The sequence below is a fragment of the Anser anser genome (assembly GCF_964211835.1).
Source record: "Anser anser genome assembly, chromosome: 7".
NCBI lineage: Eukaryota > Metazoa > Chordata > Aves > Anseriformes > Anatidae > Anser > Anser anser.
Genome location: NC_139727.1, coordinates 13756442 through 13878337, shown reverse-complemented (window position 1 = coordinate 13878337; position 121896 = coordinate 13756442). Strand labels below are relative to the sequence as shown.

At 38.7% G+C, this 121896-nt stretch overlaps 1 protein-coding gene across 2 annotated transcripts; it reads right to left on the bottom strand.

The window, feature by feature from the left end:
• Nucleotides 1-1169: 1169 nt before the first annotated feature.
• On the bottom strand, nucleotides 1170-102400 carry CABCOCO1 (ciliary associated calcium binding coiled-coil 1). 2 transcript variants are annotated; one of them, XM_083845306.1, is made up of 20 exons: nucleotides 102268-102400; nucleotides 97698-97785; nucleotides 88067-88179; nucleotides 84976-85145; nucleotides 81558-81702; nucleotides 75760-75832; nucleotides 54368-54493; nucleotides 45105-45227; nucleotides 44112-44252; nucleotides 35632-35694; nucleotides 29858-31613; nucleotides 29582-29681; nucleotides 26894-26984; nucleotides 24032-24082; nucleotides 19889-19988; nucleotides 12310-12516; nucleotides 11171-11272; nucleotides 10300-10431; nucleotides 1785-2293; nucleotides 1170-1625 (listed from the first exon to the last, which is right to left on the bottom strand). In XM_083845306.1, the coding sequence occupies exons 1-11, from the start codon at nucleotides 102345-102347 to the stop codon at nucleotides 31521-31523; spliced, it is 1215 nt and encodes a 404-aa protein (XP_083701432.1). In that variant the 5' UTR covers nucleotides 102348-102400; the 3' UTR covers nucleotides 1170-1625; nucleotides 1785-2293; nucleotides 10300-10431; nucleotides 11171-11272; nucleotides 12310-12516; nucleotides 19889-19988; nucleotides 24032-24082; nucleotides 26894-26984; nucleotides 29582-29681; nucleotides 29858-31520. The 2 variants fall into 2 exon arrangements, with proteins under 2 accessions (XP_083701432.1, XP_083701433.1); XM_083845307.1 differs by lacking the exons at nucleotides 97698-97785; nucleotides 102268-102400 and adding an exon at nucleotides 94962-95880 and having other exon boundaries at nucleotides 1174-1625; nucleotides 29582-31613.
• Nucleotides 102401-121896: the final 19496 nt, after the last annotated feature.

Sequence of the window (121896 nt, the reverse complement as noted above, 5' to 3'; positions counted from 1 at the left end):
AGCAAGAGGCAGCTCCCAAGGGCACTCGCGGGGTGTTCCTGTTCTCCTGCGGGAGAACCTGAAGGTGCCCCTGAAGGTGCCCCTGCCTCCCTATAGCTGCGCTTGGGTCACCTGCCTGCCCTGCCTTGTAGGTGACCAAAGCATCTGTGAAGCACCGGCCGCCATCCTCACACCAACACCTTCTCCTCATGGCTCATAGCGGCAGGAGTTGGTGCCACCTCAGAAGCTGGTGAAAGACCCATTGGGCTCCTTCCTGCACGCTCGCAGCTGAGCCGCAGCCCAGGCAGTGACTCCTTTTGGGAACGGCCCAACAGCCGAGGCCTCTCCTGCTCTCACCAAGGATGCACAGAGCCATCGGGGAGGACGAGGTGCGCACATACGTTGCCAGCCATCCGCCCGTTGTCCTTTTAGGCACCTTCCCTTTCATCCCCCAGCGTCCCCGTGGCAGGGGAGGATCCCAGCGCGGGCGGGAGGAATCATTCACCCTCCATTGCCATGCTCCAGCGCCCAGCCGATGCCATCTCTTCAACCAGTGCTGCTGGCTGTGAGGACCATCAGCATCCTGCTGAACTTTATGATGGTTTTGACATTTTGAACGTGGCATCAACAGTCTGTTGCAGTGCACTCGAATACATATTTGCAGCAACAACAGTACACATATTGATCATTGCTCTGACATCAATTGCATAGAGGTCTCCCCTCCCCCTCAAACGCAAAAATAAATAAAATAAAATATAAAATACCCAGCTTGTTTATAGCAGAAATTGAAATTCCACATATAATCAAAAAGTTGGATTTTGTCCTGCAGGCACTGGATAAGTTTCTTCGTATGAATATTTTGTAACTTTCGCTGGCCAAAAGAAATGTGCAAAATGTTGTAATGTTTCTGTGCTCTCCTTTGGACATTCCAGGCTTTTGCTTAAGCTTCTCATAAAAGGCTATTTTCAGCAGAGGGAGGAGAAAAAAAGCTTACAGTATGCCGAGTCAATAAAGTAATGCAAAACCATAAAACATAGCAATGATAACAACAGAAGATCTGTAGATTACAAAGGAAATAAGATCAGGATCAGACAGAGCAGTAGCTGGAAATGAATATACAAAAGCCAAAATAAGACTGCTCCTAATAAACAAAGTTGAACCAAAAAGCACTTAAAGCGTTAATTTATTAAATAACTTTATTTTCGTGCCGTACAATTAAAAATATTTGTGGTTAGGAATGTTGGGAGACAGGAAGCAATTTAAACTGTAGTCTTCTAAACCCATTTTTATACTTGGAATGAAACCCAACCATGATCCAATCTTAAACCTCATGTTTGCATGCGCGGGGGCTGGGGAGGCCAGCATTGTTTTGTTTTATTTCATTTATTTATTTTCTGCTTGGAGCTTTTCTCTTCCAGGCTTTTAAGTCACTGAGGAGTTTTATGGAGCGTGCTCGGGGTGGCAGACGGATCCACAGCAGAGCTGCGAGGGCGACGCCGGCCCCTGCCTGAAGCCAGTGAGCCGGGCGGGACCCGAGGCCCTTTGAAGTCGATGGGAGGCCTGGCGCTCACTCCCCTTGGGTTGGGGATCGGTCCCTTACTTAGGGAGTTCTTTAGATCAGACATTCGCATCACCCGCTGGAAGCACTGAAAACACAAGCAGACAAAGCGTTTATCTCCCCTCCGAAAAATCCACAAGCCCCAGTCAACAGCCCCCGACCCAACTGAGAATAAAACCCCACGTGAGATCAGCTTTGAAATCACAACCTTTAAAGCATATATGCATTTGGAGTTATTTTTATTTACCTTGTGCTTTTCCACGATACTGGCATCGCGCTGTAAGCTGCCCTCTGGGACTGCCACGTGCTCCCCTGAGGCAGACCCCAAACTGCCCTGGCACTCCCTGGACTCCAGGGGCAGGCTGGCTGACAGAAATCACCCCAAAGATCGAGAGGCTTGGCAGTGACGGGCTGGCCGCCGTGGGACTCCTCAGGTCACAGTGCAGAAACCGGGAGGATGCCCGGATGCTCATAGAGCATTTGGAGCCCCGTAGCAAGGGGCACGTGTCACTCTGAAGCTCTGGGATGGGAGTAGCCGGTGGTTTGGCAGCCCCCGAAATGTTTGCTTAGCTCTCCCGGTAACAGTAAGCTGAGGTGGCTGCTACCTATTGCCTGAGGAGCTGGTTTCTTGGAGTGGCACGGGGTGATGGGTCAGCGAGAGCAGAGCCCACACAGGCTCTGCCTGATCGGTTACTAACCAAGATACACTTTTCAGATGTTGTTAATTGAGTCTGATGAATTTTGCTCCGGTGGGACCTATTATAGGCAAAAATACAAGTGACATCAGAGCCATAACTCATAAAAATCAAGTCCCTGAATTACATCTGAGAGCAATATGAAAATGCAAGTGGGATTGCAAATGGTATCAAATAACTTTCTGTCATACCTTATTAATACCACAGAGCTAATAGAAACAGCTATATTATCATCCTAATGTCATTATATATATAAAATACACATGCGCACATACACACAAACAGTGTGTGTAATTATAACAACATTATTTTGTTCACACAGCCTGAAATACGTGATTAGGCGGCAGCTCTGAAATGGCAATATTCAATCAGGTATGACTTGTATATTGGCTCAGAGCACAGTCTCCTACTTATGTAAAATTATGCCTTGCTATGTGCGGCGTTAGCATGGACGGCTGTGACAGAAAGTCGGAGCTGAGGCCACAAAGATCATTTCATCTTGAGTCGGAAGACCTGAATTGTCATTTTGCAGCTGAAATACCCTCAATGCCCAGCAAACTATCCCAGGCTATCATTTCTTGCCTGTATTACCTCAGAAAACATGCTAATTTATCTGCCAAAAATAGCTGCCTTTTCACAAAATCCTGAATAAAATCTCTCCGGTGGAACTGATCCTAAATGCAACCAAACTATTTCTTTTTTAATCATAAAGCTCAGAAAGGAACATCGTTTGTTAGGGCTTCAGATGTGCTTCAGTTTCTAAATGTTGCACAGGAAATGCGCACACCAGCCATTTCACATCCATCTCCTGTCAAATAATTTACCTCAACTGTTTTTAGTGAAAATATCCATATGTATATATATTCCTGCGCAACGGGGATAGCTGGAGTTGTAAATATCATCTCAAGAATGCCAGGCCATATTTACCCAAGTCAGTGGTCAAAGCAAGTTGCTATTCTCAGTGTGCCAGATTTAAATTGATTTAAGTAAACAAGCTGACCTCTTTCCACTTAGCAGGTCTTAGCTGGCACAGATCTTTTCCTGAACTTTTTTTTTTTTTATTTAAATGAATTTGGTGGGCCGCAGAGGAGGGCAGGCAGCTACCTCTGAGGAAGCAGACAGTGCTGGTCGGGGAGCCAGGCAAGGAGGGCAATGTTTCCCAGGCAAGAGATGCACCAGTCAAACTCAGAACTTTCCTTTCTTCCTGCCTTGCCCTCATCTGAAAGCAGGGGACTCCACATCTTCATTAACCTTGAATATATTGCCCCATGCCTAAATCCTCAGGGCAACACTTGCTCTTCTGTTTCGGGATTCAAGTTTCCCATTTTTTCCAGTTGCGTTGTGCAAGGACTTCTGACTTCATGGTTACTGGGATCTTTTTTTGACAGCACTCCCATGAGATGCAGCAACACAGGGAAGGGGCTCCTGCAGCAGCTGAAGAAAGCAGGTTGGTTTGTCTGGGCACCGGGACCTCCTCCCTTGTCCCTCTTCATGCAGACATTTTCCTGTAAGCTCTAGCAGTCACTTGTACACAGTTATTCCCGTGACTCCATCCTTCATCCGAGTTACAAATGCGACAAAACTTATGATTCATTCATCTAGCACAGTTTAGCAACTTCTAACCTTCGGCTAAGCTGTCTTCAAGCCATAGCTACCTAAGTGCATTCTTAAGGCAGCTCAGCAAACAATTTGCTGCCCACATAAAACCACTAATGCTACAGCTACCCTGCTTAAGAAGGCCATATAGAGCCTAATTGCTGAGCATGACTCAAGAGGTCTCCCTGAAACTAATTTTGAGAAGAAATTACCTGCCGGGGTGAGAGGATGGAGCCACGTTCAGATCCCAGTACAGAACACTTCTGTTGCCCATTGTGAAATTTCTTCCCAGGACATCTTTGCAAAGTGCTGAGCAGTCCCCAGCTGCCCGACACCTTGTGTGCAGGCGAAAGGTTTTTGGAAGCTCACAAGCAGCAGCCAAGGCTGCCTGCATGACCAAGGAGGGGGAAAATAAAAATGCTGCGAGTGGGAACCCGGGCTGAGCCCTCAGCATCCTTTCAGGGTGTCATTCGCAGGCAGGATCCAGGCAGAAAAGCTTCCCCCATGGCAGTGCCAGACTCAGACCCTGGTGGAGGCACAGTGAGCTGGTGGCAGCAGTGACTGTGGAAGAGTTACTGCTCCCCAGCTGGGACCTGCCTGTTGGCTGCAGCCACACAGTGCTCAGCACCAGGCAGAGCTCTTCGCTGGGGGCAGGAAAGGTCCTGGCTGACTTTTGGTCAGGTTCAGGCAACGCCTGCCTTAGCCACCCAAGGAAAGGCTTGTGCCTTCGTCTGTGGGTGGGTAGGGACACCTCTCTCTGTTAACACCTGTGCAATGCTCAGACCCCTCCCTGTCGATGCCACCACCCTGGAGCTGAGCCCTCGGCGCCTCTCCTGTATTTGCCCTCATGCAGAGGGGAGCCTGCAGCTGGGTGAGGACATGACATCTGCTGGGGGACCTCCAGCAACTCGGCTTCTCCCAGATTTTACCTGGAAAAAGCCATTGGCATCAGATGTGAAGCAGCAGTAGAACAGACACAGAACAAAATAACTCGTAGTGCCTCGACTCCAGGGACTGAAGGCCTCTTTTTGCTTTGCTGGACAACCAGCTCAATGAGCAAGTGCTTTTCTGTCCCAGGTGGCGGTGGTCCCTGGTGTGGGGGTTTCTGTACTTCCCCACGAACTGGCGTTACAGTTGGGCTGACATAACTAGGGATTTTAATCACAAGACTTGTTGGATAAGCACTGGAGAGGATGCAGAAATTATTCCTCCTTTTCCTGATGCATGTAAACACGTCAAACTAAAATACTAGAAGGGAAAAGGAATTGATCTGTAAGTCCAGGCTTGCCAAATGTACCGGGTTATCCAACCGTTGTTTCCAAGGAGCAGAGATATCTGTCATACCAGAGAGTCTTTCTTTACCTCATCTCCAGCACCTCCTATTCTTGCTCAAGTTAGCTCTGGACACGTTTCTGAAGTACAAGAATCTCTGAGATCTAACCACAATGGATCCAAGCCCCTGGGGATGATAGATTTTTTTTTTTTAAATCCTCTTGAGAAACAGATGCTTTGGCTCATCTTCATTATACCTAGTCTGATTTATTTTAATTGCTCTGGGTAACCAGAATACTATGATTGCATAATCTCAGGCATATGCCTTTAAAAGGAAGCCTTGGCTGCAATACTGAGAAGGCAATGTTAAATACAGAAAAAGTATTATGCAAAGTCTAATTTATTTTGGAAATCAGTGGAAAGAGTTCTGCTGAAAATTCAAGGGAAAACATATGCCACATTTGAATAATGAGTTGGAGAGGTGCTTTACCTAGCTTTTCAATAAAAAAGGGCTCTGAAAATTGCATTCCTTCGAAAACATCTCACATCCAAGCCCTGAATGTAAGTGAAATCAGAGGGCAGTTATGTCCATGGTGGCAGCTACTGCCCCAGGGCTGGGCAAGAGCCTGACACTGAGCACTATGGAGATCAGTCGGACCCTGCACAAGAGTAACTAGAAAAGTAGTAACTGAAAAGAAAAGCAAGCAAGGGAGCGTTTTAAGCAGCGTCAATGAGAAACGCAGGCAAGAAAAGAGAAGGCCTGCTGAGATTCACCCTCGCTGTACCTAGAAATATAGGACCATCGGTACAACAGGACAGGCTTAGCAGCACTGCAGAGAAATATCGGAATGCCATCCACTTCTCTTCTGATCTGATGCAATTCACAAGATGCCAAATATTGTCGGCTTGCAAATAAAACTCTGCAGAGACTTTCTTCCAATGAAGAAAAAAAAATAAGGTACTTAAGAGTTGGAACTAGAAAAAGAATAATTTATTTTGAAGTCCTGTCAATATAGATTGCCATTAATACACTGGTTGTCTGGAGAGAGATCCATACCTTACAAAGAGCTTTCTCTTTCTGTGTATTTTTTTAGATTATCTATTTGGACAAATGAATAACTGCCATAAATACTGTCCCTAAAGCCAGTGAGTGTTCTCTGAGAGAATTTGTCCAAAAACTGGGAGAAAAAAAAAACAAAAAACAAACAAACATAAAAACCCTGCTCTTGGCATATTGATATGCTTTCCTGTCTCAGAGGGAAAGGAAATGCCATGGATTTGGTAGGTTACCTACACTGTATTCACTATTTAAAAACATGGAACTGAGATTTTGTTTTGCAGGAAATATACTAGATTCATCCTCAACAGCCTTGGTGAGCACAGAGAAGCGTATCTATGTAAACTGTGTCTCTGGACGTGCAAGAGATATCGTGGAGGACGTTTAACCAAACACGGGCTTTGCACAAAGCTGAGATAAGTAAGCCCAATAAATTTCACTGGTGAAAGAGGAGACCCATAATCATATCTTTTCTGATCTTTAAGAGACACCACGAATACTTTTCCCTTAATTTCACTTTGTATTGTTTGTGTGGGAACAAACTTTTATTCGAAAGGACAAACCCCAGAACTGCAGTCAGTACTACCATGCCGAGAGGACAGGTGCTTTGAAACCAGGTCATGTAAGCTATCCATACTAACATCGCTAATTTTTCCAGAACAATCAACTTTACTAATCAATCCCCATGAAGCAAAACAAGCACATTCTTAGAAGACCAGTGGCTGCTCAGCACAGCTGGATCAGTGGGCACCTTGAAGACACTGGTGGCTGCTTTCCTTGCAATTTGCAGCACAGAGCTATGAATGACGGAGCCTTGATTTGTGCCTGGGCTTCTGAGTCTCTGCCGTAGGACACCTAAGAAACCATAATCAGCAGCAATAGTAGAAGTGCTGCGAACAGGCAGTAACAACACAATATAAAGGCTACACCTTTAAACGCCCACAAATTTACTTCAGGTTTGGAGACTATAATGAGATTCTAGTTTGGGAGAATGAGCCCTCAGAGACTATTAGGAATATTAATGTTATCGCAGAAGTTTATTAGTGCCTGCATGTCTAGAAGTGAGTAAGGAAACCCTTTGGGCTTTGTTGCATTATCAGCAATTATCATGCAAAAAATTTCTTTTCCTGTTCCTCCCTCTGATAGGGTTTTGAAAAAAAAGGCTCCAAGAATAATCTTTGTGAAGTGTTTCAGTTTTTCAGTGGAGCGGATGCTTCTGCCGTTGCCGTCTGCGTACCTTCGTTTCTCAGTTGAAGGCTTTCCCTCTCCTTACTTCTCACAAATGTTCCTACTTCCAGATCAACTATTCCGCATGTCTCCTGCTCATGAAAGTTGTAGGTGCATCTGCCATTGCACAGAATTAAAACAACTCTTCAGATTTGGGATCGCACGTCTGTTTTGTTCACTTTTTCAAACCAAGCTACGGTCCTTTACTTTGCTCTCCTCTTTCTATTTGTGCTCTCATTTCTGCTCGTGGAGAGATATTGCCATCCCTTGATTTACAGTGGAAGCAATGTGGTTCTGTTGTTTATTCAGATGCCAAGAAGTTGTCGGTGATCAGCTTTGCAAGGAAAAAGCCATCAAGATGTAAGCACAGGTTCCGGAAACGTGTCCCTGACACCAGAAATCCTTCCTGTCCCTTCTCTTCTTTTTAATGGGTTAAGGGCTATAAAATCTTGTGCCTATTATCTATGCTGTGATCTAGTGCCTTGATCAGTCTTTCTGAAAGGTTTGCATTCTTTTAAGCTCCTCATATGTTAAGGGAAAAAAAAGTCAGCAGTCACACCAACCGATGGGATTGGAAACTCAAAGCAAAACTCAGCACTGCTGCACGCTGAGGTTGCAGTGCTGCAGAAATCAATGGGCTTGTGGCAGGAGGCTTGGGAGGAGGAATGTGCCTGGGAGGACATCCATTTCTCCTGAAAGCACTGTTAGTGCTCCTCCGCCCAGGAGGCACATTTAAAGATGAACCAGACTTTTTCTGACTTCAGAAGAAACCTGCCCATGCTTGGCTTCAATGGAGCAGCGGCATGGGTGCAAAATTTCAACCTTGTCTACTTTTTGAAAGAAAATCTTGAACGCACCCCTTGCTCCAGGAGCTTTACAGCCCGGGATAAGGGCTCCATAGCAGTCAGCTGCATACAGAACAGGAATACCATACCTTTCTGAAAGCAGAAGCAACAAGCACCCACTAGTTTTTCACAAGCAGCAGAAGCAAGCTCCTGCACTGGGCAGCTCACTCAAAGCCAGCCAGAGCACTCTATGTCAGTGGTACCATCAGAGTGGTACCCCATTAGCATCTCCTCTGACATAGGCAGTTACCAACAAACCTTTCCGAACTAAAGACAAGGCCTTGATTCGGTCTTGGTTAAACTCTTGCTGCTTGGTGTGCTTTGAAAAGTGGGGCATATTGCTGATGGAGGAGCTCTTGGCTGTTACATTTAATTAAGGATTCTGCTGAAAGTTCTGCTTAAAATAACAAAGCTTGCTGTTTAGAAAAGCGTAGGTGATTCCCCCAGAGGCCTGGCCAGCATTCTTCCTCCTATTGTATAACATTATTGATTAATCAAAACTAATGCTCACAGCTGTTGCCTGATGGATAATGTCTTTGGTGTTTGCCTGCATATAATTATTTACTACTTTATTGATGTTATTTATTTCTTCATTAAGTATAGTTGGCTGTTTAATTATGTGAAACACAACTGCAAGTGTCGCTGCTAAAAGCCATGGGAAGGACTGCCCAGAGCTGAAATCTTTCAACCATAAACTCTACAAATAAATCTAAAGATAAAAATATTTTAGCCAACATTTTGAATGAAGACCATCAAACCCCAAATGCACTACATGTAATCCGGAGACCAGCGCTGGAGTGCCATGTTCAGATAGATTTGCAATGCTGATTTGATTGTGCATGGCACAATGGCCTTTATAGACTTGCATGTTTTATTAGATCTCCAAAACACATGAGAGGTCCCTATCTATTATTCTTGGTAGCTGAACGTTTGAAATAAATCACAAGTAAACTCTGATTTCCAAGAGCTTACACTCCAGGAGTGCCTGACAAAGCCCCTTCCAGAAAAATAAATCCTGTGCTGAGTTCTGAGGACCTCCCAGGCCAGATGCTGACCCTGTCTAGCATCCCTGGTGAAAACCGCAGTCTTTCTCGAAGAGCTCCCTTCACAGTCTCCCTTTTGCTCCCCTCACTCTCCATGGGGGACACAGACCCCTGTGCCCTCCCTGCCCCAGCATGCCACTGCCCTTTCCCCTCCTCAGAAGCACCAGGCACAGTTGTTGCAGCAGGTCTCTGCCCAGACTCACTAAATTAAGAGCCAACGTCTAATCTGTGGATCCACATGGGATGAGAAGGGATGCACTGAAGTTTACTTAGCTCATGACATAAAGCTAACCTTAACAGAATTTCTTCCAAGCCATTGGGATCTGAGGGCAAAATCAACATCTCAAATTCTATCTGGTAACCACAAGGCACTAAGGACTAATCAGATTTAAGGCACGAGGCGGCTTTCAGCAATCTCTAGGTACCTACCATTTCAAAAAAACATTGAGGTACGTGATTACAAATATGCTATTAGAGAACTCAGAAGGATCTTCTCAGTCTGTAAACAAACTAGAGGACCTACAAACCCTGTTGTTAGCTCACAAATCATTAACACACCTATAAAATATCCAAAGTAGCCTCTGTATCTCCTTAGTCATAAAATAAAAATTCCTCTCTGACACCCTTTCCAAACAGCCCTCAGCAGGCCTTTTCCCCAGGGCAAGAGAACAAACAGCTCTGGCAGTCCTTGCTTGGCCATCAGTTTGTTATTTGGGAGCTACTAGCGTGAATATTTCCACACAGCTCTCTGTAGATCTTTTCCTTACTTCTGAGGTTGTGCATTAAAATTAGCGAGGTCTTAGCTACCACTTTATGAAAAGTGCATAGGATGGCCAGTTGCCAAATCTCTAAACTCCCTATAGCCTCCACCCTAGCGCAGAGGCCTCCACTTTCTCTTCAGGAGCCCAGAGGAGGACCATTACCACCAGATGTGGTGATCCAACGCGCCTCAAACTCAGAGCATGATCAAAAGTTTGCTGTTGAGGCCAGATTCTGTCCATGCTTTCAATACACAGTGTACACTCACATCTCTTTTAAGACACATCTGGGAAAGACCCCATGCTGTCAGGTGGTATCTCCAAGGGGGAAGGAACACACCCAAAGGACCATGTTCGGCTGCGTTGGGAGTACGATCCTACACAACTGCATGGGACAGCCACTGAAATCAAGGTAAAACAACAGAAAAATCAGGCAGTGCCTGGCAACCAGTCAACATCTCTGTGCCTAAATGCTCTGCCCTCGTACCCTGGGTCTCTAGAAAACAACCAACTGTCCAGTGGATTCATTCCACCCATGCTCTGCTCCCTTTTTGCTGGATTTATAGCATCTCGAGGTGCCACAATGGTAGTTCTAAAAGATAGCAGAGGGCTAAATGACAGAAGAGAAAATGCAACAGAAAGACACTGAGAACAGAAAACCAAAGAAAAATAGTAAACAGGCATGTGTGTATGTGTGTTTGTGTAAAAAGAAAAAGAAACACAATGGGCCAAGGGAATTTGGTCTCCATTTCCCTCTTTGTTTCCTACCCAACCTCCACGTTTTCATGCATTTCCTCTGTCTAGAGGCAGTTCTTCCTCCTTCTGTGTTTTGAAATGTCACAATCTTTCCTGTATCCCTTATGCCCACATTGTGCAGGGTACCATGGGCACCTTTCCAGCAGCGATGTGCAGAGCGATGGGGAGCAGAGCTAGGATTTTCAAAGGAAACTAAGGAAATCTTTATGGAGAACTTGGTGAGAATTTGGCACTTGGCACTCTTCTCCTCCTTTGAAAGTCCCACCCTACAGGAACAATCTAAACAAATGTATGCCCCAACGCTGATAAATCCATTTGGAAAGATATCAAACAAAAGCTTGCTAGGTTTGGAGACCTTTGAAGAAAGGGAAATATCCTGCCAACCTGATGCTGAGATCTGTCTTGTTCCACCATGTGGTCCGAATCATCAGAGTTCTCCATGGCTCCCCTTCCTCCTCAGGACATGCAGGGCAGTACTCTGCCTGGCTGAATAAAGGAATTTGGGGGCCAGGAGGACAGCATTATTTGAGGAAAATTCAAGTGAAAAATTACTTGACAATGGAAGTTGTTACTGTGCCTAAAAATATCTCAGTGACTCAGATTACTGAAAACGGCAAAGCTATAGAGCAAAACCATAGCCTCTTCTCAGCAGTCAGCTGGCTTCATTCACTAGCCTGGCATCTCTTTCGCCTTATGTTTTTAATATCATAAGAGTGGGGTGGTTTTTTTTTGTTTTGTTTTTTTAAGTCTACAATAAGTTAATGTTTAATGGATTGCCATGTACTGTTCTTGGTGTTTACATGCTCTCCAACTAACCAAATTTGTAGAGCAAATTAAAAGTCTGTAAGACCAGGAAAAGCGAATTACAGATATTTGTTGCTCAGAAACTATCGCCTTGTTCAGTCCCGCATGCCACCAAAATAAACGGTTTCAATTACGTTTTCACCTTCCCCAGCAATATTAACATCTCTCGCAGTTGCTTGCCAGGGCTATTGCTCCTTAGTCTGCAACTGTTACGGCTTTGTGCACATATGCTTCCTGCGAATGTGCAACCTTGCAAAGTACCAGGGTCCCAGTGTTTGCAGTGTAACCTATTAAACCAGGCTGGCTCAGGACCAGGAGCATTAGAGAAGCACGGGAGAAGGAAAGGTGGAGACTACAGTGCTGTTGATGCTTTTTTTTATACAAATGAGATATGTGGGTGTGGCCTGATTCTTTCACCGACCAAAATATAAATAGCCAGGTAGATTTTTCCACTCCCAAATGTGGAAATCGCCATTGAGTGGGGTCCCACCACTACGCCAAAGGTAATTAGCTTGGCTTCTCCAGAGGTTGTTACACATGGGGGACTTGGCCTGTTGACCTAAAGGCCCAGGGACCTCTCCCCTGTTCCTCCCAAGGGACTGTCCTGCAAACTGCTGTGAAGGAAGCCAACAAATTCCTCAAAAACGCACGATGCTGATGGGAAACTGGGGGATCCCGGGAACACCACTTTCCCCACGCACATACTTTAAATCTATTACCTGCTTCACATGATGTCTTGGGTTTGCTTTTCATGTGGCTGAGATGTCTGTAGTGAGGAGACCTGAGGTGACCTACTTCTGGGCTGGAAGAATCGCTGCGGTGCAGAGCCCACTGCACCCTTATGGGAAGGGATGTGTGAATCTCCCTGTTCGATGGCATGGGGCAGCTCCCACCCCAGCAGATATAGTAAGCCAGGATCGTGGGACCTAAGGAAACAAAATAAAATTTTTAGGTTTGAAATCAACAGAGAAATGTTGATTTTCTCATGTTATTGATAGTAAAATTCCCATTGGCGCTGATGGGGCCAGGATCAGGCCCAGGCTGTATCCCTGTGTTTTCCCAGGCTCATGAGAATTTTAAATTCTGGATTTCAAATGATAGTTTATTTCTGGATGACCTGTTTGGCTTGAACTGTTACGTGTTTTTGACTGTTGGACTTATTTTTAATCTACTGTATTAGTACACAAACTTAATCAAGAACAAAATGTTACCAATGCAGAGTTTTGTTCCTACCCCCTCCTATCAGTGGAGCAGTTTAAAGTTCCCCAAATCTATAGAGATCTGCCTGCGACATCTGACTCCTTTCAGAACATTACTACATTCCTTGTACTGTAAATATACAAAGGGGAGGGAAGAGGCAAACATGAATGCACATCGACTACAACTCTCTTGCTTACAAGAAATGCCACAGTGCAGATTTTAACAATTAACATTCCTACCATGTAGGCAGCTACGGATAAAGCTCATACTTTTTTTTTTTTTTTCTCAAAGAAACTTCTCACACACACACATTTGGGACATTTTTTGTCATTTGATGTCAATGGCAGGCTGTGACATTCCTCTGTGTTATTTTTTTCCTCCCTGCTATTTGAAGAACGAGATTTTATCTTTCTTTCCCATCCCCCCCTTCCTTTACCCCATGCCTATTTTACTAAAACCTGCCTTTCGGGTCAGCATGCTGGTAAGAGATTAATTTTACACTGCAAGAAACACCAAGCAGACTATTTCAGCTTTGACATATGAGAAGCCTGTTATAATATTGCAGTTTCTCTAAATTAAATATTAGGAAAAATTAAACCCAATTGTGGTTCGTATTCCTATGGAAAATATTTCTGTTCAAAACAGTCCCTCCATGCTAAATGACTGAAGTAACTGAAAACACAATAAATATGCAGCAAGTTAAAAACCTAGATTATTCAGGTTTTAAGGCTTATAACTAAAAGTGGTTTAATGTTTCATGCCTAATAATAGATTACTCCTATCACATTTCTAACCTTTATTTCTACCAGCTTTGAAGTCCAGCCATATAAAGACTGTTTGTAGAACCACACGAAAGTTAAAGCAAATATTACTCAGAGTGATTCATATGAACAAGAATTTGCAATGAAGGCAGAGGGTTTTTTGTGTCTGTATCAAAGGAAATGAAATGTTTGCAATATTTTCCAGTTGATAAATGCATTAAAACATTTTAGTTGTGTAGTACGAACATTGCTGACATAAACAGACTTTGACCTGAAACAGATTGTATTAAGCTCTGTGGGGGAGGCAGCATTACAAAAAATAATAAAAAAAATTAAAAAATAAAACATAACTTCCTAGATTTCAAAATCTGCCACAAGGTCACTGCAATCCTTAATTAGCTGAATACATTAAGAGAAGGCTAGAACACAGATTCTGTAAAGAGAGCAAGTGTATGTTTAATCCTCTGTTCTTTGCTTACAGATTACCCTTTCAGAATGAGTAACCTTATTTTCTTTTTAAATATCTATTTACCTTTTTGAGCTTTGCATAGCAAAGCAGATTTTTTTCACTGTTGCAAAAGAAATTAATTTGTTGCTAGTTGCTATGCATTGGCAGGATTTCTGCATAAAGAATGTAAGCCATCTATCTTTGTATTCAAGATATAGTTAATCTGGCAGTTAAAATACTTTGGAAACATTTTGATGACTTATCTGGAAAAGTAGCTTTGCATTTTCAAAGAAAACTCAGAACTGTATTGCAAGGGGAAGATAAAAGATATATGAAGTGTTTGTTCCAAGCGATACTATTCATTTAAAGATCAGAACGTAACCCCACCCAAGCAATTATTGTGGAAAAACAAGAGAAAAATCCTTATACAGCTCTCTGACACAGTCTTTATTTGGGAAACAAAATAACTATATTACAGTTATAGCCTAATGGATTGCAAGCTGTTTTATTAGAGTCAGCTGAATCCTGTTTAGCATAAAAAAGAACTCTGTTTGCTATCAAGAACACATTTACATTAATATGACTTTGACAAAGTAAAATAAAATCGCATTAAGATGATGTAAGTAGATAAGACAATGAAATCTCTGTGAGATAGTTTTGGCACACCAATTAGAGTCAAGTCCCTACAGGAAAGAAACATATTTTTACACCAAGTATCTATGTGTTTTTAAGTCATAGAGTGGCCAAAATTAATTCCATACCTAAAATATTTCCAGCAAGGGGAAAAAAAAAAATATTATGATTATTTTTCCCTTGAAAAGGTAAAATTTCTGATAAACTACTTTTTTATTTGCAATAATACAAACAAGTTTTGTTCTCTGTACTAGCCTGTAATCATCCTGATTATTGCAAGGGACTTTCCAATATAGAGCAGCTGAAAACAAGGTTTTAGATTACATGGTAATTTAGGAATGCATGAAAAGCCAAGCAGTCACCATAATAGAGCACTGCATAAACTTCATGGCTTTTACAGCAAAACATAACATATGTTTTGTGATTCATTCAAATGATTTTTCAGTTTTTTTGGGCAGGCTTCTATCAGAACACGTCGAGACCCACTGCCTGTCCTTCATTTCGGGAACCTCATTCCCCCAAAAACGACAACAACCACAACAGAACTTTGATGCCTCTCTTTTTAGTTGGGTCATTAAAAGAAAGGCAGTGATGGATGGCGATAATGCTGCGGATTTTATGACTAATCAGCCCTTGGCAGCCGCGATATTTCTTTGGTAGTGAAACTTTAATATTCCTTCGGCCGCGCGTAGGCCTTGCCTCCTCACGGCCCTCCGTTACGCAAGCTGCGCAGCGCGGCTATTCCCGAAAGCCGGCGCTCCCGCGCAGCGCCGCCGCGGCCACCAGGGGGCCCCGCTGCGCCGGGAGGCTCGGGGAGGGCCCGCTCCCAAAAAAAGGGGAAAAAAAGCCACTTAGGTTGTTTTTTCCACTGCTTCCAATCAGCCCGGCGCGAGGCTCGGTGCATGTGCTCGCCGATATTCTCGTGCCGGGCTCATGTTTTATGTTGTCACCCGCTACGCCTCGGTCAGGCGAGGCAGGGTTGCCCAGAGTTTGAGATCATCCAAATTCAGTCACTTATGGCTGCTACAAATGCAACTCCCAGCAGCTCTTCTAAATCAATGGCACCTCTGGTGCGCCCTGAGCCTTTCGGTTTCCTTGGGCAAGGGATGTCCTGCCGCGGTGCCAGCGGTAGGGGAGGCACGGGGCTACCAGTGAAACGAACGCCAGCTTTTGTCTGATGGTAAAAACACAGGCACAGCAAAAAAGGCACTTCATTTAGGCATTTATTGCCCCACAACTAACACGTGTTTCTTCGTGCAGTCAGGCTTGGCCCCGTGCTTTGGACAAGTGAAGATTATGCTGTCCAATCTATATGAATGGATGCTACGATTAAACCCAAATACAAGCTTGTTTTTTATTTGGGGTTTTACAAATACAGCCAAATATTTTGTTTGGGTGTAGATATTTATTTATTTATTTATTGTGCCTCTGGCAAGGTTATCAATGCAAATACTAGAATGCCAGCCACAAAAGCCCAATCCCAGGGCATAGATGGGATTTTGGCAAGAACTGAAGAAGAAAAAAAAATCTCCATAGCAAGTCCATGCAAATTTCCTTGGTTTGGGGTTTACTTTGCAAGTGTAAACATTCATCGGGTTTGTCAAAAGGCTCGCAGACTTGAGAACCTTTTGATCAAACCTTGGCTGTGTTTTGAGGAAACCTGTACTGGAATATGGTTTTCAAGATGCAGCTCAGTGGCTTTGCTTTTGAAATACAAACAAGCCCCAAAATTCTAATCGAGGCTCCATACCCTCACACAAGCTTCTATGGTGCGCAGCTTTCACTGATACGTAGGGCTTATCACCTTGGGCTATGTCCTGGCTGCAAGGGCATGTGTTTCATACAGTCTTTTTCCTGAAACAATGTGACGCAAGCTGTCAGAGTTAAATTCAGGACAAGGCATTTCTTTAATTCTGATTTTTCAGTTATTTGCTTTATACGAGGACAGCCTGGCTGCTTCTGTGCTAAGCGAGACTCACATTGCCAGACAGTATGTTTTAAGTTATTTTTAAAAACGCTGGCTTTTGAAGGCTCTTAAATCCTTTGATGTAAATGAAAATAAAATCATAGTTTGAAATCTAACAGAGACTTTTAATCTTGATCTTAAAAGCATGAATCATGCTACAGCATGGAGTAGGGCTATTTTCTGTCCTTTGCATTCACCTTCTCCACACATGTTGATATTTATGGGTGGCAATTAGAGATCTCAGGTAGTCCCAGGTGCCTTGTGCCAAGCTCTGCACACAGCTACTGCCTGACAGTCTATGGATGAGTTTTCTAGAGTCTTACTCATTTAAATATGACATTTCAAGCAAGCCTGATTAAAACAAAGCAAAGCAGAAGCAAGATGTCGCAACTTCCATGTTGATTTTAGATTGATTACTGTCTCGGAAGAGAAGAACTAGTGGTAGGGTAGGGATGTTGCAATGAAATTGCAGAAAAACTTCTCCCATAGCCACCTTTGAAAATCCAGCCATCATTTTCTGCCAGAGCTGAGGCAGAGCCCAAGGCCAGACCCAGCCCAGAGAGGAAGCCTGACTGTGCAACTGCTCCTCTGGATCTCACAAGTGCAGCCGCTGCAGGGGTGCTGTTTTTCAAATAGTGGGTGAAGAGCAATCACCTGAAATGCTCACTTTTTAATCGAACTTTCTTATGTCTTCCCTTAATGCTAAAAGGAGAGGAGGACAGGATATCCAATTCAACAGTGCCATAGCACACTGATAGAGTCCTTCCTGGGGGAGGCCTGTCGCACACCTTCTCACCACGAACTGGGTCACTGCCAATACCTCAACATCATTTCTCCTTTCTAAGTGATGTCGCTCAAAGACAGCCACGCTGACTACAGCCCCTAACAGCAGGCACTGTGCAGGGGACCCGTATGGGCACAAACAGGTTGGTATTTACTACTGGAAGATTTAGCACATGGTGAGTTTGGCCCAAGATGATGTCCCTGTTTCCCTCACGCTCCTCAGAAAAGCCAGAGTCCTTCCCCGCCTGGCAGTGCCAGCAGAAGTGTCCTTTTCCTCTGCCTCCATCAAGCAGGGGTTAGTGGCTGCCAGGATGTTCATCTGGGATGGGCATTTGGCAGGGGCAGCATATACCAGACCCCACTGCCTCTCCCAGTGGTCCCCAAACAAAGGTGACAGCAAAGTCATCTGGGGATGCTCTCCTCAGGCCAAAGTGCTTCCCAAGGTCCTCCAACAAGCTGACTGCCTGGGAACTGCAAGCATGCAGCGTGGCTGATGGCAACCAGACATATTGGGGGCCTTCATCCCAGTGGTCAACCCAAGAGCTGCCAGGAAGCTGTTCACAGCCTGCAAGTACGCGTCTGTGAGCACAGGCATGCATTGGGGGAAGGAGATACCTGGCCCTTGAGGCAGTGCCATGGACATTTCATTCTCCAAAATCCTGCCATGGTTTTTGTCCCAGAAGAATAGGCTGCGATCAGCAAGAAATGAATTCTAGTATTTGCTTACAAGTTGCACAGTCTGCTCCTGGCAAATCTGAAGATGACTCATAATGCTTTCCACAGTTACATCTGCCAACAGACCACGACAGAATAAACAATCAAGAGAAATCAATCAAATTCATCCTACTTGTATGAACCAGGCATGAAACGCCATGTCTGAATCCTTAAAACTCTTTATGACCTTCACTTGAGTTTTAAGGTGAAGAATTTCAACATTTGTCCCTAAATAAAAAGTGCCAAACTAATAAAACAGCATGGTGGAGTTCCCATTTACTGCACACAACAGTCAAGATATTCAGACTTATTGCTCCCACTACAATTGTAATTCAGTTTCCTTGCTCATACATAATGGTTTTATCTACTCTGAATGGGGTTATCTTTAGTTCCTTAACAAGCCCATATAATTCAGCTGTCACAGTTTCCATAAGAATACTAACTTGGAATTTCCTGCCTTTAATTTGGACTAACTCCTGTCTACAGCACGGCATTAATGATGTTCCCAGTGTGTGCGGTGACTGTGAAATCAAGCATTAAGTACATGTTACATATAGATTTATAATGTTCAAGTAGGGTTTGTAGAGGTAGCATCCCAAAGTAACGTAAGGATCTCATCTTGACAAATCTAACAGTCCCAGCTCGCCTGCCTCATCTCTGTTTCTACTGCAGACTTTGCAGCTGGGCTCTCCTGCCCGAGCAGGTAGAGACAACCCATATGAACCTGCCCCATGTCTTTTCCCTGCCATGGGGACTTTTCCATTTGTCTGACCATGAGAGGATGGTGGTCCTCAGGACAGAAATATCTCCTTGTACACACAGCAGCATCATACCTGCCACAGAAGCACATTTGGGGAGCATACTCAGTCGCTCCCATTGCACTGAGCTGTGCCCAGTCCCCAAGGAGGTTTCTATTGCTATCTCTATTTTGTAAAGAAATAAAGCAGGACATTTAGTGGTTGAGACCTGAGGCTTCCCAATTAGCCATCCAGTAATGTATTGACAGATGGCCGTTTCTATTTTTGCTTCCCTTACTCCAGGCCCATTCATTCAGTGTGCTCCTTTTAATTACACAGAACCATGTGCCCAAAAGCTTGCCCGCCTTTTTTTTTTTTTCTCCCCTCTGAGTGTATTGGTTGGTCTAACAGGAGATGTTACCTTCCCCTAAAACACTGCTCATACTTGGCAGTTCCCCTGCACTTCAGAAGACCAGCAGGTCTTCAGAGAACAGTGACTATTATCTCTCCCTTGCCTCTCAGTCCCCTGCCACATACCCACAAGCCAAGCTGGCAAGGAGGAGCATCAGCACGCAGCAGAAGGCAACAAATGTTCAGGATGAGGTGATCTGCATCAGCACAAACTCAAGCAAGGCAGCATCATATTAAGACATATTAAATCTCCCTTTCTTGCCTTTCCTCCCTCAAAAGCACGGGTGCTCAATTCAATATACGTGTAAGCCAAAATATACAGGTAGGCAACCCAGGAGTGACGTGTTGTTTCAGCCTGCTTCCCCTGACTCCATACCCTCTTCTCCTCCCGAAGATTTTCTACAATGTTGGTAATTTTCAAACTAAGCAGGTCCTAACATGCAGGATAAAGAGAACTGGAGGTAAAAAGCTAGACCCACAGAAGGCTGGAGTGGGTGACCTCCAGCATAGCTCTGGGGGGAATGAGCTGCCCCCTTGCTGGCTGCAAGCTGCCCTCCCTGGAAAAGCCAAGGGCTGGAGCCAGACCAAGGGGCTCTGGACTACCTGAGGAGAGCCAGCACCACACACAGTTTGGAAAACACTCACCATTTCTGGAAGGATCTCAACCTGAAGACCACTGCTGTAATGCTGCTTACAGGGAATGGCTCTCACCCACTGATTTCCTGTTCACCTGTGATCAATGACCCTATGGAAAAATGGCATCAATAATGAATAAGCATCAAATGATATGCTCTGTCTCTCCAGCTCTGGCTATAACAAAGACCATCAGGTGGTACAAATTACTTCACTATATTCATGTTGATTTTTACCAGCTGGGAATTTGGCTCACGTTTTGTCTGGTTCAGGAGGGAAATAAAACACAGTATCATGGCTGAATTGACAACACAGGTAGACTGCAATTTCCACAGACTCTAGCTGGTGGGAGGGTATGGCGATTTGCACTCACCAGCTGGCACAAGCATAGTTTACCAAGCATGGAAAAAAATATCCAGCCACAGAGAGGCTGCAACTGGCTTGGTTAGGCATCGCGTGAGGCTCTGGCACAAGATCTCTGCATGAACCAAAGCTTTCTAGAGAGTCTGTGAGAAGATGCAAAAGCCTGTCCAAGGCTGAGCAGGCAGTGCCAGTGACACAGCAGATGCATATGTTTCTAAGAATACTGACTGGCAGCCTGGCACTCTGGTGAGTGCTGGAAGCTGCACTGCACACGCACACACAGCCACTATCATTAGAATTTTGCTGCTTTGGCACCTCTTCCTGATTTACTTAATTTCTATTTATACCATTCTGTTTCTGTTTTGAGCCTTTATCAGATGCTGACATGTTTTCTGCAGAGCCAAACTTTGGAAGGAGGCTTTGGAAAGAAAACATTCAAGGGGAGCTTAAAAATGGCAGAACACTTAGAAGGGCCATTCCCAACCTAGCAGTGGCCACTCTAGCTATGAAAAGACAGCTTGGCCAGTTTTCTCCAGAACTAGAGCAGTGCTCTCCTGCCTGGGCAAGGCAGATCCGAGTGTCTGTGGAGCAGATGGAGAGTCTGTGAAGGCCATCTGAGAAAAACACAGCCTTGCTGACAGCAGGCCTAGGCTTTCCACACGTGGGTCTGAGCCTCCGTTTTCCAATGAGGTCTGCAGATCAAGAAGGCTGGTAACCACAGCATAATGTTCTAGCTCTACCTCGGGTAACAAGCAATTGTGTCCAATCGATGAGTACTTTTGAAATAAACTGCCTACTTAGCATGATCTTACTGCAAGCATGGGCAGAGTGTGGGGGGTAACACTTTCTTTCCTTTGCCTCCATCTGTGTGACCCAGTGATACATTTGTTATGGCTTGGCTGGAGGACATATGGAGCTCCTGAGGAACAGCTTCTAGGAAGAAGCTGTATATGTTTTGCTTGAACTGCACTGATTTAAAGTTTCAGCTGTTAAACCTCCAAGAGCTCAAACACAAGTAGCAGATCAGAAGAACACAGCTGTTGATGTTGACATGTTGCTGGCCTTACGGAATGAGTATAAACAGCTGGAAATGCATTTGATGAACTGGGGAATAGGGACAGAGCAAAGAATTTCAGGCTCACTGGAACACTACAAAACAAACGTGTCCTCAACTGAGGACATCAAATTCTTCCTTTGCAAATCATTTGTAGATCTTCCATTGCTTCATACTACAATGGGCTTCAGTTCTCTGGCTTCAGAAAGACACGCATGCCAAGGCTGCAAGCTTCCAAGCTGGCTGAGCCTGTACAGACTCGTTGTTAAAACTTCACAATATGGCAAAAGTATTTAAGGTGGATGAGTATCATCCAGAAGCAGAAGATTAGAGAAGAAAAACTCTGGTTCTCTGTTTTTGGATGACTGAGAAGATGCAGAATACAGAATAGGTTCAGCAAGAAATCTTCTTGGAGAAGCCTTTTTTTTTTTTTTTTTCCCTTTATTAATTACCCCATTAGCAAATCCTCTGTGCAGAGTGGTCCCAGACCTCAGAGCACACTGCTCCCTACCAGTCCCTGTCTCAAAGGACAGGTTTGGCACTGAGAGCTATAGGACTTCACAACAAGCCATTCCTCAGGGGGACCAGCTACTGAAGCACCGAAAGCCCTGTCTTAGAAATGACTTAAAACTGGGGAGCTTATCTCTGTATTTCAGTGGCTCCTGGTGTTGTACTCTGATATAAGCTTTAATTGTTGCTATTCTGAAGAAAACTTTTTCATTTAATACAAATGCCTACTTCATGATGACATCATCTAAGACAGAAGAAAAAAAAAAAGAAAATAACCCACCAACACAGCCTGGAGTAGTCAGGCATGTGACGATGTATAAATAGCACTGACAGAACAATATTATAAACTCTATCGGTGCAGCTGAGATAAAAATAGCAAGTTGCTGATTCATCTAAGATATCAGCTACAGGGATGGCAGGAGGTTCAGCTACAATAAACCTTCCCAGCTAAAAGCATGCTACTTCACCATGAATCAGCTCCTCAGATCTTTCATTCTTTTCCAAAAAGCACCTGTCTTGTGCTTCTTCAGTCCTCCACTACTGAACACATGAAATATAGGGACTGAGGTTTTTTTGTTTCCCTTATGCTGAAATGTGCTACAGTCAGAAAATTCTCTAACGCTTTATAAACATGTAAGAAAGACAGAATCATTTCTAAAACTGCTTGCCACATGCTTGGCAACAGCAAGGTTTGATGGTATTGCTCACAGCTTTTTCTACGTTGCCTACCTTTAGAAAAACAAACGGGACCATTATTTCAATAAATCTGGAAATGCTGAACCATACTTGTAAAACATCTGAATCTATAATGACTAGGTCATTTTATGGTTTTCAGTAAAATACATGCAAAGTCAAGTACACAGCCACAGATGGTGTTCTTTTCAAACCTTTCAAATGAAAGAAAATGAAACCTCACACACCAAGCCTAGAAATACATGAATTAAAGAAACAAAACAAAAAAAGAACACAAGATGGGTGATTTGCTCCTTGGAACACAGCAGCAGCGATTACTTGTGCTGCATCTCACATGGCCCAGCACTTGTGTTCTTGTTTGAGCTAATTTTTAAGTACCTGGATTGTAACAACAGCCGTATTGATGCTATGCCTACTCTTCACAGAAAGACCCCAAAGTAAAGTACATAGACTATAGGACCAAAAACTAGTGTGAGTTCTGCAAATTCAGGTGCATATTTTCTTGGGAAGCAGAGTCTTGCACTACAGCCTCTCTGCTTCCACTGCACATGTTACAGTGACAACAAGCTGCCCAGTGGAGGATGCTAGCTGGCCACAGATAAACATGCAGCTCCAGAAATCCCTTTCTTGTGGCAAATTCTCATGCAAGCTCAAGTGAATTCTCCCACGCTGCAGCCAGCATATTTTTAGACACAACTAAAAGAGGTCTTAGATGTTTAACTTTCATTTTTTAACACTACAGCCACATTACAGCAAAAATGAAGCACACAAAATAAATGGTAACTTGTAAATTGGAAGATGAGGTTCCTCTCCCTTCAAAAAGGGCAAGCTACCCTGTAATGTGAACAAGACCGCTCAGTGCATTGACTTGGACTAATGGGTGGAGACAGGAAATTTACAGCCTGCTTTTTCACCCCCCGCATGACTGATTGTCCCCCCCAAACCTGCTTCTGCATCACCTTGTGATCACTGCATAATGATGACAAAACCTCCAGAAGCAAGGTCATCCTCCACTTGTGGTAAAAACTTTCCTGCTAGGTATCTGTGGACACCAGGTGACAGAAATAAGCTCTCCTCAAATCAAAGCAATTGCTTTGCAATTGATTACCCACAATTCCACTTCCTAGTAACCTATTAAGTTTCTGTGTGACAGCAACTGATGTCCACATCCTGTTCCTCAAGAGCATGACCTTACACTGCAATCATCATCCACGTGAGTATCAACAACATGGACATGAACACCACCAGCCCCACTGAGCAGCTTGCTTGGTACAAGTAGAGCGCTGTATCCACTGCCTGCACCTTCGTTTACATCAAAGCAAAGTTGCTTGTTTAGGACTATTAAAATAAGCAAGGCTTATGCAATTATGGAACTTTATATTAATTTTTAAGACTTGCAGATGTTGCAGTCTGTACATATGGGAATAATGCCAAATGCTACAATGACAAAAACAAAAATTACATTAGCTGGCGTTTAAAGGTAAAGAGGCAGAATGAAACATCTCACCCCACCACTGCTAAGGCATTGTACATACCTGGTTTTGTCCACATCATTCAGTTAGCAGCTTTGTGTTTCTGATAGTGACCTAATGAAATAATATTTTTATGAGCACAAAACTGAGAAAACGTGTGCGCGCGTGATAACAAAAAGTCTTTATTTGCTTTTAAACTATTTTTAAATCAATAAAATCATTCTTGCTATGCTCAGAGTAGACCTTTGCTGAACATGAATTTCAGAGAGCAAAGCCAACAGTAATTCTACATATCTGCCACATCCCCCTCTGGGACAAGCAGAGCTGGAAAGAAGCACAGTTTGGGATGTCACTGCACTGCTGTGTAGCATCTCAAAGAATGTGAGACTCAAGTGTTACTTTGGCTGAAGTTGCTGGTTGATCAACATATTGAGGTGCTTTGCAGAGAGCATTTAAGTGATGCACAGTTATCTGCATAAGCAACATATGTTTCATATTATCAACATCCCCTTTGTATTTCAATTGCACGTCGATACTGGTAGATCCTACTGATTCTAAAATCAGCTTCAGCTTTGAAGCTTAGGACAATAACAAAATAATCTGCTATTTGTTTATGTTAGTAATAAGATCTACCAGCAAGTATGATTTGATCATGGCCATAGCAGCAAGACAAGCCAAAGGAAACCTTCTCAATAAATAGGAAATGAAGGAAGTGGATGGGTTGTCTTGCGGATCTTCTAAATCTAGTCCAAGTGACAATGACGCCCTCGTCACTCTCTTTCCTGGGCATTCCTCCCTGCTTCTCCTCCTGCCCTGCCTCCATTCCTTCTGCCACACGATCAGCTATATGGATTATCCTGTGCCTTTGGGCTGGGACAATGGACGTCCTTGTATTGCAATTCAAAGCCACCTGGAAGACTACAGCTGCATATACATAAGCACTGGATAGTTTATTGATTTTTTTTTAAATATATATATATATATGTATATACACACATATATAAAACATAGCAATACCACAACTATAGGCATGCTACATGTGAACAGATCAAATGTATCTTTTGTATGTAATCAGTCCTGATGCATTAGCCTTGCATTTCTGAGGTAAAATAAAGTTGGTTTACAGAGCACTCCTAAGAAAACAATTTCAATTTTTGGTATCTTCCCCGATATCTATACCATGAGTAAACATATGAATGTAACGTTGGCTCACCACAGCCTGGCTCAGTGGATTTTACAGTAGAGCATTCTGATAAATCCATAGACTTACATGTGAGTAAGACATCTAATATAGCAGCACAATTTATTCCAATTTCCAGTTTAATGGAGCTTTTCTGATTATTTTCACAGCATCATGCAAGGCTTTTTTTTCCTACTGCACAAAAGGGAAAAGCTCCTAATATATTCCTGAAATGCCTCATGAAGTTAATGCAACTTATTCTCTACCATCACGAGAATGATACTGGAATGAATGAAAGTCAGTACTTTTTCTCGAAGTCTCTTAATATTCAGTCCTCACACAGCATAAGGGAGTAAACTCTCAATTACACAAAGGCACATACACAGAAATCCGTCAAAGTCAATAGAGTTATTCTGGACACCTGAGTAATTTGTCCCTGGGTATGATTCATTCTCCAAAATCCACTCTGAATGTCCATAATGACCATCTGCTATTCACTTACATTTTTAGCTCTGTTACAATACTAATTTTTTCCATGTTTCACAAATAACCAGAGTCAGTTTCTTTCAGAAGATGCTGTTTCTCCAGCTTGGCTTCCCTATGAATAACCTCCATCATCACTATGCTACTTTTACTAAATGTTTCATTTTTAACAATAAACATCTATCCCAGATGCCTTATTTTCAGCTTCATTAAATGTTTTACTAGTTCATCTTGAGTCACGTCAATATTTACCTTGGACAGGGTTCCATATCCTTCAGTTTCTAATACCAGAATTCTCTAGACAAGCTTATTGTTCCTGGCTTGACTTCTCCAAGTCACAGCTTAAAACTTTTTTTTGATGTACTAAGTAAGATGCAAATTCACCCAGCTATGCGTTCTGCTGCCTGCTGCCAGCTCTGGCTATTCCAAACATCTCTAAACTGATTTACTTCAATTTCTGTGTACACGCAGGCCCCAAACCTGTACTCAGTTACTCTGAGGTAATTTCAAAGTCATTTAATCACAGCAATTAGCAGAAAAGAAAGCAGAAATTAGATATCAGCCTTTCAGGCATAGTACCACAACAGGCCATTTCTACTGACCTTCTGCATCCTAGAAAAACGGTGTCAGGAGGCGTTGCCAGCCCCTGCCTCCTTTACTGGCACCTTTCTATTTTTCCAAACTTAAAACTCAGAGTCTTTTCTGAGAAATGGGACTGCTTTTCTTCAGTCCAGCTCTTTCCTGCTCCTGACAAACAGCATCAACTTGTGCTGAGCTGTGCACAGCATGAAGATCATTGTGCTGTTTCTTGTGCTCACGTACGTACTGAGCAGGGCAGAAGAAACCTTGTAAAACAGTGAATGGCAGCGGGATGCCACGTTCACCAGATAGGAGGGCAGCATAATGCGGACATAAGTTCTCCAGCAACATCAATAACATAAAGCAATGGCAATAGCAAAAAGAAAGGAGGGATTGGTTTTGAGGGTCGTATTGGAGCAATGCAAAGCCTAGAATGTGTAAAGGCAAGTGGAAAAGGTTATGCCCCTTTGGAGGCTGTGTAAGAGCAACCTCTGGCTTTGGCAAGAGGTTGGCAAGAACTGCTGTATTGCAACAACAAGATACGTAAAGGAAAGTAGCCACAGCTATGGGGAAGAGCAGTGCAGGTGTCAGAGAGATGGGGTTTTAGGGAGGGTATTAGAAAGACAGTTTGTCTGTGTAGGTCCCCAGTGCTAGTGATACCTGAAACAGTTCAGTCAGCTTACCCCCAGGTGGTCCTGAGCTGTAGTCCACAGAGCCTTCTGGATCTGCACTGCTCCTTACTGCTGTATGCATACTTGCTTGAGAAAAGTTGTTCTAAATGAGAACAAGACAAAGGGGAACAGAAGTTTGAGAAGCGGAATTTTCTCAATAATTTTCTTGATCTTTATGCTGAGTTTACTTCAGGTCCCTTTTCAAAGCAGTAGCACAAAAAAGGCAGTGTGAGGTTTGATATATTTATATTTTATATTCATGGACTGCATTGAAATAAAACATTTTGAATTTTATATTGGATATGAAAAAGCAAAGGTGTCAAGCTGGGAAAGTGCTTTGAAAATAACAAAGGACTTTATGTGCGATTGTTTGAGGTCATTTTATCTGTTGTTCCTGACAGTATTTAAATACCTCCTTTCAATTTGAAATGCCTTTGCTTGTCACTCACAGAAATCAGTGGTGGAGACTAGCAGGGCAGCTGGGCACACACCACAGGGGGATACATGAGGACAGAAGCGCTCAGATTTTTGGAGATCTCCAAAGCTAATATTATACCTCTGCCAGCAACCCACATTTGTCAAGAGTTGTCAGTGTGGCCTGGAGAAGCCGTGAGCCACATTCTTGTGAGAGGGGAGAGAATTTCAAGTCATGTCAACTTCCCTGAGCAAGATACTCCTAAGAGCAGATCAAGGAGATGGCTTTACATCTCAATCCAGGTGTGTAACAGTTTTAAGCAGAAATTCAGGATATTGAGCTGAGTTTACAGTGCAATCACTTCAGTGATTGCTACACATTCAGATACATGGGGCTAATTCTGAAGTACCTGGCTTAGGTGCTTTAACAATAGCAGCACATGTAAATAATGTCTGTATTTAGCCCACATGCTATTGCTAACATCCCAAAGTTACATCTGCACAGTGTAATGAAGCTAATATTTCTGTGTACCCTAGATAATCCTGTGTCTTGTAGGCTCTTCCCCTGTGATTTGACCCTAAAGGGCTCTACTGCCAAGAAGACAACTGAGAATCTATACGTTTTTGAAAGATCTTGCTCACCTTTAAAACAGAAATTGACAATTTCTGCTTTTGGTCTAAGCCAGAATCAGAGAGAGAAACAAAACTGGAATATTCAAAATTCCCTTCTCTTCTTTATGTCCCGCTCTACGTATGTACCAACCGAACAAAAGCAGTTCAGTACAGGAAGGGAGATGAGACAGGATGAGGGACCACTGCTCTCCACAAACACATGGAGCCAGAAGATAAAAGGGAAGAGCTGAATACTAGATTAAATGCAAGTTTCATGTAAATGATCACTTACAGAGACCTAATAAATGATTCTCTGCAATGCATTGTCAGAGATTTTTCTCTGCCTTTTTTTTTTTCTGTTTTGTTTTGAATTTGAATTTAGAAGCTTTTCCCCCTTGGAGGATAATGTTCAGGTTTTAAAATTTGTATTAATCTGTCACGACATTTATCTGTCATTCTATGAAAGTTTTGTTTGTTTTGTTTTAATTGTCTTTTCTTTAATATGTTGACTTATCAGAATGGAGTATTTAGAATAAGCCCTTTGAACACCAGTCCTGCATAGGATGGGACGGCATGTAGGAAGGATGTTTTATAAATAATACAATTTCTTTTGACGTGAACAACAAATCAGTTTTGGAGCTTCTGTATTAACTCTAGCTGGGACTGACAAGGGTCTTCACTGCAAATCTCTCTGCTCCCAAGGACAGTCTTTATTTCCAGAACAAAGAAGGACTCAACTGGAGACAGAGGCTTTTCTAACAGACACCCACATGCCCCTTTCAGGCAAGAGCAATAGTCCGAAAGCTCTCAGTTTTGGGGGTTTTGTTTTTTGTTTCCCCATCAGGTCAATGATGCTACTCTAAAGAAACTACGAATTGCTCCCTCCAGAACAAAGGTCTCTGACAGCCTCTGCTGGGTCCCCTCAGACATCTTTGTCCTACTCTGCTCTCCATGCCACCATCCAGCTAGATGTCACCACAGGATGCTATCTGCACATTGCCTGCTTCACCTCCTTGTCAATACAGTTGTGAAAATCCCTTTGAGAGATTTGGGCTGTGTGCTGACTGAGGCATAGCCATCAGCTCAGTGCTGCCATCCCTGCTTGGACTAAGGACAAGAAGGGGACAATATAAGAAGGCATCACAAAATAAAAATAAAAATAAAAATAAAAATAAAAATAAAAATAAAAATAAAAGAGGGCAGAGGATGCCCATCAAATCTCCACATTTTTTGTTGTGGGTGTCCTAGATAGCTTCCTGGAATAACTGCTTGCCCAGGGTCTGATGCAAGTTTGAACATTTGAGCCCTTGTGGCTACAGAAGACACCTTTCTCTCACTCTCTGCTGTATCAATGCTTAGTCTGAACTTACTCTACCTTGTGATCTAATCAAAAATGATGTCAAGTTACTGTGCCATGATCAATCAGTGTTTTCAGTTTCTCTTATTCACACTTTACCTGTATATCTTCAGCTATTCTGTCCCTCTATTTTTTTCCTCCGATCAAAATACCTGGACACATTCCGATACCTTTTTCCTGCTGCTAAATACAAACCTCTTACTTGCTAACTTCCACTTGCATTTGACCTTGAACGGCACAATGGCTTTCCATGTAATCTTTCACATACAGCCCATGATTTCAGTGTTGATTACAAGACAGAGATATGGTAGTCTCACCTGTTTGAGCTCTGTTTTCCCCTCAGGTCTGGGAGTTTCCATTTCACTTGTCTTCATTCTCACCAGCCATCTTGCATTTGTCCACATGATTGCTGTCCTCCTGAAACAGAGAGGGGACATTTGTTCAGCCTGCAGGTCATACCTAGATTGTCTTTAATGACAGCAATCTCGTTTCTTCTTTCAGAATAAGGGAAAAGCTCTCCGTGAAAAGACAGATGATATGAGTATGCTTCTGCATTACTCACTGAAAAAAGGTCCAAAGCTTGATTATTATACCTGTCTCTCCAGTGGAAATAGAGTGACTCCTGGAAAAACAGTGAAGCCCCAGTGGTATAGCAGAGACAAACCAAGATAGAGGTTTTGGAATACACTGCTCTGTTTTGTTGTTGTTGGGTATTGTTTTGTTTTGTTTTTAAATACATCTCATGTCCTGCTTTATGAGAATTTTTGAAGGTTTACACAGCAGCTAGCACACCTGAGAAAGCAGAGCAGAAGTTTAGATTATGAACTTTGCTCATGGTTCATTCAATATTTTTAATAAAGTTTGTAAAGGTTTCCTTCCATCAAAGAATGCCCCTTTTGATTAATCAATTGAATTTAATATTTTCTCTATGGAGAACACAAAGCAGTATACCCCTTTGCCAGTTATTTACAAGCAGCTTCACAGCACACAATAGAACAATTATTTTCTAAGCAAAAGAGCTGTGATCAGAAACTTTAATAAACCACTTAATAGTGTAGCATCCTTTTCTTCCTTTAAAAAGGCACAATAAGGACATATCAAGCCATTTTTTGTATCATCTGCATAATTTCAAAATAACATATTCAGGGAAACAGACTTGTCTTAAATAGCCTTCTTTGCATTTACATCTGTAACAGCTGCAGTAGCAGCACTGACGGGCTTGATTTTATTCAGTGTTTCAGGATCAACATAAAATCTAGTCTGAAAATTAAAGGGAGTAAATGTACCCCTGACAGTCAAGAAAATGATCTTGGTCCAAGAATATTTCTGGCCAGAACTCACTTTCAAAAGCAGCTTTGTCATTTGTGCCTGGCCTAGTCCCAATAAGTGCTATTATGATTTGTTACATTTTCTATAGAACCAGGAGACCATTTATTAGCCCCATGGTATTATATCGAGCTTCAATTATGTAATAGTCATTATTCTGCTGAATATCCAAAGCTTTGTAAGAAAGTTTTAGCTCTGGAAAGAAATCTACAAGGTTCTCAAATGATTTTGAGGAAGATCAAACTCCCCCTTTTTTCCTAGTTGAAAGAGGAAAGGTCCCTTCTTGATATAAATCATGAATAATTTGAATAGTCTTTTTTCTAAAGAAAAACTCCTTTTTCTTTGAAAGCCCTTGATAGCTTAGGATTCAAGCAGAAAAGAATAAAAGAAGAAATAATAGTTTCTTCCTAGAAGAGAACTTGATAGGTATGCCTCCAAATTAGTAAGATTTTAATTTAATTATAACAGAGGAATGTGTGTGCATGTGTGATTTGCCTGCTTATAAGTAAGGAATGAGGGTGTCTCCCATATGTAGCTTGGACGAGGAGGGGGGCAGGTCCTCAATCAGTGCAAGCCTTGCTAGGGCCCCCTGAACAGAGTTTTTGCAGCTGACGTAAGTCAAGGATGCGCCCTCCAGTCCTCTTTGCTCATTTAGCTGCCCATTCAGGTCCTGCAATGCAAATCAAATCAAATCAAATTCCAGTGGCCTTCCACTTCCAATCAGTCTGAGCCATCCACATCTCCCAGACTGTTGACAAATTAACTTCCATAAAATAGTATGTGCTACTAGTTACCTGTTATCACCATCTTTCTGTGACCCCTCAGTGTTTAAATATCAAACAACCCAAAACACAGATCTTAAAAAGCACGGACATCAAAATAAAATTTGATCATTTCCAAGCAATTGTCCTTTTCACAAACCACTTCATGTTATGAAGGCCTTAGCTTCCAGTTCTCAGAGGAAGTCTTGATCACATGTGAATTTTTCCCTGCTCTCTGCTGGCAGGCCAGACGCTGCACTTCCTGTAACAACCAAACACCAGGTAAAAGTCAGTCCAGCTGTTGCTTCTGGTTTGTTTTTGTGTGTGTGTGTGTGTGCATGTGTGTTTGTTTGTTGTTTTTGTTTTTTAAACTACTAAACTACTAACTAATACACCACATACAACACACATACAACTTATACACGCTACAGCAGCTCTGCCTCAGAGTAGCAAAACCAATTATTCCTTGGTATCCTCAGGAAATGGAAGAGAAATGTTCTCAAGGCTGACAGATTTCTGAAATGATATTTCTTTAACGTATGCTCAGTTTAGCTGCTATTTTAGTAAAATGACTCTAGCTTTATACCAGCTGAAGGGAAAGCAGAAAGTAAATCAACAAGCTTTCTTTCAGCTAGACTTCAGTATCTCAAAAATTCACAGCTAACGGAAATTTGCTACCAAGGTTGCATCCCTATTATGCAAACAACCATTTCAAACACTGCTGTACAACTTGATGTGATTACAGCCAGTGCATAGCAATGGCTCACATGTAGGTTTTCCCATTTGAGAGGGAGCAAGAATAAAACAGGTAGTAAGTAATACAGTTTGGCCACGACCATATATCCATATCATCCCCTGGTTATTTTTGCAATATGAGTTATAAATGGATCAGATGCATTTGCATTTCATTCACTAATTCCAATCAAAGCAACATATGTGTCCTTATTTTTCATAAGGGAAAAGAAGTTGGATATCCATTTTATCTTTAAGAAAGAAAAAAAAAAAGGCATCAAGCCAAAATCTAATCTTGTCTGCCACTATGTGCCACTATGTAAACGATGAGTAAGGCTGCTCAGGTCAACAGAGCAACAGCAGAGTCACATGAGTCACAGCACACTTCTCTTTGGAAAGATTTCTCCATGGCTAAATATACTTTTACAGCTGCTTTAAGACAAGCTCTGTGTCAAGGTCTAATAAATGCTGGCAGTGATGCTGAGCTCTGAGCAATCATAAAGCCAAGAGGATGAACAAGAATTAACAAGTGGACTTAAAAACCTATTGAAGAAAATGGAGTTTTTTTCTGCATAAGAACTAAAGTATCAGAACATTGGTAATGAAAATCATAACCTATTTTTTCCGCTACCTACACTTACTCACCTTTCAAATGGATCTGAAGAAAAAAATAGAAAGTGAAACAATTTTCTCCAGGATCCAAGTGCAGAAAATACTCTGAAATCAACAGACTAAGCTTATGTAAGTTACCACTCAGCTATGCGACAACACAGAGTTTGTTCCACTATCATTTTAAGCAGACTTTCCCCAATAAACATCTTGTTCCTCCCAGGGGAAAGCATTAAATGAACGTACCACCTCTGTTATCAGTGAACAGGAACAGCCAAACCAACAGAAACTAACCCAACACACCACCCATGATCCAGCAACATGGTAATTCCAAAGAATACCCTTTATATCTCCATCTGATATACACAGTGCTGAATCTGGAAAAATGAGATCTCAATAAGCCATAAAAGAGATGCCCTTTAGTCTTTTCTTCCCTTTTTTTTTTTTTTTTTCCAGTGGGGTCATAATTTAGCACTATTACAATGATAGTTTTAGGTAATCAAAATCGCTTATCAAATGTGGGTTTGTGTTCCCTATCAAAAATGTACTGAATTAGAAAAGATTTAATAATTCCTTGTGAATTTCTCTTCTACCTAGTCTTTTCACTGGAAGCCTGATTAAACAAGTATTATTTCTTCTTAAGTGGTTTTACAGTTCGTTTATCTTAGATTTATGACTATCAACTTACTTTAGAAGGTATTAGATAGCTTTAACGTTTGACACATATTCTCTAAATCATTTACAGTGCTCTCCATTTGTACTAGATGATCAGTAATCTTCTCAATATTAGGTTTTATTGACAGTGCACCATATAGAGTTCTTATTATATGATAATGATTTAAGATAGGTGTAGGACTGGGAACTAATAAATCCAAAAGCTCATATTTGATTGTTGACACAAAGCTGGGGAATAATGTGCATCCATCTAAATCACAATGTTTCTCAATAATGTAGAACACATACATGTTCAACCTGTTAGGAGCACAGCACAAAGGATCGCAAACAGATCTAAATTCCTGCTTTGAGACTGACAGATTCACTCTCCAAGTTCTGTATTTACTCAGAAAACCACCAGTGGGTACGAGACTCCTCCATTGTGTGGAAGTATCTGTGCCCATCCCACACCGCGGGGGGAGCAGGCAGTGGTGCAGTGGAGATGAGCAGGGGCTCAGCCCGGTTCTCCTGGTTCCTGAGCCTACCTCCACCCCGCCAATGCCAGGCTGCTGCTGGTCCCAGCCTGACAGCCTCAAGCAGCCCAAGCACGCCTCTGTTACACTTGAGTCACACCAAGGTAAATATGCCTGTTGAGATCAAGAAGTGTTTCATCTGAGCAGGGAGTAAGCCTGGAGATTAAAGTTGTAAAAGATGATCCCTCTGATTTATGTTTGGGAGACAATATACAAAGGTGTCATATATAACAAAGACATACCATCATGCAGCCCCGCACGAGAATTATTTCACAGAAATATTGGCATTGATAGTTATTGAATTCAATTGAATAATTTATTCAACTACTTCTACAGCATATCAGACCCCACATCCTTACTACTCACAAAAAAATGAAGTAGGGAAAAAAAAAAGCAGGAGCCTTTGGTGGCAAATGAGCATCTCTCCACTGAATTCTACAGAATTAAAGTCTCATCTGCAACCCTGTAATCCAAAGGTAAGTCTTTTAAATGTAGTCAAGAGATCTGTATCAGTCCTGCTTTTACAGTACATCATTGGAAATGACTTCTGGGGCATCTGAGCTGCATGAACTGGCAATTTGTTAAGCTGAAATGTGACATCTCAAAAAAAAAAAAAAAGCTGAAATGATCTCAGAGCAAAAGTAACACAAAATCTGAACCTTGCTTTTATCCAAAAATCACCTGGTATAAAAACTTCCATAAAAAAATTGTATTAGTGGCAAATTTGTCACATGGCAATTGCAGATGACTGTAAATGTGAATAGTAAGGAAGTACAGTAAAGAGCTTGCTTTGTCTCACCTTGCTCATTCAGAAATACAAACAAACCAAAAGTCCTTACTCAGACTAAGGCTTGGCAGGCTCACCCAGCTGCCTACAAACGATTTAGGAGGAGAGAACATTGAGAACTCGGCTCCAATCAAAATCAAAGACCTAGTTCAATGCTATGTACTAAGCATCATTGCTACATTGTCTTACTTTGGCAAAAGCAAGCACTGATTTACAGGTGGAAGGGATAAAAAAAAAAAAGTACTCCTCAAATCAATACTCCCCAGTACAGTATGCACACTTCTGGCTTTGACGTGCGGGAGTGCTTCAGACCCACTACTTAACATGTTAGCAGGCAATTTACTAATGTACTGCGAAATAGCAGAAATATCACAAGTTCTATTTTTCTTATTAATGGAGCTAACTGCATTCTGCAATGCAGTATCTACATTTTTGCCTGCTTGTCTCATTCACTCAGTTCCTAAATCAGCAAAATTTAGCAATCTTCAACATCTCTCAGTGATGAGTGAAATTTCTTTTACTACTGTGAAGAAGGGAGGAGGTCAATAAGGCTTGGGAAAATTTGTTAGTATGATCTGTAATATGAATTTGGCAGAAAAGAAATTGAGAACATTTCTTTGGAAAACAATCAAAGGGCAAAGTTTTCCTCTTGGAGCTGCATGGTAATTCACGACTTATATGCTCCAAAGAAGCTTGCTACTCTGATGATTACAATAGCAAAATATCCAGTGTCTGCCTGACAGACCAAACATAGTCATTTTTCCCCTCTTTGTCAGTATTTTTCTGTTCAGGTGGGGGGCCATGTGTATGTCTGTTGACAGACGGATAAAAACTGAATGATACATCTCTGCTCAGGAAGATTATAATTAAGTTAGGTATGGCGCAAGAAAAAGTGACAAGTAACAGGACCAGTGGCAGAAATTTAGGTTCAGCCTAGCAGAGTGCAACATAACGCTTTCTTTTACCTGGATCTTGGCTCCTTGTGTACGTGAAAAGTCAGCAAATTCGTGGCTCACTGCTTGTACTACCTGAAAACAAAGAAGCTACTGATAAAATGAAGGAACTTGACAGGCTCTGGGACAAGTAACCTCAAACCTCTTACATCCATTTAGGCTTGCGTTAATCAATACAAAATTAAAGCGTGGAACTTGCTACTATGGAATAGTATGGTAGGTAGAGTTCAAAAAAGGCCTAAGCATATTTATGGAGAAAATATCACGTAATTTCAAACCACTGTTTGGTCTGGGAGCGTACTTGGGCTCCACAAGTTTCTAAACCACTGAACAATAGAAGGCTATGCCAACGATCCCTCAGTCTGAAGGGTATCCTGTTCCTACACTTTTCCCTAAACATGTCTTAAAAACAATGCCAAAGGAAGAATGCTGGGAGATTTGGATCCTGCTCTGTCCAGACGTGACATTTCTTACACTTATAATGAATGCAATCATAAAAACAGACTGTTTAGACAAGAAATTGTGTTGGCTGGAGTTTAAAAGAGACAAGATTCAGATTTTAAGAAAAAGTTGTATGAGACATCTTCAGGAAGGGTTAAAAAAGAGCTCGGTTAAAAATTTGAAATATTCACAGAGACTAACCTCAGCGGAGGGAGGCAAAATCCTGAGGCCTTCTTTGCAGTCACTGGAGGAACTGGCTCATCCAGAAGATTCTTCAAAGCACTTGCAGAATCTCCCAACCTGAATCACCATCCCCATCAGCATCCCAGATCAATACAATTCCAACAGCTTTTCCTCCAGGAATGGAGAACTACTGTCCTCATTTTAGACAAATAACTTTTATGGACCATTCTTCCTCATAGCCTTTGAACAACCTCCTTCTGTCAGGCCATAGGTCTCCCCTCTTACTCCCCCTATTCCACCGTACCAGGGCACTTACAGCAACTGACCTTTCCCTATTTTGTTCTTTTAATCAGCTGCTTAAATGTGTGAAACAAATACAACTACTGGCATGCCTAGCCAACAGTGAGAGTGTAGAGTTCTGTGTGAACACAAACTTCATATTTAATGCAGTCTTTGCTTTGTCAGTGAAAGCTTTAAAGCAGTGGGCCACTAATTCTACTATGTAAAAAGCCAGGCTGTTTCTGTCCGGGAAATATTTTACATTCTCTTCTTTCTGCAGTATTACTAATTCCAAAGTTCTCTTTAATGCTCTGCATCTGAATGGGACTCTCAATTACATGAGTCACTGCAACTATCCTTTAATTTTTTTCTTTCTTTTTTTTTTTTTGGCACGAACGTGTAATCTAAATCCACAACTGCTGGAGTTTGAAGCTTGCTCTGCACACTTGAAGTGCCACAAGAAAATGGGTTGAAGCGTTACATGCATGAGTTTTGAGTTGCTCATGGCAAGCAACGCAGCCTGAGTGTTTTGTCACTGCTGTCACCTCCTCGTCAACCGTGGCAGAGAAATGGAGGTGATCTCACCTTGGGCACAACTCCTCCCTACACCAGTGTACAGGAGAACCACACACATTGCGGCAGGGGCAGGTATAACACCATCCTAAAATGAATAGGAGGGAGAGGAAAGAGGGTGAATTGCCCAGTTACCTTAGAGTATCTTTTGCTTCAGGATGACACATCGCTCTGACTAGTGCTAGTAAGAGTGTAAACATCCCTTCCACACCACAGGAAAGCTACATGCATTAGTTATGAATTCTTTACCAGCCTTGATATGCACGTAACCCATGTCGAAGTTCATCTGTCATATCCACACTCTGCCATATACAGGGGCTAGCTGAGGATGAGAGGGTACAGCCCATATTAGTATTCTTTCTTTTGAGCAGCTGTCTTCTACTTACTTCTGGGTTACAACCTGGGATCAAGCCTATGCTAGGGAGGCTCTGTACAGGAGAAGTAGCATCAGAACACCTTTCTCTGCAGTGGCTTGTGTAAATCTCACCAGAATGAGACAGATCTCACAGGAATCCCTTAACAGGAGAGTCCAAGCACCGTACAGGATGAAAAGGCAGAAATAAGGACTGGAAAAGTTTAAAATATACTACTGGAAAAACAAACAAAACAAAAAACACCACAACCAACAAGTGTGCGTAAAACAAAGATGTTTCTTGTTACACAGTTAGTATGAACTGAAAACCAAAGCCCATCAATGAAAACAATACACTACTCACAGAATAAATCCTTACAAATACCTACACCTGGATACACGCGTACTGGTGGTTAACTGAATCATGTGCTTAAAAATCTGATTTAAATGGACAAATGCTGACTTTGCACACATTTTGTGGTCATGTTGGCAGGGTAGATTATTGAAGAAAATGTCTTTTTCTCACTTGTGGAAAGCTGAATACAAAGCCTACGCACAGTGCTTTTCTGGGAAAGCAAATTTTCTAGGAATGTCAGTTATAATTTTAGGAAGGAAACAATGTGGTAATTTTCAAATTCAAATTAAGTATTGGTGCAGAAGGAGAGAAGCAAGGCTTGAGAAGAAAGGTCATGGCAAAACACTATGGAACAGGTAAAAAAAAAAACTTTTCTCTTTTTGCCCCTTTTCCATCTTTTCTAGCCAGCTTCTTATTAGGAAAGCTGTTTTCCATCTTTTATAAACTTTCATCCTCTGTCAATGTAATGCAGGAAAGTGCTGCTTTCCATCTTTTCTAAACTTCCATCCTCTGTCAGTGTAATGCAGGAAAGCACTGCTTGAAAAGCTTTTCTTTTGCTAGACGATAATTACTAGTTGTTCACTATCTCATTATAAAATCCTAGAGGAGACCAGGATTTTACCATGCAGATGCTAAAAAGCATCAATATTATACCTTACACAGGAAAAACTATAGTGTTTCTTCTATCCGTTTTCCCCTGGAAAATCCTTGCTTGTTTGGGAGACAAGGCAGAATGTACCATCTTTCTTCTTTTCTACAACATCTGCCTGATTTAAATTGAAAGCTTTGTAGGGTGGAACCCGTTAAGAGCTACGTTAAGTATGTATATTTTAAAGAACTATGTCACATCAGTAGTGAAACAAAAAATCTAAGATTATTATGCCAAAGCCTCAAAAGCCTCAACTGTAGGTCCCAGAAATGACAGTATAATTATTTTTAGAGACAACTATAGCAGTAACTCAACATGACACGGGAGACTTTAAAAACAGCAAGCCTGATTTAAACCAACGGAAAAGCCAGGAATACAGGCTGGAGACTGTTCTTAATGCACCATATTGCATCTGAACATTTTGTTCCTACCCATCCATCCAAAGCATGACGTTTTGCATTTCATATTAACATTCTGAAGACATGAAAGGATTCTTCAATTTGATGTTCATATGCTGTGTCAGAGCATGTACTCCTACTGCTTGGAGAGATGTCATGTCCACCTTTTGTTCATCTTCCCACCTTCACCTTAGTCTCCTTAACTATCCCCCCTCCCATTTCAAAAAAATAAAAAAATCCCTGGGGCTGTTTTTATTGGTAGCATTATTTCAGCAGGAAGATAGCTACAAATATTATTAGTCAGCAGGAAGAGAGCTGTAAGTATGGTTTGTGGGATTTGAACTCCACGTTGGATTTCTGCAGTACCTCAGCTGTTATGCATATGTACTAAGAGCGACTGCTAACAAATCATTGCAGTAATACTTGATGTTCATATACAACTTCTCATCTTCAAAGCACTTCAAAATTTCCCAGAAGTTCTACAAAATACGGGAGAGGGAGGAAGAGATATGGGCAAACGCCTTTGTTTAGCATTGGTCCTAACATAAATCATCATTATTCCTTTTCTGCTTTGTCATACAGCAAGAATGTTGTAGTCGTCAGATTTGACTGAAGTGCTAAATTGACAATAACGTTTTCAGCAAAAATTTTAAGAAATACTCCTCCCCTTCCATACAGACAGTTCTCTTCAGAAGTTACGTTCACACCTTTGAGTTCAAAACCAGGGAAACTTGTGACATTAGCATAATGCTCTGGGAAATTAATTTATGTATCAAAATTAAGGTCCTTTTGATTTTAGAAAGTTTTCATGACAAAAAAAATCATATTTCAAAGCAATAAAACATTGCAGAACATAACCATGAATCTTAGAAATTTTAAAGGATTTTTTTTAGGATAAACCAATAATTCCTCATGAGTTACCTCACCGTTCAAATTGGAATAGTTAGCTTTTATAGCTGAAAGGAAGCTCCTATTAACTTGTTGGCCCATGTTGGATAGAAAAATGAAGAAAACTTTTAGTGAATTGCTATAGAGCTTACTTCTGATCATGTAACGGGAAGAATTTTTCTCAACACGTGAGACCAACTAAAATATTCTGCCCACTTAACATCGCAACAACTGCTTTACAGAAGTCCAGTGCCCACACATCTGACATGTACTTTAAAGAGTACTTCCAGGCTATTGGCACTCAAATGCAGCTACTGAATATTGTCTTTTAATTCTGGGAGCTCTTTCTGATGAACAACGTGCAGGCAATGCCCCCTTCTGGCTGTGCTCTCAGCTCTGAGCACAACCAGGGAGCACACCCATGCAAGGCAGGCAGTGACAAACAAGACCTTTTAGGCAAACTATTTCAGGTTATTGTCATTTTTGCCTGGATGAGTCAGGCTTGCGAAAGTTTTTCATTATCACCATAAAAATGTGGGTGAAGTGAAACAAAGCCTAACATTTTACTTAATGAGAAACAAATACAAAATTGTAACAAATAAAATATTCTGTTTCTTAAATATTTCCTTAAACATGCAATCCAGCCCTTACGCTTGAAAGCATGACTTGTTTTTAACATGCTTTCTAGGGCACAGAGTTCTGTAACACAGCAATTAGTACAGTTTACTATTTTGAAACATAGACGTTAAACCAGTTCTGATGTCAATTATTATATAGTTAGATTCCTCTTGTGTTTACAACATTTCTATAATGTCTGACAAAATATGGAATGATGTTAGCATAGAGAGGAATAGAAAATACATTTTCAGATGAAACGTTACACGTATTCCAGAAGAAAATCCAAGGAAATCAAAAGGAATTCTTTCTGGGAAGACTGTAAAAGTACATACTCTTCTTTTATGCAATTTTAGTATGGTGGAAATAAAGAAGTGTAATATATGAAACTAGTTTAAAAGCTTAGAAAAAAAATAAAATGAAATAACATACATGTTATTAATGAATAACTATAGAAAAAAGTGTATAATTACATGTTAATTAAATTCTCTCCTTATTGTATCTGCAATGCCTCAAAATTATATTTTCTTTCTGTGTATTCTCCTTCCAGCAAAATATCCTGAAAAAGCAGAAACTTTTAAGCCTTTCACAACTGGAAGAAAGAAATAATAAAACTAGAGAGTTTTGTGTTTTGTTTTTTTTTAAACTGAGATTTATATTCAGAAATAAACTGAACTTCAACATGCTTGTATTACATATCCTTCTGTTTACAGTCTTCCACTTAAGTCTAAACTAAACAACAACCCTGGCAGAACACAGTGAATTTGAGGAACTTGGATGAACTATTTCTAGGTAAAAGTTAAGTGAACCATTTTCCTTTATACAAAAATAATTATACTCTGGCAGAGAGCCAGTCTTCTGTGTGTATCACTCCCCACCCCCCCCAGTTTCTGTAAAATTCAACATCACCTTTCTTATCTGGTTATTTAGGACTTTCTAATTTTTCTGTTCTCAAAGTATAAGCTTATTCTTGCATTTGCAGCTTTTCATTTATCTCTGCCTGTAAAGAAAGTCAGAAGAAAAAAGTGGTTATGCTGGAGCTATCTTAGGCTGCACATTGTCTTTGTGGTTTTGACACAGTGTGGTGCAGTCAGACAGACATTATCCTACACACCTTCCTGTTTTGCAGACATAACGGTGTTTCAGCCTGTACTTACGCGATAACACTTTATCGTATTACTGTGCGCAATCCCGATGTATGGTATGTCTGCCATGAATGGGAAGTGATCTGGGACAGCCATTTCTCATATAACCTTGTCTTGGGAGATAGGCTAATTTGCCTGTATTCTCAGACAGCCTTTACCAATAAACACCAAATCAGAAAAATTGCTTTGGGATTTGGTTGTTTCCACTGTTTTCCTTTGCTGCAGATGTTTGTTCTCTAGTGTAATACGTTTTATTGAAATGGCTGGAATTAGAAAGCATTACTGAAAATGAACAATAAAAAAACATATTTCTGTGATGTTGCTTGTCTTTCTTAATTACAAACACAATTATGAATGTGTATCATATTCTGGAAATCCAGACTGTTGTAGATACTGAACACTTAATTTGCAATGCAATATTTGTGGGGGAAAGTACAAAGGTTCTGACATATTTTAGTGAAATCTCCATCAGTGATAAAGTGTAGCAGTTCTTAATTTGATAGCATTTAGAAATGTGGGATCACTGGGACAAAGACCACAAATATTGGGGTTTTATGGGGAGTTTATGTGTATTTTTCAGTGTCGGCATACACCACTGCCAAGATACATGCGGAACAGAAGGAGTGCAATGACACAGTCCTTCCAAGAATTGTGATGTTTTGTTGAAACAATTGGAAAGGGCTCACAGGTCCTTCACAGACTCCACCAAAACTTACCCAAAACTTAAGATACATTCTGAATAGACTTCATGTAATTTTGATAAAGTGAATGGATGTGGCCCATAAAAACTTGCAGTAACTCGCCATGTTAGGAACATTTTGTTTTGCCAGTCCTGGAAATCCCTACTGCTGCTATCCTGCAAACTCCCTGTCATTGGATAGCCTCAACATCTGTTGTATGGAGAACTTTTTTTTCCAAAGTTCTCCATACAACTGATCAGCATCAAAAAGCTGGGATTTCTATCTCAACTTTGTGTCTTTGGATATTGTTTTCATCATATTAAATCCACCCTCAAGTATCAACAAATATGTTCGTATCCCTTTACTCCTATAAACTATAAGTATACTTAGATGCTTTCCTGTGGAACACTGACCCTCCAGGCTAATCCTCTCCTAGCCACCCCAGATGCCTTTTTCTCCTCCAGTATTTTTAAATCTCTCTGCCTCCAATTCTACATTCACTGGAAATCAGTTGCCACCATGCTTACTCTGGCTGCTGTTACAATCACTGACCGTCAGCACTGTGATTTCAGACTAAAAGTTATTTTCTAGACCCAACGAGAGCAAAAGCTGTCCACTGTAGACAAAATGCAGATTGCAAAATCACAGTTCTTTCATAACAACACAATGCCATGAATTTGATTGTGTAGCAGCTAAAAAATCTAATGGTGAGACTACCCCAACTGAAAAATCAGGTGAAAAAGATGAACTGTTGAACAACTTTCAAAAACAAAAAGGATTTTTTTTCTAGGTATACAACCAGAGTTCTGAAAGAGGAAAAAATGCATTTCTTTCATCTCAGCAGGTTTTGTAAAGAAGAAAAGCTCTTAGCACTGACGTTAATGAAATCAAGGTCAAGTGAAAATCATGCATTTCCTTTGTTCTGTAGGTATGGAAAGGAGTAAGAGAACATAGGCTAGGTTCTCTTCCATTGCCAAAGGCATGCTGAAAGGGAATATGAAATCAAGTAGGTAGATCTAATGATGGTATCATTATTTCAATTGATATTTCCCATTCATACATAATCCATGTTAAGCAATTGATCAATATCACACTATTTTCAGATAATACTATATATTAAACTTCTGCTTAGTCAACCGTATCCAATGTGCTGGATCAAAAACTGTAATGACACAAAGTTTAAAGTGCTTAATGCCACCTGATTGCTGAAAGAAGACCACATAGTATTTCCATTGTTGAACTGAGTCCTAGCTGATTTACTATCAATAATTTCATATGCTTGAGGGAGCAGTTTACAAAATAACAATGGTCTACTCTGCTGGCTTTCCACATGTTTCAATTTACAGACTACCCTATGGAGAAGCAGATCACACTACTACAAATTTAAGCCCACTGACAATAGCTTACTACCTTTCATGAACCCTGAAGAAATAACTCACAGACTCTTCAGAGTCTGCAGACCACACACTGGAACCTGATCTGTTCCATTAGGGCAGCTCTTCTACACTTATGCACCTACCAACCAAGGTCTAGAATTGGTATGAGTGTGTTATTCCTCATACGGATTGGAGGATGTGTAACAAAGATGTGTCTAACAATTTATATTAAGCACATATTGCTCATACTTCATCCTAGCAGCTGGTCCTGAACCCCCGAAGAGGAATTTTACCACTGACATCACTAAGAGCAGGATTTGGCCCATGTTTCTTAACACATAGTAATGCTGAAGATATATGTTGTTATATTACTGAATATTTTTTATCTTGTCACACGTAGGCTGACTAAACTATGAGCTATTTATAGAGGCTAATTCACATTCTTACAGCATATGGACGTGCTTTTTGCCAGCTTTAGCATGAACACAGTTTATATTCATTAAAGCTGAGCTAGCTAATTAACCATAGAATTAGCGAATAGCTTTCTAGCAATAGTACCTCAAGGTTGCCAATAATTTCATTTGGGATTCCACCCACTGCAGACTTCTGATCTTCAACAGTGAAAGCAGCCACAGCACCTGCCTCAAGGGACTCTGCCTCTGGACAGGATTCCTCCAGGTGACCTTCTTGATCAGGTCCCTAGCAGCAACCAACCATAATAAGAAATATGTGAGTTAGAGCATCCTCTTGTTCTCTGCAGGACCCAACAGTGTCAGCCCAAAGACACCCAACAATCACAGAATCACAGAATCACCTAGGTTGGAAGAGACCTCCAAGATCACCTAGTCCAGCCTCTGACCTAACACTACCAAGTCCCCCACTAAACCATATCACTAAGCTCTACATCTAAACGTCTGTTAAAGACCTCCAGGGATGGTGACTCAACCACTTCCCTGGGCAGCCCATTCCAATGCCTAACAACCCTTTCAGTAAAGAAGTTCTTCCTAACATCCAACCTAAACCTCCCCTGGCGCAACTTCAGCCCATTCCCCCTCGTCCTGTCACCAGGCACGTGGGAGAACAGACCAACCCCCACCTCGCTACAGCCTCCTTTAAGGTATCTGTAGAGTGCGATAAGGTCGCCCCTGAGCCTCCTCTTCTCCAGGCTGAACAACCCCAGCTCCCTCAGCCGCTCCTCGTAAGACTTGTTCTCCAGACCCCTCACCACAATACACAAAGCCAGCATCTGAGAACTTTTGCTGACAGACTATCAGCATCACACCTTCACTGCCCAGGCCAGGCAGATGCTGAGGTTATGAAATTGCATGCGGCAAGAGCCCAGACATGCTGACTCAAATAAACATCCTCCTCTGCTGACTGGTTAATGCAATGAAAGCAACTTCATTCAAGCATTCATGTTAGAAGTGAATGCATTCTGGAGAAAATAAACGTCATTAGTGACTGGGCACCAATAGGACTAAATGAGTTAAGAGACTCATAGAAAAATAGGTAGGGGAAAAAAAGAAAAAAAAAGAGAACAAAACTCCATACCTTAGATTCCATCTCTGCAGCTATTGGCAATACTATCAATGATGCACAGCTCTCTGAAGGCATACCTTCTTCCAGTGAAGGAGGGAAGGGGCTAACTGCAGGTGGGGCAAGTTCAATCACATACTGGCAGTATATATGTAAGAAAAAAAAAAGTAATTCAGGTTTAATTATTGCTCATAGGTTTAATGCATCTTTTTTAAACAGAATTGAAATCCTTAGCTAACAGCAAAAACAATACTTTTTTTTTTGGTTACTATCCAGGTGCTCAGAACTGGAAAGCATACTGAAAATGATTATAGATCAGCTTTAATTTCTAGTTGCATCTCAAGGGATCCCATTTATAACACTTGGAAAGAACAGATGATTTTCATAATTTTATAACACTACAGCTTCTTACTCATACGGATAATTAAGTTTAGAAAACACAGTGCTTAGGTAACATGCTGTCTTCGCAATGCAAATTTGTCACTTCTAAACAGGGATCTTGCTGCATTTTGGGATCAAATGACCCTGTTGACTTCTGGGGCATTCAATCACAGGAGTGAGCAGGAGTAAGACTGTTGTTACACTGCATAAAATAAGGCCCTAAGAAAAAGATTTAAAGATGTGACTTTACCTTAAGAATTAATCAATTTTTGTTGTTAGACCAACTTGCTCCCATTTCTTTTTCCTGTGATCATGGGAACTTCACTGGTATCCTGCTGGCATGTGAGCTGCTGCTCCAGGAATGTTTAGACCAGGAAATGGTGGTTTTGCCCCAGCACTAGCTGGAGATTCAGCACTTCATCCTCACTCAGGCTCTGTTGCAAGTGATGCAGAAGGCTGCCCTGAGTTCTCAAAAGGGCCAAGGTTTTTTGTTTTGTTTTGTGTTTTTTTGAGGGGGGGTGTTTTTTTTTGTTTGTTTGTTTGTTTTTTAAATCGGTGACATACCAAATAAGGTGACAAAAGTCATTTTTGAACTAGCAAGGAACAGGGTATAATAATGGTATGTTTTGGACCTCTACAAAAGGAAGTGCCCACTGAGAATACCAGGCAGATGTTCCTGTTCTGAGTCAGCTATTAAAAAGCAGGGATTTGCTTGGATGGTGCAAGTCAACTGCATTAATTCACAACAGGGTAATTGCAGCTCCCATAAATTAAATTTCCTCACACCTTGGAAAGCGCAGCTAGGTTGATATTTGGCTTACTTACACTTACCTGCTACAATTAAACATGGTGAAAAACATGAAAGCTTCTGTAAATTTGCAGAAGTGATGACAAAAAAAAAACCAAAAAAACAAAAAACAAACAGATAGGCCAATTCATTTTACTTTACTGCATTAAAAATGTCTTTTGTAGTCCTACGAGTATTTCAGAAGTTGTGTTTGGACTCTGTCATTATCTTCAAGATACCCTGTCATATGTGAGCTACCCAAAAAAGGTAGATAGTATTACCTCAAGTTTATAAGAACCCAAAAGGCTGACAGAAAGATTTCCAGAATTTAAGTGAGGAAAAAAGCAGGTTTTATAGAGACCAAGAAGCATTTCCAGTAACACTTGCGACTCAAAATTTTGCAGCCCTCTGCTAGTGTCTAAATATTGACAAATGAAATAGTCAGACGGTTTATTTTTCATCAGAATGTTGATCTAAATGCTATTGTTTCTAAACTACACCAGAAGATTTGTTTTCAAATTCTAATGCTTTTTAAAATCAGAGTCCTTTTGATTTAGCAAATATTTCAATTTACTCTGATTTCTCACCCTGTATTTTCTCATTGAAAAATATTTGCTAAGTTGGATGAGAATTCACGAATAGTTTCTGCTTCTTTAAAATAGCTGCTTTTAGTTATTTAGGTAAGTATTCATTTGAAATAGTTTGTTTAGATCAAATCCTTATTCCATTTATTCACTTTGGTTTCAATTTAAAAAAAAATAATAAAAAATAATGTAAAAAAACTAGATGGGGTTTTAAAATCAGTTCCCAACTAATCAAATAAATTTTTGTAGCTTGGATAAGATTTTCAGAGATTCTGTTTTAGAATAATATTTTTACTTCACTGCGTCCCTTTAAAGAGAGCTATTCTTTACTCATCTGTTCCATGTCTAATAATAACCCTTGGATCATTAAGAAATAACTAAATTACAGCAGAACTAGTCTCTTTAATGAGCTGTAACAGTCTCAACATTCAGCCAAAAGTTTTTTAAAAGTCTCTGAAACTGCAATGTAGAATATAAAATATTTTGTTTAGTAATAAGTTTGTAAGTTTGTGAGCAGTACTACATTTTAAAGCCAAAATATAGTGACCTAAAAATGCCATTCTGCATTGCTCCTTCCTATACATCGTCTCCTTAACAAGTCCAGGGGAAAATTAGAACGAATGAATTGTGGTGAGAGCCTGAAGCCAACAAACGTATTTAAATGAATCCTTCTGATGCAATACTTTCCTTTAAAAAAAAACCACAATTAAGTCTTTGTATTTCCTTTGAACAAAACCCCATGTTTAATAGCACCGATGGCTCCGTAGTAAAATCTATTTAAAAACAGAGGAGACACAGTAAGTTTTATACAGTTACAGTTAGTTTTAAAAAATGTTGCTAGTTTCTGAAATCTGAGTAAATTTATGGCAAATTACTTCCACTGACCTACATTTAAAAAAAAACAATCATACTTTAAAAAAAAAATCCTGAGGATTTATCATTATCTGGGCATTATTCACTATGACAAAGATGTATTACTCAAAGTGTCCTTTTGAATCAATGTAACTACCAAAACATGAGAAACAGTTTGGCAAGACGATAATGTCTTAAAATTAATTAGCAATATTTTCATGCACATTGAGATCCAATGGGTCCACGAGAACTCATAAATAAAGGCAGTGACATAAATACAGAGAACATATCAGTGTCAGCTGCAGATAAAGTTCTGAGAGAGACCAGAGGGAGCAGAAGATAAATGCAATTTTCTTACTAATTCCGAGGTGCAGTGGGGTGCCAAAAGGCCCCTTGAACCCGGACAAGTTAGCGCAGGCTAGAGGCTGCTCCAGCGTTCAGCTGAGGATCATGTGGGATGCATCATTTGGCATCACCTTTACTTTCCCACCCCAGCTGCATCAAGTCCCAGCAGTCACAGCTGAGGGCTGCAGCCAGTGTTGAAACATCACTCTGAATTTCCAGCCACATGCCACCATTTTTTCCCAGAATTCTTTCTAGTATAAGTTTGCATAAAACCAGGTAAAGTATAAAAAGCGTCATGCTGTTCTGTACGTAAACCCACATGCTCTTCTTTTTGTTGAGAGCTAGCAAATTACGTTTTTACCAATGTAGGCAGAGCAAAGACAATAGAATAGTATACAGGAAAATTTCTAAAACAGAATAACGGCAGGAAAGAAGATTGGTAAAGTGTTCTAATAAATGAGTTCCACAGATGTGGTAGTTATTATAAAATTAGCTTTGCATAACTTACCAATATAACATTACATTTTCCCCCAGATGTTATCTGTTACTTGAATTAATTTTGCTTAAGTTTCTATTATTGCAGATTTTATCCACACCGTATTTTATTATTTAAGTTTCTGTGGCATAAAACAAGCCCTGGCTGATAGCATTACATTTAATAATATATGTAAGAGGTTTCAGTATTATACAAATGGCTGCTGGGTATATCTTAATAGTCATAGCGCAGAACGTCTGCTCTCAAAATATTATGTAGATTAAAACCAGCTATTTACTTACACTCTAATTCAAGCCATTGGAAAGGTTTGCAGTATTTATGTACATGGTATGAAGGGAACCAATCTACTCAGGGAATAAATGTCAGAGTTTGAAAATTAGCAAAGCTGAGGTCAAGGTCAGTTTGGATTTGCTTACATACTTGCTGAAAATTAGAATTTACAGTGTATGCTTATTTATTTCTTAAATGAGAAAAGAGAAGGTGGTGGTGGTGTATTTGCTTCTTTGATGTAAGGCTTTTGTATCACAGAAACGTTTTTAAACCACCTTTTCAGCTTAATATTATCTGAAATTCTGTACTCCTGTCCACAGAGTCTTAACACAAATTCTCTGTAGCTAATCTTACCAAACATAGGAAAATCATAGAATATCCCGAGTTGGAAGGGACCCATAAGGATCATCAAGTCCAACTCCTGGCACCGCACAGGTCTACCCAAAAGTTTAGGCCATGTGCCTAAGTGCACAGTCCAATCGCTTCTTAAATTCAGACAGGCTTGGTGCAGTGACTACTTCCCAGGGGAGCCTGTTCCAGTGTGCAACCACCCTCTCGGTGAAGAATCTCTTCCTGATGTCCAGCCTAAACTTCCCCTGCCTCAGCTTCACACCGTTCCCGCGGGTCCAAAATAATTATTTATAAGGATTAGAAAAAATATCCCAAGTTCAGCATGGACCATTTCTAAAGCCTAGTAACATCTTTCAAAGCTTTTCAACGTCCTTCAGTGGGATATGGATTTGGTTTTATATAATGACAGATGCATTTTAAAAAAAGTGTTGTGTGTTATTCTCCATATTTATATCATCTGTGTAGTTTCTAACTGTATGCTATGGGGCCTCGTGCTACTGGAGTCCTGCACAGACTTCTGTCTTACATATGATCATATGTGAAATTTGTATTGACCCAAAAACTTTAATATAGGATTGACATTATTTTGTCATTCACGCTAAGCACGTCCAGCTGCACACCTACCGATCTTCTGAATTTCAGTTGCTGGAACAAAAGGCATTTACAAGCTGTGGTGTGTTAGGTGCCTATATTTCATGGGGTTGAGTTGGAATGAAAAACTAATGCGTGGAGATGCGCTGCCTCACCCTGATTCAAACCAGCTTTTGTTTGTTTTTTTTTTTCCCCTCCTTAGCCTACCAGCATATGCAAACACAACAAATCCACTTTACCTGCCTTCTAAAGCATCCCACCAGTGTTCTCACAGGTGAGGTTTCTGGGAGGCTGCTGATAGCTTTTCAAATGCATTTCCTATCCTATTTCACAGCAATGCCATGCACAAGATCCAGAGGACTGAAGGATGTTATGAGGCACTCAGAAACTTAATCCAGATACATGATCTGTACAATGTGACTAAGATGGCAGAGCTTGCTTCTGAATGCCTTCACTACACACATTTGTATTAATATTTTAAGTAGAAATAAGATCAATGAGGGATTAAACTTGGCCTCTTCAGTATGTTCCTCAGTTGCCAATGATGTCCATGGAAAGTCTGTGTGCATGTTCCTGGGCAACAGTCTTCAAACCACTATTCCTTAAATGAGACAAGAGTTCAGTAAGTCAAAGGTATGCTTTACGTTCTTTTTCCTGCATTTCAGAATTCAAGTTAATACATTTTAAAGACAGTTTTCCATATTTCTGAGCTGAGATGTGAATCAACTTTGCTGACAATACATCAGCAATTAATCTAGTCCAAAATAGCTATCTGAAGCAATTTGGTGCCTACATTGACAAAACAGGATCTACTTCTCCCGCCCAGGAAGCTGTAAATCAGTCAGTGACATCTGGCCTCAAGGACATCGGAGTCATCTGAAATGTGGTAATTTATATTAATGAACATCAGTATTAATTTTTAAATAAAAAGAATTTGCTGCTGCCATTATGTTTACATACGGAATATTATTTATAGCTTGTGTTCCTCCTTTCCTACATTTTGCCCATAAATTATTGTAAGGAAATACACTGTCAGAGTTATAAATATTTTTCCTCAGAGTTAAAGCTTTTACATATCCTCTTACTGTTTTCAGTAACTGTATGAGGGAAGCAACCAGGATTTTCTTGCTTCTCTAACAACTGCTGCCAATTTTAATGCTTGATTGAGCAGAAAAGGGTGCTTCTACAAAAACAACCAAAGCTCTCCTCTCTGGAGACACGTTACTCCAGAACGCCCTTAATACCTAGATTCTGTAAGAATATCCTAACATCCCAGAAAAAAATAAAATAAAATTCTGATTTTACTGGGCTGCAGTCATGTATTATCTACTTCTGCTTTTACCAATCTTCCAATTATTATTGACAATTCACAGATTATTTAGAAAGATTTTTTATTTTAGAAAATAAGAGACATTAAAAAAAAAAAGGAAAAAGAAACAGAAAACAACACCAAAACACCCAGTTGGCTTTCACGCTGAGGGCACATCTCTAAATGATTCAGCTTGGAATGGTCACTCTAAATTCACATTGTGTTTAGCATTGCCAAGTCTCCTAGAGTCATGGGATTACAAGAGAATCTCAGCTTTCATTTAAAAATAAATTTAGTGTCTAGCTCTTATGGTTGCAGAGGAAAGATGGAAAACATAAATCTTGAAAGCTCAAAAACTAGACTGCAAGCAAAAGGAACCAAAGAACAATTATTTTTAAGCAAGTCTCATGATTTTTTTGAGGTCTTGCTCAATATTTTAAATGCTTGAGGTTAACAATACCTTTTTCAAAGCAATGCATACAGATTTTGAGAAGGTGTGAAGGATTTTTTTTAGTCCCTGAAAGTGCAATGTTAGTATGTCAGAACTCTTCAAAGTACTAGCCCCCTCCCTTCCACTTCAAGGGCACTCAACAAGCAAACTGCAGCCAGCTCCCATTGTGGCTCTGCAGTTTTATTCAACAGAGATCTAAAGCCTTAAAAATAATAATAATAATAATAATAATAATAATAATAATAATAATCAAGAGCCTTTCCCACAGAAAACACCTAGCTGAATCTACAAATACTGGAAAAAATTAAGTTGGGTTTGTTTGTTTGCTTTGATTTTTTTTTCTAGCCATGTGATCACATGAGAAAACCATAGAAGTACATTCTGTTGAACCTAATGCACAATAGGCAATCTAATATTTTGGTGGCATTCACTTTATCAGGCTTTACATTTTCTTGTTGTGCATCTCTTCTTCCAAATCATTTGATCAGGAAAGATCTGACAAGAATGCTGAAAATGTTATGATAAAAATATAAACGTATTTGGCCAGGTGTATTTTGGTATATCTTTCTGGAAGGAGGTCTTATACATTTTATCAAGACTTGCTGCAGTTTCAGAAAACAGATTTGCAACAGAGCATATGTCTTTGGCAACAAAATGGGTTAGAAGAATTAAAATGCTTAGAGGGATGGTATTCATCACACCTGCTTTAGGGGCTTTATCAACCCCCATAGTCAGCACTAAGAAGACTGCATCTCCTGGGGGAAAGTCAGAGCCACTAAGATAAATTAAGAACATAATAACTGCTTAATATACCTGCCCTGAACCACAGCAAGCACAGCCTGTTACCTCTCCTATCAGCAGTACAGGGAATCCAGGAAAGCTGGGTTCCTCACTCAGGCATCCCTGTTTGCCTGGAGCTGGGCAATAAGAAATATTCCCTTTCCTGTTAAAAGGACACCTGTAGGAACTCAGTGGGGACCAACAGCACCACCCACTCCTCCTGCAGCCCTGAGCACGTATGGCAAATTCAGGCATCTGTTGGCCTTATCCTGGGCTGCTTTTTCCTGATGTTACTCCCTCCATACAGCAACATCTCACCAACTATAACTGTTCCACAGTGCTTTAGGTCAGCCCCAAGAATGCCAAAACATGCTAATGGAGACATGCCTGTCTCCAGCATGTATGTCTCTCTCTGGCACATCTCACGCTGTAACACGCTTGTTAGAGCTGGCACGTGTCTCGGGAGCTGTACTACCCCACTGGATTTACCTCGGTTCAGTAAGCACAGTTGTCAGGCTTTATCTAAATACGAGTACAATGTATATGAAAGAAAGACACAATGAAGATCACCATAAAACTAGGGGAAAAAAAATTAAAAGATACCTCTGAAACAAAGAGGGTTCGAGAAGCAATTGGGAGCTCCTGCTGAGAAAGCCTGACAGCAGAATATTTTCTGTTGATAGCCATTTGTAGTCAATGCCTCAAGTTAGACAGAGGTCCCACCTCCTTCCTTTATCCATTGCCCCTCTTGTACAGACTTACTTTGCCATCCATTTCCTCTGAAAATGGCATTTTCTCCACACAAGACTGGACCTGGACAGGCCCCTCACACAACTGCCCCACGCCCTGCCCACCACCAAACAAAGAAGCCCACTCTCCACAAACTCCTCGCAGACCTCAGGTGCATCGGCTGGGAATAGGCTTGTCTATATTGGTTCACCCTAAGCTCATGGCACAGAAAAAGCTGCTCTAACATTTAAAAGGTTGCATTAAAAAAATTTACCTAAACAATATTGATTCTGAGCTAACAGGGGGAAAATATTGCTCATATAATTTAAAAACTACAATATAGATTTTTTTATTTTTTTAAAAAAAGCTATATTAGAAAACTTTTCAGGACATACGGACACATAAAATGTGGAGCTCGTATTCTTTTTTATTAGACCTAAAACATAAAGTCTTTGCCTGAGTGTGTAAGTTTCTGTTAAAACAACAATTTGTCCTGTGGACTGTAAATTCAATTACTGTTTTTATTGGAATCACATTTTGCTTTGGAAACAATCATGCTGGAAAAAGAACCAGTAACTTAGGCATCTTAAAAACATCTCAAAACAGGCATGGCTGTGAGAACAATTCAGTAATGGTAATTCTTCCACTGTGAACTGCAATGTTTTTAAAATCCATTTCCATATTTTTAATTAACACCTAGTTCAAAAAAAAAAACTTACTGTAGGTCATTTTAATCACAAATGGGAAAACAAATTTACTTTATCAGAAAATTGACTCAACACTATTTTAAGGACTTATTTTTCATGTTTTTATCATCCAAATTAAGTTATTAACATACATTTTCCAATTTAGGCATGCAGAAGTAAGCCAATTTTTCTCTCAAATTTCAGAGTTGCAGTTTTCAGTCACCTCTACATGAAACTAGTCTGTTTTAACACCAAAATATTTGATCAGTACAAACACAAAAACACATCAAAGATATCTGTTAAAACTGTGTTTCTACCTAACTTGAATCTGAAGTATTCTAGCCACAGTCTTTTAGTCAAAACAAACCATTACTTCCTTATATAATACTTAATTGTCATACCCCATTGTAAACAGGCGCTCCTTATTCCTCTACATGTTCATAAAGCTGTTTATATTGGATCTCAGCTTATACACTGGGGTTAGTTTTATCTTTATCTTACAATACTGTCATTCATCTTAAATCAAAATGCAGCTGTGGTTAGGGGCGGGGTTAGTCTGCTCCACACAAGAGTTAAACAAAGCTTTGTTGCAGCATAGCTCGGCTTGGTGGGTGATTTGAAAACTAGTAAGTTTCCCCCTTGGTTAACTGCCAAAGCCAACCACACCTTGGATGACGTGAGGTTGTTTTTGAGAAGGTAACATCTCCTTACAGGCTTTCTCCTCCCACCTTGACTTGGAAGGCTTCTGAGAATAAGAGTCATTTCCATTTCTGTTGGGGCATGAAATGGTTTCTGGGGAAAAAGCATATAAATCTCATTCTGCTTTGACTTGTTAGGATACTCATAGCAAATCATATACTCAAATGCGGACATTTCAAAATTTGTTTAAACAAAGGATGAAAAGAAACAAGCAATGTTGCTCAATCATTTCTCCTGAAGAAAAAAAAAAATGATACTATTCACTTACCCCTTATACACTCTAACTTAACTTCATCTTTTAGAAAATTTCCACGATCAAAATTAACAAAACCAACATAAATGTGAGATTTGTTCAAGAAGGATTTCCACAATTGTAGAGAATTTTAACACAAGCCAGGATTGTGAGCAAGTACTCAGAACTTTGAATTAACACTCCACTGAAGCTAAATTCTTGAGTCACCTATACAGAATGTGGCATTTAAATGTTTTCCAACACTGTTTGTTGACCTATGTGGATTTCTAAGAAATATTAGTCAAATAATTTGTTATTGGCATACTCACATGCTACCTAACATTCATATCATTCCAACTACCAAATCTCAACATTTCTGTATCAGTTATATGCCAAACACTCTGAAAAGTTTAAGGCTCACCCAAGCATTATTGAGCATTAAGGGAGAAGATACAACTATTAACACTACTGACTAGAAATACTGCCTACAGTTCCGTAAGGGAAATTACACCAAAGGAAATAGTTACACCAATTATACTTTGCTAGTAATATGGTTAATTATGCCATGTTTAACATAGTAAAGAAGCTTGGATTTTTTTTTTTTCCCCTGTAAATATTACTATGGTATTGAAAAAACAATGCACAAGTTTTCAAGAGGCCCCACAAGTGAATATGACGGGTACTACTTTGAATTGTACACTGGATGCTTTCTTCTCCTCCCTTATGTTTTGTCCTTCTAATAAAGTCTGTTCTACATGAATAGGTGAAGAAACTGCGATTACAAATCTAAGCACAGTTTGCCTGATGAGATAAAGACAGTATCTGTGATGGTCAGTTTGCGATGGGGAAAAAGAAATGAAGCAATGATGTCAATGGGATTTATTTATTCCTTCTAGTGGTCATGTCAAAGATGGCACTCTAAAGACAGACCCTGTTCACCTCTTTATCTCCATTAGCCTGCTTCCCTCTGATAATCTCTTGCTCAATCTAGATAAAGCACCACATATCCTGTGTCCTCCTGTCATATCAGTCTTTATTTTGATTCTAATATTTGGCAGAATGTGAAGCAACTCTCACTACTGCCACTGGGTTTGTGGTCTTATGTTGGCTGGGAATATTTAACTATGCCCCAAAACACAGTTTTTCTTCAGTTGACACAATCCACATATGTAACTATAACTGCTATTTGTTGTTTAAGTTCAGAAGAGCTAGGGAAAAAAAAAACACAAACGGCTTTTAAAGGTGAATTCAATACCAAGACTCAACAAAAAGAGAGAAAACTCTACTTGCTAAATATAGTAGACAAAATTTCTCTGAGTCCTCTGATTCTGCACACACTATCTCCATATTTATAGCACTGACTGGTTTAAGTGTTCTTTGCAGGTGTTCATTGTATCATTTATACACCCTAATAAATCATACTGGATGCACAGCTCCATGTGGAAGAAACAGAGTTGGTAGGAGATATCTTTTAAAAACTTGGCCCTAAAACCACAGACAGGTCCCTTCTACTTGACAACAACTAGCTCCACAGATGTATTTGTTTCAATAGTAAATTAGTCTCAAAGCAACACCCTCCATCAGACAAAGACCCTATGGTGCTGTTAGAACACAAGCAATAGCCAATTTGAACCATTTAACCAGATTTTTTACAGGCCTAAAATTATTAAAATTGTGGATTTAAAATAATTAGATTTCAACCAGTGTTTTACTAGTTCTCTCCCCACCTTCTCTGATTTTAATTTTCTCACTTGTCAGCATCTCCTGGCAGTGAGAACAAGAAAGACCTCAAACCTTTGCTGATTGCTTTCCACACAATCTGATTTCTATAAATTAGAAGTTGCTGATGGGGAAGCAGACAGCAGTACCCTTTGATCAAGATACACATCTTGATCTCTTTTATCATTTTTTTAGAAAAACAATAATATTACAACAAAAAAAATCATCATACAAGCTTTTCGATCAAAGTGTGTCACTGTCTGCTTCCCAGTCAACATACTGCCAGTGAATTGGCAAGGTGCCCAGGAAGAGCAGGCAGCAGCTGGTGGATTTGATTACCATCTGTATATCCACTAATGTATAACATATTATGTCTCCATCTAGCGGGCAACTGCACTTGACAGAAAATTTGAAAATGGGTTGGAACCTACTTCCATGGAGGACAGAAGGAGCCCTGCTACGCTTCCCACCAGCAGAACTGGGCTCTAAGGCTGTATAGTGTTGGAAATTATCTAAAACAAGAAACTCTCTGTTGGTTCCATCACTGGGCTGGTACTTGCCCTTGAAATCATATTTTCTCCAGAAACATTCATAGAATATCAACCTCTGTGTTCTCCCAACAAACCACCAGATCCTTCTTACACTCCACAGCACCCTAGAGGTCTTACTGGGCAAATTTTGAAAAAGAGAGAACAGGAAAAGGAAGGTAAAAGCAAGGATGTCATTAACGTCCAGAGCCTGGGAAATAAATAACAAGGAATAAGATAAAAATGTAAAGTAAGACAGTGTCTTACTTTAAGAAGAATTAAACTACAGAATGTTAAAGCATTACCCTAGCTACTTGATAGCCTACTGCATGCCCAACACTACATGAACTTTCTCATATAGTTTCAGATAACATCCTTGACTTGCAAACCAGACTGGATAGCAACAGGGGTAACAAAAGATAGGCAAATCTGTTTTTCAGAAAAAATGCCACAGAAATCAACCTTGCACCACAGATTTCAGAATCCATGTGACCATTCAAATAAAGGTGAAACTGAGGCACAAGACAGTGCTGTGACAGCTCCCATGTGATGAACAGAGGACTAGAACAAGTAGTTATTAAAAGACTAATTCTACCATTTTCATTATACCACCCGCCTTTTCATTGATTACCATCCTTTTTGACAACAATCCAGGTAGCAATGTACTGACTGGGCATATTTATGCACAGCCATCTAGCACAAAAATTGCATCCTAATGAAGAACTATCAGTAGAGCAAAATGAAATAAAAAACAACAAGATCATACTATTGATTTTTTCCATCCACATATGGGCTAGACCTAAATTCCCTTAGCTGGAGAAATCTTTTGAGATAACTCTCCAACACAGCATGATTACATTTCATTTAATGACTTTCTCTGGGTGCATGATAGGTCCTAAAATAGCTCTTCTTTTTCTGAATATCTTTTAATAAAGTTTTTTTTTTTTAAGATGCATTTTGATTTGACACACCTAAACTGGTTACAGTAAAGCATTTTCTACTTTTATCACATTCTCTATTGCATTAAAAGCAAGTTTATTATTCTATAAATAATTCATTCAAAGGAACTCCAGTTTAACAGTGCCTAATAGACACAATCACTTAAGGTATCATGCTGGCAAATTTCAGCTTTAAATCAGAAGCCTACCTGTCTTCATACAAAAAAAAAAATCTTATCAGAAAAAAAAGCACCATTTTGTGAGAAACTCAGGCATGAACGCTTAAAAATGAAGTCAATACACGCCAACAACTTTTGTGCTAATTTATTACATTGCTTGTTTGTGCAGGAAGGGGATGAGATTTGTTTCAATCTATTCTAATTCCCTTTATTTCAACAGAAACTACAAGAATTAGAAATGAATGTTGTTGCCTCAACAATTTGCTGTGATAGAAGCTTTATTTTTCAGGTCAGCACTCTCAATTTTTGATTGCTAAATGGGAGTGCAACAATGGCTAAAAAAAGGAGGCTCTGAAATGCTAGGAAATAGAAACTGCTGACTACCTGGTGAAAGAATAATGATTTATAATATATGAATAGGGGCAATAATTGGATAGCAGGCTGTACTCAAAAAAGCCTTAATTCACAGATCTGACATCAGAAAGTCATAATCCATCGATCTAGCATCAGAATGATGGATTATGACTTTTTAAGAACATGTAGGCATATCAGCTTCATGAGCATTCCGGGAATTGTAGTCCAAATTGTTTTACTGAGGTCATTTGAACAATTTCAGTTCTTTCCAATAAAGCTGATACACTAATATTTTGAAATTTTGAAGTTTTGTTGGATCCATTTTTTTTCTTTCAAACACTAAAAATCCTCCAGCCAAATATTGTAGCTTACCATTAACTTGCAACAGAAGTGTATTTTCCAAATTACTTCAAGCCCTGTGTCATTTAATTATAGAAATGAAAACAATTTCAAAAACCTAATTGTTTTCTACATCAAAAGTGTTTTAGATTCAAATTTGGAGGAGAAAAACTCAAGGTGCAAAGTAAGGAATTAATTACGATGACTTATTTCAGAAAGAGCAGACATATACTATGTATATTTCCCCCTGGACTACTGCAAAAATGTATTATTTTTGACCTCTGATTCCTTCCTTTTTTTGACCCTGAGTATCTCTTAAACTGTTATTGCCAAAGAAAGTTATGATATGAATTTAGGAGGAGTCTTTCATGAAAAGAAAGAATATTTTTGAAATGTGTGAATATCAAGAGCTTGCGATGTATTTTTTATAAATAAGCTTTTACCATATTAACTCAAAAAGGCTTGTAAGCCTGTTCAATGAAATACTTTGAACTCCACTTTTTTTCACAGAAACAAACATGTGCTAAGGTTACTGCAACAAAAATTCAGGCAAGTTCCAGAACTCCTTTCATTGAGTTTCATCTACTTATTTATAACATAATTTCATTCATAAAATTCTATTACCAAATCTTGTGGCACTTCCCAATTAGAATTCAGTGAAACCACCTACAAATTAACTACTGCTACATTAGACTAATTCAGGGGCTCAGACAGGTAAGAGTACTTCAAAAAATGCTTTCTACTCCAGTAGAAACAAGTGTTGAGAATAAAAAGAAAAGCCCGTGTTAAAAATAAAACATGACTATTTTCAATGTATACATATATTAAAACCATTTAAAAAACTGACTAAAACCTCTTCTAAAGGTATAAAAGCTTTAAGTAACAAAAGCTTTAAGTAAAAAGCTTTTAAGTAACAAGCTTTAAGAAACAAGGCTAAAGGGCAAAAGAAACAAACCAACCCAAAACAGGGTTGCTTATCTCTGTATGTTATTCACAAACCCCTTTGCATCTCCCCCTTGTTGAGAAGTAGAGCTTTTTTTCCTCTTTCTCCTTTCTCATTGGTAAAATGATTTTAAGAGAGCTTATTAATAAAATAACTACTCATGTAATGCTGTAAAATGCATATATTTTGCCTTTTCTCTATGTTCATAACTAAAGCCACTATTGAAAGGACAAGGAGTCACAGGGCTCTTTTATAATGGTTGAAATAATTTATTTCACTAAAATCCACATACGTTGAATAAAGCCATCCTGGGTCCAAGCTCAGCCCAGACTCCAAACTAAACAAACAAAAAAACAACAACAGAACCAAAGGAAGAGAAAAGGCAGCTGTGGAACAGTACCCTTTAAAATCTCAATTATTGACAGAACAAAAGTGAAAAATAATTCACTTTTTTGCAATGCAGAAGTAACTTCATTTTGACAAGTAAATATGAAATGGCTAATAAAAATCACTGCCATGTTACACGCATTCCTTCTTTTACTCAAGCCTAATCTCCTTAGAGGTTTCATATAAAGGGATCATATTACTGAAAAGCAACCACTTCTTTAAAAGAAGCCTTAAAGAACAATAACTCCATACAACTGATCAAACGAGAGGGTACCTCATTTGATTAAATTTACTGAGGAACTAACACTGGCAGGCTGTAATTACTCACTTGGAAGGTAGTCAGGAGGACACCATGCCTCACGGTTTTCTGTTTTGTGATTTTTATGCTTGAGGTAATGATATGTGATCAGGATATCAATTTTACATCTTCTTTCAAAGAGCCTGTTGTGCAGTGCCCTAGCAGCATCAAACCAGGTTCATTGGTTACTCCATCATCAAACCATTTTTGACCTGAATTTTCCTTGGATCCTTCCCAATCCAGTATTAACCTAGCTCAACTCAATTAAGCTTATGAAATCAAATAAGACCAAGTATGGTGGCTATAACCTTTCTGACTTTTCCAGACCAAAGAATAAATACAGTCCACAAGAGCTTCCATAGGGGAAGATGGCAGCCTGGTGAATTGGGCTTCTCCCAATTCCTTCTCTCTTTCTGGACCTCTGCATTAGTCCTACACCTCTCTTCATGTTATTAAAACAGTTGTAACCTTTCTTTGTCTTAACTGACAAACTCATTTCATGTATATTATGAAGCAGCAGTCAGATGCTAACTTTGTCTTTAATGATGTGTGCTTGAACCAATGACCTTGAAGTGAAAGGCTCTGTAGATCTTTAGCATTCCTTTAATACTCCAGGCCCCTTATTTGTCTAGTTTATAAGCAAAACCTGTGTGCAAAAGGAACGCTTACTCACAATTACAATTATGATTGTTCTGCTGTGGCAATACATTGCCCTGAAAAAAAAAAAAAGAATTATAAAGTGCATGGGTTAGTAAAATTTAAATCAAGCAAATGTTTAATATTAAGCCATTTCATCTATTTCCAAAGTTCGGCAAATTTATTACAACGCACTGAAATTGCACTTCAAGCCCTAAGGCTTGCAGTGTTGGAGCCTGCCTGATTAATGTAATTAAAGGAACAGCATAACTCAAAATTTATTAAAAATTAAATATATGTGGCCTTATTGTTTACTTCCAACTGATAGCATGATTTCTAGCTAACAATCTGCACTGCTTAATACTTGACAAGTTGTTAAAGCACATCCCCTTTCTCCTGCTGTGCATATGATTAAAAGAACAGAGGTTAAATGCAGCAATAGAAAAAAATCCAGGAATTCTATTCTGGTCACACTGACACTTCGTTCCCCCTTCTCAGTTTTACAATAAGCAAGCGCTGCTAAAGAGGTGGAAAGCTCATGACAGGATGGCATCAAGCTGGAGAAGGGTAGGAAAATGCTTCCTTGGACAAAATCTTCTTCCCTTCGATGGTCATTAAGCACCTTACATAGCAGTTTTCTATCTTAGCAAAGACCCAGCTTGCAGGAGGAGCCAAGCTGTATGAATCAGATTACAAGACATACATAGCTGGTAAGGCCAGACCCAGAATAATGGTCAATGGGTTCAAAGCTGGCAAGTTTATGCAGCATAAAAATACCCTCTTACACACTGCTTGTGACACGCCTGAAAGCACATGGCCAACAAATGCTGGCTAGTTTACCAAGGGATCCCAGAGGTCCAGAAGGCAGGTTTTATGAAATGGAAATCTGATTTTCTTTACTCTGAAACCACAGTCAAAAGCTTACTGTTTTCTGCAAAAGTTGCCTGCATGTCTCTGTTCTCTCCTACAATGATTCTGCATTTTTCTTCAGCCAGTGTACTGATCAGCAGCCCCTCCCAATACAGGAGGTAGAAGGCAAATGAAAAAATTAAAAGAAGTTGGCAAATGTACCTATATATACAGATTTCATGTTAGCACAGTTATGCTTCAGAAATTATGGCAACAGCAATAGAATTCTGTTGCTATGATGAAGGATAATCAAAGGAAGAGGGGGGAAAAAAGCCAGTGCTAAAATATTTTCAAAGGCGTGAAAGTCTTTACTGTTGTGTAATTTAAATTTACTTGCCATTACTTGAAATTTCCTTTTGCCTGTGTGATTAGAATGTAAATGCTCCTGAAGTATATTAACAAATATAATTCCTGTTTTATTGCAGAAATACTGCAGCAACCTTCTCTTACTGTTGAAAACTAAGTAGATTTCTTAATTTATTACCGAAACTACAGAACAAAATTAGTTAAAATGTTTTGAATATGAACTCTTATTCAGGAGTCATCCATAAGGGTGAACTAATATAGCACTTTTTATTTTACTTATACATACAAACATCACAAAGCTACAGCGGTATTTTACACAACTGTAAATATGGAATGTTTGGATTTTTGCAAGAATATTTTAGCATTTAATCTCCTACAGTTTGAGGCCCAATTTTGGTACCAATACATACCATAGTAATGTAGTGTCTATTTTGGATACAGTCCTACTAGGTTCTCTGGAATCACTTGGCATGCCGTGGATTGAGGATACATGAATTGGATTGTAAAACCTAATTGCATACTCAGAATTTACACTTGACAGCAGTAAAAGAAGCATAGGTGTGAAAAACCTTTTCATGGGTATCCCATGATGAATTTGCCCAAAAGTCTCCATCTCCACAATTTCTTTAATCTTCAAATTCAAAATGTCATTGTTGAGTAGAAGTTACTGTTCCCTGAACATAGAGTTCAATAGAATATGATCATCCCACTGAAGTCTCTATGCAGCCAAAGTAAATTGGGTCTTAACAGGGAGCTAACTGACAGAGTTAATCTGACCCCCAGGTAAAAATGAAGGTGCAGTACCCTCACTGCACCGCTGCTGTTTATTGTAGCACTGGGCAAATTCTGTGTACTCTTACTGAGAAACTATTTATTCTCCCTGCTATACTGATCTTCCTGGACTTGAGACACAGAATTCTTTAAGTGGCACAAATCTATAAAAATGGCCTTTTTATACAACCAAATTTCACAGCACAGAGTTTAGTTTGTTAACATTCATGCTACCTTTATTTACTCTTCACTCATTCTTCCCCAAATACATTTGATAGAAAGAGAAAAGGGAAAACAAAAATAAAAACCAAATTCTATACTTCTGTATAAATTGGAGTTATTGACACCAGATTAAGCAATTACTTCTGCATCTAAATTCAGTAGTCCATTAACAGATAAGTGCTAAGGAAGAATGCAAGTTGTCTTTGTAATTGGTATTTATCCACCACGTACTGTAACAGAACCAATTCATGTTATAGACTGCAAAGTGGTAACCGTATTAAACTGGCAATCCAGCACTGAAAAACTTTAGAGTCTAATTCCCATTACCATAGCAACCCACAGTCCCCTATTTAACACACCATGTCTTGTTGGCTGTTTAATGTACAGTCTTTAAACTTTCCTGTTTCCTAAATAAGCTCCCTTACCACAGACTTTTACATTTTATTCTAATGCATATGCTTTCCTGCTTATTAGTTTGTGTAATGTTCCCTCTACTATGAGAGGGAAAAAAATAATCCATAAGACAAGTTTTCATTTTATCTTGCACTTGTCACATATTAAGATTCTCCTAGTCTGTCAGACTTCTAAGCTTGTCTAACATCTGTCATTTGTACCCAAAATTATTAAAGTCTATCCATGCTGTATGGTTTTTCAGTTGCTCTGATTTTGATTATACACAATAATTTGTAATTTAAATTCACAGAAAATGTGCCTATGTGGCAATGTGTTTTCCTTGTCAGATATAAAGGCTTGGCCTTTACGACTGATACCAAAGCCCTGTTTTTCCGCTCATTACAAAGTTCCAGTAATGCTTGGGCTGACCAATTACTTATAGTAATTTGATTATATACCCTTTTTATTTTATTATTTACCCATTTAACTGAGGATTGATCAGAACAAAGAGAGACAATTGAATACGCTGCAATAAAAGCAGTATGAATAACAACAGTAGGAACTGAAGTCAAACCAGCAGCAGTTAGGAAGCATGGAGATAAGACTGAAATCTTGTCTTTAACTTCTCCTATTGTGCTTGTGCTTTGCTGTGCCAGGGTTCCAAACAGAAGGATATTATTTTTACATTCAGTAATTCATTTCCAAGTGCAACAGGGATGGACAAAACATAAAATCTTTATCATGGCAAAATTAGTAGCATTTGCCCCCCTACTTCCATCCTGACAATTTCTTGATTTCTCAAACATTTGATTATTAAACAGAAATGAATGGTTCAGTACTGAGTTACATACCAACACACCTGCACCTACCAATAGACTCACTGGGTCATTCTCAAGATGGACAGAAATGTACCAATGTTTTTGGAAATCCCACTGGGGCACACCACAGTGCACCACTTGTAGGACTTAAAAAGAAGAAAAGTCAGCAAACCAGCCTCTAGCTATCAGTTGCTTTTAACCTGTCGTCCTAGAGGGACAACAGTAACGCTAAAAATTCTCCAGCAACAAACTTAAGTTAAGTTTTTAACTTAACTTTTAAGAGGGTAAAACCTTCAAATACTTCATTTGAAATATGATAATTACAGGTAATTTAACATTTCTCCAAACATAAATCTTTAACTTCATCTTAAATCCTGGAGAGCACAAAAAGTTGGTGAAGTATCTTCTTTAGAACAAAAGAAAATCATTAAGTGTCCTAAATGTGTAACAGACAGGGATGAAAATGATAAACGGATGTCATGAATACAAAATGAATCCTAAGAAAAACTCTGACAGAATGTCAGGCAGATATTCAAGCTATAATAAATTCTAAAGAACACCCCTATCATTCCTCAATTTTATTAAACAAGAGTAATATAGAGTCTACAGACGTTGTGACTGGTTGCAATGTATCTCTGTTCACAACACACAACATTCAGTGAATCTATGGATATAGACGTAAATTTCAGCCTGCTAGTGTCTGAAACTTGCCCACAGCCTTGATCACTCCAAAATTAAGACTTCTCAAGCACAGGGTGTTTTTGCAACTCTGAGACCATATTTGGTCAGCCTTACAATAAACGAAACATGCATCTCTATCATTTAGGATCTATGCCATTGCCTTAGACTGTATTCACAAGCCCCATTTGATACACACAGTCAAAAGGAACTACTGAGAAACAGCACAAAAGATATTGTTCCTTGTGTATTGTTACATGAATAGAACAGAGACAATAAAACTTTTACCAAGTACGGGAATTCTAGCATCAGGAGAGTAGAGTATTTACGTGTGTTACGATGCAATACCTGCAAATTTTTACTGCTTTCACAGCAGATAACATTATTTTCTGCAATATGTTTTTTTAATATTGTTGGACCTTCCTGTAGAAGGATCAAAAAGATGACAAGGACCACTTCTTATAAAAAAGCAGAGAGTAAAAATGTTAATGTATTTCAGCTGAAAAAGTCCATCCATGTTTGTTTGGGTTTTATCCTGGACAGAGCATCATTTGCAGCGTAACTCTGCAGAACCTACGCAGGCTCTGGTATAAGCTTTACAATCTGAGACAAAGACAAATTTTGAGGGTGAAATCAGTTTGAAAAATAAAAAAGGAGATAAAATTCATAGAGATACTACCTTAGCATCTTAAGATCAGCCAGAGATGCTGCCCACTCTTACTCTTTACAAAGCGAACATCAGGTATAAACAATTAAATGTTCCTCCTCAGCTGTTTTAAGTCGGTCAAGAGGAGACTCAGGATTACTTGGCTACCACATTTTTCAAGAGCACACTGTGAAGCCAAACCATAAAATACTTCAGCTCATAGTCTTAATCATAAAACACATTAAAGACTTCAGCTGCTGTCTCTTTTCAAGCCTGCCCTGAGAAGAGAGTGTGGTCTACCTGTCCGATGTTGTTTTACTGACTGCAATAGCTGGAAGAACATAATGATGTCTTAGCTTCTATAAGCAATGCTGTGGATTGGAGGGGGACTCACAAAACATGAGGTTAACCTAATTCTGATGAAAGTTACAGTTCAGAACCCGTTTCCCAAAACAGAGGAACAAGAGAGACTGAAAATCTATGGGTGGGAGCTTGCCCATGCTGCAGAAAACGAATGAAAGGCCAAAATTTCCCACTCAGCTCTGTCACTTACAACCTGTCAATGACTCCTGATTCTGTTTGAAATGACAAAAGAAACAGTGCAGGAACTTGGTCATGTCCCCTTTCTCTTCGATCTGAACAGCTGCACATGGGCTACCTCTGCTCAGACTGCAAGGCCTACACGATCCATTCAGATGCTCAGTAGGCACAAGGAAAGAAGGACACAAGGAGGGGACTAAGCCCAGGTATATGGCTCTCCCTCAAGTACCGTTTGGCAACTTCCTCTCATATTTCTGGTGTCTCATAATAAGATTGCAGTGTATTTGGCCTCCCATTAAAGAATCAAGCATTATCCTTCGGATGGAGTCCATCCCTTTGCCAAATGTCTTCCCCATTTGAACCCTAATGAAAACATTCTGAATGATTAGAGTGAACCTAAGTGTTGCCAGAAGTCTTCCAAAAGCCTACTAAGTTACAAGCAACAAATAAAACGTTGAAGAAAACTGTTGTTTTGTTAATATTCTATTTACACAGCTGGGATCTTGGGAATTCTATCCATCCGTATGTTTAGTAAGCAAGGCAGATTAATGCGAAGAATTGCCATTTCCTAAGTGAAAAACAAAGAAACAAAACCCAGTACAATTAAAAGAAGGCTCCCCCTAATCTGTCTTTCTCAGCTCCATTCCCCATACACCCACACGACTCCCCCGTAACCACGAAGTAACTGGAGAGGATTCTTCACAGACAGATATAATTTATAACAAAGACAGGAAAAGACAACCCTAACTCAGAGCTTGCTGCCCTTCCTATAAAGTTCACCTCCTTACCAAGAAAAAGCAGAGGATAATTTGTTTGGTTTTTGTACTCAACTCCCTTTTTTTATTGTAAAAAGTTTCCATTGTCCTTTTATGTTTTGATTATTGAGTAAGTTTAAAGACTTGCCAAATAGCCCTAGATTGTTAACAGACCACCACTATTTAACTTTGAATGCTTTAAAAAATAAAGACCGAGTTCACATTAATATTCTATGCCCTCCTTTTATTTATTATCTTTTCTTTGAAATTTAAACAATTTTCCTAGCTAAAGTTTATTAAATGTAAGCCTAAGTAGCAATATAAGTTACCTCACATATGAAACAGACATCCTATAAAACTCAGCTTTCTAATTAGTAACACTCTATTTTCCTGAAGTTATATACAGGAAATCAAAATAACATTTTATGAATTAAATATTCACATACATCAGATTCAAAGTTCAGTAAAAATTCTTCATATTGTATCTTATGACAAGTTAGAAAATTAAAGGTGAAATTAGAAAATATACAAACTTTCTGGTGCATTTAAAAAAAAGGAACTTTAAAGGACTGCAAAACTAATCTGTTATTCAGACTTTGAGTAAGTCTTCTTATAATATCAACTGAGAGGATAAAAAATTATAAAAATGTATATTGAATATAAATCATCACAGTAAGGAAATGCCATGCTATTTATTTATATGAATAAGGTCAAAATTTTATTCATAACATAAGGTCACAAGATGTATGAATTTGATACATAAATATTCACCCATGGGGATACATTCCCTTGAAATATCACATCACTTTTCCATTCCAGAGATACTTTTAAGAATACAATGTGATCTTCAAGATGATGAAAACCTGCAGGTAAAGGTAGGGGTGCAAAAACAGTCGGCACTGTAGTGTAAGTTCATGGATCTCTACCTGCTTATTAATAAAAATGATGCAGGTAATTTTGGAAATAGGCCAATTACTCTAACAAACTAGTCACCAGTGTCTTCACACTGGACCAGCAAATGGTACCTGTCCCCAAATGGTACTTGTTAGCAATCAGTAATAATAATAAAAAATAAAATAAAAAATAATTAAAAATAATAAAATGAACTATCAAAATATATATCAAACAGTATTTTCTTGAATAACTTCTTGATCGGTGCTGTGTTATATGGCTAAGTTTAACAGAAAAGATTATTGTTCTGTAGCAGACATAAATTTTTTTATATTTATTTATTTATTGACAGATTACTTACAAACCTTATTATTTTGAACTAAATACAAAATTAGGGTGTAGTACGCAAATTTCTACCACCATGCCACCAACAGCCTATCTGGTTTCCCATCAGCTTATGTACAAAGCTCCTTCAACAGTTTGCCATGCTGGCTGACCTCACGTTCTGGTTTCTAGATTCCTGGCTCCCCTACAACATGCCTTACAGACAGCTGAGGCCAGATCACAGACGCAGAATCATGCGGATCTGGTTCCAGCAGAGCCAACTACCCTGTGCGGCCCCAGGATGGAGCTTCCTGGGGCTTGGACTCTGAAATGGCCTTCAGGAAGACTGCTTTGGAGTGGGGGAGTTTAAACAGAGACATCTAAGAACAGCAATTCCGTTAAAAGCTATTATTTATTTTAAAATGGAATGAAATCAAACTGAAAAAGTCTCAGAATCTTCTGTGGAACAGAATTACTTTGCTCAGTTCCAATTATTTTTGTCATGCTCTGGTCAAGTAAAACAACAAGAAATCCCAAAGGGCAATGACAGAGTAAGCTGTTCAGGAATACTAAAAAAAGTAAAACAAAATTAATATCCTAACAGCTTGCCCCCAGGTACTTTGCTTAATCACTTTAAAATTTCCCCAAGTCTTTATTTCTGCCAATTTCATTGTCTTCCATTAAAATTTAAATACATAAGAATTCTGATCTATAAATATTTTTAATGTGTTATAGTCCTACGATAGAGCAATTAGTCCTCTGGATCTTACAATACTCTGGTGAATAGCAGAGAAATGCTGTCTTTAATACACTGTCTATCCTTTAATAAAAACCTACAATTCCTACTTGGCCTGCATTCCAGCACATAAATAAGCCATTACTGCTATTATCAGAACCACGTATGTTAACATACACACACACAGAGTAATCAAGTCACTTTCTAAATAATTAACAAACCCAGAGAGCACATCTGTGTATATTCAAATTCCTGCACAGTTCCAGAGATGTTTCAACACCAACTTTTTTTTCTCTCTCCTTTTTAACATAATACAGTCAAAAATATGATGCTTTGTCAGATAAACAAAAAATGATGATAAGCTTCAAAATTTGTATTATTTTTTGCTCTCAGCCTTTCATCCTCCAGGCTGCTGAACAATGTGACCCCAGTCACTTCTCAGTTTAACTCTGTATGTGAATAGGTCTACTGAAATAAAATTCCGGAAGTGTTTGAAAAGAGGCACTTGTTTTAACGTTGGCAGGGTCAGAAGCATAGTGCTCTGTGTAATGAATGCATAGTCTATCTCAGCTATTCTGAATTTTTCCTGCCAGAATTTTTACTTTCACGACTTCGTACTTGTTAGTGAGTTAAAAGGCATGCTTGTTTTGTATTTGATTTTTCTTAAGCAAATAATTTAAAAAGCATTTTGTCAATCATTCTCTAAAGCAAGATTTGCAAAAGTACTCAGCACCATGAATTCCACAAACTCTCTAGAGCTCTCACTGGCTTTTAGGGAAGCACGGTTCAGCTACCTGAACACAGGCATGTTAAGATAGCTATAGAAAACCACCAGCATGCAACCTATATCGAAACACAGCTGTTAAAGGTCAGAATATCCCCACTATGGGTAACTGAGTATAGCAAAGAGTCTTTGTAAACCAAAGCAGGTTTCTAACGTGCAAGATATGCTTAAAATATTTCTAGTAATAATGCATACAATCCCAATAGACTCCACTTTTCATTCAGTCTAATCATAAACCCTTCACGATCCCTCTAGTTATAGCCATAGCAAACTTCAAGATCAAAGGACCAAATCTCAGTTATTTTTGTCACCAAAAACCACTGGCTCTCCAGCTGCTTACTTCAGTAATCAGGTCTTTGGGACTACACACTTCTGTAGAGGACATCAAAAATTTTCCTTCAGACATCAAAAGCCCAAGTACCAGTTTGCTAGTTTTAAACATTCATAATTGTGAAATAATGAAGCTGCTCCTGAAGCTGTAGTTTTGATCTTCATAGTAGTAAAAGCTTGAGGACCACGTTATGAAGGAAAAAATAAGTAAGGACATAGAAATTAAAGAAAAATGGCATAAAACACAACATTGGTTTATCAAAGATACGTGATGCCAGACTAATTTCATAGTTTACTTAATAAGATAACCAATTTTCTAGACAAAAGGAACATGAGAGACATGATCAATGCATGAGAGGACAAGAATATCACACAGAAGGGACTGAGTGACCTTGAAGAATATTCACTCTTGTATTTAACAACAGACTGTTTGGTGACATTGTTGGGACACAATTTTTAAAAATCTGTAGTGCGCTGAGAGTAGCTCAAACAGGAAAAAAAAAAAAAAAAGGTAAGAAAGGAGAGCCAGAACAGCAGATCTACAAGACAGCTACATGATACAGGTGTGAAATGTGGACTGATTCTAGGACCTATCATGCAGATTATTCCCAAAGAGAAAAAGAAAGCAGTATGTCATTGTACAGGGCCTTGCTTTTATCTCAACAACAACACTGTGCCATTCAGTCACTTATGTTCAAACAAAACTAACTTAAAGTGGAATAATTACAAAAAACAACCAACAGGATGACTAAAGGCTACTATGTATGTAAGAATCTATATATCAAAAGCCTATCATAAAAGCAGAGATTAGAGAAGACGGGCTTTTCTAATTTAGCTAAATGAAGGCTGACAATAAGATTGCTGTCTCTTTATATGCTAGAAAAATAAATACTGGGAATGGAATAATAACTAAAGGTCAATACTGGCACAAATTGGCACATGGACAAGTGCACATAAGCTTGCTGTGAATACACTTAGCCTGGAAATTAGAAGTTTTTATAACCATTACAGAAATCAGGCTCCAGGGCAGCTTTCTAACTGGAATAACAGAGGCAAAAAAGTTAACTTCTTAGGCTTGAGCTTGACAAGTTTCCGAAGAGGATTATACATGCTTGCCTATGAGAAGGCAGCACTAGACCTGACAAGTAAAGAGGTCCCTTCCAGTCCTATGCTCTTAATTTCCTTCAAAGTAGTCTTGTCTTTGCCATGGTGATATTTACAAAACAAAGCTACAGAAAATCAATTCAGTGGTTTTTAAGCATTACAAATATTTGAAATCTTCAAACTTTGAAAAACATGCACTCCATTAGTTGAGGAATGTGTCTCTCTAGTGTGAACTGATATGCTTACAGAAATGTTCTGGTTTCATACATTCTTGAAATGCAATTTTCAAAAAATTGTTGAGCAAATTTGTTTTAAAAATGATTGATTAACCTATCTTAGTGTGCAACACCTAATGAGGATTACATATCAAAGTGAAGTCCCAGACTTCAGGGCTTTTGCCATCAAGAAAGGCTTATTAGCTTTCAGATAGTGTACTTTTTCTATGCACTCTCTTAAATTCAAAACACAGAAGAGATTTTATTCAGACTTAAAGCAAGAAACCACCACCACCAACAACAAAAGACTAAACAAAAACAACCACCCACACTTGGATAAATACCAGACATAGTCTGAAAGCTTAATGTTTCAAAAAGTAAGGAGTACATGGAAAGACAGCATTAACGGAAACTGGAACTCTAAGTAGGGGATGATATCTAGTGACTGCTATAACACTGAATCTGCACTGTCATTAAACTTAATCTTTGATATTTTTATTGCAACCTGACCTACTATGACATCTCTAAAGAAAATTACATTGTACACTACTACTTCAAGAAGTCAAACTTAGCTAGTCATCTGGGCCATAAAGTAGCAGATTACTCCATCAGGCTGGCTAAAGCAACTAGGAATAAAACTAGATTTACCAACCACATTATTTTTATTAGGAAATGTTTCAAAGCAGACATAATCCCAGAAGACATTAGCCTCATTCCATCCAAAAATACACAACACAGTGCAGCAAAAAACATGAACTACAGTAGAAGGTACAATTTTTAAATCTGGAAAAAAAAAGTACTGCAATATATCATCCTATCAAAGCAAAATAAATTAGCTGACCATAGAAATAGAAAATAATAAAAACTTCTACACAATTCCTGTATTAACTAATTAAACCTTTTTTTATAAGATCTGACATGTTAATAGGAATTGCTCCACTGAATCCCTGCACATCAAGATTTGGTGTGTACTCCATTTGCTTTCTTTGAATTTGCAGGCATGCTAGGTGTACTAACCCACAGCTAGAGGGCAAAACCTCCAGAATGGGCAAAAGGTAAAAGCAGTATCTTTAACAACAGCATTCTTGAAGAACTCTGGTATGTTAGCCCTACATGCATTTTATTTTGGTTCATGGCCACAGTCCAGATAAAGCACTGTTTCTTCTGCAGTTCTTCTAGATGTTTAGAAGTGCTCAGAACAGTAACAAAACAAACAAACAAAACAAAACAAAAAGCAATGAATTTACTTGGCAATCTTAACGCTTCTCAGTAATTCCTTGTACCTTGTACTTACTGTGTTTTCTAACAGGTATTTGCACGTATGTAATATATAGGTTTTTGTAGATCTGCAGTGAAGGAGAAGTAAAGGATTTGATAGCTGGAAAGGTAAGTTTTAAATTTTAAAGACTGCCAAACTAGGTTAGATTTATGATGTATGTTTTATCATCTAACCAAGCATTCATGTCTTTCAGCGTTAACCTTTTTTTTTTTCCTAGGCAATATGATCACCTCAGGCAGTTTGATTTACAGGCTTTAGCTGATGCAAAAATACATTTAAATTAGCCAGTCATTTGTTCCTTTTTTTTTAAAGACTTAAATGCTGTCTATATTTTACAAAGTTGTTTCTATCATGCTAGCTGCATTAAAACCCAGAATATTAATCAGATTGTGAAGCTCCACTAATTATGTGCTATATTTAAGTAACTTAGATTTTGTTAAGTGGCATGCAGATATTGTATGCATAATCTAACTCAGTTTTGAGTCATTTCCCTTTTCTTGTCTGATTTTATTTTATACAGGAAATGACAGGGTCATTTGGAAATAAATGCACTGAAAGATCAAAAAGGAAATCTGATTGAGAATGCTGTATAATTGCCCTCACTAGAGAAAAAATAAAATCCAATGGGTGTATAATCCATTGCTATAAGTTTTATCTGGAAAACACATACCATGGCTTCTCTAAAGGATATCCAATACAGCAGTAACTATTGCTTTTATTTGTCGCAGCTGAATCTCTGCTAAAGAAGAGGCTGCTGGACTTTTGTTCAGTAGGTGATACCTTCAGCACACGTGAAGCACAAATTTACTCAGTGAGCTAAAGCAAGCCATTTCAGTTAAAGCAAATAATTTCATTGATTTGTCCAAAAGTCTTTATTTGCAAAATAAGATAATACTGTGATTAAGCTCTTAGAATGCCATGGTTCTTCTTATTTGGGCAAACCTGGTCATTACATTTTACAGTCTCTCATTCCAAAAGAACAGCTTTCATCAATGAAGCTAATAGAAAACTTTTTACACAATAGCAACAGTGTGCTTGGGAGTAAGGATCGCATCTAGCTGTTGGCCATGGTGTATCTACAGTGGCTTTATTTTTTATTATTTATTTATTTTAAAGACAGTAATCTACACAGCGAAACAACAGTCAACCTTTCATCCCAGATTTATCATCTACTTTTAGTGCACAGATTTCCCAGACGATCTCCAGCCCCCTTCTGCTCCCTGAGCACATGCACTGCAGGGCATGTGACTCCAGGCATGCTCCTGCCATAGGCATACACATCGAACCACATCTGCCCCTTTAGCTTGTCAGGGTTTGACCTGTTCATCTAAGGGACTGCAAACACAGAAGGGTAATGCTCTCCTTTACGGATAAGCATTTCTAAATATAACAAAGCTGTAAGCTAGAGAACTTGACGTCTGTGCTGGGCTCACCTCTCATCACATTTTACAAATCAAGCAAACACAGAGAATGCCATAAATTTGTATGTATAGTTTCAAAGTGTTAAACTAACTTATTGAAGAACAATATATCACCCTATCAAAATAAACTCTGCACGAATACAAGTATTGATCTTCTCGGGTATTACACTGTGGTTGGACAAATGTGGTTGGAGTCTCTGCCATGGGACTTAGAATACAAAACAGATGAATTAAACCAAACTGGCGCATAGGTAAGAAATGTCTGTAAGAGAGTTGCAGCTAAAAATTACCGTGAAGGTTTTTATGACAGTTTTATTGTAAATCGCACATGTTCCTTTGATGGATTAACACCGAAGTCATTCACAGAAATATGTTTCTGCCATTCCCTAGTGCAGGTAGATGGTACAGGTGGTACTCCCTAGCACACAAACCATGCAGAGCAGCTGCTTTTCCTTGGCTGTGAAACTGTAGCATTTAACTCTGATCTTAGACATCCAGAAATAGGTTTCAAGAAAACACAAAGTCATTTATTTTAAGCTAATCTGCAACTGATATATTAACCAAATTTACACAAGAAATTATTTAATTAAAGCCTCATTAAAAATAATTTTACCAATTAGAAAGCTCTAGCCAACCACTGATCTCATTAGCTAATATGAAAACCACAACAACGGTGTGATGCTGAAGTCCTTCTTGACTTATGTAATTAATTTTGTCATTGATTCCAGCATAGCTGGAATTTTAACCCACCTTACAAACAACCTCAAAATAATCTCCAAATATTTGCATCCATGGCGAGAAAAGTCCTTCTTGCGTAAAACACAGTTATTTAAAAGCAACATGGGAGGAAATTATACCGCATCATTTACAGACCCAAAACCACCAGCTTAATGTGGAAAAGACTTTTTTTCCAATGCACTAATAACTTTATCTTCCCTGTGTGCTGATAAGCTAAAATACATGCCATAAGAGAAATTCTACTACTGTGCCTCTCAGAGTAACCAGTTGTCTCCTAAATTATAAATGTAAATTCTTTTCAATGTATTGTAACATATATCTTCAAAATGCACCATCAAACAAAAGGAAGGTATATTTGATTAATTTAATCTGGCTGTTTGATTAACGGCCACCTCCTGAGTCAACACGTATTCCTATGTATTTTTTCACGTATAAGTTAGAATACAAAGTTTAATAACAGTGAACTAGCTTGACTGTAAGAGTGCCTTCAAAATGCTGGATTTCTAGCTAGCTTCTTTCTCTACAATCAGTATAATTAACTGTTGGTGACTACAGTGGAAAAAAAAACTGTGCATACATAAATATCAGCACTGTGGTCAGACTCTTGCTTGGTACACAAACTTTGCTGATTTTGATTGCTGATTTTAAAACAGTCCGACTCATGCATTGCTAATTCAAATGACATGCACCAACTTATAAATACATAAACAAAAGTATTCCTGACTTAACACATTTTAGCCAACCAATGCATTTAAATTTTTTTGAAATCCAAAATTAATTTTGAATTTGAGGATTGAAACATCTAACTTGTATTCTTTAATCAGCCATTTTACTTTAGTAATGAAGTAATGTTGACATAAAATTGCTTTGAGCAATAAAAAACATATGTCATAGTGCATTCATTAAATAATTCTAAATAATGAGTTCCATCTATATAAATTACTTACCTTATTACTTATCACAAGTTCTTCTCTAGGACTGTGGAAGAGATGTTCATACAATTTATAGGGTTTAAATAAACTGGAAAACAAGAGAAAAATACCGCTAGTACAGCTGTAGATCTCTAGAAAGGCAACACTTTAAAAAAAAATGTTATAGTGAGAGTTACTCTCCAGATGGGTAATACTCCGAATGATAGGAAGAAATGGCTGTTTAACTTCAGCAGATGGTTGTTTAACTTCAGCTACGATACACAGGGTATTTAATTTACAGGACGTACTGTTAGATGGCTGTAGAAAATCCAGTATGATAATTAAGAATAGAACTGCTTTGTTCTTATGGAATCGAACTCCAAGAAGACTAAGTTCTCCTCTGAAAAAAGTAACTCCTGAAACGCGTATCACCAGGATACTTATGCCTTTAATATCAGCAGTAGTGGACAAGAAGGAAACAAAGCCAAATGAGCTAGCAGATTTGGGATGGGCTGCTTATTCCAGCGATCAGGTTTGATGTTGGAACACAAAACCAATAAAGAATGGAAGCATTTATTCTCTCAAGGTCATGTTTCAAAATCAGTGCACTATTTCCTTAAAGAAAAACTAGAAAACTAGATTGACACACTAGAGTTTTGTGCATTACACCAAAAGTAACTTAAAGTAGTAAACTTATTTTCCCTTAAAACATATGTGGATTTCCATTTCATGTTTTAAATAATTTTCGTTGTTTCCTTTCTTAATGATCAATGATATCACATTTGTTTAATCAAAGGCTTGGTTTGTCACAGTTCATCTGTTACAATTACTTTTTCCTCTTAAAATCATGACACAGAACTTCTGGCTTGTGTCATGTCATTCTGACAGGATTTAAAACACATTTCTGTGATTTCATATCAAGTTCAGGTCGAAGAATGATTCTAACTTTATCACACTCCTGTCTGATGTACCCATGAAAAGATATGGCAATATTTGCAAGGAACATCTGTAACCAGTTCCTATCCTTTCCCCCCACCACTCTATTAGAGCCACGAACCAGGATGGTGGTGCCTCTCTGTTCAGTATTTCTAAGACCACATCTAGAATACTGAAGCCTGCTTTGAGTAGGGTTTGGACTAGATGGCCTCCACATGTCCTTTCCAACATGAATTTCTCTATGGTCTATGGAAGTAACTGTTAGAACAATGTATGCAGTTATCTACTTAAAGCTAAGGACACTGCTACTACGTACTGGTTGTCATGCTAATGCTATACTTACACATGTAAGCCTTCCGCTGTTTCTGAGCCAGGAGATTAAGAAATTAATAACATTGCCTTCAAAGCCACCTCTCAAAAGGTGTGCTTCTACATCCTTTGGTCTGTAAGGCAACTGCCAGTACAGAGACAGCACATATGGACACTGACAGTCCCCTGTCAGAGCATGTATGCCAACATTTTTAAGCTTATGTTTTTATTTGATTACTTTTAGAGAAGCTTCTTCCTGTTTTGCCAAGTGTCTCTTGAACAGAGTGCCCGGAATATCCTGGCTAGGTCAGAACTACACATGAATTTCAGTTTTTACTTGGAGTATCAAGTATGATGCTTTCTTAGGAACCAAGCTCATATACAATATTTTTGAGTTTTCCTATTTTTTGTTTTTCCTTTCAGAAGAACAAAGTCAATATCATGACAGGCAGGGTACATATTAGAAAGATATGTACTTCAGAGTAAGACTTCTCTCCTGCAGTACTTTAATGATAATGCAAGTAGTTTAAAAAGTTATCACAGAATCCTGGTCAAGAATATTTGACCAGTGGAAGGGGTGGTAGAAGAGCAAGCGTAACATCTTAAAGCCAGAGATAATTGTTTTGCAGCATTTTTTAACTTCAAAGTAATTAAACATACTTTTTTTAGGTGAGATTTTTCAGAAACATACTATAGAAATGTATGCTTTCACATTGAAAATGTGTTTACAGTACCATACCCCACCACACAATGCATCATGGGTTGCTCTTTGACACATGGTGTCCCCCAAGACTCTCAGGGAGCCAGCCCCCCACAGCTGCCACCCCGGCTGGCTGCCCCACGCTGCTGGGACTCTTCTGTCCCCCCACGGGCATGCACCCCGTGCAGCCAACAGTAGGGCTAACCAGCGAGCCATGTGCAAAGAGAGAGGTTGATGCACTGGGATGTAGGTGTCTGAAATACAATCTTGGCTATGACAATTAATGAGGAAGCCAACGGTGGGAGTCTGTGTTCAGTACCCACCATTTTAGCTGAACATCCTTCTCCAAATCACCTTCATTTACACAGCACCGCTGGCCACTGCCACAGTACCACTGAGATTCCACGAAATACTGCAGACCAGGGACAATTTGCTCTCATGAAAGTGGTGCTGAAGTGCCAGCTAACACACAGCAGAGATTCTTCCAGCCTTAGAGAGCAGCTCAGAATTAGAAGAACACAAAGGCAGTACTGCCAGCCTCTCTTACATGACAATAATACATCTTCCAGCACGATTAGTCAAACGCACCCGTGACTCTTTCAAATACATTTGTACCCAAATGGCTGCAGACAGTTTTGCACATATGTACAGATGCATTTCCTAGTTTTGTGAGAAGTAGTATAGCAGCCTTATTGAACATTTGGCTCTGTAAGTGCCATATAAAAGTTTTATTCTATAGTTACATTTAATTCAGCCAATTACCATTTGTTAAAAAACAAATTTGATTACTCGCATAAGAAATTTGGCTACCATAAACTGTGAGTTCCATTCCCCCACACCCAAAGCACATATGTACTGCAAATGAAATGGCAAATATTGTAGCATCTTAATTATCTATTTACTGCAATGTTTCACCAAAGAATTCCTGCCATGTTTCAGTGGAAAAATAGGAATTTGTTTATGAACTATGTTTAAACTGACTTCAGAATTTACGTGGAAATGACTCAGACAAATTCACGAAAATACATGTGTCCTCCCTCTCACACACACATACAGACCTATTTTTGGTAATATTCTAACACGGATTATTTGAATAAAAAATATTTTATGAGCATCGCAGACATACAAGAAACTAGATACATATCTTTCAAACTGTATTGACAGAACCTAACATTTCAAACTTCTTTCTTTTCTTTATTCCAATGCCTTGGAAAGGAGCCAGATTGAGAGAAGCTGAAAATTAGTTATTTCCCTTAGACCTTCTAAACGTGTTATGATATTCTTTGCAGACTGTGTTCCATGTAGAGATAATTTACAGTATTTCCAAAAATATAAGTCATTACTTTTGGCATTTCTGAATTTATTTTTATTTTTCAAACAGAACTCTGTTTGACCTGTCACCCTTAATCCTATATCAACAAAAGAATTCCTCCATTTAATGCTCTTTAAATCAATTCATGTAGATTATACAGCATCACTACTTTAAAACTGGTATAGTTTTCTTCCACCATGCATTATATAAAATGCTTGTTGTGAACAATTAAGAGCCTGTGCCAGTGTATTTAGCAATTACATAAAAATAATTTTTCTCATGCAAGGAAGATTTTTCAGAATAAAACCTCTTATGATGCCATATGAAAATATGAAGGTGATTAACAATGACATATTTTCCTAACTCCACTGCTTCCTGAAAGAAAATGTCAAGAACTATGTTGATATGTGTTTGCTGCAGGAGACAGGATAAAAAGACGATAACTGTCACCTTCCACCAAACCTGAAGGTATCATTATAGTTGTTATACAGCTTGTGCCAATGTAGTTGAGCATTTGTCCCCATTTCCATTATGAATCCCATGGGTTTATAGCTCACCTATAAAAATGTGATCTGAACTAAAACATGTCATACTATCCTGAATAGAAAAAAAAATAAAGCTATAGGTCTATCATTTAAAATTAAACAAAAAAAAAAGTGAAGAACAAGAAAAAATGTTGAACTAATACATAAATTTGAGTTGTAATAAAACTCAGTCAGCCTATTCCTGAGTTCATAAAGTTCGGAATACAACCACATAAAAAGTATGCTGATTCAGTTCTGATTTAGAAAAAAATATTCACGTGAATGAAATAATGGATTGTATAAAGTGGATACACGACACATTTTGTCATATATATGTACATGTATATATCCATGACCTTGCATCAGTACGTACTTCTAGTAAGTTGACCGGTATGAAAACAGAACTACACGTCTGGCAGCCAGAATACCACTGCTGTATTGAAGCATGATTGTATTCCTGCTGAGTTAATGCTTCGGTGGTAATAGGATGGAGCATCTAATCTCTTGGATGAAATTCTTACACTGTGAAGGACTTACTTCATGGACAAGATCTCTTGCAATGGATAGTTCACACAAGAGCTACAGAGATCCTACTTGGAAAAAACATTTGTTCCAAATAAATATACAAAAGGCACAGACAGGAAAAGAGAAGTAGAAGTTGAGTGAGACATTTTAAATGTCAAGCTTCCTTTTAGTTTAGGCAGGAGTACTTGGCAGGACATTGGTTTGCCTTGACTACAGAAATTTGAGATATAAAGAGATGTTCTCATTTCATATGGAAAGAACCTGAAGTTCTTTTTATTTTCTGTGAAACAGAACCAAACCAAACCAACATCATCATCATCATCATCAACAACAAACACAGAGCAGGAGAAAGCCAAATCTTACAACTCAACCGTAAGAGAAATGACCTGTGATGGGTTTAAAACCCCAGTAAGAATCTATCAGTGCCCTAAACCAGGAGACTGTCAGCCATCCTTGTATTTTTGTCTGTTTTCAATAAAAACTTTAATGCATTCAAAAAACACTCAAAAAAAACCTCTTTGCCATGTTAAAATTCTTCTAGCAAAAGAAGAGTCAGAAAATTCCCAACAATTCTACATACAGATCAGTCATGGACTCACTTTTTATGTCCATCCACCACAAAATCTCTCTCCCTAGCACTACCATTGAGGTCATGAAATGGACTCAATGGCTGAAGATATACTATAGCGTATAAACATGTATTACAATCATACCTTTTCCATTTTCCATCTTTTCTTGCCCATTCTGGCAATACAAGAACTTAAGGAACCATTCATCCATCAGGTACTGGAAGCAGTGGTGTAAGAGTATAGGCTGCTGTCCTAACTATGGCACTTCAATGAAGAAAGGTCTGTATATGCTACTAAGACTTTATATGGAGAGGAGTGATTAGCTACTGACACTTCATTTTTTTTTTCCAAGATACGTAACTGAATTACTGCTGTTTATATCTCTTTCTGTGTCTGTTTAAAAGCTGAGACCTGTCAAGAAACCTCTTCATGCAAATGCTGAACTTATGCTAACTTACAAATGCAACATTTTTATTACTCATACTTATTTACCATAGCCTTAATTCTGTAAAGTACAGAACTTTAAACCACTTAAGAAGTCCACTACAGCTGACAAGGTCACACAAATACTGAAAGTTACAAAGGAGACTCAGGATTTTGTTCAACTGAATATAGAATTAGAAAGCTTTAAAAGCAAAACAAGAGTATTCTGTATACACCACTCTCCTCTTTCCTTTAAATCACCCAAACCAAAACCCAGATAGAATCTTTTCAGAATAATCTTATGTCAAGATAAACTTCCCATCTAAATTCTGAATTTTCCAGGCTTTGACATCTGAGGTCAGATCTTTACCACTGCTTGAGTATTCTCTTTTCTTTTTACTTTTTCAAGTTTGATATACGTAGCATGTTGGCATAGTAAGTACATACCCAATTAAACAATTTTAACTTATTTTATCAGCAGATTTCCTACCACATTAAATTATTTGAATAAGACATCATGTATCCTAGGGTAGTACCTGATATTCAAGTAATCAATGATTGCTTTGGCTTCCTCAATGCTGAAGACATCCATGTCACCACTTCTTTCTGAATCAGTTTCTCCTATTCCAGCCATTGCTTTTCCAAGTTCCTTTATGTTATCTCCTAAGGTCATATGTTTGTCTGCAATTAATTCCAAAGAACAAAAAGTAAATATAAACATAATAGAGGTGGTCCCCCCCCCCCCTTTGTTTTTAGGGCATTTTAATTATAAGACTTCTAGAAGCTTAAACAGTTATATTATGAGTCACATGGAAACTTAAAAAGCAACAGTGGCCAAACACTTTTGTCTGTTGCCATTATTCTTACCAATAAAATATGCATTAAAATTCCATCATAAAATCACTGACGAGCCCTAATAATGCAAGGACCACAATAATGGATGTTTAAGACACTACAGGTTGGTCTTTTATGTATGCAGAGATAGCCACAGACAGAATAGCATATAAATGCTAGACGCATAGTATGATTATCCTTAAAATGAATTTACTATTGCTTATGTATTGTAAATAGACTGTTCTTCTGACCATGTCCTTTGCAAGATAAATCAGAAATACATGAACAGATTTTAAAAATGGCAAGCAATTTTTAAGTACTTAGTCATAATTGATTAAACTTGAATATGCTTAATATTCTGCTTGCATAATCGTTTGCACCCCCCAAAATAAATAATGACTTTACAGCTTTAACTTGGAAAGCAAAACCAAATGCCAAAACAGTTTTGAACTAAAATTTCAATTCCTTTTGTATACTGTCTTGACAAAAATCTGAAAATATATCAATGCTTGCTAAACCTTGCATTTAAAAAGAAAGGATCCATCTTTCTGATTTGTGTGCACTGTGTGCTATCACTAGAACCATGGTGGAGTTTAAAAAAAAAAGTTACAAACACAATTTACTTGTTCTTTTTAAGTCTAAAAATCTAGAGTAGAAAATGGGGAAATATCCACCAGTGGTGAAATAGATTTATTTTCCTTATTGCTTTAATTCTCTACTGATCTGCTTCTTGGTTCTTTGCACAGAAAACAAATTTAAAAACTTCCAAGATTCTGGTCTTTGTAGTTTTGCCCTTTAGTTGTACAGCAATCAAAACCCTGAAAATTTCACCTCAGTTTTCAGTAACAGAGGCAGCACAATATAAATAACCGTAATGGAAAAAAAAAATAAAGTAAAAAAGAAATACAGAGAACGTGGGGGGAAATAGAAGAGAAGCCATGGGAAACGAGAAAGAGTAACAAAACCAGAAATATCACAGTTAGTAGGGAAGTAAAGATAACAAGATCACAAGAAGTGACAATATTCAGGCCCAGGTCCTCTCTCCAGCTAGTCCAAATTTTCTCTTTCCTTTGTACAACTGATGTTCAGGCCCAACTGCCTGTCTCAGGATGGCTCTCACACTACATCTGTGAGGTAAGGAGCACTTTATGTTCAAAGTGTAGAATGTAGACCAAATCACACAAGTAGTTCCATCTTGGATCCTCAGCTGGTTTCAGTCCCTATCCTGTTTCACTTTCTGTGCAAGGAATATTTATACAGGCAACAAAGATCCCTTGGCTCTCAAACTGTTTCTCCTCAACCACTCAATCAAGAAAAGCCGTGAGTTTCTAAATCTCTGTTTTCCTCTCTCTTTTACCAGCCTTAAATGAATTTCCACTACCCTCGTTGTCTAAATCCATTCTTTCCGTTCCATGCTATTGTTGCTATTATGATCAAATCAGCTTACTTCTCCAGGCTGCTTGGGTACATTGTAGGGAAGGAAAAGGAAATGGTCATTAATATAGAAGACATTAGCATTTTATTGTTAGTTGAAATGTTTGGTCTTGGAACTTGCACCAGCTGAGAACAGTAACTATAAGGAAATTCATCTCAGCCCTGGGCTAGAGCATAATTTGTAAGATGGATTATTTGGGGAACTTAGCCATGAAAAAAATATAAGAAGTCCCTCGCATTTACAAACTGCATTTTCTTTCCCTGGAAGCCATGTGTCTTTGCCAAATATGAATGGATTTTCAGAGGGCAGCAAAAGCAAATTCACAACCCTTGCTTGCCAAATCTTAAGTCTTTACTTCAAAGCATAGGGGTATTAGAGCTGTTATTAAAAAAAAAAAAAAAAAAAAAGAAGCTCAAAATAATACATTTATTTCTTTGACAGCCTCTGTCTTGAAGCCCACTGAACTGTTCTAGTGGTAATTTTATATGTTAAAATTAATCTGAGGCAGACACTGCCATGGAAAAATTTAGCTTAAAGAGTTAAAGCTTTGCCAGACTTTATGCAACTAAGATCACATTCCTGAAAAATGTCAGTCAACTTTAATAACCAGTTGTGCTACCAGCCTGTCTAGTACACATGCATTACAGTCTCATAAAACTAATTTGTGTCATGTTTCCATTCTTCTCCATTGTTATATTAATATAGTTAGCATATGTTAAGATACTTTCTCATTGGAGACAGGAAGGACAACTGGAATTCCAATGACCATAAAGCACGTACATATTCTGTCAAAATTCCAAGTCAGAAAGGACCTTGATTTAAACTACAATGAAAGAGTATAATAATTATTATGAATTTGATTTTAAATATTCATCTTTACTTTGAATAGAACCACTGTGTCCTTTCACTTTTCCTCTGGGATAGACTCTTCTCAACATAATCACCTTCAAAGTGAATGTAAATTAAGAATTGTGATCTCTGAAAAGGGGGTTTTGAGAGGATACAGCTACAGTTACTTTTTTGGCTATTTTGTTCCCACCAGACCCAAGATGCATGCTTTTTAGCAAATCTCCTCATAGCCACCAGAGCTCAAGTCCTTTCATTGTTATTTTTCAACTTTGGCAGTGATGCCAGTTAACTTCGCTCATCAGTCTTTAATTAACCAATACATTTTGTGCCCAAAATGCAGAATTTGCCGTAGAGAAAGCTCCCTGAGAGCTAACCTCCAAGGACAAAATAAATGTAATTCTCCTGGTATAATTCTACAGGATGTACCAAATATCTCAAACATCAGAGAAATGTGCCCAACGCTATGGTGACTCAGTCACTGAGAGAGCTGAAACCAAAATTTAGATGTTCCTTGCTCTCACTCTACTGTAATGATTATTTATTTTACCGTACCAACAATGAGGTCTTTTCAGGACCTGGTCCTTTTGCAACATATACTGTACAAAGAAAGAATGAGAGATATTCTGCTAAACAGACTACAGTTCTCTCTAATCAAAGTTTAACATCTTTCAAGGAGAATTATCATCAGGCACAAGGTATAGCATTACAACATTCAAGAGGAAAATAAATCATTTTACAATCACTTGCAATTAAAAACCGCTTTATTAAAATGACTGGAAAGCATTCTTGCCTTCCACTTCAGGTATTTTTATTTTATAATTTTTAAATATACTTACCACGGAGGTTCTCCAACAGGAAGTTTAATAGATCCATGAATCCTGAGAGCTGCACAAGACTGAAGTTCTTTTCTTTAGCCCACCAAAATCCGGCAGTATAATAATCTAGCAAAATAGCTTCCTTCAAAGATGTCTTTAATTGTTTAAAATTCAGAAATTCTTCCAGCTTTCTAAAAGAAACAGCAGAGTAAAATAGGGAAATTTTGAAAATAGAGGTTTCAAAGTTTAATTTAGTGATTGTACATCTATTAATATATTACATACATACGTGTATATATTTCCCAGAAACTTAGCTACATCAATTTCTAGATATGAACACTGATGGTTAGAGGAAAAAATCAAATGAGAAAAGTAAGCAAGCACCTACAGGTTTCAACAGGCACTAATTAAATGTTAAGATATAATTAATGAAGTAAAGAGATTTACAAAAATCAAAGAGAAATGCAGGCAAAATTCCCAAAGAAATTCCCGAAGTGTTTGTTCAGGAAGGGGTTTGTTGGATGAAATGGGACAAGTCTCTATTTTTTTAAGATATGTTTACAATATTAAAAAAGATCTTGCTTTCCATTAGTGATTATTTTTCACAGGCTCTGAAAAAAAAATTGCATTTGAAAAATTAGATAAACAATATAAAATTACTAAAAACATCTAACATATTTAGAGATTTAAATTCACCTTTCATAATGGTAAGAACATTTAGGAAGAATCTCATTTTTCTGGCACACTGGAAAATTTTCCACTTATTTTAACTTGAAGTAATAATTATAGAAAAATACATTTCCTTCTAGGAGACTATGATGCTACTGACATATTTACATCTACTCTATCCAAACATGGAATTAATTATGTCTTTTATAAAAATTGTATGCATTTTTCCACATAAAGAGTTTATAGGGGATCAGGGCTAGGACTTCAGTTTGCAGTTCTGGTGTAACTTCAACCACGTCTCAGGTAGTTAAGTTTTACATCAAAGCAATCCTTGGTTTCTTAGCTATACCTGACTACACAGGTGCCAGCTGTGATCACAGTTTTTCCTCCCCTGCAAGAGTGAAGTCTTTTTTTCCCCCCCCGTTTCTCATTCCTTTGTAATAATAGCATTAATATCAGACCTACTCAGAGGCAACTGTTAGTTTTTCAGGGTTTTCACCAAGCCAGTAGCGATACGCTGCCAAGTAAGATGAGTTTTTTGTTTTTTATTTTTTTTAATTAAAGCCTCAATAGCTAACAAAGTAAAGCATATAATCCAATCAGTTTTGTTTAAAACATGTACTCCTTTGTTCTGCATGACAAATTTGTACGGCTGTACACATGCAACTCGGTTAAAAACACTTAACTATGTACTGAAATAGAAGTGGAATGTGGCCAGCTGAACTTTCCAAGGTTTAAAACAGTCCATATCCTCTCTTTCTGAAGCTTCTGCCAACTCTGTGTTTTCATAATCAGAGCTTCTCAGGGATTTAGATTTTCTGTGATGCTACTAACAATGCCAGAACTCATTTTTTCAATATTCTGCAAGGCTTCTCACTGACAACAGTATCTATAAATGATCAGGAAATTATGGGTGATTTAGATTTCTTAAGTAAATCGATTGCTATTTCTTCCTTTATGGGAGGTGTGCAAGTCCTATGGAGATGGACGGCAGTACAGAACTCCAATATATATGGGAATGCAAGACATCAAAATTCTCATACTGAATTAGATCATCTATTCTGATTTTCTGTCCTTAGCTGTGGCCTTCAAAATGCTCTTGTGTAGAGAAATGATGCTCAGTGGTAAACTAACAAAATTTCAATGCTGGTGCTAAACTGCTTAGAGTACATAAAATACCCTGCATCTACCCCCTTCAGTCAGATGCAGTATATACTTTATGATTAACTTGTGTGTGCGTATGTGTGTGTGTGTATATATATATACACATATATATATAAATACATGTGAGCAGCTGAGACTAAGAAAAAACATATGACCTTTCAATGCTTTCCTTTTTAATTTTAGCAAGAAATTTTCACAATAAATTGCATCATCGAGTACATTTTAGTCTCCTTTGAGTTGTATGCTTCAGTCTTCTCTGAAGTAAGGGGCTTATCACTCAAGAGAAAATAATAAATGAAAAAATACATATACTATTATTTAAAGGGAAAAAAATATATTTTTTTCCAGTTTTCTTTAAATAAAAAATTTAAAAAGGAAAAATAAATCCCATCAGGTAAAGTTTTTTTTTTCCTCAAAACAAAGACAAATGAGATGAAGAGAATATTTCAAGAATAATATTTTAATCTCTCAAAAACTCTATGTATTCAGAAAGACAGGGTTAGTTCTGTTGTTGTCTTTTTTTTTTTTCCTTCTTCTTCTGTCTCCCCAAAACAGTTAAGAGCACCAGCCCTTTGGCTTTCAATTCTTTAAGAATCTGCCAGTGGATAAAAGTGCTCCTAAATTATTTGGGCACTTCTGAAAATCCCATTCTAAAAATATAAGTCTAGAGTTTCAGGTTGAACTCCTGGCATCCTAAATTCATCTCCTATTAAGCAATAATAATGAGAGAGGGTGCTGCTAAAGGGAAGACAACAAGGGCTTACTTCAGAAGTCTTTGGCTGCCTCCTATTTCCCCAGTGCACCATAATAGCTATCTACTTCTTAAGCTTTCCATCCCTTTCTGAACTGTTAAAACCCTTCTGATTTTACAGTAACCCATGGATCTGTAAAGAGTCCTAAATGTTTTAGCAAAATAGTTACCAAGTGAGACATATGAAAAGGCTCAGCATTGGCCTGTGCTTATTTGCATCTTAGTATTTTATTTACAGAATATTTAGTAAGATTGTAAACCCAGAAACCCCATCGTTGTGAAATATTTACCAGGGGCAAGAGGGAAGGAGTTGAAGAAAAATCAAAAGATATGGGCAACACACTAAAATAAAGCAGGTATGAGATCAATGGCTTTCTTTATAACTTTCATGAAACATTAATTGTTCAATTAAATCATTTATGATTTAAAGTCTAATGTGGTAACTATCACAAAAGAAATCCATCAAATTGTCTATAAACTTTATTTCATGATAATATTGGTTCTAGCATTGTTATCATTGCTACTCACTTTTGAACTCCTTCTATATTTTGTTCTGACAAAGCAGTAATTTGGGAAAGAGAAAGAAATGTCTGATTAATAATCTTCTGTCCACCTACTGCATCCTGATCTTGGTCTTCTTCCTACACACACATAGAGATATATGAATATAATTTTTGTAAGTTGATTCAATTATGGCAGTAACTTATCTAAACAACATTTTGATTTTGAGGAAGTAGGCAAGAGATTAATTCAACAAATGCCAAACTGTAACACAGCTATAATTATAAGGCAGCAGCACAATACCCTAACACATTTTCACTAGGCAGATACATGGAAAATAGTATTTCTATCTTAAATTCACGTGGGAACACAGTGACATATTGTGTGCAGCATAAGATTAAATCAAGTTGTAAGTAAAAACAATAGAAATATAAAGGTGCAAAGAATCCATGAATCTAGATTTGACTAACATGATACCAGATTGCACAGTAACTAAATTTTAAAATCAGTTTCTGCTTAGGATATTATGAGCACACATACACACTACCACACTATTTGATCTCCACCCTGCCCTTTGGGAATTTACTGTCCACACTTACTGCTCCCTTAACCCAAGAAACCCCAACACATTTGCTGCAACACAAAGGTACATATAAAAGAATCCGACCCTACTGTTTCAGGGAAGGTCTGTGTATTTGCAATAATACACAAAAGGCAGTTCCTTTCAGGAAATACGATGGTGTACATGTTATGAAGGAATAACAAACTGAGCTTGAAAAGCTATGCAATCATCTTACAAAAAGTAAGAACATTTGATGATACTTTATTTAGTGTGTCCATTAAGAAAAAGCTATGAAACATATAAAACACTGGAAAAAAAATAACTGTTTTACTTTAGAATATTTAGGCAATGAATTGAGGTGTCAAAGCACATTATAAAATCATTATCTGTAAAGTTACTCAAAATTACATTTGACATCTATCTATTGGACAATCTCTATGCTGTTAAAATGAGGTGTCGCTGATAATGGTTATCAGTAGTTAGTTCAGATGAGCCAATTATGTTCAGACGCAATCCCAGCAAAGGTCAAAACTATGTATAGCATCATTTTATCAATTTTAACTGAGCCCTGCTGAGATCTGTGCATTATATAAAAGGGAAACTACCCAAAAGCATTTTACAAAGTTTTAAAAAGGAACTGATATGTAAAATAAATTTTCACCAAACCCTTGTACCCAAGCTGGGCTGTTAGAGTCTACATAGGTGGACAACTATGTAAATGAAAATCTATCTGGATCATTAAGCTCAAAGAACAGGGGGTAAGGGTTTGTACCCTACCTGAAAGTTGCTTAGAAATCTGAGTAAAACCCAACAGTCATATCAAGTATATCTTTACATTCGTGGGGTTTTATAGAGGCACACCAAGACGAAGTGCGTAGAATAACATTTCTAGCTCAGCTTCAAAAAGAAGTGGAAGATTTCATAACATAGATGAATTTAGACTGAACAGCATTGTTCTGGGCTAATTGATCATCAACTAAATCTAGCACTGGTCAAGGAGAGCCCCCAAATAAAGCTACACTACTCCCCCTGCTGCTGCCAAACTGCAAAATATACTTAAAACTAGGACAAGCTGAATTGCATCAAAGACTGATGAAACACGAATGAGAGCAACAAACATCACATTTAGTGGACAACTAGTTTTTTCTCTCTAATTACATGCCAGAGTACTTTTACACATGCACTTTAGTATTAAAAATTATTGTTCCCAACTGCAATGAAGTTAGCCTTAGACACACTGCCTTATCAGAACAAGAGGAATGAAGTACTTGAAGGCTTTCTTCAGACAGTTAGGACCATGGCATTAGTCTGCTTTTGGTTGTATTAGGAATACTTCATGCATAATTAAAAGCAATACCCCTACAGTCAGTAATATTGCTATAATCGAAGCTGCATGCCCCAACTAGGAAAACATGAATGAGTAGCTCAACAAAGGAACATTATACAGTTATTGAGAGACAGTTTTGAATAATTAGGAAAAATATGAATGCTTTCCTGCAGTGACCAGCAGTATTACAGATACATCAAAAAATGGATTTTTTAGAAGTAGGGAGAGCTGAACTCATAATATCAGTTATTCTTTAACTGATAGTGATGCTTTGGAAGTTGAATTAATACCAGCTCATCCCTTTCTCTCACAATGTCCAATACGTGGGATACTTTACTATGGCTTTTCGCACCATTATATAAATGGCAAATGACTGGTCATTTGATAACACCTTACTGATCACAATGTTAACATTTCCCAAGAATCACCGTGATGGACTTTATCGATATCTGATGAAGAAATTGGCACTGATATAAAAAGAAAAGCTTAAGGAAGTTTAAGGCATAGCACTTTTGTTCTCATCAAGCTATCTTCCAGTTTCTCTCCTGCAGTTACAAGCCAGGTGTAGCACAGAGGGGACAAGGGGACTGGAAGATTGAGCAAGGAGGAAAACCTTCCCAATCCCTGCACTCTACTCCTCCATCATTCAAGACCACGGCGGGAGCCCCATGCAGAAGTACAGGTGCACCAAAAGCCTTTTTTTTTTTTTCCTCCCGCTTCCTACATCTTGTGCTCTATGGAAAATGTTAGTAGGCAAAAAGTTGAAAAATATGGAAAAAAAACCACTGAATTTCCAGAATCTATCCAAACTAATCCCTCACCACTTCTTGAAAGGTATCAGGCCACATTCATCATATCAGAAAAAGCTTGACCAAAAAGTCATTTTCTCCTGCCTACAGTATGTAGCTGGCTTACTACAGCATGAAGCTTTCTCACCTACCCAGTATTGACAGGCCCAGCACACTTAGTATGCTGATGCTAAGGTTCATCTCATTCTCGGAATTACAAATAGCAAGAAGGACCTCTAGGAAAAATTGCTGAAGCCTTAGTATATAGTGTTGTATTATAACAATATACAAGCTATGTAAGATAACAAAAAAATATTTAAAAATAACTCCAGGTGCTTTGCACTCGGTCTCCTATAATCTCTTTCAACACAATAAAAGATCCATTGGAATTAGAAGCACACTCTTTAACCAACTAAAGTTTGAAGTTTAAACTTAAGAGACACTCAAGCTATTGCAACTCAGTATTGCAGATAAAGCTCCATAATCTGCACGTCAAAATTCGACAGTTTACATGGCAAGGTGAAAGCCTACTTTAGAACACCATTTCATCACCTACTGTCTGTAACTTTATTCCCAGCAGCAAGCTCATCCTCTGCCCAAGTTTTATTTTTTATTTTTTACTGTTTTGATAAGGATGAATTTGTGGCACTGCTGTCCACAATAAGTGCAGGTATTAGATAATATGAAATACAGTTCAAAATGACTGATGAGTAACTATGGGAGAGAAAGCACGTAATTTAGAACATTAATTTTTAAAATTATAAATGGTTTTGTAATTTAAAAGGTACTGAAAGTCCATGAGCCCTCTACATGATCCTGTATTTGTGGAAAATTTCTGGTTGGGCAGAGCCCTGCTGAAAGTTTATCATTCTTTTGATAAAATACTTTTTTGTCTTTTGATTGCAGTCTTTAACCACCACTGAAAAATCAAAGGGAAGTTGTTTTTTGCATGTTCACTGCTGTCAGAGAATTTATCTTTCCTCTTACTGTTAACAACTGTAACTGACTGAGGTAATCCGAAGTGATTTAATTCTGGTAATACTATCCTCATGTGCTGTGGGGAAAAAAAAACCTCTACCAACATACACTGTAAAGCAATAGACTTAACCTATTTAAAAATAGACTACTACAAGGGAATTATTTGTTCCTTTATGTTTTATTTTCCTTCAAATAATTTGTAGCTATTCTGAATGCATAATGTGTTTCTGGCTATTCAGTATGTCACTCCAAATGCTTTGGGCACCCCTTGTCAACAGCATCCAATCGAAATACCAAATCAGATATTCTAAAACAAAAGAACAAGATCCTCCTTGAATCTCTCAGCCAATGTTTACAAATCACTGTGAAACAGAAAATAATAACAGAAGAGTGATAAATTGCAAGCTGCAAAAAGTTTTGCATTTGGGGTGGGGAAGAACTCTAAAACAAAAACAAAAAAGAAAAAAAAAATGGCTAGAAAAGATGCCCCACTGTCTGCAGTTTTAGTGAGGGACTTTCCAGAGTGGCAAAACCTTGAAACACAAAAATGGAAATTAGCACCACTGTTTCTGAAAGGAAATAAGCTTGTCCTTTTGGTTGAGACCTCTGCTCTGGCTGAAGATGCCACTTATTTGCACTTGTTTGAAAATGCAACAGCATGCTTTTGCAAAATCATGACTTTCAAAAGTATATTCACAAAGGAATGGCTTGCCAGTCCTCTCAAATTATAGCAAATACCTGAAGCGTAAGGAACCTGAGATACTCCTCACTCCATCAGGGAAATGAGACTGGACTAAACTCTGCTGCCACAGCTAGATAGTTTCCAGTACTGAACTAGTTCATTTAAAGCTGGCTCAGCTACCTCGCTCTGAGCAATACTGCTGACAGCAGTACAGATGTATCCTGAAACAGTGTCGCGTATCAGTTACAACTTTAATCAAAATGGGAATGAAAAAAAATAGCAACACAGGCTGTTATTTGTATTATTATATGAATTTTGTTATCAAGCTGTCAAATACTTCAGCAGAAGCAGAAAATCTTGAAGCTGTCTACCTAAATAGTTAAGGCAGAAACGGGGGGGGGGGGGGGGGGAAGCCCCACTTGTCTGCTCCCACAATAGGAAGTTAAAATCAATAGTTGTTATTTTTAGTCACAGTATTTCTTTTGTTGTTAAACACATAAGGAAATACACAAGAATAGCACACTGATTTCAATTACATTCAAAAGCAAAACATGCAGATATGCCAAATGCGAAAAATAAAACCTTTATGTGAGGAAAGCATTCAGAGGACCACGAGGACTATTATGAACAACAGAAGCTGATGGTATCCTCTTAATAACAAAATATATTTAAAAAAATACACACCATCCAAGCATCAAGACATATGGGTGACCAAATGTACCAAATGGCTTTAGACTTTACTCATGTTTTCACTGCTGCAGACTACTTAATAGAAAAAAAAAAAAAGTTTAAAAATAAAGCAGCAGTAAGACTTGCTAAGAACAGGATTCAGGTTTTGCGACATGCTTTCTGCTGAAAGTAACTACAAGTCTGAGCAATTATAAAAGTATTTTAATTTAAGAGGAATTTTTCTCAAGATTTAAGAGAAAATAAAGAGTGGCAGAATACCATGTTCTCTATGGCTTATATATTGAACATGCCAGCCTCAGCCAAAACTGGAGACTTATACAATAAAAAAAAAAAAAGTACAATTCCACAGGGTTTGCAATACAATTAAATCATAAGGGATAGTAGGAATTATCACTAAGGTAAGCTATCATGTATAAAACAAACTTCAATATGTAAGGAACAGAAAACACATGGAAAAAATCCTATAAAGAATCCTTTTATAAAGCCATGAAGTAATAAAGACAAAAATTTCAGTGCTACATTTCAAATAGACGTACAATATATTCTGACAGCCTGTCCTTTCCCATACAGTACACCTTGTGCCCTTTCACTAGGATCTGACTGACTGCATTACCCCCTTGTTACGCTCTTCCCAAGAACCGTAATATTTACCAATAATAACAGTAGTAAGAAGTATACTGTGAAAAATGCTTACATATATCTCATAAAGCATTAAAACATGTACTAATACATTTTACATAGAGGAGGATTTATTTAAGTAAACCTATTTTTTTGTACCCGTAATTGTTACGGTAGCTTTTTGCCAACAGATGCAAACCTACAGTGGCTGAAAGCAATTAACCACTTCAGCAACAGCCACAGTAACTTCTCTGCCATCTGAGACAACAAAGTTCCACCTCAAGAAAACGACCTCAAGGTTACTACAGCTTTATAGACAGACTCGAGAGAGAAACTTTGAGCTGAAGCAACACCTCATGTGTTCTTGGGAGGAATACCTTGTGTTCTCAGACTCCTGATACCAGGTGAGGTACCTGTGTCAGAAATCACACCTCCGCCAACTAAGTCAAAAACCGCAATAAATAATAATAATAATGCAGACAAAGATATGAAAAGGAGCAAATATTGAGGAGAATGATGTAAATTTAGATCTGTGGTAGCACTCTGGCTACCTAAGGAAACAAAGGGTGAGGAATACATCTTATGATGTTGCTGGAAGCAAGATGGGAGGGAAACCATGCCCCTTTGCATTAACAGCCAAAAATTCAGATCTCTCTAAAACCATGAAAAAGCCAATAGAGCCATACGCCTGAAAACAAGAGTCTGCAACTACTGGGACACACTGTTGGTATGAAAATACGTATTTTCAACAATTACAAACCCCAACAGAAGCTGCAGAGGAAGGGGGAGCCACCGCTGAGCTAGGCCAGGATGAGGACATGGAATGGCTGGCAGTGGTTTTCCCCAGGAAGGATGGGCCTACGGATTTCTGAAGCCCTCCACAAGTTTTGGAAGTCCTCTGTGGGTTTTCACAGCCCTCTGTGGGTTTTTGACAGGGGAGCTGCTCCACTGAGCAGGTGACTTTCTCTTCCCTACACGCTCTTTTGTGAAAAGGTCACGCAGGAATAAATCCTCACGCTGTTTTCCTTTGATCCTCAAAAAGGATTTTTAACACCCACCCTTTCTTTTTAAGTGTTCAGAAGCTTAATGAAGGCATTTAAAATAAAATTCAATTAAAAGAGCAAAGAACAGAAAAAGAAAACGTGAAGGAGGCAAGGCGAGGGAGGACCACTTGGGGAAGGGTGGGCTGCCCCACCTCAGCGCCTCGCACCCTGCCCGGCGGGCTAGAAGGCAACGGGAAGGCCCGGGGCGACGAGAGCCCCGGTGCGGCGCGGTACCTGTCCCGGCGGGCTGCCTGCCTCCGCCGCCGCCTCCGCCATGGTGCCCGGGCTCGGCGTCGCCGTCGCCCAGGGAACGGGGCGGGCCCCGAATCCCCTCCCGCGCGGCCCCAGCGCCTGTTCTCGCCCTGCCCGGCGCCATCTTAGGGCCTGCCGCGGGCCGCCGCGCGGGGCGAGGGCGTTGTTGCCGTCCGCGGGCTGCCGCCCCGCAGAGCTGCCGTGATGGCGGGGGGCCGGGAGCTGGCGGGACACACCAGCCAGAGGCCCGGCACCGTGCGGGACACCTGCTCTCCCCGCCCAGCCACCGCCGCCTCAAGGCGCCGCGTGGCTGGACTTCCTGAGGCAGGCGCTCAGGAACATCAGGCGGCGCGAAGCACCGCTGCCGTGCCTTTTCCAGTTTAGATCTTGCCATTTTCCTACTCCAGATAGTGCCCTGAACTACTGCACGGACCATCTGAATAAGTTACTTGGACAGTACCATGCAGTTGTCCTAGCAGCTATCCTAACATCACAACATCAGCTTTTTGAGACACCATGTTCAAACTAAATACCTCACTCAGAATGCCAATACACATTACTGTAGGTCAGATGGCAGCTGGTGTAAAGCAGCAGGCTTCTGCTGGACCGATGCAGGCATACAGATTTACTCCAGCTAAGGATCTGGACTTGTTTCAGAATAATTCACAAACTATAATAAGTGGGAAACGATTTAGGGACTGAACTATTTTTTTTTTTCATTAGGATTTACAGAGGAAAAACGCTTAGTATACATAAATTTTCCTCATTTCTCCTCTTTGTCCTATTCTTTTTCCTTTTTTAAACATGGATGACTAATAAAGCTAGGGTGAAGCATTTTCTCTGTTGGTTTGCTGTGGCATGCAGACTCATAGCAGCAGCAACAATTCAGAGTAATGGCACTTACCTGCAAGATCAGATAAAACACAAGCATTTGGTGGGTGAACAGTAACGAGAACAAAGAAAAAGCAAACTTACTTTGCAAAGTTTATTGATGTGCTGAGGGAGCTGCTAAGACAAAACAATTTCTTTGCACAGCCCCACATAAAGAAAGGACCTCATGGGATTTCTGCAGCTGTTTCAAAGTCTGCTACTGTTTCTGAGCAGTTTGCCACTTTCTGAAGGTTGTCATCACTGGTTTCTCACACCCTGTAAAATACCAAGCCCAGTACCTGTGTCATAAGAGACTAGAACCTGCCCATTCATTATCCACCATGACTCTGATGCAGTTTGAGATTCAACATGTACGCAACTCTTCCTTCTCAAACAGCCTGACCCGCACTGACACACGTACACCAATCACGCTTCCAAAAGAAGTCAGAAATCTGTTTGAATGCAGTTCAGAGAGCTGGATCCTGCAGTGTGTTCTAGAATTATTCATGGTATTTTAAAGAATTGCTTAGCTCTGTGCAGAGCCCACACTGTGAATTCCTACAATTTGTGCGCCGTGCTCTGTAGCTGACAGCAGTACAGCTGCAGTTACTTCCCTTTTTACTGTGTATATAAATCTAACCAAATAAGAACATTATTCAGAGCTGCAAGCACTGCACACAGTAAGGTGTAAAAACTGGGGAATTAAATGTGATGTTTGGATGCAATATAACATTGTATACATTCATTCTGATAATCTAGTCAGTAACAGATTTTGGACATAACCCGGCATTCCTCTGGTACTGAAAATACCTACTGACTTCCATCAACATTTTCCATGTAAAAGACATGAAGGCTCAAAGCCTTCAGGAGGAACCAACTCCATTTCTCTTATTTAGTATTAAAAGACCCAGCCCTGGACTGTATCCTTGCTTATGCAAAACGTGAACTGAGTAAGCTGATTGAAGCTGAGCACTGATTGAAACTCAGCCCATTATTTCCAGCAGTGAGCTACTAAACTTCCTACTTTAAAATTTAAATATTTAGATAGTATCACAAATCTTAGATATAGAAAATATCTAGGGGGGAAAAATAAAAATAAAAAAATAAAAAAAGACTAACAAAAAAGATTCAACAGCAGCATTAAACCATTCCTTCTAATTTCTGTTGGATCCTTCATGTTTACAAAAACCACATTTGTATATACATGTGAGTATTTAAGAAGGCTCATTTTCATTTCCTTCAAAAGCATGAGTTGTGAGTACAACAGAAGTAGTGGTCTTAAAAGTCTGGTCTAGACCTTTCCTACCATGGGCAACCATGGGTGACTTTGATTGCTAATGGTCACAAACACTCCAGGTCAGACAAGAAAACCTCCTTCTCTGTGTAGCTGTGTTAGATGAAAAGGTCTGTCCCTGAGAGTGCTCCAGCATGTATAATTTAAACAGTCCATATTTGAAAGTCTGGTCTTACACAGCATTACAAAATAAGTGTTATTCTATAATTATCTGAGGAGGAACCAGAGTTCAAGTTTCTGAGATTGTTTTGCCAAGGCTAGTATCACTTAGCACAGAGGGTATGTTTTCCTCCTCTTCCTTTTGTTTTTGGTTAATCCTCTTCCTTTTGTTTTTGGTTAATCCTTTTCAGCTCACAGTGCCTGGACAGCCTCTATCTCATTAGAGATAGCCATGTGGCCCACTTACACTCACCCTGTCTGGGGCTCAATAAAGATCTGGTTGCTCTTCCCAATTTTCGTCAGGTCACGGCTAATGATGCTGTGAAGCATGACATCTTCCTATAAATACTTTCTTCCTTAGTTTATCACTTCTTTTGGAGAGGGAGGAGACTTACATGCATCAGAGAAGTCCATGACAAAAGGGGAAAGGAGATCACAACTGCACACAGCTGCAGGGACTTGTCAGTGGTAGGCCACCTGCGACTGGGGAAAAAACAAACAAACAAACAAATAAATATAAAAATAAAAAAAAACAGCAACTGCAAGAGAGCTCTCCAAAATATTCCACCAAGTCCCCCAAAGTTCTCATTAACCAAGGTGATTCAGTTTTTGTTTTTTTTTTTTTTTTTTTTTACTTGTTGGCAGAAGTCCTTGGATTTCAGGAAAAGATGAAGTTTAAGCAGAATTCAGGAATGAATTTTCAGTAGCCTTATTTTAAAATGCAAAGTTCTTGTAAACTCCCAAGCCTATTCACGTGTCCTCCTATTGATAGAGATCTTATGAAAATGTTCAGTTGCAAACGTGTTTCGATTCACCTATAGGTAAGCATCACGAAGCATGGTAATTATATGTAGGCAAATTCAGGATGAAAAGCAAATGGAAATTCCTATTGGAGCTTTGCTTGTTACAACAACACCAGATGGACATATAGTTCTCCTTGCTGCCAACCCTCATGACAACAAATTGCTTGATTTCTTGCCCTGTGAGACAAGGATCAAAAATCCATGGGCATGCATGAAGATCTTGCACACGGTATTTGGGTTTGACTCCCTTAGTAACAAATGGATAATTTGTGAAAGCAACAGTACATTAGTGTTACATGGTTCTTAATAGTAAGTTGTGCATTATTGTACATAGGTGCATTAGCATAGCAATTAATCATCCTCTCCTGACTCCTTTATAACATTCATCACAGTTATTCTATCCAGGGAACAGTATTCCCTCTAGGTAATGTTCTTCTGTTTTACATATCATATATCTTCAGAAGAAAATTCAGGGCATGATTATGTACTAGAAAAAGAAGCACATAAATCCTAGGTTGTCAGAGAAACCTGTTTCCAAAACAAAAAGGTAATTTTGCCCTTTCTCAGACAATATCCAATTAATATAACTACCATAGCAACTACAAGAGGATACCTGCTTTGGTGTATCAGCAACAGGATGGACAGAATCCTGAGTTACTTAAGGGGAGAAAGTGCTTTGGGTTCACCATTCTTCAATACAATGTAGCTTCCTCAGAATCCCTCCCTCTCTATTTAATTAAAATGTAGGAAATATTTCCTTGTGATTTGATAGTGATTTTGAGAGACTCATAACATTAGTACTTGGCCCAGCAATAAGAAAGTGCAAGTTAAATTTAGCAAATCATAATTTTTCAATTATTCAAAACAATCCGCAGAGAAATGAGAGAAGTAAAACATGTATTCTATCAATGATTCCATTATCCTATAAAGAGAAGTGGCTCAATGAAGGATAAAAGCAAATATTAGATTGATTCTTTTCTTGATCTTAGCCAAAAGACTTCTATATCTAGTGCCAAGAAAATGAATTTAGGTTCATAGAAATCCTAGAAATTAGATAGAAAAGACTTAAAAGGACATGTAGCACATCTCCAGGGGACTTATACTTTTTCCTGCCAACAAGAACTTCAAGAAGAAATATGAATTTATTTAACCCAGTAGTTCAAGACAGTCCCTTACCATGTATTAAACTGTAGAAGTAATGTAAATGTGCATATAACATTGCAGTATGCTATCAATACAAGCTAAGAAAGCTTAGGATTTTCTCCAAGTACTTTTTAGTTTAAGAATCTAAACCATGAGAGGTGATGCATATGATAAAACAATATGGATAATTTAGAAGGTAACTATTTCAGACCATCTACCTCCTACATCACCAATTGCAAAAATAAAACCAAAATCTATCTAGATCTAAATGACTTCTCAGAGTCAGCATTCAGGCAAGACTAATATACTAAGAATTCCCAAATTCAAGGCTGACACAAAAAGAATGGCAATGACCAGTGAGTGACTCTAAGCCTCTCGTGACAGGAGTTGTCTTTCCAAGTCTTACACAGCCATGAGTAATCTGGCAACAATGAACAAGCAAATAATTTAACAGAAGCTTAATTCAGGCCTTTGGGTTTATTATGAGGTACATAGGAAAGCATCATTTCACCACCTAAATTCTTCAGGGGGACAAGCTGTTTAGTACATATCGTATCAATTAATGTAGTAAGAAAAATTACCTGAAGGAATACCCCTAATTAAACAACATATATTCCAATGGGAATCAGAGATACCAGTTAGGTAGAATGTTAAATATTCATATTATTTATGTGATAGATATAAATTATATAGAATTTAAAATATGGATAATATATATTGTTTTTATATAATATATATACACATATATATACATTCTTTGTTCAAGTGCTTTCAAAGCACTTTTTGATCTCAGATTCCCATTTTCTGTATGTCTTTTCTAAATTTATAAACTACCATTAATTTTGACAAGTTTGCAAGAACTGGAATATTAAAATCTATGCAAAAGACCAGACATTCGTCTTTTGGGCAAACTATCTTCAAATTTCATTTAGGTAGTCAAAACTTGACTTTTCAATGTGAACTATTGTTTTATTCTGTTGGCAGACCAAAGAAGATAGAGATGTACTACCGTGTAAAGTAAAAACCCAAAACTATTATTACATCTTAATAACACAGACTGGGAAAAAAATATAAATTCACTGATTCCGTTGTCCCTGCCCTTTTGCCCCCAAATGGGAACATCATTTCTTTCAGAGATTTCATATTTTACTTCTTTCATGTCTTTGTTGTGTAGCTCTATTGATTTTTTGCCACCTTCTCCATATGATGTTAACCAGCTTTTAGAATAACATATAACAATCTAGAGAAATAAGTGAAAAAATACATCCAGCTGAAATTACAGGCAGATTTTCAATATGGAAGCTATAATTACCCAAGACACAAGTTGGCTTTTATACGGGAGCATATGAAACCATCTTTTGAAAAAAACACCCCATGACTTTTACGCCAGCCTAAATCTGCGTGTAACTTTAAGCACGTCAGTATTTCCAGTTTAAACTGACTGTATTTTATGTTTGTGTTTTGTGAGCAATGTCCTTATTAGACTACACAAACAGCTTGCAAGATATCTTAGTATTCCTCTCCTTATATAATACGGACTAGCAAGCCTGAATTACTGGGATATATCATAATATTTAAGTGACGTCTTGGAGCAAGATCACAACTTCAGCAACAATACCTGGGGAGTCTGCATGGCAAGCGTACCTCCACTTTACAGAGTGGGGTTTATTCAAGACAGCAAAACTTGTCACTGTGAAGTCCAGCAAAAATCCTGTGTCCCTGCCACCAGAAACAAGTAGTAAAATTGGGGTAGATGGTGCATGTGTCTTCTCTTAGTGTACGTGGAATCTAGAGTACAAATCCCGGTGAGCAGATGAGCACACTCAGGAAGGAAGAATGTGTCCACATAGTCTCCTTAAATATTTAAGCATAAAGGTTATTCTGTGATCACTAGGCAATATGGTTAAAATTACAATGAAGCTGTTTGTTATTGCCCTTGCCCTTTTCTTCCCTGACTCACTTGATGTTATGGACTCTTCTTGGCAGAGTACATTAAAATAAAAGGGTATATAACTCAGTAATCAGTCCTGGGAGCACTTTCCATCCTGGATTCTGAATTTGAAATATCTGCTGTGCCAGCAGATGTTTATACAGAGCTGCAAGGAGGAGTTAATGTCCGTATTCACTCCAAAAAGATTATGTAGTTGCATGTAAAAAATGAACTTGGAGAGCTCTAGAGATTTAAAGTACATTACTCGTAAAAATAAAACTCATTGAGCAGAGGACCTGAGGCCAGCACATATATTTGTACTTTTAACTGCATATCAGCTCTGCTTGTGATGTCATGAGGAACATCCATGTTTGTTTTTTTCTAAAACTGGGGTCAAATGTTTCCAATAAGATCTCTATTAAAGTAATTTATTGATTTAGTTAAGGCAGAATCTAAAATTAGCCTCTCAGAGAATGGAAGTCTAATGAGTTAGTCTAACCCAGTCTAACCCATTCTTGAGTTCTTCAGTATCTTGGAGCTCTAAATTCAAAGGAAGACAAGGATGGCACTCAGCTCATACAGCCACTATTTCTCTCAGCTTGAGCACCCAGAAGTATCAACTCGGCTGATGCTTCCGACAGCAGAGCTATGAAGACCAATAGTGTATTTTGGTCCAGCGGGAGCAGAGTTACCCACATGCTTATCACAGGAAATTTAGAAGCAGAATGAAAGCCTCAGTGTACTGTTTAGAATTGTTCCTTGAACACAAGCTTATGCTTTTCTCATTTGCTTGAAGAGAAATTTGAAGAAAGATGATAGAAGTTAATGGAGTTTCATTACCGTAAAACATCATAAGTGAATCATCCTCCTTGTTTTAACATCTGTTAACAGTCTTCCCCTTTCTCACAACTGAAACATGACATCCTGCTCAAGTTTTAATGCTGTTTGGCATCCGTGCATATACTGCCAGGGTTATTCAGAACTATTTATATTAACAGCAAATATTATTTTTACTCTAAGGAAGGGAACATATCCTTATTGATATTCAGCAAGTGGTGCATTGTTGCAACCAAGATATAATTTACTCACTTGTCTGACAGGGTTACAGTACTCCATGCATTCTGTAGTTTCATCTGTGAAAAACTGAAATTTAATTCTTTTGTTGTCATTTCCCATAATTCTTTAAAAACAATCTGTGGCAAAAGAACAAAATAGCTCCAACAGAAACTGCTTCTGAGGATGGCATTTGAAAGGACATCAGTTACAGTTAGTGAATTAGACTAAGAAGTTTGTCGTATTCTTTACATGAGCTGTGAGTCAGACTTTGTATACAAGTGTTTCTTCCATTTGTGTACTTTGCAAAGGCCATGACTTCCTTTGTTCCTTGGGAACTCTGCAATAAAAGCATTTGTCTTCAGAAGCACAAAGCTTTTAAGACTGTATGACTAGTATTTCCAGTCTTCTCCTCAACCTTTCGTTTTGCTCAGAACCCAGCAATGCATCTGCCTGTTGTAATCCCCAGTCACGGCTCCCTGAACTCTGCATTGCAGCTACCTAAACAGGACAACAGCTCATCACATTACACCAAAGCCCAGAGGAATTCAGCCTACGCAAGGATGGCTGAACTGCACCATTATTTACATAATTAGCAATTAGAACTCGAATGCAGTAAAAATGTAAAGTCCCAAAAATGTAGGATCAGGGAGTGCTCTTTCAACTGTGGTTTCTTCCTCTACTCCTTCAGATATCAGTTCTGAAACTGCCTTTGATGAAAAAAGAGCAAGCTCCAAAAGCAGACTTGGCTTCAAAAGATGATTATAGTCTTTCCTACACATAGCTGACTTAGTTTTATCTCCTGGACCTATCAAGCGCTGTCTGATGTTTCTTCTACCTCCTCCTTTTATGCTATCATACGGATCATACATTAGTTTTTGGTTACTGCCTTTTCCATGGTATCCAAGCCAACAAAGACATTACTCTTGATAAATGACTATTTAAATTTTAACTGCCTCTGCTGTGTTTTAAAGTGTAAACTGTAACTAGATGTTTTATGTACATATACAAAGAATATTTTTCCTCACAGCCACAGTGAAAAAATATTTTTGAAAATATAGGGAAATTGAATGCAATCCAAATAAAACATTTTTTAAGTAGAGCTCAGCTCTGTAAATTTTCAATGCCAAATAAGAACTTCTAAAGAAATCAGAGCCTGCAAATAGGGGATTATATGGGAAGCCATTTTTCCAGTCTTACCTACACATATTGCTACTATGCGTGAATTCATTTCTACTTGCGCAATAATGGTAAAATAATCATAATTATTTATGCATCAGTCCAGAAAAATTCTCCATATGATTTCATCTGGTGTTAATAAAATGTAAATCATTACACTAAGTTGGTAATATTTGGCTGGTCATGGAAAAAAAAAAAAAAGGAATCAATCTTCTTTTTCTCCACCCCATATAATTAAAAAAAAATCCATAAACCAGTTTTTATCCAAGCATTCATCAGAGTATGCATTGTTAACAGGTGTTGTGTATTTCATTTCCCATGCACGCAGTGTTGGAATGTAAAACTGTAATACTGCTCCTAGGAACAAGTAGCGTAATTAAAATTCTTTGCGAGTTTGATTTCCTGGGTATTTTCTTCCTTTAAAATAACTACATTGTAAACAAGAGCCAATTTTTTAGATTTGATCTATGGGTTGTACAGCTTATACTTCAGGTTCAAAATGGTGATTTAGACAATAATGCATAACAGCTGAATAGATATTTATAATAGCACAGCACCTGCGGCAGATTGTCAGCTGGAAAAGCAAATCTAAATGCTTTCAAATTCTCTTGTGTATTATAATAGGAGTAGTAGTGGCCACTATAGATACAATAGTTAGGCATGTAATGTAACTTTTGTTTCTGATTGCTTGCCATTTTCTCAATTTTATTCCTTTAAGACTGAAAATGTTCATACGTAATGTCAGTCCATATGCATTTTGAAAAGCTCAGGCACAATTTAGCTTTTTGCTAATTATGGGTGTGTGTCAATGAAATTAAATATTAAATAGAAAATCAAACTCTTTTCTCATAATTTCAAGATTTCCTGCATTTCCTGGACTTTTCTACATGCATAATTAAAACAACTTGGGATTTTTTTTCATCTTGATAAATGCTGCTGATTTCTCTGGAAAAAGTGGATCACAAATTTGAAAACCATGAAGACATTTTTCGCACCTCAGTATAGAGTTGAGTTTTCCTATGAGCCCGTTAGCAGCAGCTCCCATTTAAAATTCTGAAATTTTTCATATGCAGTTTCATTTTAGAGCTGGTTCCCTCACGGATTCAAAAGAGCATTGATAATTTGTACGATGATGCAATAATTCTTCAGTGATCTGAAACACAAGTTAATAAGAAATGTAACAGCTTGTTGTGACAGATCTGGGACCATAAAAAAACAGTCACTGTGCTGATGTAACCCCTACCCACAACTTAAAATCCGCTTAGATGTGCACCCTCCATCAGTGTTCAGATTTCCACAGACGGAACAACTTGTATGTGACTGTACAAAAACAATTCCCAATATGCAAACACTCTAAACCCATTAGATTTGTTAAGGCAAGACAGAGTTTTATTTTATCTTGTCCATTAAAACACTTATAAAAGTACTTATTTACTTTCTGAGTGTTACAAGGCGTAAGGTTGGCAGCGTACTTTGAGATCTTCAATTACAACTGCCTGACAGGCAGTGTAAATACAATGGTACACTTTTATCTGAACAAGCAAAGGCATTTTAGCTTCTAGTAACACTGAAAACATAAGCAGAAGTAGAATTGTTCTCCAGATGAAAGGGAAAATAGTTTTCAAGGAGCTAATTGCTTTAGAGTAGAAATAGCAACAACAGAAAAAGAGAAATGACTGGCCTTTGATAAAGGTAACTGTAAGGAAGGCTAGAAGCAATCCACTTGCTCTGGAGTGATAGGGTGATGTCATTGCCAATTAGCATTAGTACTTCCTTTTATAACATCCATCTATTCGATGCATGACCTAATGTAGCGTACAGCTACAGAATCATCTTTGGAGTACTTCCACTGGAGCCAAGGGAGTTACTCCAAGAATTAGCTTGGCCGGTGAGGTAGCTCATGTGTGATAGAAATACTTGCAAAAAAAACTTAGTCGGAAAAGAGTAAGAGAGATTCATTCTTGCCATAAATCTTCTTGGCTTTGTGCTAATGTTATTTATCCACTTGAGATAGGGAGCACGTTATATAATGTATGAATACTGTGTAATACGGGATAGTGGCTTTGTAATGTAAACTGTCCATTTGTAATGCAAAGCAACTTATTTTCATCTGCTAGATCATTACTGCAAATTTTTCTCCTGGGTTTTGACATGTTATAAATCTTGGTGAAGTCAGCATTTGTTCTCTTCATCCTTTATTTCCGTTTGATTCACTCTACTTAAAATGCATATATAAATGCACCGTAAGGCTACTGAGCTTTATGTGATTTCAGCAGGACGATGTTTCCACTGCTAGGAACCAACTGATACCCCCTGCATGTTTCAGCTTCCCAGTCTAGCTGGGGAAGGCTCCGATTCTCCCCAAGGATCTATCACTCTACGGTGGCTGTACCACCATGAGACTCTAAGGTTTGAAATGGGTTGAAGCACAGTCTGAATAAGCCAAGAGGTACTGTGGCTGTGGCACAGTGGCCCTACAGCCACCCACTAGCAGGGTGCCAGAGTACAAATTGTAACAGCTGCTCCAGTATCCCCCTCCCTAGCAGTAACCAAAGTCCCTCTAGAGTGGCGTGAGCTTCCCAAGCACGCTGGCAGTGATACAGGATAAAGCAGCTTCAGGCCACTTGGAGGATAGCTGACTCAGGGTCTGACTCACCTCCCATTCAGCCTCCCTTCCTTCAGTTGCACAAGCACTTCTTGGCGTTGCTCTTGTAAACGTAACATTAAATGATTGCTAGCAGTACATTCAGCTTCTTGCCAGCTAATGACACCAAACCAAATGTGACCATTTCCACCAACTCAAACAAATTGCCATGTGGTAAGGTTGTAGACACAGGTTCCTCTGGATTTATACTGTATGGTCATAATACTTGTTTCACACACTCTCCATTTTGCCCGTAAAAAAAGGTTAAAGGTTGGACTAGATGATCTTAGAGGTCTTTTCCAACCTGAACAATTCTTTGAGTCTATAGAAAAGGTGGAATGACAGCAGCAACAGGCTGCTTCTCACTCTGGAATGACTTCAGGTTTGGTGAGAATACTTGGGCTTATTAACCCTTTGCCTACAATGCCTGTACAGTACAGAAGGATGTACTCATCTAACTGCTGCCTTGATTCCCTCCCTAGAAGAACAATTCTACACCAAGGGGGTAGCTTTGCATTCCAGCACCAAGATTATTTGCACACTGTATATTATTCCAGCCACCTCATATGATAACATTAAAAGAAATAAATACGGTTGTAGAGCACCTGTACTATTCTACTTCCCACTCAGGATCTGCAAACACAGACAGAAAAGCCCCCTGCCAATTCTTCCACACTAGCATGTTTTCTCCACTGTTTGCTTTATGTAGGTATTACTGCAGACTCCATCAGCAAACATTCAAACCCAGGTACAGGAGAGCATAAGCTTGCTGCTGTAACTGCCCCTACAAACAACTTTGTTGCATATAATCACAAGGTCCTGTGAAGTCTGTGTCCGATGTCTCATCTTCATCCGCAGATCTCATGTCATAATTTCACTGAATATTCAAAGCTGAACCTACTAGCACCTCAAGACAGATGAGCATCATTTGAGCTTCTCTGGAGTCAAAAAAAAAAAAAAAAAAGTCCAATATACACACAGGTTGGTTAAGGCAGAATGATCTTAAAAATGAAAATAAGGACATTAATTTCCAAGTCTTAATTCTGCCTCCCACTCATTTTTGTGGTTTTGGTCAAGCCAAAATTCATTTCCTGGGAGGTATTTACTAGATTTAATAATCTCTACTCTGTTGGAAGCCTGGAAAAATTAAGATTCAGCTGACATTCACTTATCACTAATGAGGATTTCCTGGATATCTTACACAAGAAATATGGAAAAATAATGCAGTTTCATCCTGTCTTTAGGAATGGGCTCTGGAGGTCTGTCCCTTTGCATCTTCCCCCTCACTTTGGTAGGCAGAAAATGCCTTTCTTTCTTTCATTGGGGCAGGTTGCCCAGGGAAGTGGTGGAGTAACCATCCCTGAAGGTGTTTAAGGAAAGGGTAGATGCGGTACTTAGGGACGTGGTTCAGTGGACAATATTGGTGGTAGGTGGACAGTTGGACTAGATTACCTTAGAGGTCTTTTCTAACCTTAATGATTCTATGATTCTTCTGCCACATCTATTAGAAAGGTTTGACAAATGATGAGCCTGTACCATCTTGTATTTACATCAAAGTGGCAGAATCATATTGACTTGTTAGTCCATACCACTTGTGGGTAGTCACTCCACCATTGATTACTCTATCTTATTTGATCATTTTGAACTTAACAACATCTGACAACATCTTGACACCAGATATTCCTAAAGCCTCACTCATTTTATGTAGATAAAAGCAATATGAGCCCATAGGTAATATTTGACTATTGGAGATAGTTTATTAATGGTAATCTATCACATTTCAAATTCTTTAGCAACAGGCAGAGTAGCTCTTAAAAGATGCAATAATTATAAGGCTAAGTAATTCCTTTATATTTCTTTTAATAACATATACTTTAAAGTGCCCTCTGGGAGCAAAAAGATGTTTGCAGAGATAAAGCTGTAGGGAGTAATACATTCATGCCAACACGTGTAGCTGAACCACCAATTTTGCTTTATTAATTTAGTTGCTGGATTTGTTCCTGATATCTACAGCTGTATTATCCCCTCGTAGAGGTGGATGAGTGGGCGGAATGAGGTTGATTACAATTGATTTACTAACCAGAAAGTAATTTTTTCCATTGTTTGTTCAGCACATTACTAAACATGTGGCTTAATTACAGTTGCCTTGTGTTCTTTTCAGTCTGGTATTGCTTATTTTACTGAGACACTGATTTATGCAAAATATTAATTGAAATAGAAAACAGACTTACTGTGAGAGCTGACATCCATGAAAACATTAGTTACTCATATTTTGCACCGAGTTTATTGCACTTCTCTGGGGAATCAGTGTTTACAGCTGAATTTGGAACAGCATGGGCTCCCTCCTCCCAGAAACAGTGGTAGTGCATGCACTGAATCCTGGAGAGCAGGTCAGATGTACTTTCCTTTTCCTAACAGCTGCAAAAGGAAATCCTAAAAGTTCTACATTCAAAGTCTCAAAAGTATGCTGAGGTTGCTGTTCCTTTTCAGTGTGATTGCAAAAATTGTATGCAACTGTCTGATTAAATGTAATTCAACTTTATATAGCTATAAATAAGCTACTATGCTGTTGTAATGTGTTTCCAGGCCATTAATACAAGAAAGATTCATCGATTCTTCTAATAGGTTAGATAACCAAAAACAAAACAAAACAAACAAATAAAAATCAAGCAACTATATGTTGAGAGTTCTTGTTTCTTTTTCAGAGTCATTTCTTCAATTTGTCTCTTTGGAATGAATAATTCACTAAATAGAAAATAATGTTCTGTCATAGAACTAATAACTCTATATATCCAGGAGGAATGTTTTTATCTCATTTCCTCTTCAGGATTTTAATGCAATCTATTGAATTTCACTGCCTCTTTTTCATAAACCAAATCTAATATACAATGAACTTTATAAACAGATAGTTGGAATGCAAAATTAAATGATTTTGCAGAGACACACATAAAATCCTTCCAAATATTTTTTAGGAGAGAGTATGAGAATTTTGTAACATTCACTACCCATTAATAGGTTTCAAATATCCACTGTAAAATGATCCAAATATTTCATGGATAACAGCCTCTGCAGCTTAATATTTTAAGTTAAACACACACACACAGCTAATGCACATATCTCTACACTGCAGTACAGAGATAGTTGTAAAAACCAAGGCTATACAATGAGTGGAAAGCAGGAGTGAGCCACAATATCAAAACCAGCAGAAATAGCAGAGAAAGAGAATAAGCTACGAGGGTTTGTATACCACCACCCTGTCAAGAGTAAGAAACATAAAGCAAATCCAAAAGTGAATTTAAAGTCTGGAATATGAGGAGGTGGGGTCTAGGTACGCAATTTCCCAATGGTGTCATTTGGCAACCCAAATGTGTGCACACTGAAGTACAACCCTGCAGGGGTGTTGCTGCCTCCTGGATTCCCCTCTGCCTGGCCTAGGCTCCACTGAGAAACAGTTTTAAACACAGAGAGTAAGTTTGAAAAATCAACAGACTTCCTAATACGGAACAGAATACTAGATGTTGTTCTGATGCCATAAAGTAGTGTTAAAATGGATGTATTACTTTTTTGTCTTAATTTAACCTCCACAGGTTTTCAAGGATTCAGAAACAGGAGGAAATACATCTAGACTCAAAGCAGAAAAAGAGGAGGGAGAAGACAGGGAGGAGAATTGCTCAGGATTCTGAAGTAACTTTTTTTACCTTTAGTAACAGAGAAGAACAAGATGATATCATATGGTTGCTGGACATTAACAGAAAAGAGGGAAGGAAGAACTTGGGAGAAAGGCAGGAGCATCATGGAAGATCTGGTTATCCTGTGCTCCAAAGTTAGCTAGAATAGAAAATAACCATGGTGAGTACAAGGTACAACAGAACATGTGGTTACTTCTAAATGGCAACCACTCCGCACACTGTTTTGCTTCTGCTTCCTTTCACTCCCCAGATATCATGGAAACAAACCAGAGACAATTGTTTCAAACCCTAAATGCTTTCAGTGGCAATTTCAGGAAGCATAACATACCTGATCCCTGCACTAGTACCTGTAGATGGGCACTGTGCAGGTTGTAGTGTGAGGCAGGTTCCCGTTAGCACCAAAAAGAGCTCACCACTCAGTGCTGTACCCTGGGAAGGGAGGGAAAAAAAGGGCATAAAGTTGCAGAGCTCCCCAAGTGAGCTCAGAACAGATGCCAGGCGCAGGGGGACAAGGCACCAGGTCTCCAAACACTGCATCTCCTCCCTGAGAAAGTCCTAAGCCAAAGAGGTAAACCTGAGCAATTCCCAGTCAGGATCCAATGAACTTAATGGACAACTAGCAGCACTGACAAGCAGGATATGATTTTGTAAACCTTTGCGGACTATTTCCAAAAAACCCTCCAGCTATTAGAGACTACCCCATATCAATGTCTTGCATCCTCCAAAGGTTTGTAGCAGCCTATTAAATTTAGTCCTAGTATGGTACACCCCAAAACCTTTCCTCCTCTTGGAATGAAATTGCAGCATGAGGTGAGATGTGACCCGGTGATACAACATGCATAATGACAATTTTACAGAATGCAATTACAGGAGAAAAAATCCAAATCCATCACAGTCACCCTCACATATTAGCTTGGAAACCTGAACCAAGAGGAGAAAGATAAGCTAACAGAGAAAAAAAAAAGAAATAAACAACTCCAAAATGAATTGTTAATTCAAGATCGCAATATAATCTGTATAAAATATTTAAACTGTTTTCTATTTATTCCTGAACCTATAGTGATTAAAATGCAGCCATAATACATTGTGTTGTTCTTTTTTTAATCACAAATGCAATTTTAAGCAAGTAGACAAACTCTAGGAAATTAAAGTGAATATTTATGTCCATATAAACTTCTTAATGGCAACATTCTTGCTGTGAGCACAGCAGCTGAAGAGGGTGGATTAAATTATTTTGGCCAGATCCTGTTACTATTGTTTTCACTGGCAAAATTCCCGCTGACTTAATGGGAGCTGGATTAGATCCTGACTTGAATAAAGTCCAATTCTCAGATGCATATATAACATAATCACTGATATTTCATGCATATACTCTAGTTTTCATATCTGTTTTCCCTCACTGAGTTTTACTAATACTCCGAAAGCACTAATCAGGTAAATTACACACCAGCGATTAAAAGTGTACGGTCCCGTGTTTCCAAAAACTGGGAAAAATGCTTGTGTTTTACTCATATTTGGATTCAGAACCCACAGCCTGAGTGATATCCAGTCTCTTGAGTACTGAGCTTCAAATCTCGGTACATTTAGTTCCTCCTCCTGCAGGCTTTGCAATGCATATGAACAACATTTATTTGAAAGGCTAGGGAATTACAATGCATTTGGCAGTCAGCAAATGCAGTTGGGATGACGTTCTCTATTTACAATTTCCATCATTCAGGAATATTTAGAGGATCCTGAATAAGTTAGAAAGCTCCTATGCTTCATTCCTTCCATCTTGAATGATGATTTGGTACAGAAGAGAACAAGAGGACAAGACTATTCTCCTAGTCTCCAGAAATTTTAAGAGGACACATTAATGTGATAAGGACACTGCTTCATCAAAGGCTTTACGTTAGAAGTAATAATTCTGACATTGCCCTAGACAATGTGATTTGATGGCTGTAGCTCCTCAGGCAGATACTGCGTTATGTGGCTCTTCCTGCTGAAGGACAGCCACTGATTGTCACACTGGCAGTTCCAGTTCAGAGGGACCTTGACCTGGCACATACATCTGAATTTGTTGTTCTCAGCAAACCACCCATAAACATCACTAAGTGTGTGCTCTGTTACAATTTGCATGTACCAGACATGAAGTCTGACCCCTAATTATCTGACTTCAGATGTACACACAGCCCTCTGAGGGTTGGACAAAGGCTTGTCATTCCTTAAGTACTCAGAGAGAAAAGCCCTGGCAGACGGCTCAGTCAGAACAAAGTTCAAGCTGTCCTTTAAGATATCTTGTTCCTAGAAAAAACACAGGCTAAAGTTGGGAGCTTGGGAGGTTCCCAGGACAACCAGAACTAATGGGAATTAGCAAGCATGTACTTCGTATGCTTCGAATCAGGCTCTGGTTTTGCAAAACCAAAGGGGAGTGGGTTTTCTGAACAAGTTCTCCAACATTGCGAAGCTTTATCTGTGGTTCCTTATAGCCCTCTTTGTTTCAGTTTGGGAAAGAAATGTTACTCTAAAATGACAGCGTAATTTCCTATGCAGAGGCTGTTTCTCAGTATGACTCATCTATGTATTGTATTCCAAAATGTACATATGAATCATAGATAACTGATAGAAGAATACGAATGAGTCTATTCAATTTTTTATTATTATTATTTTTTGAAACAGAGCAACTCCTTTTCTTCCTGACTGCAAAACTTACTGGAAATAAATTGGATCAAATCCAATTGAGACATTTTTGCATTATAGAAAGCCACAGGGTTTTTGTTGCTGTTGTTTTGTCAGGGAGTGTGAACATGGGGGCAGCTGTTAGTTAAGCTTTTTTTGTTTCTTTTACTTTGCAGTAAGCTTACAGCTGAAGCTTTATGGCAAATGTCATTAATAGCAATATAATTAGCATTTTTGTTGTTTTAAATATAATAAAAAGCATAAAAAGAAGATAGTTGTTGCTTATTATTGGTGTCGGAGTAATGTGTTATAGGTGAGAATTTAAATACAGTAATTCCAGGGTTAACACCAGCATCTAATGAGTATGCATTTGAAAAATTCACTCCAGACCTATTTTTAAAGAAAATAATATGTTGTAGCAGTTAGCATAAGCTAGGCAGAGTAGACTATAATATTAGCAAAAGTAGGTGACTTTTACTCAACTCTACAGCATAAGGGAGTGATTTAATTATAAGAATAGGGAAGTGGGGAATAATAAGAATAGTGGGGAACCTTTGAGAGGAGCAGAGTGTAAGCACCAGCCACCTTCCAGGCACTGAGTGCAAGAAAGAGCCAGTCAAGAATCAGATATTCTCTACCTGATCCTGTTGCTGATGGTGTCCGGAGTCCCTCAAGGACACCAGGGGACGCATGGCCCTGCAGCAGGTCTTGGAATCACCTGAGAGGAAGGGGATGCTTAAAAAAAAAAAAAAAAAGAAAAAGGACACATGGTGTGGCTGGAAAGATTAAACTAATTTGTGAACTTCTCTTCTGGACTATGCCACCTCCCCATCAGAACAAGGAAGATGTGCAATTCTGAAAAATGCATATATCTGTGATCAAAGTGTTTTGGTATCCACATCCATTTAGTCCCTGCACTAAAAGTTTTTGCTCTTAAACTGCGACGCATATTAGGACTGCTCTGAACTTTAAGGAGTACAAGAACCAAACCTGTGGGTCTAATGAAAACTGACAGATTAACAACATCAGATACAGAAACAAAGACCTCCTGATTTACTGTGTTGAAATTTTACCACAGTTTTATCTTGTCTCAGAGTTTTTGTCCATTACAGAAACCCAAATTAAAGCATATAGGTTTCTTGACTTTTTTTTCCTGTATACTATGGCTTTTCCTATTTTAAGACCATAAAACTGATTCAGAGAAAAAGAGACTATTATGCCTGGCATAATGACCAAAACTCAAAATACCTTTCCCTAGAGTCCCTTGGGCAACTGGACATTTATTCCTTTGATAAATTAAACTGACAATGTCAGCTTAATATTCTCCCATAAAGAGATTAGGATAGCTTGTATTTAACTGTATTTTGAGATTCAGTACACATCTACCTGTCCATACCTCTGCTTTCTGGAAGCACAACTGCTAGGTCTGATTCCTTAGAAGTAGAGGTAGGTTATAAGGTAACTGCCAAAGGAAGAAAACAGAAAAATGCAATGCTAGCTCTACTATTAACTTTATGCTTTTTGAGACATTATGTCCTGAAGTGAAAAATAAAATGTAAGCTTCACAAATCTCAAAATCTATAATTAAGAACAACACCTGACAAGATTATTTTTTCCGGCTGACAAATAAATGTCACTTTTAAAGAAATCTTCCACAGAGAGTGATAAAAACAAGCAAAGGGGCAAAAATTGTTCTGTCTTCATTGGTAGAAAACATGGAGGGGTTTTTGATAAGTACTTACAATGACTGCACTGTTGACTTGGCATATACATCAAAAGACTGACAGACTTGATTCATGTTTCTGTGCAATACAAACAATGACATGGGAGCCAGATCTGAGCAGCTCTCAGCAAGTAATTGAAGGTAGCACAAACAGATCCTAAGGAACAAGCGGTGCACAGTTCTGCTGTTAATAAAAAGAATAGCCAGCAAGACACACGCATTATTATTTCATGTTTTACTCAGTTATGTATTTAATAAAAAATTAAAAAAAACTTTTTGCATTGGGTTAGGAAATTTCAGAGGCTAACTAGTACAGTTACCGCACAAGATGATATCACAAAGCACTGGTTTCTTGTAGCTGGGGGGGGATTTCTGCAGTAACCAATATTGGTTTACACAGATGATCTGCCTTCTATTGCTGCAGAAGTGAAGATGCATTTACAAATGAATACATATTGACCCTGTGTATTTAAAGGCAACAGAACTGGAACGTGTCTTACTCGATCAGATATTAGCTGCAGTAGGTCTCCTTAGTCATTTTGCTTTGGGGAGTACTGTTCTAAATAATACAGCACTAGCAGTCCTGGTTTTAAATACAATACTCTTTTCACTGGTACTGAGGCAAATGAATAGAAAATTACTAGTATCACAGCAAATCATGGTAGGTCAATACATAATGCTTTCATTTTCCAGATGTCTGAATTCAAATCATTTCCTCTAAAGATGTTCATATGTATTCCAAATTAATAATGCATTTTCTTGTTACATCTTATGAAAATTTATGTCAGTATATCATTCATATTGAAGTCAGAGGCAATACAGATTTAAAAACAAGAAATTGGAAAGCCTGGATATTTGGGAGGGGTGGCAGAGAGATTCAATAGAAGGATAAACTAATAGTTTTTTATTCAAAATTCTTTACCTTAGTCACTTAAGCATGATTAGTTCTGTTTTCATCTCCATGATGTCTGATTTTAAATTGTTTAGGTAAACGGTTGTCCTTAGGTACTTGGGGGAAGGTGGGGAATAAAGGAATTCTTTTCTGAAACAGAAGATACTTATGAAATTAAATGCTCTGAATGTAGCACTGATTAGGAATATAAAATTCCAAGTTCCTTGAAGTTCAGCATATCTTAAAGTGGGCATTAAATCCATTTTTAAAGTGAAAAAAGACAGAAATCAAAGACTTATAAAATGTTCTTTGTAAGCTGTCTTTTCATCACAAAGGTGTGTTTTGACTAAAGATTGTAAGTGTCATGGGAAAGTTTCCCTTTACTAGAAAATGCAACCCAGGGCTGCATTTAAAAAAATGAGATTACATATTTTTAGTCTGGGCTAGCTTACATCATCATCATCATTTAAAGCCAAAATAATTTAGTTTAAAAATTTCTATTGAAATTAAACTTTTGTCCAGGGGCTTTCTGTTCCTTAAGGAAGTTCTGTGCCCATTTTCACTGCAAATTAGTTTAAACAAGTCCCTGATTTGTGTGCTCCGGCATTTAAATCTGTGAAGAACTCACTCAGATAGTCCAACCAGGAAAGGAAAGCAACAATCACATCTGGAGGCAAACAAAGCATAAATCACTGTGCTGGCAACCAGCCAAGACAGTAGGGGACAAGTGTAAAAATAATACTGAAATGGTAGTGCAATATTCTAACCACATGCTGTTAACAAGACAAAACAAGGTTGAACATTATTTCTATTGTCACAGATCATTGCATATTAGAAGGAAAGAAGAGTGGGGACTTACAAGCAGAGGGTCAAATTCAGTTGTGGAATGACAGGGAGCAAGTCCTTTTAGAGGCAATAGGGAAGCGGCACGTCTTTACATCAAAACCATGCTTAACCCAGGTATTCCCACTGGGGAAGATTAAGTATTCAAAAGTTGATATTTCTGATGAGTGCTTTGATATTACATTCCTGATTTAAAATACAACCACGCAAGTTCAAAGCAAATGAGGCTGGAATGGTAGAGGGCACTTGGAATGCTATGCACACTGGTGACAGTTTAGTTTGTCATCAAAAAGGAAATGTAACGGCATGAGATGAATGTCAAAACACTTCATTATGTAAAGATTTACATGATGCATAAAATTATTACCAAGTAATGTTTAAATATGAGCAAGAAACTCCAGTCCAGCTCAAGGATCCATTATTTTAGACACTGCTTAGAAAAAAGGGGTAGCCTTTGCCACAAAAGTAAGTTTTAAGGAATTAGACTTTTATATAATGATCAGATAATTACACAAGTAAATTCCCCTATGATAACCCTGCAATCTGCAATACCAAATGCAATCTGCTATGATTCTCCCCACTCTAGAGAAAAAAAAAAAAAAAACAAATTACAACAAATTTCTTGGAAGATGGTAAAGATTAAGATAAGAATCCCCGAGTTCAGGGAAGCAGAAAGGGTTTATTTACAGACAGCAATAAACAACAAACGTAAGCACCACGCCTCCAGGTATGACTGGATCCTGATATCACAAAATACACTTAAAATCAATAAGCATAAATGGATCCAAACTGGGAGGAAAATTTTTGTGCTATTGCCTCACCATCTAAATCCTCAGAAGTACTCGGATGATGCTTGTTTCCTGGAAAGAACCTTTTACTACGGGGTTCATGGACCCCTTCGTTACTTCTTAACATGGCCAGTAATTTATTTGCAAATCATTCTGTCTGTAAAGCAAGGACGCACTACTATGCAATTGCTTTCTATTTGGTGACCCCTTTAAGCTCAATGCCACACTTTGTGAACAATAGCACAAAATACAAAAAGTGAATAGATCTTTCTTTGCCTTAGCACAGAAAGGATGGGCTGATGCCAAAGGGCTAATGGTCACTGTAAAGCAGGTCCCCCTATGCTATAAATCCCATAAAACTAGTTTCTGTAGAAGGAAACCACTGTAGAACACGCTTTTGGGAAGAGGTCTGAGAGGAAGAGATAGAAGATTCAGAAACAAGCCAGAAAGCCAGGAAAAAAAAAAGCTTGAGTTTGATGAAACAGGATGAAAGCCAATTTGATGAGACATATTACTTCTATTCCTGCCAGCTTAAAGAATTTTTTTCAAGCACAAAGTACATACAGTGGGTAAAGGAAGCATGCAGTTAACCACCTGATGAGAAAGGGAGGCAGAGCATTCATCCTTTCTTCTCTTAGCCAATAGTTAGCAGTGGTGAGACTTATTTAATCTCATGTTTTCCCTGAGAACAGATAAAATTGAATGGAATTATCTTCAGTCCTGCTACCCTGCCCTGATAGGGCAGCACAAATAAGGGACTCTGGGCAGTGAACTCTCAGTGCTTGTGCTGGAGGGCTGGTCTCTCTCTTGTCCTTATGTTTTTCCATCGAGTAGCAGAGAAGACACTGAATGCATTGCTCTGAACTGGTGTGCGTGTGCAGGTTCCTGATTTCAGCTTTACCAACACAAGACAGTTGTCTAAAGTAGACAATGCAAATTCTTCTCAAAATAATAACCTTTTCCCAACACTCTTCCTCCTGCCCTCTCTCTGGCTTGTGTCAGAGTACTATGAGCTTATGCTTTTTCATGTCACATAGAAACAAAACAGTGTTAAAACAATTTCATTACCAACAGCCTCTTAAACAATTATTTCGAAAATCCATTTTAATTTTCCAATAATCCGTCCCTTCCTACATCTGCAACACCTCCCTTTCCCTACCACAGCTTTGTAAGTCTGCACATGTTCACTTTCATTTTTTCATCTTGCAGCCATTGTTTGTCCATGAAGTACAGGACAGAAGATTATTCACCAGAACACAGTAGCCCCCACCCATATGCTTGCTTTAGAGCAAGTTAAAAAAGTTGTTAAGAAATTGCTCTCCCTTAACACATGGTCACAGTTCAAAGTGAAAACAAACCTGCCCATCAAGCAAAGAACTTTTCAGAAAAATGTAACAGGGACAGCTGACCAGAAAGCCCATTTTCCTGTTCATAGGACTGATTTTAAGTCAGCTGGAGATGTCTCATATACACATGAGAAGTTCCCCATACTGGGGGAAGCTCAGCAAAGCTGAAACTCACATCAGCTTTATAACCACCAACAGCAGCAGGAAGCTGGCACATCTGTTTTCTCATGCAAACTGCACACCAGGAACCTGCTGGCTCTGCCGTGAGCCTGTGTGCCTCCAGCCTGGAGGTGTGACCGCGTTGGGCTGCAGATCGTGGAGAGCACTCCAGAGCTGGGTATGCCTCAAAGCCAGGCAATCCTGGTTTGGGGAACACCCAGCCCCATCAATGGGAACCATTGCTGAGGAACCTTCAAGAAGATGAGCACAGCAGGCTTAAGTCATCTTCCTTCTGCCCCATCTTACCCCCAAATATCCCTGGGAATAGGTAAGTACCAATTTTCTCTCACCAAGATGATGAACAACAGGAGGAATCCATACCTAACCTTCCCTCTGCTTTATATCTCTGTGATAGTCCTATGGGTATTTCACCTGGTAGAATAATCTGACCATACTGCCAATATTTGAGTACGCTCATCAATCATAAAAAACAAACCAAGGTTACAAGCTCAACTATACATGACAATAATGCCAAACTAATTAGATTCCTGATAGAAGTCTGTCATATTCTATCTCTTTGCTTTCAATACCTGATCCTGATCTTATGCCAGTTTTACACTGGCACAACTAGTTTGACTTCAGTGGAGCTAAGACTGATTTGTAGCAGCAGGCAATCAGAATAAGACTCTTATTTCTCCTTGCCAATACATCCCCAGGGAAAGCTTGTCCATCTCCAACAGCTGTTGCTTTGCTACATCTGTCTAACTTTCCTTTTTTATGACCATTTTTCAAGTGTGTTTTTTTTTAATGTCAATCAGCGTGAGATAACATCATTCAGTTTTCCCTCTTGAAATCAAGTTTTAGCAATAACAGCCAGATGTTGTTTTCATTACAACCCCAACCCCTTTTCAATAAAGTTTCAATGTTTAACTATCAAAAGCGCTCTTTATTTTCCTTTCAATTGCCAGATCTTAATGCTTTCATAGTCTATTTCACCCTGACATCCTGTCCATCCACAAATATGGCATGTTTGATCACCCCTGAATGTTTGCCTTTGTGTTCTTTTCACTTTCTTTTCTGTTTCTTCTGCACAGTGTACTTTATCCTCAAACCAGGTCAGTCCAAAATACTACAATGCATTTTTCTGTCTAAAGATATTTAGAGATCATTAGGCGCCAGGTGGGGGAGGGCAGATAGAAGCAGATGAAAATTTATCGATTTCAGGATCTGAACTTTAAAGAACTGCTTGATCCTTTTCTTTCAAAATCCTGCACATATTGAGGAAAGATATAGTTGATATATTCAGTATTATACTCTATGTCTATAGGGATAAATTCCTTCACAACTGAACCTGCATTTGATTTTATGTTATAAAATACAGACAGTTCTGCATCTAAGGAAATGTTTCTAAAAGGGATGTAAAATAAAACATTCTAAAAACAAAACCACCGCCTCGCATTGTACATTGCTCAGGGGCTTTTATGTGGCTACACAGTTGCGCTAACGAGGATATAATCTCACTCCTGGAGAGAAAGTAAGAACAGAAGGTCACATTCCTCTCTACAGAATGGGGGGGGGGGGGGGGGGGGGCGGGTTGGTTCTCACACATGTCCAAGATGCAATGAATTCTAGTAAGCCTAGAGCAGGCATGGGGAACAAGCAAGCGAAATAAAATGTATCTGAATGATTGCATGAACTACGTAATCATTTCTGTCTTGAGTACAGGCCAGGTTTGCTCTCACCAGTTCTAAAGCAAAGAAAGAGGAGGTCAGGGCCAAGTCTTCATCACTGTTTATTTGCCATCTCATAGCAGCTGAACGATGACTACACTTCTCTGAAGGAGCTGCCTGGCTGTTGGAAATGTAGGTTAGTGTAATGGGTGTCAGATACAAGAAACAGGTTTCGGAACTAATCCTGTATTCAATTTGATTACAAGATTAATTCCCAAATGGTGCTATATACGAACAGATCTTCCTCATATATTTCCTCTCTGCACAATACAGGTGTTCTTAGGCTTCAGTCTTGCAATCCAATCCACAGAAGCCGTTCAAGATGATAGGCACCTAGTTCCAATGAATTAACAATATAGGCTACATCCTTACAGATAAGATTGCAGGACAACTTATTCTGAAGGAAATTCATATTCCTTCAAAATAAACTTGAAAATGATTGCGAATTAAACTGTAATCAGCACTGGGTTTACTCTGCAGAGGTATGAAGAATCCAGCATACAAAATCACCGTGACAATGAAGGGATTTGTCATCAAGCACCTCGTCATTACCTGCATTGTGCCAACTATTGAAAGGAACAGAGAGTGCCATAACAGCTGCTAAACAAAGAGCAGGCTATCGTAGGATTACATGGTTTGTATCAAAGATTCCTTCCAATCTTTCAGTGAAGAAAGAAAACACAAGTGTTAAATTAAAATACAAATCGTGAGTACATCAGTGAACGTGACTGAATAGCTAAGTAAATTACTCAACTCTCCTTTTCAAAATTCTATTTCCATTTCACCTACAGTTTCTTTGCTAAGAATGATGACATTTAACAGGATTCTTTAGATCACTTCTGTAATTCAGCGTCCTAATTACAGTCAGCTATGTACTTTACCAGTAGCCTGATAAAATTGATGCAATTTTTCTTTTTGTTAGCAAAGGAAACAAAAACTTAAGCCATAGTTACAGACAGGTTGGAAAACAGAGTTGCATTATGCTTAGGAACTGCTAAAATGAGAAAAATGTTGAAGGGAGTCTTAAGGAAATTGAGTGTTGTTAGTATGACTAAAACAAACGTATAATCCACTTACAATGGATTCATGTATATATATGTGTATTTTAGATACCAGTTAAAAAACCCAAAGTACCTAATTACAACTATCTAGTGCTGAGTACTCACACTTTTATCCAGAAAAGACATAATACAAAAATGCAAGCTGTGTGGTCAAATGCTTTCAGCCCACTGGCCTTAAGGAGAAGCTCTAGCTGGTGTTCCACCTCTCGTGGTGGATTGTGTAGAATGGTGACACTAAGGCTGTCGGCCAAATCCATTGCTTTGAAAGATAAGAGGAGCTCAATAACCCTTTCAATTGGATGCAGAACACATTCGTCTCACATGGTCCTATTTCTGCAGATGCGTCCTTGGGTCCAATGCCTCCATCAGCATTTTGGCTAAGAGCAACAGGGACATGTACCAGTGCTCCCACCTGGGTTTAGTGCACTTCCACCCAGCCGGACCAAGACACCACGCTCCCTGGTGTTTGCTGAGCAGTCAGGGTAAACTTGCTGGTGTGGAAGGTAACTAAGGTATGCTTCTAATATAACAGGTAAGAACAGGTAACACTAAGAAGTGTTAGGAGAAAAATACTGACCAGCAGGTGCTGCTGGGAGGTAAGAAAGACCATAAGCTAAATCTTTTGCCTTAGCTCCCATTTACCTACCTGATTTTAACAGTAAATTTGGTTAAACTGGAATGCTTCCAGTACAAGCCTCAAAGGCCTACTACTTCACAGTCCTATTTGCCGGTACTGTCACAAGGCCCCAGATTCACCTTTTAAAGTAGTGGTGATGAGCTTTATGTTCCATGTCCCCAGTGGCCTGTCAGAGCCTCCTCCACTGCACAGAGGGAACTGAGAGGAAGGGAAAGATCCTCCTAGAGTTCAGGAAAATCACAGCTCCTTCACGGACCATAAAAGGAAGGGCTGGGTTCTCAGCTGCCTCTCAGGTAGCTGAGGAACGCAAGCAAGG

Coding starts and splice junctions, on each gene's coding strand:
- CABCOCO1 (XM_083845306.1), bottom strand. CDS start 102,347: ATGACAACAAAAGAATTAAATTTCAGTTTTTCACAGATGAAACTACAG. Junction 97,786..102,267: donor ACTGTAACCCTGTCAGACAA/GTGAGTAAATTA, acceptor TTTTTTCCCCAG/TCGCAGGTGGCCTACCACTG. Junction 44,253..45,104: donor CTGCAGAGATGGAATCTAAG/GTATGGAGTTTT, acceptor GGTTGCTGCTAG/GGACCTGATCAAGAAGGTCA.